The 110,674-nt window shown below is 37.7% G+C and overlaps 7 protein-coding genes across 9 annotated transcripts; 4 read left to right on the forward strand and 3 right to left on the reverse strand.

The window, feature by feature from the left end:
- The first annotated feature begins 6,237 nt into the window (after positions 1 to 6,237).
- LOC146145486 (homeobox protein Hox-C6a-like) lies at positions 6,238 to 16,265 on the forward strand. The gene is made up of 3 exons (XM_083390587.1): positions 6,238 to 6,432; positions 7,408 to 7,630; positions 16,006 to 16,265. Exons 1-3 carry the CDS (start codon positions 6,238 to 6,240, stop codon positions 16,263 to 16,265), a joined length of 678 nt encoding a protein of 225 aa, XP_083246713.1.
- Positions 16,266 to 29,735: 13,470 nt separating this feature from the next.
- LOC146145487 (uncharacterized) lies at positions 29,736 to 36,270 on the forward strand. Its single transcript, XM_083390588.1, has 4 exons — positions 29,736 to 30,396; positions 31,074 to 31,337; positions 34,820 to 34,953; positions 35,782 to 36,270. The coding sequence occupies exons 1-4, from the start codon at positions 29,736 to 29,738 to the stop codon at positions 36,268 to 36,270; spliced, it is 1,548 nt and encodes a 515-aa protein (XP_083246714.1).
- A 4,038-nt stretch (positions 36,271 to 40,308) lies between these two features.
- LOC146145488 (uncharacterized) lies at positions 40,309 to 43,649 on the forward strand. The gene is made up of 2 exons (XM_083389926.1): positions 40,309 to 40,411; positions 42,354 to 43,649. The coding sequence occupies exons 1-2, from the start codon at positions 40,350 to 40,352 to the stop codon at positions 43,183 to 43,185; spliced, it is 894 nt and encodes a 297-aa protein (XP_083246052.1). The 5' UTR covers positions 40,309 to 40,349; the 3' UTR covers positions 43,186 to 43,649.
- Positions 43,650 to 54,552: 10,903 nt separating this feature from the next.
- On the forward strand, positions 54,553 to 73,377 carry LOC146145489 (sodium/potassium/calcium exchanger 2-like). The gene is made up of 18 exons (XM_083390589.1): positions 54,553 to 55,088; positions 55,982 to 56,136; positions 57,128 to 57,311; positions 58,043 to 58,100; positions 60,760 to 60,959; positions 61,323 to 61,431; positions 63,425 to 63,492; positions 64,322 to 64,593; positions 65,488 to 65,653; positions 66,549 to 66,681; positions 67,811 to 67,903; positions 68,369 to 68,396; positions 69,459 to 69,567; positions 70,604 to 70,729; positions 71,097 to 71,250; positions 72,152 to 72,319; positions 72,668 to 72,783; positions 73,278 to 73,377. The coding sequence occupies exons 1-18, from the start codon at positions 54,553 to 54,555 to the stop codon at positions 73,375 to 73,377; spliced, it is 2,775 nt and encodes a 924-aa protein (XP_083246715.1).
- A 634-nt stretch (positions 73,378 to 74,011) lies between these two features.
- LOC146145490 (autophagy-related protein 16-like) lies at positions 74,012 to 88,451 on the reverse strand. 2 transcript variants are annotated; one of them, XM_083389621.1, is made up of 17 exons: positions 88,317 to 88,451; positions 87,072 to 87,186; positions 86,456 to 86,519; positions 86,026 to 86,135; positions 85,577 to 85,658; positions 85,084 to 85,253; positions 84,690 to 84,764; positions 84,554 to 84,622; positions 84,412 to 84,429; positions 83,532 to 83,640; positions 82,836 to 82,941; positions 80,746 to 80,888; positions 79,210 to 79,305; positions 78,192 to 78,328; positions 76,781 to 76,933; positions 75,743 to 75,889; positions 74,012 to 75,322 (listed from the first exon to the last, which is right to left on the reverse strand). In XM_083389621.1, exons 1-17 carry the CDS (start codon positions 88,408 to 88,410, stop codon positions 75,235 to 75,237), a joined length of 1,776 nt encoding a protein of 591 aa, XP_083245747.1. In that variant the 5' UTR covers positions 88,411 to 88,451; the 3' UTR covers positions 74,012 to 75,234. The 2 variants fall into 2 exon arrangements, with proteins under 2 accessions (XP_083245747.1, XP_083245746.1); XM_083389620.1 differs by having other exon boundaries at positions 83,532 to 83,643.
- Positions 88,452 to 89,206: 755 nt separating this feature from the next.
- LOC146145491 (exocyst complex component 8-like) lies at positions 89,207 to 102,890 on the reverse strand. Of its 2 annotated transcripts, XM_083389653.1 has the most exons (18): positions 102,751 to 102,890; positions 101,856 to 102,011; positions 101,111 to 101,206; positions 100,395 to 100,501; positions 100,215 to 100,327; positions 99,663 to 99,781; positions 99,152 to 99,172; positions 98,047 to 98,120; positions 97,663 to 97,786; positions 97,099 to 97,290; positions 96,443 to 96,542; positions 95,813 to 95,909; positions 95,132 to 95,312; positions 94,181 to 94,311; positions 93,086 to 93,244; positions 91,796 to 91,942; positions 90,367 to 90,552; positions 89,207 to 89,487 (listed from the first exon to the last, which is right to left on the reverse strand). In XM_083389653.1, the coding sequence occupies exons 1-18, from the start codon at positions 102,833 to 102,835 to the stop codon at positions 89,416 to 89,418; spliced, it is 2,160 nt and encodes a 719-aa protein (XP_083245779.1). In that variant the 5' UTR covers positions 102,836 to 102,890; the 3' UTR covers positions 89,207 to 89,415. The 2 variants fall into 2 exon arrangements, with proteins under 2 accessions (XP_083245779.1, XP_083245780.1); XM_083389654.1 differs by lacking the exon at positions 99,152 to 99,172.
- Positions 102,891 to 104,734: 1,844 nt separating this feature from the next.
- Positions 104,735 to 109,771, reverse strand: LOC146145492 (heat shock cognate 71 kDa protein). Its single transcript, XM_083390437.1, has 12 exons — positions 109,614 to 109,771; positions 109,400 to 109,529; positions 109,056 to 109,174; positions 108,015 to 108,254; positions 107,774 to 107,903; positions 107,416 to 107,569; positions 107,050 to 107,197; positions 106,591 to 106,923; positions 106,207 to 106,405; positions 105,745 to 105,977; positions 105,529 to 105,628; positions 104,735 to 105,182 (listed from the first exon to the last, which is right to left on the reverse strand). Exons 1-12 carry the CDS (start codon positions 109,686 to 109,688, stop codon positions 105,058 to 105,060), a joined length of 1,986 nt encoding a protein of 661 aa, XP_083246563.1. The 5' UTR covers positions 109,689 to 109,771; the 3' UTR covers positions 104,735 to 105,057.
- Between the last annotated feature and the right edge of the window lie 903 nt (positions 109,772 to 110,674).

Genomic DNA, 110,674 nt, shown 5'->3' on the forward strand with positions numbered 1-110,674 from the left:
GGATGAACTACATTTGCGGGCGGATCCGGCCATAGGTTTGCCCCTTATTATCGCCGATTGGGCCTGGAGCATTTAGGCCGTCACACGAGTTAATAAATGAACTGTTATTCAGGAAACTTACTTTTCCAAAGCAAGCTGATCAGTTGTTCATTCACGTTATTGTAAACTTTGAGTTGAATTGTCCATTGTGACGTCATAGTATTGCATTGTGCCAATGAGAGTTACGTTTTTTACATCTTGCTGCGCTGCCACTTTGAGCTGTACTGTCACGGTTTTAAAACTGTTCGTGATGGCTTCACACAAAAAAAGTGATTCGTTAGAGGTTAACATAGCCGAGCTGATAGCAAAGAACCAATTGCACCCAACCCATTGATACCATGAAAAACAAATGTTATTTTGTGTATATTCTTAAGGGACCGTGAGCAATTTAAAAAGTTGCTGAGGGACCGTTGCGCAATTTGTCTAAAAAAGTTTGAGAACCACTGCTCTAACACAATGCATAATCACTAATAAGTGTAAGCGTGCCAGCACGACCCAGGCAAATAGCCACTTCCTTATTCTTTTTAGGAAATATGTCCTTAAATATAGGTAGAAATAATATTTGTAATTTTAACCTGCTAATGAATTAAAATTCCCAAGATATGGAACGAATATCCCCAGATCTCAAGGTCTAGGCTGAAATCCCAAGATCTTGGGATAAATCCCAAGGAGTGGCTTGAGGCATGCCTCAAATCCTAGCTAAATCGTTTATCATGTTTTCCGAGAGAATTGGGAAAGAAAAAAGCACGCATAATGCAGTACATAAAACTTTTGAGATTAGAAGAGAGGCACAGCTTGGCACTGCCTCTCTTCGCGTATTTCAACGATTTTGAACGCTTGATATGAATAGCGCAACAGAAATTGGAAATAATAACGCTTTAGGTATAGAAGTGTAAAATTTGCGGGAGAAGGAGTATGGACTACAGGAATCCATTCAAATTAAAGCACCCAAAATCATGCAATGTGTACTGTACTTTAGCTGTGATAAACATCTCTTTAATATACGCTTTGCTCTGCCTCACCTGCCTCCCCTGACCGCACGTCCCTGGTCTTAATTAAAAGTTCGAACATGGGATACTTCGTAAAATGCAAGTGATGATGTAATGATGGAGTGAACCGTTTTTTTAGAATATTCGGGTCAGTTCCGGTTCAGTTTCTTGAAATCTTACGAAAAACGGTTCGGGTTCGGTTACAGTTTGGGAAAAATTGGACCAAAACCAGCTTATAAAGTTCGGGTTCGGGTTATGTTAGTGTCCCTGTATTAGCAATTTAAACGGACTGAAAAAATAAGAATCTCGCAGCATTTAAAGTGAAATGGGCCAGTATTTAAACGTATATCTGTAGCCTAATATTATAGGTGATCTCATATCTTTTATCTCTCGTGCGTCTGTTTTTTCCAACGTGCAATTCATTATGGCGCAATATTCGGTTTCTTGATTTTAAATCACTGCGGATTGGCGTGTACATTGCGCGATCACGCATAGTTGCAGTAATATAGTTGGCGAAAACAACAAACTGCAGTATCTAGTCTTTCGTTAAATTATTAGTTTATAAGCTTATAACACATTGAGAGATATACCAAAACAGGTGTAAATGCGAGCTATATCTCTTTTATGTTCCTGAATCGTCACGTTGGCTATGGACTCCAGCCATAAGACCAAGATAAGAACAACACCAACGTCAGAATAAAACACAATTCGGAATAAGACCAAAATAGGACTAATACCTATGGTATTAGTACCGTCTAAATCGTAATAAGTCCTAAATCCGTCGGAATAAGACCTAAAAGGTCAAAATCAGGCCTAAACAACACTTTAACTAACCCCAAACCCCACCCCTAAGTACACCACTAACTTCCCTAAAAGTTTCAACACTAACCCATTTTCTAACCCCACCCATTACCCACCAATAACCCCAAACAGGACAAAAAATCCGGTGTCGAAACAGCGGCGTCCTGACGGCGCCGGTCAGACTAGGGCGTCCAAACGTAGTCACCAAAACGGCCGATGCCAGACCGATGGCCCCCGATCGTCCCATACCCTCTACTTACAGGTTAGGGCGTTATTCTGGCCATTTAGGCCTTCTTTCGATGAATTTAGGCCTTATTCCGATGAACTTAGGTCTTATTCCGATGAAATTAGAACTTATTCCGATAAATTTAGGCCTTATTCCGTTGAATTTAGGCCTTATTCCGATGAATTTAAAACTTATTCCAAATAATTTAGGCCTTATTCCATTGAATTTAGGCCTTATTCCGTTGAATTTAGGCCTTATTCCGATGAATTTAGAACTAATTCTGATGAATTTAGGCCTTATTCCGACAGATTTAGGTCTTAGTCAGACGATTTTGATCGTATGCTGTACTGGATATTTCTGCGTATTTGGCTTTATTATGTCGTTTGTCTTAATACTATGGTTTTATAGTTTTTTGGGCTTTATGTATTGTTGCTTTTTAGGTCTTATTGTGTGTTCCCGTTGGCTATCCCTTTCAGGTGAAAGTTTCCCAATTTCAACCAAGTAAAAACAATCGTGCAATTAAACTTTTGTTAGCTGCATATTTCTCCACGAGTTCAATCGATAATTATCAACACAGCAAGGGTGGCAAAGATTTTTTCGATTTTTTTTTAATTTTTTAAATTGGACAAAAGGCATTTTTGCAGATTACATAAACTGAATTTTTACACTAATGATGACATGCGCTGTGGCCGAAACAGAAAAAAAAGTGTCGTTTTTTTTATTTTCATTAAAAACTAAATGTAAAAAACCTTTTCAAACTTAAATGTGCTAATTAATGCTCTAATCGAAAATCCAAACAATTATAAATTTAGAATGATATGAATTGGGTTCCTCCTGTTATAAGTGAGGTTTAGATACATTTTAGTCTAATTTACTGATGATGATACAAGTACGTACGTCTCATCAAGATAATGTCGTTTTACTCGACGTTTTTGGCTTTTAGATTTTATATTTTATCAAGCTATACGCAAATGTTTGTAGTTTTCAACACCGCTTAAACGCAACATGCGGTTCTACTGCGTGGAACCATACGCGTTGAACGTCAACAGCGGTTCGAAATTTTCCTAGAAACACGAGCGTGCCAAAACGTCGCTTGGGCGCGCGGACGAGAGGAAATGAACTATACCCGGGTTTAAGCTCGCTTCGACGAGCTGAGCAAAAAGGGGGCTGAGTTGAGAAGTGCGCGGGGGCAGGCGGCCGCGAAAAGATCTCTCATCCCCGGCCCGCAGAGAAAACAAACGCGGAACAAGCAGGCGGTCATGTAGTGTGATGAATCGGCTTGTCATCCGCCCGGGCAAACTTGAACGCGGCCGCCCATTCACTACGAGAAGCGCCAAACCGGCACGTAAGGCTGGGACGAAGTTGGACTGAATTAACTCTGGACGCCGCCGCCGTCGTCGCAACATGATCGGGCTGGAGGCAACAATTGACGCAGAGCAACCATAGGCTAAGGCGTGGAGACTGTAATGGTAGTACACACATTAGTTGGAACGCATAATGCTGTCTACATTTTTGATAACAGTTGTGGAATTCTTATACTGGGGCTTGGCTAATTTAAGCTTTATCGAAAACATCTTTATTATTTTGAAACTAATTTGGTTTAATGGCACTTTCCATTATGATAATAAGCCGCTGTGAATACAAACAACAAAGTAATTCTTGCGACTTTTAATGATAAACAAGTTTCAGATATCGATATAGCAGCTATTATTACTGGCTGTAGTACAATTGCTGATTGGATTTTGTTTTTACCTGAATTTTGTGTTATCTATAAGCTTTAATCACATACTATTTTCGTTCAACGTACCAAAACTTTTAAATAAGTTTATTAGGAACAGAAAAAAACTTTAAAAATATAAACAATAAAGGTATTGATAAGATACTTTACGACAAGCACGGTCAAGAAAGAAAAAAAAATTGAGTCGTTCAGCTTTCAACTTTAGGGACGAAAGGATATATTTGTTTTAACCTTTCATTTTGATCCAATGTCATCTTAAACTCATATTTATATTTATGAACAGTAACTAATAACTAATCGACATTAATGTATAGCATGAAGTCATGATTAAAACGTTTTCCTTGTTGTTTGGCATTTATAAGTTTCTTGTACATTTAAGCGATTAGAATGAAACCATTTATATTAGTTTTTTAAAAATTATTTTGTAAGCACAAGTCTCGCCATTTTATAGTTTTTCTAAAAAAAATGCGTCCAAAACCTTCAAATTTTTGCGAAACTTTTACCTGGTTTGTCCCTACGTTGATACCCTTATGTTCCTAAACAATTAGTAAACACTTTATAAACATGCAGTTCTTGAAATGGCAAAGGTTGACTTTTAACCCCTTATAACGCTATGGTGTATAACCCCGGCAGTTTCACATGGGCGTCTCATAAGCCTTCCGTTTCAGTTTTTGCCGGATTCAAAACGGTCACGGTCGCCGTCTTGCTGTAGGTCGGTGGCGCGTTTCGTTTCAGATTACTCGCCTGATGTATTGGACAGCCTGGATCGGCCGAAAAGCATTCATCAAAACTCGGCCTTTCTCAAGTTTAAGTTTTGCGTCGGCCAGACAGCCGGGCGCTAAGCGTAATCGCCAAACGTCAAACGCTCCTGTTTTCCGCAGAATTCGACTACTGTATTGCTGTTTGTGCTGCCTGTAGACCTACTGTTTACTGCTTATGCCTGTTCGAGCTTGGGCTGAGTCGGAAATGAGCTACATGGGTGGTTCGAGAATCTTAAGGAGGTTCTTGGCCGTTTAAAAGATCACGACGAGAGGTGGAACCACCGCGCTCAAATTAGAACCTGACGAGTCTAACTGGACATTACAGTAATTCAAAAAAATTCGTTGTGCAAACTGAACCTAAACGTGTCAAATTGCTAGGGTACAAATTAAAGCTGTTTAAATATTTGTGTTGGTGACCAAAATACTAACAGCAAGAGATAAGTATTGCATAACCTATTGTATAAATGTATTTGCAGATTATCAGAATAGTATAACACGGGCATTTACAGAAACTCTTCCTTTCCCTACAAAAGGTTAAAGTTTGTGCTTTGAATAGGAAAATTGCCACCGTTTCGCCATTTTTATTTTTTCCGCAAGGTTGTGGGATGTTTGTTTTGAAAAGCGCAGCAGCACAGCGAAAGCTTAACGATTTTGTTTCAGTTTGGAATAATATACAAAGTCGCTTCAATTTTCCGCGCCAGTCCACTAATTGGCGAATTCGATTGGCGAATAAATTGCGATTGGGGGTTGATGGGCAATAAAGAGCAACTAAGCAAAAATAACGAGCAGACTGGCGAACTTTTCACCTTTATTGTGATTACACAAACGACTTAGTCGTGCCTGATGAAATCACTTTAAAGTTGTAGGCCTGGGCATCGGCTGCTATTGCAAAAAATTAAGGAGCAATATGTTAGAATTGTACAGACAGTGCAGTTTAAAAAATATGTTGATCATAAAATATAACCGGAATGAGAGTATTTCAATTATACTTAGCGGTTTGCCATATGATAGCATATTTTATATTCATCCTAGGAAAACTGAAAATTTAGCATTAAGCTGTTTGCTATCTATGTCATATCAGCCATGCTTAAATAACAAAGTTTGATTTAGGATTTAGAAAAAAAGTATTAAATCTGATCGTATCTAGCGAAATCCAAATTAAGCCCATCATAAATTAAAAAAATGGGAATATCCTTATAGATATGCAATACCGTTCATTAGCTATTATGGAGAGCTGACTTCTTAAATAGCAAGTTTTTGTTATTTTGCCAATCGTCACTTTTCGAACTAAAGCTATAACCTTGAAATATTCACATCCTAACTAATTTTACTCTAAAGCCGCGACTGTAAAAGCGCCGATATATAGAAATGTTCAAGAAGAGATTGGGTGATAAACTATACGGCAGGCGCGTCGCCATTTTGTTTGCACAATCAATCAGAAATATAGCTACTATATTGAAACAACATACTGTAGAATTCATACTAACTAATTAATTACACTTTTTTATGGAATTTGCAGCAGTACGTACACTTTTAATATCGGCCTATCTCTTGCACGTAAGATACATGATTATGAGCAGTACACTGGTGACTGTTTGTTGAAGAAGACGAAATAATTCAATTTGACCAGTTTTCGCAAAAATGGAAATTGAAAACTTGTTCAAACAAAGCCATTCCAATACAATGGATGCACCAAACATGACTGACGACCTGCTGAAATCCAGGTACCCCAACCCAATTGCGTCTGATCCTCTTTTCCGCCAGGCAATGGCCCTGAGCCTGCAACAAACTAGAGCTGAAGGTTTTGCTACATCGCCGGAAGACAAATTGTACAAGACTGCGTTTGCTCACAACCACCAGTACTACAATCAAAATCAGGTAGGCTTTCGGGTGGCAATTATCTTGATAAGACGTTTCAATACGCAATTGAATCATCATCAGTTAATGTCATTAGTCGTTTTGTTAGGCCCTGTCACGGTTATTGAAATTACCAGATTGCGCTTTTGCTTAATAGCCTAAGCCCTTAATACACGCGAATATTCACAAATTTATTCAAAGTAAATTTTTTATTAGTATATACTTGTTAAAAAATACTACTGGATTTGTTCGAAAATGTTCTTGAACACCAGTTGTTTATTTAGCGGTAAAAGCGAAGGGCATGTACATTATTTGTTACGTTGCCTTATTTATAGAAAAACTATAATGATACCCATGAACACACTTAATTTGAGTGGAGCATTAAAAATAAAATCCTACGAAACAAAATAAATAATTTTATTATCATTTTGTGTCAATGTAAAATATATTTCAATATGCTGAAGGCCTACATTGAGCATTGGATTTTGTTTTTAAGAACAGGTCAACTAAGTGACCAAAATGTATTTTTGCTTTCCCTTCGCTATAGCGTATAATATGTTTCTATTTTCCTACTAATTTTTACGATACGGAGTAACAATGGATCTAAATTGGATACCAAGTTCTAATTATGCAACGAAAGATACCCACACATATGTGTTCAACAACTGTGATCTAACCCTTCACAGTTATTAAACACATACGTGTAGATATATTTCATTGAATGATGATATGGTAACTGTAGATCTCCTTGAATATGAAGTTGCTTGTACAAATAGAATGTGGCAAGCATTGTCGTATAGTTATTTCTCGACTCGCTTAACTCTGGGCCTGTGTAGATCAGGTGGAGTGACGGTACCGTTGTGGCCGGAGATCGTGAGTTCGAACCTCACTGCAGGCTAGATATTTTGTAGCTTGCATATTGATCGACAGATTCGGTTATTCTGCGATGGCTTTCGGTGTACAAGTTGTAATTAAGTGATTTTATTCACATTTAAGATTCAGAGCAACGGATTCGACCCGTGGTCGCATGTTTCCAACCTACTCCACTCTTCGCCTCCGCGTCAGCCCGACTGTTCCTTTCACGCTCCGTCCTCTCATCAGACTCTTCTGGGCGCCTCTTCCCGCCTCCACAAGGAGGCGCTGTCGGACGGGAAGAGCAAGAAGGGCGCGGAGGAAAACGAGGACGCAAAGATCTACGCCTGGATGCTCCCGAAAAACGGTGTGTAAATATTTTCCGTCGTTGCATTTTAGCTCGATAGACACGGTACAGTTTATAACAGGGGTGCCCAAATCCGGCCCGCCGGGTCAATTAATACGCCCACTTCCTTAATGAAGATAAAATAGTTACACTGTCGAAGGCAGTTCAAAACTACAATTTGATAAAATCCCTAAATTTTGTTGAAATTGTTCTGTCTACGACAATTTATTAAGACCCACCACAGTTGTTATTTATATTTACATATTTAACAAAGTTCGACAATTTTTTTTATATGACCCGCGATCTTAAATCCTAAAGTTATCTGTCCACTTATGAGTAAAGTTTGGTGACCCCTGGTTTATAACAACAAAAGTCAGTTATCCAACTATAGTTTACCCTATATTTTACCATCTACTTATAAAAACTATTGTACTGTTATTATTAGGGCCCTTCGTACATCTGGGCAGGACCGTTAGATTTAAGTTAAATTTTAGTTTGAGGAAATAGATACTTGTTCAAAGAAATATTTTTTTTACACTCTACGTTAATCTATTTTTGCACTATAGTTTACATGATTGTGGCATGCTTGATGACTTATGCCTATAGATAGTGGACCAGAAAAGAAACACTTGGCTAGAAATAGTACCTATTCAATTTATTCACAAATCGATTTTGAGGCAGAACATCTATATAAATTAGGATAACATTTTAGGTCGAAAATGGATTATATTGGCAATTAAACCCTTTTATATTCATTTAATAAATTTATTTTGCACAAATTTCGCTAAACGAGGAGAAAATAATAAACAAATGAACAATGATGATAATGGTTAGTTAAGCAGAGCTGCGATTATCATTTTTTTTCAAAAGATGTTTGTATAATTTTTGTTTAAAGGAAAATGTTTCGAATAGATTGTTAGATATTGTTAAAAACTATTTTCAAAACTTTGAGAAGTTGTTATCAAATTTAGAAGGAAGCAGTATATATTACTGTGTTTATTTGTGTCGGAACTACCGTAAGCACAGTTCATATTGAGGTATAGTTTGCCTGTTTACATTAAACAGATTCTATTATTTATTTTAGTATATTTTTGGTAGCAAATGCGGTGACGCTTTACACAAATGACTAAATTCATACGGTAGCCGCAATTAAATGATTGCTTATTTGACTTAATGTTATGTATATGTACAAAATAAATCAAGATGGAAACAAAGAAATTTGGGATAATAAATCAAGAATTTGGTATATAGGTAACGCGAGGGCATTTTGTTACGAGTTTATGCCATTTTTAAAAACACATTAGTGCCATCATGACATTATTTATGGTTGGAAATCATGTGATAATATATAAATGTTTTACTAAACAAACCTGAAAATGTGTATTTTATTTGAAGTCACAATTTAAACAAATAATAAATTATGTATTTGTGTGCACGCAAAATTGGAACAAAATGGAGTAGAAAGCAATAAAGGCTTCGTCTTTTTTGGGAGGGATTTTTTCAAACTCTGTCAAAAACTTTTATTTGAAACTTAGTTGTCGTCTATATTATGCTTAAATTAAAACATATTGTCTATTACTTCAGTAATACATATAAACTATAGACATCATAAAAGCCATATGTAAATTTTAGTTGCACACAAAACAATAGGCTGCTGTTGTAAATGGTGCCTCACTCGGGGTTATCAAATTGTATGTGGCCATAATAAGAAAAAAAAATGAATTTTTTTAACCAAATCGCTCAATTCTAATACGTTTATCGATACACTTTGTCACAGGGATATATCTCTTTTCAAATTACACCCTTTAATATATAGATTTGGTAATTAAGTCTTATTTTATTTGACAAAACCTTTGGTCTAGCTATATAGAGGTTAAATCAATTTTAGTATCTGGCATTTTAACTTAATGTTTAAAGCTAATGCTCACAATACTGTAAACAAAACTGCTGTTCGTATTTTGACATAATAAAGAGTAAAGTTAGCCTAATTAATTAGCGTGTAGTGAAGTTACGACGGGTTTCCGGCGTACTTCATTGCAAAGCACTAACGAAACTCGATATTTAGCCAAAACACGACAATGTCTGGCAATTTAGTGCCAGTTTCTCGAAAACTTTTGCAATCTGAAGCCCTAATCGACTTAAGTTTAGGAAATTATGCTTTTTATATTATCAGCGGTAATGTTGGGATTAATTGTTTTTCTATTGCTTAACTGGCAATTTTTGTTGGTACAACATTTTACTTATTTGTTATTTCCTAAGTTTTAAGTAAACTTCTTAATATTTTAATAAATAAAATTCTATCATTTTCACTTTTTAAACGCAACACCAATGGGTTGAATATTTTTCTGCCACCTTATCTTTAGGTTAATTCGGAAATAAATTCGGTTCAATAAACCACTGTCACCCCGATAAAACGTGTAAGGATTCGCATGACGCTAAGGTTAGGACCGCTCATTTTAGGTTTTTTAGCTGGTGTTGTGTACACAAATTACAAGGCGCTGGTTCAGAACTAAATGCATATAAGACTACAAACATGACGTCTTTCTCTTTGCTGTTACATATTTTATAGCGTTACTAAATGAATTAGGCCATTGGTTCTTTTTTTAGTAAAAATGTACTATGCCGTTGCCACAAAAAATCAAATTGATGACGGCTTTATTTGGTAAATACACAGAGCAAATATACTCCCAACAGGTAAATAGAAAAAAAAACGATTGTATTACGTAATTTTTATAAAGTGACGCCTGGATTTTTTACGTAAGATAAAAGGTTCCAAACCAAATACCAAGGTTATATAATGTTCTTGTAATTTTATTATGAAGTTGACGCAATGAACTAACCAGTCTCCAACCGGTAGCGCAAAGTTGACTTACGTATGGCGTAACTCAAAGCGGACATTGAGAGATAACAACGCACATAGCTCGGCTACGAGGTCACCTTGGGTGAGTTCCGTTGTTGGGGTTAGGTCAACACGATATGACCAAGGTTAAGGCGTGTTATGGCAATGAGCGATAACTAGGGCTGTGCGCGGCTCTATGTCTGCAAGCGTTAGTCTTGTGGAAATTAGTCAAGATTATCAGGCTTATTGCATTTATTGTTGTGATGCATTTCCCCCGGAGTGGCTGACTTTGAATAGAGATTGAACGGAACGCTGACAGCAAATAACATCCATGAGTTGGTCATAATCCTAGCAGAGACAAGGTTTCACGGGAAAGGTGTTTTACAAATACCAACGGCCGCCATTTTTTTATGTTGTTTAAAACAAAAAATTTTAATTCGTAAATTGGTATCTACCAAAGTTTGCCTTATGCAATATTCACTTTGCAGGTAAATGCATAAAATATTGCATTTAAATCACTTTTCAATAAACTATCAAGGTAAAACAAAATTGATTAATACTTAGCGCGAACCCTTGAAATGGAAACCAAAGAATTTGTTTAATATAAAGTGGATAAAAACTTTGTTACTACGATACAATATGAAACACAGTAAGGGGAAGTAGGAACACTAACACAGACACTATTTATCTTAGTCTGTTTACTTTCGTATGACAAAACTGTTAAGTTAGTAATTATGTAAGATACTATACATAACCTTTTGGGTGTCAACGCGAAAACTATACAAGAAAAGAAAGAATGAACAAAAAAATAAGGACAAATAAAATAAAGTAGTGACAAAACGGAAAAGGTATCAGGTTTATCCCTTAACGTTTAGGGGCAAAGAAGCAGAGCTTTCCGCCGACGACGCAGATTAAATCAACTGATCAAGGTCGGCTAGAGGTCAGGGCGCCGAGACGCTTAGAACAACATCGCGCCCCATTTGACTGATCGCCGACCGGGCGGCCGTGTCCCAAGCCTGACTTGCAATCAATATAAGCAATTAGGCCGAAACTCGCCAATGCCGCTGTACAGTACAACTGGCGATTCTTTTATGATGACGGATCCGTTTTTTTGCCGCCGCGCGCGTGCAATCCAAGCAAAGCAATGTCTTAATTAATTCAGTGCGAAAACCAACGGTCAGCTTGGAAAAACTCCAATGTAGCAATTTTCACGCGTGTCCGGATTGCACTTATGCCCTCTGTGAATATTTCCTGGTCATCTTAAAATATTTAAACCTCTAGTTTTGTCGCCACTCGTTTAGTCACGAGGCCACCCTTGTTCTAATAATAGAAAACGGAGACTGGAAGAATCAAATCATTGGGATTGGTTACATTTGGAGTGCTGTAAATTGACCTTGGAGTGATGTAAACTTTAAACTGCCCTGAGAAAACCACGTAACGTTTTTTGTAAATAAACGAAATGTTTGTCAACAAACCGGACTTGGTAGTCTGTTGCCATGTGAGTCTGTATTTTGATCACTGCGTGGTTAAATTACGAGAACAATAAATGTCACCTGTTGTCATACGAGTTAAACACGAATTTGTCTTGTGACATTTTAGACTGAGCGCCTATATTTAAAAAAATGATAGCTACTTCTGTATTGTCTTTGATATTCTTACTAGAGCTTCAGCTACCAAATAACTTTTGCAGCGTCGTTGGTAGAGATGCCCTGTACAACACAATTTGCACAACTGTTGCTTACAATTTAAGACTTGTTATTAAAACTTGACTTGACGTTGTAATTTACTTCTACTTGGATTTTGTTTTTATTCGTTTATAACCTAAATTGTTGTGCGATATATTGTTCAATTTTTAAACTTACTATTTTCATAATAGTTTAAATTTAATTTTAAATTATTTTTTTGGCATTGGACGTGATTTTCTGTGTTGATGTCTTGGACCGGAATTAACTTTCCATTTGGTAAAATATGCTTTAATTAAATTAGCTATCTTCTGCAAATAACTTGACTTTGACTTTAGAAATAAATCGTAAAGCAAACATTAATCGTAAAAAAAAAAATAAAGTAAAAGACAGAAATCACTTCATAAAACAAACATATATATATGATATCAGAGAATAAAGATTCATATAGCCTAATTTGAAGCAAGAATCTTGCTTTAATTTTTTTAGTAAAAATAAGACCAGCGCGCCGTTCCATCCCTAATTTGCACATTATTTAAATAATAATTCGTGTTACAGCAACGAGAATTGTTCTCCTTGTCACTGTCTAAAGTACAGAATCTCCCACAGACAGTCGAATACCGTTTGACAATGCCAAAGAGAACACTTCTCGTTGTTTGCTTCAGTATTCGTATTGGTTGAAATAATCTGCAACTCAGGGTTAGCGGCGTTTGGTTTATTTTTACTCATTGCATATCGAGATTTATAAAGTAGAAGCAATTAGCACTTATAACATTTGTGCTGGGCTACCCGGGACCCCCAGTTGGCGTGGTATAGAAATAATGATAATTAACTATAAACATCGCAACCCGTGTTCAACCTTCGCCCATAACATGTGTACTTGTGTAGCGAGAATCGGTATTTCTATTTATGATTATAAGGTGTTTGTTTCGCATGTTTAGGAGAAACCCACCTTCTGGCATATTGTGCGAACACCACCGGTGCTCAGTCGTGTAAATTTATTACCGACCCACGTTTAACCGTTAAAGTGTCAAAAAAAACAAAAAAAACCCTACTTTTCACAAAACCATATTTTTCCAACTTTATCTGATTGTGAATATGCTTATTTTTTTTTCTAGATGCTGATTTGAGCGCCGTGAAAAGCACGACTTTTCCGAAATAAAACTTGGCGTTGTTAAAAACATTAATGATTGGGGCAAAATAAACATTAAAATGTTGAATTAGTATAACTAAAAACGAGTCAATTACTCCGCCTATCTATACAATCCACCCCTGTCTCAAATAACTTTTAAACTGGTATATGTATTTTTTTTCCAGAGTATTATTTCTCCATTTAACGAATCGAATGAAGTCAAAATAAAAACTGGAAAATTTATTTTCCCAAATGATTGACAGAAACTATTAAATCACTGGCTTTAACTAGGTTTGAGTTTAGGCTGTATATCATCAACTTCATTAATTTGGAAGCCATTGTCGTCATTTATTTGGAAAGGGTGAGGTGATATCTTTAGACAAACTTCCAGTTTTGGCTACACATTCATTATGCTTTTCAAATAGAGTTCGATAGACGTTTGTCAAGGACTTTTATTGCTTTTGGGAAATTTTTTTTTTTTTTTTTATCGTGGTTAACGGACAATGTTAAAAATAACTGGGCCCTAAAGAAGAAGAGAAACTTATACCACTATTCAGTCATAAATATTGTGCCCACTTAGTACTACCCAAAGTTAGTACTACCCCAAAGGATTTGAATTAAATTTAGAACATTTATTCAACGACCAAGTCAAACAAATGAATATCGTTTTTCATGGAGTACAATTTTTAAGTTTTCCGCCATTTTGTGTCTGTTATTATGAATTCCAACTTTTGGTCGCTGTTTTTTACGTCCTATAATATGAAGAAAATATATATTTTTTTAAAGTTTTACCAAGTTGTTTAGACTTTTTATAGGTTACGATCCTATTGTTATTAAATATATAAGATAACGATTTGTTTTTTCGACAGGAAACTCTTTAAACATACGATGATTGTATTACAAAACGTTTATTATAATTTCATTCATTTTTTTCACTGAAAAACAACAAATTTTAAAAGCGAATTCTTACATAAAAGGTAATGTGTGCAACTCAATTGGCCTTGTGTCACTACACATTTTCGGATTAATGCAATTTCGCAAATTTTAAGTTTACCTATAGATTCACACCTTTTTTCTTGTTTTAGTTCAACCTTTATACGCACGTCTAAAGCAATTAAAAACACTTTTCTGTTTAACGAAGCGTTTTTTCATGATTTATCCGAACGCTTAGGTTTCTATTCAAACCCTTTATAGTCATTCATCGCTTACAAAACGCAAAACCCTTGGCAGCGTACGCGACCTCCAGATTGAAGTAGTATCGTTTGCGCGTCATCAAGTACTAAAGTACTACGCAAATACGTCGTCCTTGCGCATCGTACGCGACATTTCGAAGACGTGCGTGACAAAACAGACAGACGTGCGGGCAAATGGCCATCATTTCGGGAGCATTTGTCATTCTAAGTTCCATTTCTCTTTTCCATTGCAAATCAGCCCGAACAAAATGCGGTCAACCAACGTCAAAATACACGGACGAAGAAAAAATGGTGATCGTGTTCCGACTGAACGTTGGGCGGTCCCGTTGTGCTTTTAGGTATTGTTTTGGGTATTCGGTCGACGTTGCGGGGTAACTCAAGGAGTACGCCATCAATCATCATAGCGCTATCCAACACAGACACACGTATTAAACGGACATGGCTGTCTACAGAACTCGCTGCAGAAGTGCATTTATTAATGGTTGAATTCGTTTTTTTTTTAAATGTAAACTGGCAAAGTTTTGACGCCAATCATATGAAAATCAAAGATTAAATTCCACGAACATAGGCAAATACCGCACCTTATGCATAGATCTGTGTACATTTTGACAAGGGTAGAGGACAAACGACTGGTTTGGCATTTGCAGTATTGCAACTAATTGAATTTATTATTTTCTTTATGTGGTCAAAGCAGTCCAGCTTCCATTTTACTCAGCAAACAAGATATAGTATAAATGGTCAAATAAAGAGTACCGATATCGTCTCCGACCCGATGCTAGCATACATTCCTACGTTCGATTATACATTTTTATACATTTCCTACGTTCGTTCGCATATTTTTTAGAAATTCACCACTCTATGTACAGCGTTTTTATATTCATATACCATAACAAAGCGCTACCTTCGAGTATCTCCAAATTAGCACTCCAGAGAAGCGGTTCCAATTTTTGTTGACGGTACCGTGAACTTATTAGACAACAATTTGTAAATTTTAAGTTGTATTAAAAATATCATATTTGTTCAAACCACAAAATACTTAAATAATTTAATGCAATAAGTTCAAAAAAGTTGAAAATCCTTGCAATCGACTGAATCAAAAAACACGACAGAAGAAAACTAGAAGTTTGGGAACCGAGAATGCTTTGCAGTGTTTTTTTAGGATATACCGGTATTTCTCTTGAATTGCTTGCCTGTTTTATAGGCTTTATAGTTGCATATCATAAAAGTACTATCGGGTCAATAAGCTACGCCGAATAAGAAATAAAACAATATGTTGCAGTACACATTATAGTTCGAAGAATTTTTCATATGCGTGATTCTAAGAGAATAATGAGATCTGGCTAATTTCATCAGTCTAATCATTTTTAAAGTATGGTTAACTCCTTGGAAATCCAGAGGACCGCGAACCCTGATTGAAAAGTGTAACTGAAATAGACCGTTATGTAACTAAACTAAGGAGATTATTTTGAAGCGATTAAAATGGCGAAAGAATAACTCGGCCGCTTCATTACAGTGTTTGTTATCTAATCGTACCGTTGTTTTCTCCTCAGCGAACGACGACGACCCTTCGAAGAGAACGCGCACCGCCTACACGAGATTCCAGACCCTGGAGCTGGAAAAGGAGTTTCACTACAACCGCTACCTGACGCGCAGGAGAAGGATAGAGATCGCACACGCGCTCCAGCTCACAGAGAGGCAGATCAAGATCTGGTTCCAGAACAGGAGGATGAAGTGGAAAAAGGAGAACAAGGGGAGGACACTGGTGTGCTCGTCGGAGGATGTTGGTGGAGTTGGAGAAAAGGAGGAGTGACTGGTGCTCGCTTTTCTTAGAACGCGTTGCTCTAGGTTGGGGGTCACAATTTTGTTTATTCATAAAGCGCCGGACAACTCAAAGCAAGGCTATAGTCAAACTTTTTGGGAACAGTACACACTTTTCCACCTACTAAGAAACTTGTACACCCCAGTCCACGCAATGCTCTGAAGAGTTATTAACCGTTATGAGAAATTATAGTACCTCACAATAACGTTTATCAAATGAAATATTTGGTCATGATGTTACAAATAGAATATAGCATCTTACAAGCTACGTGCGCTTTAAATTTCTGCAAGACCATTTTTTTCGTTGTTTTCAAATGCGCAGGGCGTTGCTCTAGGTCAGGGGGTCACAACGTTTTTTTTTTCATCAATAAATAGATAGATATGATTTTATTAGGAACCTAGAAAAAACGAAAATCGACGAAATCAATTTTTTTACAATATTAGACGATTCCAGGAGACAGCGATAGACCATACATTTTATCGAGTCGCATAAAGCGCATAATAACTTAACGATCGCGGACCGGATAACTGTAAAGGTTAAAGATGCGGGACTGATATGAAATGTTGCTTTGGCCTATTTGACATAATTATTATTTTAAAACAAAGGAAACACCAACAAATATTTTTTTCTACATTATTGTGAGAATTCATCAAAATTTGGCTTACTTTTGCATCCGACAAAATATTTGTTAACAAATCATTAATAAACGTATTTTGGGTATACTTAAAAAAAATACCGCTTTCACTTCTGTAAAATGGCACGGGCCGCAAAAGTTTAAACCACCGGATTTGGTTCTAGTTTGGCGACCCCTTCTCTAGGGAAGCGGTGCGACTGTACTTTCTGAAATACTTTGTGTTAAGACGACATTCGTTCATTTCGCGTCAACGCCACTTTCAAGTGTGTAGGCTGTGAAGAGGTGACATATTTTTATCGTGAAGATGTTTCCAGGGCGTATAAATTATGCTCTGTAAGCGATTTATACGCAACTACCCATTTTCATAATATCTCATCCTGCAATTATTGTTCAAGCTTTTTTGGCGCTGGAAGTTACAGCGGTTTCCACCGAGCAGTCGGATTGATTGAGTAGTGCAGTTATGCTCAACCTTTAATGCCTTATACGGCACCTTCTAGAAATAATAAATACATTGCGGTATCCTTTCTAAGATTTCGCTGCATGGGTTATTTTACTGTAATATGACCATAAACAGAATTGGAACAGCACAAATCAACTCTGCGCAATGCAGGAAAATACAATCTGATTTAGTGTACTCTAATCGTACACAGAGAGTTTAACAAATAAAGAAATATCAGATTAAAAAAAATCAAATTCATAAACTTCCAAAAAATACAATTTCAAAATAATTATTAGAATTGGCACCCCAGGGTGCCTAGGTACAACGTTTGCTAGCCGCAGGAGTAGAGTATGAGGTTTTGCTCCCCCCAATAATTTTTATTAGGACGACATTCTTTCAATCCAATCATGTGCGTTTTTCGAGTTTAAGCCCGTCAATTAAAGTCTTCGACCCTCCATCCGTACTGCTTTTGGTGGGCAACATACTGTTACTAATTATAGGTTTGTGTTTATACAATCATGTGGTAACAACATCTTAGAGAGGAAGGATCGGACTTTTTCCCGCTAATTCCTTGTTAAGTTTAACTTGTTTTGCAGTTAAAAAAATTAGCCGACCCCTGCAGTAAGGCAATTAGACAAATAAGGTTAATGTATCACAGCAGGCATTCCATGCGCAAATTTATTTTGAAATATTTTACCTTGTACAAGTTTCTTATAGATTTTATTTAGACAAGACTGAACAAAGCGCAGTTTCTAATTTATTTAAACGGGTATTGGTTTAGTTATTTCCTTAAAGTGGTGCGAAATTTTTATTATAATATTATTTTTAACATGAGCTGTTTAATTGGAATGTTTTTATTTCATGTTTACAAAACATATTATTGCCAAGTGGAATACGTTCAACTTCACAGTCGATCTTAACTACCACAATTTAGGCTTTAAGTTGTTTGTTATATACTATACTTGCCAAATGTGAGACTTTATTGTTTAGTTTTGTTGTGTTTAAATATCCAAAGCAAGTCTTCGATTATCTTTTAAAAACCTTAACGCTAAATGGGGGTAGGGAGTTGTTTAAAACAACAACAAAATCCGCGTACTTCGCTAACATAACGGATAACCGTGCTACTTTATCACACTTGTTTATGGATACGATGTTATTCAGTATTATCAGCTTCGTTATAAATCATTGTATATTTATTGATATTGCAGAACAATTATATAAAACGCTATTTGTGGACAAAACCAGTATTACATGCCGTGTCACTTTTTTGTTTGTCGTTTATTGTTTATTGTCCACCTTTTATTCTTTCAAACTCAACAGTCATCAGGCTATACGCTTTGAACTTATAGACCTGTGATTTATTTTTATCTAGCGGGCCCTTTTTGATTCTTTACAAAATGGCAGAATCCGGCTTAATTACACGAAGGTATTGCTTCACAATACCCTTGCATTGATTACTCTATGATAGTGTGCTTACTGCTTAGTGAGCCTGAAAATGTTTAGGATATAACGAAGCGAACGTGAAATTTTAAATATACCAATATTTCTTTTCAATTGATTGCGCTTTTTATTGCATAGGCTTCATAGTTATATCTTGAAAGTACTGTGGGGTCAATGAGCTAAGCCGAATAAGAAAGAAAAACGATATGTATCCACTTTAGAATATTTTATCCTGTTTCTCGATGCGGCAACCTTCCATGGCGCACCGGTTAAAAAACCTTGCTATATTTTCTAACATTCAAACCAGAACTTAAAAACTGCTCGCTGCATAGTTCTAAATTGCTTTATTATCATTACAATTCCAAGAGAATGATGAGATCTTGCTAATATAATTTGTCGGTAAAATCATTTAAAAAAATATAAACCATTTTTACCCCCAGAGTTCCGCAAACCGCAGTTGAAAAATTGAACTAATACAAAGTATTATGTAAAGCAATTGTTTCAAAGCGTATAAAATATCTAAAGAAAAGTCTGTCGCTACTTTTATAAGATTGAAATCACAAGAATCCGTATTAAAAAATATTTCTGCAAACAATCCCTTTCTAAATGCCATAAATGCTCTTTAAAAAAATAATAAATGTACTTTCATCGAAAGCCATAAGATGTGCTTTGCACAGAAATGTACATCTTTAGACATGTGGAGAAGTGTTAGTTTTTTGGGCTATATGTCAGTAAAGTTATAGGTTGGTAAAGTATAAACAATTTATTACCGGAATAAGGACAGATATTTTTTATTACTGCATGGATATGTTTTAAAAGAGGTCGGTTGGCTTACAATCTTTATTTAAATCAGACTAGAGCAATGTCAGCACTTATTGTTTCAGTAATAATAAAGGCAATTGGTATTTGCAGGATTGCAGCTATACCTTTAGCAGACAAGACAAGAAATGTTTCCTAAAGAAGCATATGCTTTGTTAGTTTTGTGAATTTTCCAACAAATATCCAGTCATCAGCATCAAAAGCGCAAAGAAAAAGAAACGATCAAGGGTGTATTACAGATCGATGACTTCGCCATGAATCAGCAATTTGCAAGGCAAATTTGAACAGGCAACAATTCGCGCGGTTGCAACTTTACTTAATGCTCCCATAGCAGAGGTTGTTAAACTGGGATCCATGAACCCTTTGGGAGTACATTTAGGTGGTCTAGAAAGCCTAATTGAAATCTTAGTGTTTTATTCAAGAAGTAATCAATTTAAAGAGTTAAATTAAAAATAAAACGTTTTAGCACTGAATGTATTCAGACTACATTTCACTTTTACATTTTTGGACCAAAATCAGCACATTTCTAAAATATATTTGTATTGTGACGTCAAATTTAAAAAGCTCTAGCCGACCGTGGTCCACACGAAGCAAAACTAAGTTTTAGTGGTCCGAGGTAAAAAAGTTTAAGAATCCCCGTCCGAGAGCTACGGCTGTGAAGCGATTGCGCGTGACCAATGGCAAACAATGGACCCTCTGTGGTTCGTCATTAATATTTATCTCTGATTCATAAAAACGCGCGCGTGGCCCGGGCGAAGAAAAAATAGCCACCAAAGAAAAGTCATTAATCGTAATGCTAGTCGAAATTTAAATAGTAAAATAGCTTTATACGATCTGCTAGATTTCGTTTATTGTTTTCAGTAAAAACAAAAAAAAGAGAGCTGCTGTTACATTAATCGGAATAACTTCTATCTACGTATATTAGATTGTTTTCAGTGTGGGCCTACGAAGAATATTTTTGTTGTTTATAAGACAACGTGATAAATTTCCGATTTTTTTATGTAATGCAGTTTTCAAATAGTGCTAACACTTGCTTAATTCTATAAAAATAAGATTATAAACTTTTACAGCTAAAACGACCCCATTTGGCACAAAATCGATACAACGACTTTAACCATTCAAAATTGCTACACATATTCAACGTCATTCGTACATGATTAAACACTTTAGTGTTTGCTGAATTTCGTCTGCGAAGCTTGCTTGCATTTTTTTTCGAAGCTTGCTAGCATTTGCTTGTTGCTGTCACCTAGCGGCAGTATTTCCATGGTGGTTATTTTGCCAGATAAAGTTCAAAATAAGATACCCTGGAATGGCCACTGCATGACAGTCTGCGATGTTTAAGGAGAAAAAAGAAATTAAAGATAATCCTAGGTTTAAAAAGAAAGAAATTAAAGGTAATCCCAGCACTGTTTATCTAGGCGGTAATTAAAAAGGACGCACAATTATAATAATGCATTTTAATAGAATGCATTACATTTTAATAGAATGCATTACATTTTATAGACTATTATAGGTAAGTAGCTTGGAGATACCCGAAGGAATCCAGGTTTTAGCAGTAGCCTGCGGTCATACCGTTTACATCTATTCCGATATATCAGACACATTTAAACATGGGAACTTTTCTGCAAACTTGAAAAATCCGTTTTCTTGCGATGAACACTTAGTCTCGTAAATGTCCCTCTTGATACGAGGTTAATATTTTAACTACAACAGAAGTTGATTAAGTTGCCACATTTCGTTATACCGAAAACCGATAGGACGACGATAAAAGCGAGGTCACTTTTATTAAATAACACTGCCCGGTGAAATTCCAATTATGCCATTACTAAACTATGCGTCGTGTTCCGAATTATAAATTAAAATTATTTCAATTTCGGCGGGCTTTTCTCCACACTTACAGTAAGCGTGCTGAAAAGACAAACAATCCAATTTCAGAGCACGTTTGAACCATAAACAGGTAATCGGGAAACAATTTTTATTGCCCGTTTCAAACGCACACCTACAAGACACGGCGTCTCTGCCCTATTTGCACTTCGCTATTTAGCCGGTCGTGTTTGTTACAGGCTCCAGTGTACGGCAAACCGCAAATATTGCGGGTTGAATGACCGCCATAAAACCTGACGCAATCCAATTGTTTTAAACCAGCCAGTAGGTTTTTTGTCTGTTTGGTAATTTTCGGTAAACACAACTGATTGTTTTTCTTCTAAGTCGCGTTCGTTTGTCATAGCAGTTAGTAATTTGAAATAAGGAGTTGCATTTTTTTAATTAGTAGAAGCCGAAAGAGATTAGTGTATTCAAATTTCTTTTTTGTTGCTGCGACCCCCTTTTTAGTTTCCTGAAACCTACACGTCCCCAATAACAATAAACCAGATTCCAATTAAATGAAATTTAGCAAATGCATGCACGAGTGAGATTTTTTAACTCTAAATCAAAAGTGATCTTTATAGATTAAGACATATTTAATAGCAATATTTTTTTACGATGATTTTATATTACCTCATTTTTCTTTTCTACTGGGAAAAAAATTTACTTACAGAATTCTATTGTGTATAAGTGCTGTCACATAGAGTTTCATGGATTGTCGCAAAACGAGCCTTCTGTGGTCAAATGGTTTGTATCAGACACGACGGTCATTCATTAAAAAATGAGTAATGGTGTCGTTATAAATACGGCTGGTTTACTGAAAGCAAATGTCACTAACACAAGTGTTGGACTGTCTGTTTCACTTCTACTGCTAAATTTTGAGTTCTATTGTAGCTCTATTTTGTCTGGTCCATATTTAGTTTTACGAATACTAAACGGCAACATCTTGCGTCCCCCAGGTTGTGAACCACTGCTATAGATGTTAGAAATGTGTTTTATCGATTAAACTGCTATAAAAGCTTTACATATTGATGCACGATTTTTATTTAAATGCAGCGAATATTACAATATTTTAAAAAGTGCAAAAAGAAGGCATATCGAGGGAGTCTTCATGGAAAACTTTTCACTACAGATGCCAAGATTTCATCGCTATAAAATTATCAATCGTACACGAGTTTACAGGTTTAAGGAGTCACGAATTGGGCTGATATTACAGTGTCTGCATCGAGACTCCATCAGCATAGATAGGTCTGCGGTAAACTGGTCATTAAATCGAAATTGCTTTTCGCTCGTAAACATTAAAACATTCAGCACTACGACGAGTGACAACCGCTTACCATATTGTTTTTGAGTTTTTTGTCTTATGATGTCGAACTGATAAACATGTATGGAGTCCGAATACCACATCACTGGAAAATGCGGTTTCACGATTTTAGAGCGACATAATGTGGAAACTGGGGAAATGTGAAACAGTTCTTTTATTGCTTCGATGTTCGAAACACAAAAACGATAACACTTCAGGATTTGAGCAGCATATATCGCAGTACATAAGCTCAACTACCAGAAGAAGCTAAGTTATTCTTAGCAAACGAATCGGTGAGATTTGAAACTAAAATTTTTACATCGGTTGTAGTATTTAGGTGGACTTTTTTTGCCTTTGTTATACTTTACCGAGCGCAATTAGTAAATATCGACAAAAATCATTTGTGAACTAAAGTCTATACAAAGTGTAACGTTTAGACGCGCCCCGCAACTGTATAGCGCCAGACCAATAATATAACGACTAAGGTGCTTAAACGGGTTTTAATTTAAAACAATAATGGAAAAAACGTTGATTAGAGTTTAACGCTATTTGCGAGGGTTTCGATTTTGCTATTTGGCTTTATTATTATACAGCCAGCCTATATAGCTTACAGTGCATCAAGGTTCATAAGTTTATAAAACCAAGCCTACGCGGCTAAACTCAAACGTAAGGTTGCAGGCAGAAATATTAATATAATTCAACATGGATTTGCGGCACCATACAGGAATTAGTTCTACTCGTATTTTTGCTGAGTGGTTAACTGTAACGTTACAATAAACGAGATCGAAATAGCACATAAACTGTGCAACAAGGTTGAAAAAACATTTCTAATTTTTGGCACTTTTATCGTACAAAAACAGTGTATCAAGAAGCTTACCAATAGAACAAAAGTTGGAATCCTAAAGTCTTTAAAATATCTCTCGGCACCCTTGAGCGTTAAAATTGGCACCTCAGAGTGCCGCAGCACCCCGGTTGAGAACCAATGGCTTATTGGGTAAAACAAAATGGCGCCCGATCTGGCAGGCGCGTCGTGTCGCGTGCGTGAGACTGATGCGCCGTTGACGAGCGTTAAAACAAAGACCTGAGCCCGCGATACACGCACGGCATTATGAACAATGCGCCAAACAACTCGTAAATTTGCGGCGGCCAGCTATCCTTTGGGGAGGGAAAGCGAAAAAGTGAACGGAGCGCCTTGTCCGGGCGACTTTTATTAACCGTGATTTACTGATAAGTGTACAAATGCGCAGGGGCCCGGCTCCCTGGGCTATTTGCCGACCTGTCGGCCGAGATATATCGTTGGGGCTCGGGCGGCCGGGTAGCGTGTTGATTCCCCGGCAGCAATGATCGCTTTATTGCGCCGTAAAAACGCGCGAAAGCCGCTTTACGGCGGCAAAGTCCAGGCCTTGTTTTTCCCCGTTCACCTTTCGCTATATACAATAACGAGGCAAGGGACACGGACCGCAACAGAGTTTCCCCACGCAACGCTATTTTCGGTTTGTTGCTATCGACGAAAAAGGGCAACAACCCGGGATAACGTTTAAGGCCAGTTTGCGAATCCGGGTTCCAAGCGGTTTTTCTCATAAAGGCTAAATAGGTTGATTTTTATGATCGAGGACTTTTTGCCTGTTGCAACAAGTTGGTTTTGGTTTGGTACGGTTAGCGAACCGTTGTGGTTTTTGGTGCGTAATCGAGTTGACTAAATTTCGAATATAATTATTATTTGTTTAGCAGAGATCATTTTTATTCCAAAACATCAGTCACTCACGCATTGCAAAACCCATAAAAGGCCGCGATTAACCGTGGTGCACAAGTAGTTTTTACTAGGATTTACAAAACTATCCGAGTTCTGAAAATAAAATTTACCGTCTGCGTAACGGCAAGATTAAGAGGCGCTAACCAAGCGGTATGTGTGTGGAACAGAGCCAGGTATGGCATCAGCGGGCCATGCGCTCTTATTATGTACTTTTTTTTTTATCTTACTGTGTTGATAAAGTTGGAAGAAAAAGCCTCATCCATGTTCCTCAATCTTGTTCCCATCTAAGTTTTAGGTAGCATTTTTAAATATAGAATCTCCGCCAAAATCTAAGCCAAACTAAATGCACGTTAATTTAGAAATTTTTATTCACGTACTGCTTTAAACTGTTTCGTGTGATTGCATAGTTTAGATTTAGCGGGCCACAGTCACATAACTATACCAAAATCGCAGCTAGCTGAAAATGAAAGACGCAAACGAAGAGGTATTCGCGAGGAACGGAACAGAAAGGCAAAGACGCGGCATGAGCGACTCTCAAATGTTAAATTACGAGCACTGAGAATGGCGAGCGCGGCAGCAGCGACTGGCCGACGGCAGATAAATCATGATGTCGTAGTTGACGGGCCTTAAGAAGCCCCTGACGGTGACCTGCCTGTGGGTATTGCTCAAACCCGGTTAAGATATCCTTCGAGTCATTTTCTAGAATACTAAATTTGAATAGTTTGTAAAATTGGATGAAATTTTAGTACAGCTCACTCCATATTTTATTAATTTGTTAAAATTATTTATTCAAGTCAATAAAGTTTGATACAAAATTGTACAACTGGCCCTCGCGGTCGTCAATCCTTATCCAGCACGATATGAAAAAATGCTATCCAGCACGGTATGAAAAAAGTTTGCCCCTGGTTTGGAAGAACCCTTTAATTTCTAAAACCTCCGTTACTTGGCAATAGCCCATTGATTGGATTAAGTCTACTGCATGTTCCGTTGCTTTAAATTTAAGGCGAAAAAAAAGTGATCGCTTGCCCTAAACACAACTATCTTGTTCTGCGTGCCGCAAAAGGAGTTCCGAAAAAGGCTTTAAAAGGAAAGAGAGTTCCAAAAAGGATTCAAAAGGCAAAAATACTTGTGGCAAATGCTGTATATTTTTGTGGAACTCTATTTCTTTTGATTCGCAAACCAACATTCCGCCATTCACAAAACGGGCGCGCGTTTTTGTACATTCTTCAAGCCTGAACTTTAACTTTGTGGTTAAAGGATTTTAATACTAAAAACGCGATTGGCGCTCCAAAACCTAACCATTTCAGTTGTATGTGAGTCCAAGTGTATTTTAACCCCCGGAGGAGCGTTTGCAAGGGACAGAACAGCGCGGCTTGTCGGCCGAAACGAGAGAGCGCAAATGTCAGCCAAATTGCGAGCCCATGAGAACCTATAGAGCGCTGCATTACCGACCGTCGGATAAATCACGCTGCCGCGGCTGCCCGGCTTTTTACGAGCGAGCATAAACAAGGCCGCATATAGCGTCCGGGCAAACAGGCTTCGAACGGAACGTTCATACAGACGGGTTACATGCCCATGCGACAACGACACGGAAATGAGAGCGTTGACTTTGTTTAGAGGGCGTTCGCGCCTGATGCTTTAGGTCATGCCCTTGCACCCCGACCCCTACCCTGGCTCCCCATAACATCATATTATACCCCCGACTTTGCGGTAAAAGTTATTGCCACTAAGGCTAACGCGGAAAGTGAGGTATATGTTTCTCCTCCACTGGCATTGTTTACTTTCTTAAATTTGCCTGAGCAGTGTCGAATTCTGTTCTTGCAAGTTACACCAAATTTTAGGTTTGTTTGTTTAATATTTTGTTCATAAATACATTGTATCATGTTTGTAAATGGTTAAAATTAAAATGTCATAAAAAGTATTTTTTTTAAATGACTTTATGTTCCAGTCAAGGCATTCGCAAAAAATAACAAGGCAAGTCTCAGTGCAAGTTATTGTCCTAACAAGGCAAGTCATTTGCTTTCAATTAGAATGTAAAGCTACCTAAAATGGTATCTTGATCGATCCTAAGCAATATTTCGATCAACAAACAACAAACACGCGACATTTCGCGAGCAAACTGTTTTTCAAGCGGAAGGTTTGTGAAGAACTTTCCGATTTATCCAAAAAATATTTCAATACACTCAAGTCTAATCCAAGTCGTTTGTCTGAAAAAGTCAAGTCAAGTCAAGTCAAGTAATTTAAAATCAGTGACTTAAGTGCATTTAAGTCAAGCTGTTGACTTGGGACTTTGGTCATAATAACACAGAAAACAATTTTTCTAGAGTTATTCATCTAAAACAAATTTCACATTTTGTATTTAGGAAGGTTTCCAATGATTCTATAAGTTGCAAAAGTAAGAAATTCAAGTTTAAAAGTAGTGAAATTTCAGCAAATGAGAATAAGGTTTTGAGTAGTTTTGCATTGGCACGAATATATGTGATTTTTATTTTTTATTTGTGTACGATTAAAGCTTTATTTAAACTTAAAACTAAAAATTAAAAGGGTTGTGCGGTTTGCGTTGAAAGTGTAAATGTTTTGGGATTTAATATTAGCTTATAGCTAGCATGCTTTTTTACAATTTAATGATCGATAAGTAATGTTATCGATACAAGACGTATTTAATCGCTTTAAGAATCGTCAACAGAACCAACGAAAGTGGCCGTAAAGCATGCAGCGCCTTCCCCAATTTACAGCAACCGGTGTAAACAAGACAGTATAGGCAGGTGATTTTATATGGGTTATAAAATTGTTAACTGGCGCATTCCAACTGAAACCACTGCTGTTTGAGCTAGGCAAGGCTGCTTGTGCTGGGCAATGTGATTTGCTGTTGCTGTGCCAGCGAGTTAAAATTTACGGTAGGTTTAACCGTTTGGCCGCAAAACTTTATCGGGCCACAGTAAAATCTTACGAGTTTTTCACGCGGCGCGCTTAGCCCTTATAGTATGTCCTTATACGTATTCGTGGCTGTCGTTTATACGGATTTTTTACGCTTTTGGGTATAAACGGGTCGTTAAGTCGTTGAGTTTACGTGGTTACTATTAAGAGCGCTATGATATCAGCATTATTGAGTGCTTCCCTTATTGTACCTTAAGCGTGCCTTGCTAACGCCTGATTTAATGAACATGTAGTGTGATTTCAAATGCATGACAACTTAACACAATACAGTTTATAACCGATTTAAAAAAATACAGATTCATCCTGGGAAATTTAATAACGACTAAAAATAAAACTACATAACGAAGTATTAAATATTTGCAAAAATGTAACTACCAATTTAAAAGCTTGTTAGATGCGCCAGAAATCAAACAAAGGTGTGAATGGTAACCTTATGAGGTTTATAGAAATTTCTTACAGCTGAAACTTTTCTGTATGAAATCGCGCTACATTCGAAAGCATTTGAGATACAAAATATTGTTTTGAAAGGCGTAAAAATTCGGTACAAATCATGGAGCACTTAGCGAGATGCTCGTGCTGCGCGAATTCGCGTCACGAGCCCTTAATTATGACGCAATGCGCGTTCAAGGCCGGGCGTGAAATTTGGTCGCGTGCCAATGAGATACAAAAACTTCAATCTTCGCTATAAATTCTCGAAGAATCAGAAGCGATGCATTTGTTTCAAACAGCGAAACGAATGACGTAAATGGAGATGTAAAATTGCAGTCGCGTGCCGTACATGATTGCCAGATACGATGTTTTAAAGGCAAATATGAAAATTTGGGCTTTTTGTTCAACTTTTTGAATTTTATTAAAAAAAAACACTTTTAAATTTGGTGAAGGGGGCATTTTATTTAAAAAAAATATATATATTTTTTGCTCAAAAAAAAAATCCAAACGAATTTGTCAAAAATTTCATGAGTGTTATGTTAAGAAGAGATCGAACTAACACAAAAAGAGAAAAATTGGCCCAAAAAATTAACAAAAAGAGAAAAATTTACAACAAAAAGAGAAGTTTAATGTTCCAACATGACGATTTATTGCATTTTATTATTTATTTTCCGGAAATACAGGGCCATCTGGCAACCCTGGTGCCCCATAGCACCCTCGCAGCAAATTGTGTGCAAAGTTTTACAAAAACGCGACAAAAAATGCATCGGCGGCGTGAAATTGTCAGGCTCGCGCCGCCCAACGTTCAATCCCCGGCGAACTTCTTCTTTCTCGGGCGGTATAAAAAGCGCCCGGGCGAACGGGCCGTGTTAAATGGCTGACGGTTTAACGGCGGGTCAGTATTGCCGCTGTTTGCCGATTGGCCCTAAAGCGACGCGCAGGTAGAAGCAGGTGAACGAGACGAAGCACCCATAGAGCTCAGTTGTGCGTTTAGGACCTGCGCCGCTCGGCCGCGGACGCTTTAATAGCGTAGCCGTTATTTTTCAGTGCAGCCTTTTTAGGTGCTTTAATGCGACGTCGTACTGCTTCTTACGGCGCGAATTACGGGCTAATATATCGTCGGCATTAAACGCCTAACGAGATTCGCTTGGATGTTACGGCGTAATGTGCACGCAAATAATGTTCCGATAAAGCTTATATGGGAGCAACGTTGTTTAGTGTAAACGATTTGCACAGTTTAGAAAATTGCCAAAAAATAGAGAATATTCCTAAAGAGCCAGCTAATCACGGATTTGGCAAGAAAAACGACAGAAAAAAATTAAAAAAATTACTTGAGTCTTAATGGATTTTAAAACAAACTGAAATTGTTTTGTTGTTAAAAAAGTATGTAATATATATTAGAAACAAATCCTAAAAGGTTTCCACTGCCTCGTTTTTATTTATTTATTTTTAAAGACGATTGATTTACACGGTGTGAAATAAGAAGAATAAATTTAAAGAAAACTCTAATTTAATAAAATTGTATCACCCTTTACCAACCTCTGGGTACTTTTTAACATTAAAAAAACATTTCCTTGGAATTGATAAATTTTATAAAATAAAAAAAAATTATATAGGCTATTGCTCTCAGTGTTCTAGGTTCTATGTCAAAGGTACCTTTACCTTTTCCTAAACAATATTACGTATGTTTGTAAATGGCCGTATAAAATACTACGTATGTCATCCCAATGAAATGTCCATCTAGATCGCCAACAGTCGTTTTTTTACAATACTTTCTTTTTTACAAGAATAATTCGCCGTCGCAGATCACGTCGATGTCCTAGCGTTAGTTTTACAATAACAGCATGGCCGCTCCAACGATCGACTCGAAGGGCATTCAACAGTCGCAACACCCGCACCAACAACAGCAGGTCAAAGGGGCTGTTCCTCAAACTCACAGCAGCTACTACGTGTACGACGCTCGCATGTACGCGCCGCCTTCGGTGCCCCAGCCCCTGGACAAGCCGACAGAAGAAAACGACAACGATAAACGTCACTTTTCCGAGCTGAAACGCGGCGCATCGGTCGCGCCGCCGGACTATGACGCCGCGGAAGCGGCGAGGTTCGATCCGCGGACCGACGGAACCGCGTACCCGGCGAAAAAGCACGAACTGCTGGAAGCTGAGGCGCCAAAGGATAACCCTTTCCTTATAAATACGCTCTACGAAGGCGCGAGTGAGGAGTTCCGGCTGCAGCAGTACAGGAGCCAAGTGACCACGGACGCCTACCTGCCTCCCATCCATGCAGTCCACTCCAAGTACGCCCCTGCTGGCCACGTGGTGGCGCACGCGCACGCCGAACCCAAGTACTTCTCGCACATGGGGCTTTCCCACGAGAACAAGAGCAAGGAAGTCAATGTATCTTCCTTGGACTCGTCGGAGCACCACGAGCGACAGGAAGAAGCTGGAGCGGTCGTTTCGGCCGGAGGTCTTCCGCACGCATCCGCGATTAAAGCTCACTACCCAGGTAAGGTGTTTTAAAAAAAAAACATCAAATGGCCCCAACAGAAAAGAATATGTAAAGCAAAAAGGCGGCGTTTTAAAAACTGATCTTTAAAATTCCAGCTTGGGCTTTCCAGTGTCGATGCTTCTTTTCTCACCCATGGTTTATAATTTTTATTTTAAAGCAAGACATCAACTGTCAAGTTACTTATATCTATAAGATTGCAGCATCCTTGCACTAAAGCGATTCTCTTGCAAATTTAAAGTGATTTTGGTAATAACCATCTGGGTTAGCTCTAAGTTCCCATAAAACCACCAATTAGCAAGATGTCAACTGTCAAGTTACTTATATCTTGCCTTAAAGCGATTCTCTTGCAATTCGAGGTATATTTGTTTTTGTTAATTCACCATCTGTGTTAGCTATACAGTTAAGATCCTATATACCAATTAGCACGATATCAATTGTCAAGTTACTTATATCTTTAAGGTTGCAGTAACCTTAAAACGATTATCTTGCAATTCAAAGTGTTTCTATAAAATCACAATCTGTGTTAAGTTTACTTAAGATCCCATATACCAATTAGCAAGTTGTCAACTGATTTATAAGATTGCAGTATCCTTGCCTTAAAGCGATTCTCTTGAAATTCGAAGTATATGTGTTTTTGTTAAATCCCATATACCATTTCTCTTCTCAATTAACAGTCTCAACAATACTCTCGGATCTAAAGAGCGACGGCGCGCCGGTTCGTCACGACCCCTGGGTAATTCCCCAAAGCGTCGGAGAGCAGGCCCAGCATCAGCAGCAGGCTCCGAGTCCGGACTTCGAGAGGAAGAGCGTCGGTTATCCGGTGGAGGAACTAATGAAGACAGAGAAGCAGGACTCGCCCTTCTCCAGCGCCGAGACTGGCTCACAACAGTCTCCCTTCGAGAGCACGAATAAGATGGAACACAGCGCTTCGAACGACGGTGAGATTTAAATTTATTTTTGCGAGATTGAATGGCAATGTTAAAATTAAAGAAACTCCTTGAAACTATCCGTTCAACTTCTGCTTAGTGTGTTGTTCAAGCCGAATTCAGCGAAACTAGATTTCCGGTGTTTCGCACCAACTTAACAAAGATGAATAAAGCTAAAAACTCCTTGGAGTTATCCATTCAACTTTTTGTTATATGTTTTTCTTTTTTTGTTTGACCTAGAATTTGGATATAATTTTTGCCGCAAAATTCCATAAAATTCACTAATTTCAAGAAAACGCTTTAAACGTTAAAAAAATTACCCGGTGGTTGTAAAATGGGTGATACAATCTCAAAATGTTTATAAAAACAAAACATAAAACGGGTGATACAAGACACAAAATGAACAATTTATTTTATTAAGTTGGAGTTTTCTTTCAATTTTCTTTCAAATTCTTTTCAATTTTCTTTTCAATATTCTTTTCATTTCACAACGTGCAAATCAGTCGCCTTTAAAAAATTAGTGTGTTGTACAAGACAAATTTAGAAAACTATATAGAAACTATTAAGAGCGTTTCCGCAACCAATTAATAACGACGGTTAGAGACCAGAATCAAGCTGCTATACTATAAGCAAACACAATTACAAACGGGTATAAATACGCAAAATTAGAAAAAAAGTTATGCCTTTCCCTTCTCGAATTGGGTATAGCACGGGCCGCAGATTGTGTAATATCTGTGGAACTAGGCATTGTAACCAAAAAGTTGTTAAAATGCAAAAATCGGTTGACAAAGGAAGCGTAACCCATGTAACTCATAATTTAGGCGCGTATAGGTCATGATTGCTTCAAACGGTTTTTTGTGGTAAAATGATTTCTTTATGTTAGATGTTTTGAAGCGTTTGTAGCTGAATTTCCATATCAGCCTGGGCGGCGGATGAATTGTAATAACCTTTCTGAACGATTTTATAAAATACCATAAAAATAAATTTGAAGTTTATTTTTCTATGATCCACATGTAACCTTGCTTTACATACGTACATAACAGACTAGTAAAATGTTCGAAAACCAGTTTCACTTTATATCAGTGAAAGGCAAAAAACGAAACAAATAAAATCAGTGGTCAATTGTTTAGGTCACATAACATGATTTAAACTTGATACATTAATATTTGCTGCGAACATTCGTAGAACGATAAAAAATGTGTGGCAACCAAAATAACCAAATACATCCCTGCTTATATTTAATTGTGCAATGTGTTTTCGTGGGCGATCAACATCTTTGCACGAAGAAAAGAAAAACAGCTTGCGATAAAACTCACAAGACGCGTCGGGGCAAAAAATCGAGTTTTCATTTTTCAAGGCGTCCTGTTAATTGCGAAGTCGCCGTTTTGCGCTTCCAAGTCGTACACACCGGTCGAGCTTTCAGACATCGTAAAACGTTTTACGACGCTCGGCCTTGTTAACGCTAATTCGCGGGCAATAAAAGACCGGGGCGAACTGGGGCTCCCAAACCCGGCCGACTTGCTCCAGGTGCAGAATCCAGGTTGAATCAACTCCAATGAAAGAAACGGCACCGGTCTATTTGAATTGTTCCCGGTAGCGTAATAATAATTGGAGAAAAGCGCAACGCTTGTGAATAACATGCTTGCCGTCGTTTTATTTTTTTCATGTTAAAAGTAGTAAAATTCGCTTTTGTATGATGCGCTAATTTGATTTTAACTGAAAGCGTCGCTTGAATTAAAATTACCAAATGCGACCGGTTTTTAGGAACTATAATCACCCATATTAAACAACGATATTGATTCTTTTTATCTTTCACCATAACTTATATGATTTAGTTTTAGGGTTTTCTTTTAACCGAAGCCAAAGAGTCATTAAATGGTTAAATAACTTAAATAACACAGTAGTGGCCTAAGGATGAAATGCCATATTGGGTATAGCATCCAAGTCTAAGTAAACGGGAAAATCATAAACCAATATATCCAACACTTGAGATTTAAATATTCTGCTATGTATGAAATTAACAAACTGTTTCAGTTTTTTAATCGACAATACAATTCCAATAGCCTCTGAAAATTACATTAGTAAATCTGATTGAGATTAGACAACTCTTACGAGCATACTTAACCCATCTAACTTATTCAGGGTGCTTGTGTTACATTCAAAATGGCGACGAGTCTGCTCTGTAAGCTGGAATCGCGGCGCAAATAATTACTTTCCTATAAAACTCATATACGATACACCGCTTGAGTTATTGCTTAAGGCCGCTTGATATTTAGAGAGTACGTCGTTTTGCTGCAATAAAGCTTAAGTAAATTGTGGCGAATTTCATAAAGTCCGCCATAAAAAGTTATTTGTAATACACACCTGCACGTCGCGTTGTTGTTTAGCAACGACTTGCAGCAAATGTATTACAAATAAAGGTGTTTATTACAAAAATTCATCCACATTGAAGATAACTTTACAATATTCTGATTGCGGCCAGTCTGGTACTGTGTGACAGAAAACTATGTTTTTTTACTTCGTTGGAAAGAACTTCGTGAAATATACTAACATCAACACAGAAATTGTGGAAAACGATGTTGTCGATTATAAATTATTGAATAGTAGTGAACACCTTAAAACCCCTCTTATTCCATGTGAAACAAGTCATTTTCCCGGCTTTGTGACGCATAAAACTTGCAAAAACGAAACTTGTCGTATTTGAGCGGCCGTGTTTGATTGGCCGAACCGAACCGTTCTTCGCCCTAAGCGAGGGGTTATTAAAGTTCACTTTACGGCAGCGCGACCCGCAGTAAATTCGGACCGGGCTGACACCGCCAGGTCAAGTGCCTTGGGTATACCGCGAAAGCGATTTACGGTGGATGTTATATGAGCAATCGAATGCATTCTAACAAGGCACAGGCCGTAAATGTCGAACTTGACCGCTGCTCAACGAATGCCAACCACGCAAATCGCCATCTATAAGAGCGTTAACGGCCGACACGTGCGTCCGTCGACATGACAATAATATTTAAAAGGTTAGGTCAGTGATTGAAATCTGGTATTTTAACAGCAACTGAAACAATTTTGCGTCTGCTGCAATGTTTGCTTGCAATTCTAAATTGTTTAATCCTTTACGTTATTCAAAGATGCACAAAAACAAACCCATTGGATCATAATCAATTTGTACAATGTGACTTGAGCATTTAAATAGCAAAACTTAGAAGGGCCAAATTGATATTAGGGGTTTAATGAATTACTCACAGGAAGGAAAGGTATATACTGTTGCTTGTTTGCTATAGAAGTTAACACGGGCAGCATTTTTAGGTAAACATATATTTATAGCAATTTTATTTTGAGCAAACCAGCGGACAAAATGAAATCATTTAAATCCATAGTACTAAAATTCTGTTAAAAGGTTTCTAAATAATATGATAACGCAGTACTGAAAATTGATTTGTAAGTAACCTAAAACTGTTTAACTACAACCAAATATTTTGGTTACCTTTTTCCAGAGAGCGACCCTACCAAGAACTGGTTGACCGCTAGTGGGCGCAAGAAGCGCGTTCCCTACACCAAGTTTCAGCTGCTCGAATTGGAAAAGGAATTCCACTACAACCAGTATTTGTCGAGAGAACGAAGGCTCGAGGTACGTGCGAATCTAAGTGCTGTCTTCTTTAGGTTAATTATTTTCAAGAGTTTCGCTCGTTGTTTGTCCACACGACGACCTGAGAGCATTGCAAATATGCGTGGTGGCGAATATGACCACCGTGTATACGTTTTTACATGGGTAATTAACACTTGGGGTTGATAAAATATAAGAGACATCGTGTTCACTGTCGGCATAGCATTTTTTTCCTTGTTTATTATAAAAAAAACTTATATTTATTGGTAAAACTTTTTTTGTCCAAAATATTTATAGAATCGTTATTTGTTTCCTGCTAAATGAGTTATGCTTCGTACGCATTTTTAAATGGCTTTTATGAAAGTATTGGTTATTTTCTGTCTTTGATTAACTTACCTTTATAACATAGAGATATTTAATATGAAAGCTATATAAAAGACTGAAAAAATTCAAATTACCCAAATAAAATAGTCAAAACAGCCTCTCGGGGATAAATATTACCCATAGGTTGAGAACCGCCGTCCTCTTAATGAAGGGACGGGCAACCTGCGGCCCGCGGGCCAATTCCTGCCCTTTAATGAATATCGTTCGGCCCGCCACCTCATTTTTTTTGGCCATTTTAACTAGGTTAGTGCGAAAATATTTCAACCTAAAGGTGTAATGTCTACTAAAAGGTGTAAAAGGTGTAATGTCTACCTAAAGGTGTAATGTCTTGAAATCGCATTACGGCCCGAAGAGACCTTTCTGAGGTTGGTTTTGGGCAGCGACTAGAAAAAGGTTGCCCATCCTTGAATGTATCTGAAAATATTTTACTTACAAAATAAAAATACAACGATCCACTGCCATTTGCAGGTGGCCAAGGCTGTAAAGCTGTCCGACCGCCAGGTGAAGATCTGGTTCCAGAACCGTCGCATGAAATGGAAGAAGGAACGGCGCGAGGAGCGTCTCAGAGATGCCGTTCCGCATGACCAGTTCGCAAGTCACATGACCGCCGCCGCTGCGGTATCGCATCCGGGGATGTACCACCACCATCACGCGCACTACAGCAACACGGCAGCAGCGTTCGCGGCGGCGGCCGGATTCGGCCCGCTCAACCCTCACCACCATCATAACCCCTTCAACTCTCCGCCGGCCATGCTGCCTGACACTATGACGTCACACTACGGCTACCCGGCACCGCCCGCCCTGCCTTCCGCCGCCGCCGCCGCGCGTCATCACCCGCCTGTCAATCAAATGGCGGCTGTGGCGGCCGCCGACTTTTTTAACACACTACACCACAATCCCTACTCCGGCACGGCAAGGGACGCGGCCGCTTTGCCGCTGGGTTGTATGTACAGCTAGGTGTGCGCTTCTATAGGCTTTGAGCGAACGGTCCTGCCTCCAGCTGTCTCTGTTGCAATAACGTTGTGAGCCACTTGTTTTCCCCTTTTTTGACTGTTGTGAGCACATTAACAACTTTTAGTCAGTTTCCGCTGCCTTTGTGGCGTGTTCGACGCCTTTAAGCGCCTTGGTGCATCTGGAATTGGCTTAAATCTTGCGCTCTCTTTGTTAATTTTTCTTTTTAGGATATTTTGCGCTCTCCGAATTTCCGAAACACTAAACATCATTTCGGTAGCATATGTGAAGAGGTCAAAAATGGAATCGACAGCTTTTTAATTGTTTTTACAAACCGGCCTGATATGTTGGTTTTCAACAGCAATTTTATTTCCTATAATGCACTTTTCGGTTTCTATAGTTGGTTTTCCATTTTCATCTCCGTTCAGGGTATATTTCATTTTAGTTTTGGGTCTGTTAGAAATGGAATTATATGTTTTAAAATTGCCAGAGGCTACCGAATCCATGTGTTGTTAGCGAGGCATGGTTGCAATTAAATGTTTCTTTCTTTTCAGGAGAATTTTCGATATTTGTGTTTCGCAGATTTTGAAACTCAGTAGTCAAACGCCACCAGTGTGGATGTTTAAGCAAATATAATTCAACAAGGGTGGCAATTAATGACAAAAGAACAGCCCTCCGTTCAGCAATTAACCTTCGCATTCATAACAAGTACACTACCTTAACAGGTGAACTTCACCGAATTGTAAATCCCACTTGTGTTATCGTTTCAAAGAAAGCAAAGCCTGGCAGGATCCTTTGCCATGTTCAAAATTATTATCTAAAGAAACATATTTGTCCCCTAATATGTACCGTCGTGAATGGAAATTATTTAATAGTTAGTGTTTTGCTATAGAGCTTCCATTGTCATTCGTACTACCTTGGCACTATTTTACTTTATTAACGCGCCATTCCTCATCTGCTCTTTGTCACCACCTAACGACGACCGATCCGATGCAAGTCGGCGAAACCGTAATTCACTTTTGTTGTTTGTTTGTATGTTTGTTTCACCTTCGCCTTTCCCTTTTCTACTTACGGTGTAATTTATGTTGCGTTTTGCTTTTTGTTCTAACGTTATTTTAGTCTGCATGGAACCGACTGTATATCCTTCTTCGCGTCTAAATGCAATAGACCAGTGTTAGAAATCGGCCGTGTACAAATTCTATATTACAGAGAAAAGGCGAGGGTACCGCGTAGAAGGCAAGGGTACTGCGTAACAACAACTGTGTTAAACAACATTAACCCTTGACATAAGTATGTTCTAATGCAACGATCCCAACTGTTTTACTCCGTGGCCCCCTTTGACAATTTTGAGAAATCAATGGGAGATCAAGAAGTAGCTTATTGCTGTACTAGTATTTTTATTACGTTTTATGCATTTCTTTTGTTATAGTGGAGTAGACTTAGAGATGATAAATTAAAAAAAATATATTATAACTTTTTTTTCACGGCCCCCTTGAAAATGGTTCATGGCCCCCAGTTTGGGAACCTCTGTTCTAATAAATGGAGTTTTAATATCGTTTGGAAAAGTTTTTATTATGGAAACAGTTTTTGTTTTACGATGTTTACCTATTATAGCTTGAGTGATGCAATATATTAAAGCGTAGGGCATAACTGAACTGTAATAACTGACACGTGGAGCTTTATACTAATTAACAAAGAACGTCTTAACTCGCAGCGGCGCGCCTCATCAGACGCAGGCAACACACTTTAATTTAGCATATGCTTCCTGCCTTATCTTTCTCAGCCGAGCCGTTCGCCAGCAAACGACTTCCCCAATCAAAACAAAATCACGAGACCCGCGATTCTTTTGGTTAAAATTAGCAAGCCACGTCATTTGCTTCAACGTGGACTTTGTTGTTTATATGGCCGATGAAAAAACATATGTCAAAATAGATTATTGTGGTCCAAAAAAAAGCTATTGGGTTTAGGAATGTGTGTTTGATGTATGAAAGTAAAAAAAATAGTTTAAAGTTTGTTTAAAGTGAATTATAAGATATCGTAAAAACATGTGCCCCACATTTTTTTATTTTACTGAATAGTCAGATATATATGAGGTATTGAGAAAATCAGGACAAACCACATCGTATGTCATATTGTTCCTGATAGATGATGGTCGTAGAAAAAATAAAATTTTAAGGTCATTGCTTGAATTTGTGTTGTTTATTGAAATATCTAATAAAGCTGCATTTTAATTAGTAAATTTGGTATTTCTATACGTTTCGGGCAGCTGCATTTTATTAAAATTAAACTGTGTGAGTGTAAGCGGATATCACGTTCTGATATAACTGGCACCGACCGAAAAATCAAAACAATTTATTCTTCGCGGAGGAAAAAGCACAAAGAACGGCAAAAGCGTGAACTGACCACAAATGAAATTTCACGTCTCCTTTAAATATTTTAGAAGCGGCGAGTGAGAATGAGAATTCTCACGACATTATACGAATATAGAGGGTGGCAAGTAATTTTCGATGGTCGTATATGGATGGCTGAGCTGACTTACAGTTATATCATGAATTGCTTTAAAATTAAAAATCAGACATTAGTTGAGTGCGTGAGCGCTGTGTAACATTTTACGTATGTAAATCTTTCAACTGGAAAGTACATTTTATTATCAATTCGCAGGGAAAAGAAACGCGTCACGTACAATAGTTTTACTTTATAGTTGGCCAATTTGTCCTGTATTTTTAACTTCTTTAAAACACACAGGCAGATTTACCAAACATTATTTGATAGCCTTCAGTTAAGACGGATTATCACCAATTGTACTATATGTGAAAGGCAACTTTTAAAAAATATTTCCAGAAGCAACCAAAGGTATCGCACCATATTCGTATATTATCGGTAATGACTTTTAAGTGTTTTTAACTTTTACAAACTTGTTTTTGTTGTTTGAACAATTCGGTTTTGAAATGCTCTAATGAAGTACCCTTTATTTTAAACTAAGATAATAATAAAAAAATCATTAAGTTTAAAAAAAAGTTACTAGTTAATTTAGCTCAACAAAAAAGAGAAAGATTATAGGCCAGACATCGTTAGTTATAAGTTTCAATAAGGGCAGACTAAATTTTTACACAATTCGTTATTTATTGGGGTGTACAACAAAAAAGGCCTAAAATTCCTGCTAATAGATTCATTGCTAGAAAATATGTCTAAAGCAGCAAGAGCCCAAGAATCCCTTAAAAACGTTGACTGTTTGCCCAGCAACCATTGTCTGAATGCAAAGCAGGACTTTGTCACGAAATGCTCCGAAGAGGACGGAGCGACGGAGCGACACCGACTATCCATTCTTCTATCTTACCTCTCCATCCCGAAACTTTGTCACCATACAATTGAGTTGCTGCTGCTGCTGCTTTAGAATGTTGCTTCCTGTCACGCTAGGCGGGCGCCCATAGTAGCACAATTACCATATGGACTTTTCGAACGGCGGACCGCTCCGCGCGTTGTCAGTATTTGCGAGGAAGTTTAGTGTTGGTTTTATTGTGAGCTGTGTGTTGTGAATTCAGCCCACGTCTTCACATAAAAAGGCGGAGGCGAGCGTTTAGGACAAGGAAGTGTCCTCTTCGTTGTGATGGGGCGGTTTAAATAGTTGGTGATTTTCATCACGGAAGACTGACTTTTAAGCATAACGTTTATCAATAACGTCGCGAAATATATAAGTTAATCAAGCAACAATTGCTGCTTTGAATTGGATTTTCTAAATGAATATGTAGTTTATGATAACTGTATAACTATAACAAGAAGGGCTATGTTAAAAATTGCATCTGTATATGAGGTTAAAGTCTGTTCAAACCGTATTTTCGGGTTGTATATTAACATTTAAATTCAATTTAGGGTATTTGAGTTTGCAAACTGGGGCTGGGTCAGAACAGAAAAGCCCCGTAGGATTTTTGGCAAATTTTACAGCAAAGGTGTATACGTCACCGTTGAAAACCGGTGATTTTAAATATTCGGTAAGAATTAGGTTTGTGAAAATGTACTGAGATAACCATTTTTTTAATACTTTCCAGAAATTGTTTGTGCATACAGTTGCATACTAAAAAAACAAAATGATGAAGTTGACTTTGTGCCTGTTGGTGGTTATGATTGCCATCACGTTAAGTGAAGCAAGGTGAGTTACCGATATGAAATGTTTTTGGCTGGATTGGCTTGCTTAGGACTTTGTGCGCCTACCTAAAACTTAATTGAAATTAGTAAAGGCTCTTGCATACCGGGCGCTGTTTAAAATTTCTCACCATGGTTTACTGTTCTTCTGAAACAGCAATTGCAACAAAAAATGTAATTATCCGTAGGTAATTCTGACTAATATACATAGTGGCGGGTTGGCCCAATTAAAAGAACTTGAACAAATGTCGACTTCGGTGCAATATGCGGTGATGACCTATATATTGAAATCAGGACCTTAACAGTACAACCTATGGAAGCTAAATTGCAAACTTTACCATTACTTGTAATATTACATCTAACTAAATCGTAAATTTAATATTTTGGGGGTTTCATTTCTACTTTAAAAATAAAAAAGTGTAAATGCTAGCAGCGAAGCTTACTATAAATCAGTAGTCTGACAACGACTCTATTGCCCTAGCAAGTATTTGAAATGTCAAACAATCGTTCATATTTACCTCTGGGTCGACTATTATGTAGGAATGACAAAAAAGTGAAAATTAAAGCAATACATTTTACCGCAAAAAAGCCGAATTCAAGCAAACGAGAGGATACTTTTAAAAGATGTATTAAACGCTTTAAAGGTCTATATAAAAGTAAAATTTATTTTTGGTTATAAGCTGCATTTTTACATTTAAACTATAAAAAAATATAGTAACGAGAATATGGACATTGCTTTCTTGAGTTTTAGGTAAGTGACACACCCAATGGGCTTTGCAACAAAGGCAATGTCGTCGCCTCTAACGATATTCATTTTATTTTTATGAATCTATTTTGCGCATCAAATTCGCTGTATAACTTTCGACAAATTATCACTATATAGCTTAACAACTTCAAGGCTGGATCAAAATTAAAAAGGGATCTATGAACGCACATAAAACACGCTATTGGGTAAATACTGTAATCGCGTTATCACTGCTAAATTCAAGGGGGTGCCCTTCAAGAATACAGCTGCTATGATACCCCTTTCGGTGTTGGGATGACTTTACGAAGGGTGGGGCCACGAACAGGCCGTCACGGGACTGTTTAGGTCCCTCGTCACGTGATAAACACGCAAATACTGCCACGCTGTCAGCGGGCGCCTGGGAGGTAATGATATGACGGGTCCAATATGTAGTGGGTCTTTTCAGCGCTTAACATCCGCCCGCAGGAAGTTAACTTTAAGCGAATAATGGCAACAACAGACCGACCGCCCTTTGAGTGTCCGACCGCCGTTCAACGGTTAAAAGCCATCTAAGCTCAAACACTGCCCATACGACCTTTGGTTTGTTTAAGCCATTTTTTTTACCTGGATGGTATTGTTTTATTTTTTGTTCCCGCGACACAATTATATTTGCTGTAAAGAAAATGGTGGCGTACAACACTTCAAGACCAGCAGATCTAACACATTTGTGTAGGACTGTTATGGTACACTACACTTGGGTCTCTATTATAGCCTGAATATGAATGCGAAATCCAAATAGATCAGGTAAATCGATATCATCTAACATACAATATTTTCTGTTCGCGTTTTTGGTAAATCCAATGCAAAGTAGTGCCGCACAGGTACTTGATATATCCCAGACTCAAGGGTCATCAAACTACGTAATTTCGTGCGCTTGTTAGTTCTATTAGTTATACTTGTTGATTAGTTATATTTAACATAACAAGAAAAGGCTAGTACCTTGAACAAAGCAAAATAAACAAGCAAAGGCTAGTAACTTAGGATTATTACCTTTGGGACATAAATAATAAAAAAACAAGAATTCGCTATTTGTGGCGTGCTTGTTTTCCGCAATGGATAACGAGTAGGGCCGATAAAACAACAAGATATGTCAAAAACAACAAGATATGTCCCGAAAATAAATTTTAGGCCCATGTAATAAACAACGCCTGCATGTGCCCTTCAGGAGCACTCACGACCCGAGAATGGACGAGCGGATGTCTTCGGACAAGCAGATGAGGAGCCACCAGCGAGAGGACTTCGACGAAGACGACGACGACATGGAGGACCTTTCGCGCGAGGACATCCTGGACATGATCCGATCCCGGCTACACCAGATGCACGAGGAAAAAGAAGAAAAAGAAGCGAAGCAGGCCGCCGACGTCGCCAAGCCCAAAGCTGACGTCACCAAGCCCAAAGCTGACGTCAGCAAGCCAAAAGCTGACGTTGCTAAGCCCAAGGCCGACGAGAAGGAGGAATCCAGAAAGGACGCCTTGGCGAGGATCCTTAAAGAGATGCGTGAAGAGGAAGACAGCCAGGATGAAGACGACGAAGAAGATGAAGACGAGGAAGCTCCGAGCCGCGAGGAGATTATGGAGCGCGTTCACGCAATCCGCGACATGATCGCCATGAGGAAGAAGATGAAGGAGGATCAAGCGGAGAAGAAGGACGCCGCTAAGAAGCCAGTTTCCGACTCCAAGGTCGCCAAGAAGCCGGCGCAAGACGAGAAGTCCAGCGAGTCCATGAAGAGGGACATGTTGCTGAAGATGCTCCGCAACATGGAGGAGGAAGATCAAGACGAAGACGAAGACGAGGATGAGATGGAAGATGTTGCGGCTGAGAAGACAGAAATGAAGAAGGATCAAGTTCTCGAACCAAGTAAGAAGGCTGATGCTCCCAAGCCGGATGTTGCTGAGAAAAAGAAGCCGGCAGCAGACCACGAGAAGAAGGAAGAAGATACCGACATGCTGGTGAAGAATCTTCACGATCTTCTCATGAAGATGGAAGCGAAGGAATAGGTGTGCTCCTTCTTCAGCAAAAAAAATAAGGCCACTGCTCTCTGTAATCTTTAAAGCATAGCTTTTCCTTTACTCGGAATTCAATTTCGCCTTTGCAATGCTCGTTTTTATTGTAAGTTTTACTTTTTTTGTTAGGGATCCGTTTGCTAAAAAGATACACTGTATGTTCCGATCTTGTTAACACGTATAACCTTTTTCTACTACTTATACCTTAAGCATGTGGCGAAACGTAACAAAGCCGCTGTCTGACGTTTCTTGACAAGTTAACAAATGTTGCAAAGCGGATTATTCAAAATATTTCCAATGACTACACTCTGTCTAGTATGTGGCGTGCATAAATTTGACAAATTTTAAAAGTTAAATGAACTATTTTTTTTCTTGGTGTGTGAGTATTGTGCCTTTTAAATTATAACTTCGATTGAATGCAGGAAGATTGCGTGGCCAATAAAAGAGCAAAAACGTCAAAAAAAGCAGTGGACTCAAAATTTATCAAAAGTGTTGCAGTTTTCTAGAAATCCAGATATAAAGCACCAATAAGAGTTTGTTAAAAAATTATTTTTGCTGAATTTACGACATTAGAGGCAATAGAAAAGTGTAGATTTATACAAAAACAGCTACTGTTTGGTACAAATTCAATAACAGCCGCACTTGTGGGTGGGGGAGGGCAATTTTTACTTACCGTAGAATTCCCAATGCTTAACGGAAACATGTGTAACAAACAAGCAGCTTGATAAATGAACGACTTAACACTAATCCGCAAATCGCCGCGCAAAACGAATCGATGGCAAAACTACTCGGCACGTAACTTATTAGTAACTATAGGCGCGAATCGATCAAGCCGCATCGATTGTATAACAACAATTGCAATCTTTCGACTTGCGCCGGGCGCGAAAGGTTAAGCAGGCGAAAGTGAATGTTGGAAGCAGATTGGCGCTCGACGCGCGGCTAAAACAATTAACGGCCGCCCCCTTCCCTCACCGCCCCCCAGTAGCCTGTGTGCAATCGATTCGGCCAGCAGCGCCTTCTGCTTGGTTGAAGCATAGCAAGTCAGGCGTGTGGAAATCGAAATTAAAAGTGCGGCGCCGAAAGCGACACCGCATCGGGCCAACTTCTGGCGCAGATGTGGCCCCTGCGGTGATTGGGCCGCTAATCCAGGCGGCCGGCCGTTTAGCCAATCAATAGCGCACCGCGCGCGTCAACTAATCGCGAAACAACAGGAGCCGGGAAAACTAGAAAAAATCCGGTTCGGTTGCCGGTGAGCGGGGCAATACAGTTAGTTAAGCTCACGCTGGGTGAACGTTCATTGCGTCTACTAGATTTGGTAGCAGAATAGTTCGGCTCTGGCAGGTTCGCAGAGGCTAGCGTTTGTTGCTGGTTTTGTGCATATAGAGTTGCAGCGTAAATAGGGCTGCGTTTGAGAACTTACGGGAAGCGTTATTTTGTTTATGTTGGGCACTAGCGTCAGAGGAAAGATATAGTAGGAAGCGCTAGCTGCCCGCAATTCAGAAAGAAACGATATATATATAAGTATATAGAAATAATGTGTCAATATATATATTGTCTATGTCAAGTTTAATACTAAAAAGAAGTTCGCCTGGTACTTATTTGTTTTCTCCGACGTTTCGGCTACCTATCCAAGATGCCTTTATCAGGGAATAGATCGCTAAAATCGAATAAAATAAAGTACCGGAAGAACTTCTTTTTAGTATATGCTATGCCTGGTAGCAACAGCTATATTATTTGTTATTATTGGACTGGGTGCCAATGGCAATAAGTTATATAGCAGGGTTGTTGCAAATTCCTCTTTTCAACTTTTGATAGACGTTTGCATTCACAAAGTTTGCTGAATTGAGCGCTTTTTTCTGAGCTGCGTGGTCGAAACATTTTGTGACAAATAGTTCACGTGGAAGGGATTGAGAAAATGTGGTCTGTAAAAACCGAAATACTCCTCATCTTAATGCAGCATTCTCCAGCTGTGTGCAACAGTACACCAATGTGCCTCGAGAGATTCTCAAGGGTGGCGTGGAATAAACCATTTATATTACTCGAATCAATTAGAAAGCTAAAATTAAATTGTTATGCTATGAACCTACAGCCCTGTCGGGTAGTTAAGATAATTTTAGTGCAATGCAACGTACATTTAAAAAAAATTAGGACTGAATCTTTCCAGGGCGTTTATAGCCTAGTTTCGTAATGGTTAATCTGGCACTGCTTATTGGGCAAAACTACAGTGATACAGACCAGAAAACGTAATAGTCGCCGAACACTAAAAGTGTGTCATTAAATTGTTGAATTTACAGTGAACAGGGTCCCAACGGAAGTGCAGGACAGAATTACATGTCCCTTTTATTCCTCTAAAACAGTTTTCCGCACAGTGGTCGCAAATTTCGGGAGCCAAAAAAGGCGACAATTAAGGGCTGCCGGCCCGAGCGTTGAAAGGTTAGGCTAAAGATAGAGGCCCGCGACGGCGCTATCAGACCCCGTACCTAATGGCGTCCATCGTAGCGGTGCCGGCTGTGGCCTCGACGCCGTTTTGCCGCACTTGTCGGGGTGTCTTATCGCGGCTTATCGCCCGGGCGCGCGCGCTACTTCTCTATGACATCACAAACGGGCGATTTGCAGGCGTCGATGTCACTTGCCCCTTTGAGGCGCGCAGTCGCGAACGCCTCGGTAATGCAGTCTATCGCGGCCCAAGGTTATAGATTCTGCGTCGCGTTCGCGTTCACACCGTCGAGAGGTTCTCCGTTATGTTGGCTGAGATGGATAGAGCGGGCTGAGGCAGCGTGGGCTACCTACTTGAGCTTGACGAACTATTAGCTGACAAAAAAAGTAGTTTAGCTTGTCAGCATTGTACTTGTCGAATTAAACTGTGACCGAAAATGCGCGGCAATTTAAGAGTAAGACCGCAGTGATCTCAAACGTAAGTTAATAAGAGTGTGTGCATGCTTTAGTTTTATTTTTTTTATGGAACTGTCCACCTTATAACCAGACTTACTATATGTTCTAGTTTTCTATTTCAATCAATAAGAGCAAAATGTCTGCTTGTATGCTGTAATTCTAAGTGTAATGTAATTTGGATTTGATCAAAAATGGTACTTTGTACAACAGCAATTTTAGTGTCTCAGTTGAAACACATAATTTAAATGTGTGCCGTTCTGTCGAAACGACTTGAAGGTGAATTTTATAGTATGAAAACCACGACTTTAATATAGGCTATGCTAAAACGTACTGGTCCAGGAATATCTGTCACCCACATTCTTATGGTAAAAAGTTCTATATGCATTGTGAATGACTAAATGTAATTGGATTTCAAGTTCTCAGTTATATTGTGCTTTTCCAGAAATCAGCTATTCTTACACTAATGTAATTTGAAAAACTGAAATTATATAATTCTAATCTGATTGGGAAAAACTGAAATTCTCTAATTTTAATTCTTGTCTAATTTTGAAAAGCTAAAACAAATCTAGATGTTACTGCTTTTAACATAAAACATAATCGTTCTTATCGTTGTTTTAAGTCAAGGGACCCCGTTTCAAACTTTAGATACAATTGTATACGGACCTCCTAAAGAACTGTTGCCTTACACTACCAAAAGTATATTGGTTTCAGTGCATTGCGAGCCATTGGAGGTCGTAATCGTTACTAACACGCGATTTCACTGAAACAAACTTTACGAACCTTTAGTAATACGAGCAAAATTTTTTTATTTCCAAAAATGTCACCTGTCTAATGTTGAACAAACATGCTTTTTCACTTTGGAGAACCTGCGATAGCATAAAAAGTAGTGTGTTTTTCATTTCGCGCAACTGTCAGCAGTCTACTGCAAGACGCGTCCGCCGTTTTATGACGGAAAGAGCAAAAACAAAACTCGCGTACTCCCGTTAGGTTTGTGGCCAAAAAAACGTCGAGAGCCAGGCTTTCGTCGAGAGAATTTTTTTCCAGCGATCCAGGCAAAAATAGAGCTCGGCCCATGCATTATTAACCGCTGCTGTGATGATGTGCATACGAGAAACATGCTTGATCCGAGCGGGCGGCTAAATTGTTTTGAGCCAAGAAACGTCAAAGTCGTGTTTATTTAATGGAAGTGGATATTCAACCGGATCGCTCTTTTACGGCTGCACCAATACGTGATTTTTTATTGATTTGGGTTAGGGTTGGGGTTAGCGTTTGGGTTTGGATGGTGGTAGTGTTAGATTTAAGTTTCCGAGTTTTGCATAATTTACATGATGTTTTTTCAGAAATCGATTTAATAACTAATAACTTTGCTAGCCGGGTAAATGGACCCAGAAGTTGCCTATAGACTATTTGACCGGATCGCTCTTTTACGCTTGCACCCGTTAGTGATTGTATGTCGATTTGAACTACTTTGATGTCGGGTTAAATAGCCTTTTCCACTGTTGAGTAGCGAAGTTTTAACAAAATCGGTTGGCAGGTGCTTAGGTAAAAATAAGGAATAGAAACAGAAAAGCTGTGTGACGCTAGATAATGTTTTTAAAGAAACAACTTTTTGCATTTGTCCTCGTTTTTACTACAGTGGAATTGACCAACGTGAAGTGGTATAACTACATAAGGTTAGATATTAAATACTATTGCTAACCATAGGTAGCAAATCTGCGTAAGTGCAAAGAACTATTTTCAACTTCATGCTGGTTTACTGGAAAACTCAATTATTCGACCTTTAAACCAATTTTTGTTTTTGTCAGTATATATTCCGTATAATAATGCTTACATCAAATGCAGTTCATTTCTACCTTAATTTTATGACATTGTTAAACCGTAGTTCGTTATGAAGAAAAGCACATTAGGTTTGGCGAGGTTAACTTAACTTAAAACAAATTGGTGAAAATAAGGTAAAAAACAAAAACATTCGGTCGCGTGTGCTTTGCGATTTTCAAGTTCATCTAAATTGTTCTGCTATCGACGAATCACCCATGCTAAAATATTCCGCCTTCGCCAGCACTTGCAGCCGCCGTGTGCCCTTCAAAGACACATCAAAGCCGCAAAAGCTAATAAATACCCGGCTGCATTACGACAGGCGTAAGATAGAAATCTAGAATACACTCGTCAAAGGCTCTCTGCGGCCCGATCCTCGCCAGCCCTTGAAATGAAGCTTATAGCGAAGTTATTCGACTTCATGTCTATGTAGCGACGAATGTGCGGTTTTAATCAAAAACCTGTACAAGGTGTATCGTGCTGTTTCGACTAGAAATGCTTGAGTTCCAAAATTAGTCAAACGATAACTTTGGAGTTATTTTTCTTGGTTTGTTTCGTTTGTAAAATATATAAAATTTCATAAACACAGACCCTCTCCCATTTTTTCTAATATATACTTACCGCGTATCAATGTTAATAATTTATATTTGTTTTACTTAAAATTCTGTATCATGCGTTTAACGCCATATGCAGGACGCACGTTGCAAGTATTTGAAGCCGCGTCCGCAACGGTAAACTACTATTTATTTATGACTTCTTTGAGTGTCTTTAAAGTAGTGTAACGTATGAAATTAAGGTCAGTTTTAAAAAGTAAAGTTTCCAATGGTTTGAAAGACTCTGTCTAGTTAAGGTTGACGTATAGATCTAACCAGTATAATATTGTCGGATTTCAGTACTGTTTAACCGACTGTCGAAATTGTGCTATCGTTTTGTTGTTTTAAATACCGTGTGACGCAATGAATCGCAAACCGTTTTGGCTTGCGACACACTAACAAAAAATTGAAAAATATTCGCGACACCCTTCCAACAAAATAGAAATACCACAACTTATTGATCGCCCCAAAAATCAAAATGTCAAGAGTCAGAGAGTTTCCTAACGGGGATGGTGCATTATGCTTGTATCTATCCGTAGCACAACAAGCTATTTTCTAAAATAAAAAAAAGTTTCGCGGAACACTTAAGAATCTTTCGAGGCATGTGTAACAGAGTTCGATAATAATCAATGGTGTAAAGCGAAACTGCGAAGTCAGACGCGGGACGCTGGACTCGACGTAGTCGGTTAAGCTTCCTGGAGTCGTACTCGGACAATCGAATTCGAGTCACAGTAAGACGTAAGACTACCCGAGTATTGAGTCCGACGTGAGCATGCGCAGCACCAAATTTCGAAACTGATCGCAAACAATAAATCGTAAAGGTAGAATATCACATGGTTGAATATTTTCCTAAGATGCATTGTGAGTTAAGGAATCATTTGACATCACTTTAAATGGACTGCTGAATATGCACCTTATTTAAGCTACATAAATACTTTGCTTACATGAAATAAAATACGGGCTCTAGAGTCTAAGCCGGACTCAGGACTTGACGAAATCGCACGTTTTGGCCAATGCCGGTTGTTTTTAATCGACACCTGTGGTGTAAAGTAAAGATAAGTTTTGTTGTGGAGAAAATCGCTGTTGCGTATAATGATTGATTTTCAACTCTGCGCCCCACAGGGCATAAACGATCAACTGTGCCGAATAGATCCACCTGGTACTTTTATGATGCAAGAAAAATTAACTTTTCTGTTTCGCGTTTCCCCCATTAGGAGGGAAGCTTCGAGTATCTTATTACCGAACACGACATATCATCAGTGCACTCTCGATTATCCTCGCGAATACAGCAAATCGATTCCTGTCAACGCTCAGAGTTATATTTTCGGATTTTAATGCTCGAAAACTCTGGCTACGCGCTCGAAAACTCTGGCTTTGCCCTTAACTACTTCCGACAGTTCTTCGTCGATATTTTTTTTACGAAAACACTAATTCCATCCAACCGTAAAACTTAAATTAGTAATACAAAAAGACTCGGTGCCACAAAATTTATGCTCTTTTTTCAGTTCATTTTTTTTATTCTAATTAACACGTTGATAACTAAATAACAAAAATATAGTTGTAGTCCGACTTGTTTTTAGGAATAACTTTGGCAATAAACATACAAATTGCGTGGAAATTAAGAAAATCGACGTCACAGTTGCTGAAAACCTACGTATGTGACCCTAATTGTTTCCATATGATCGAAATTGCATTTCGCATGCCGTTCGTGCCTCCACATGTCAACTTGAAGCACCTTCTGAGCGATGGCGACTTAGCCGGGGTCACACTAATCCTGGCCCGAATTCTTTTTCTTCGCGTTCAGTCGATTACAAGATTGTGGCCTTGACTCTCAGACGCCGGTTACCTAATTTCGATCGATTTCCCACCCCCTAATCCTTTCGCCCTCCCTCCCCGGCTAATACTGTCGTTACTTGTTTTCGCACAAAGTGACGCCGCAGTAACACGCATCGCCTGCATGGGCCCGATGAAAATGCCCCAATTTTAATAAAAGTTATTTCATTAGGCGTTCGATAAATGCCAAGGTTTAGGTAGGGTGTCACATGGGTATGTTTATAAGGCAGCATTGTGGTAATGACTTAAGTGCACTTAAGAGTAACTGTTTTCAAATGACTTGACTTAAGTCATTTTAGAAAACTTGATTTTGGCATTCGTGCAAATGACTCGGGTTAAAATAAGTGTTTTTATTAAGCTTGTTTTATAAAATTTAGTTAAATAATCTTCTGGCTATATGTTGCGTCTTTGTTATTTTTTACTTGAGGTATTCCTCGTAATCGAGTAAGTTTACCGATTTCAGTAGTTTAACGCATAATTTTTATAACAAGGTCTTGACTTGAAATAGGCTTGCTATAATTATGACTTGACTTGGACTAGACTTGTGATTTGTTGAGAAATGACTGAAGTCATTTCAAAATGACTAGTTTACAACACTGTAAAGCAGACCTTTTAAAACCGTATGAGTGGACTTGGATGAGTGGACTGGCTTAGTGAGTTTATTAAATATGCCGCAAGAGTTATCGCGAAAATGTAATATAGTTAACACGCCTTACCCGTGATATTTCAGTCGTGTTTTTACTTGGAAAATTATACCCGTTCGTTTTATATGTTAGCCGTAGAGTGTTGCTTTAATTTCCTGCTTTGTGCTACGAACTTGCAAAACAAAACCGGACAAAAATAACGGACAAAACTGGGGATAAAAAGTGACGCAACTCCCGTTTTTGAATTGAGAGAAAAAATACCGGGTTTGAGTTAGATGAGAAACGGATATTGCAATATCATAGGTTTTGTTTTCCATTAAATTACTAGTCTATAGATAGATACGCAAGGAAGGAACTTAAAATGCGCAACAAGCCTATCACGTTTTCCTCCCACAGTTCTATATATAGCTCTCAATTTGCAGGGAAGAAAAGAAAACAGAAAACTGTGCTGCTAAAATGAAAACTAAACAATGGGATGACAAACGGTCCCAATAAAAGTAATATCACAATGCCGAATATAAAGCCAATGCAAATTCGAGTAATTTGTCAAACAACTTTAGCCCTAAATCACATGTCAATCTTTAAAATAGGCTGAGTCAGGCGCAGTCAGTTGACATGGTCTTTAGAAATTTTTCAGTGTTCAGTGAACGCTATTACGCGACTTGTTCAGATAGGTGTTGTTCATTAAATATTTAACCAGATTTTAGGCATTTCGTCTCCGTTTTGTCACTTGGCAATTGACTTGGACCAAACAAGGTGGAATTAACTCCCAGTACCAGTGAAGGATTTTATGCGTAGGCCCACTATATTGGATTTTACAGCCACTATACGCACGGCATGTTGCGATGTATTTTGAAACAACTACACTTTAGCTGTAGTGTCGATTAAAAGTACCCGACCAGTTATAGTGATTGCAAATAAACAATTGTAACGGCCCATTTGACTACATTTTATTCAAATTAAACTTTTCTCAATTTTATCCGTAATCAATTGTTTTTAGGCGATTCTGAAGTCGTTATTAGATTGTTTTTCAATTTTACCGCGCCGAAATACATTTTTAAAAACTTTTAATTTTGCAATCATTAAGTCTTAAACAGCATGCAAAACACCAAACGCACAAGGTAAGGTAACAGTTGAATTTAGTCGCGAAATTAAGGATATATATATTGTAGGAATAGGGGAAGAAAATATAGCCTTGCAATTATGTCCAGTAGGATTTCACTTTTAATATATTGGAACACGATGGCTTAAAGTAGTCATCAATGTAAAGTATATTGTGGTTACGCTTAGAATTAAAACAAATTCCTTTCTACAATAAAGCGACATAGGTTGTCCGTTATTGCCAAGCCGGACTTGGACAACTAGTTTTAATTTAGCTTTTTAAAATTAGATGAGAATTAGAATTAAAGGAATTTTTTTTATTAGATTTGAAATATAATTACCGAATCATTAAAAAACAAAATTTACACTAGAATTTGAACTACAATTACATTTAATATTCACAATTAATTGAATTTAAATCGCAAATTAAAACACTAGAATTAGCTAGTTGTCCAAGTTTGCCAAGCAGTGGTTTGTCAAGTAGGGCTCGAGCAGATCGCGAATCAAAATCCGAGCAGCACCATGTTATTGTTTTATCGTAAGGAAGTCGTAAATTCGAAGGCAGCCTTTTAGCAGTCAAGATGGAAGTACAAACCGGTAAACTCTACTCTACTGGCAAATAAGCTTTTAACGCTGTTCATAGTTTTGCGTCCATCAAATATATTATCCGTACAATTTAATAATGTCTGCATTTAAATTGTGGAGGTTTTGATAGTTGTGCGTCCATCGAATATATATCTGTGCAATTTAATATTGTCTGCATTTAAATAGGCGAGGGCTGGCCGACTACAATTAGCGCGCGATAATGCCCCCGGTTTAATCTTTAGCCATGCGACCGCCTTGGATTTATTTTTGGATAATGAAAGTTTCCGACGGTCGATTGCCGAATGACCGGCTTCGTCTCCTGGGATTTTCGGGATGCTCATCAGCTAATCGTGGCGCTGATTAAACTTGCGTAACACTGTTCACTGTGCCGGTCAAGAATCCTACCACATTTTCTTCAGGAGGTTTAAATTGCTAACATTATTTGAGTTAGTGTGCGAGTTAACGTTTGGGTTTAGGTGGGTCAAGTATGAGGTGTGTCAAGTACCTTCCTTGCAATTTTAATATTGACAACTCGTTTAGTTACTGTAAAAAAAGTGATAGGAGTTTAGATCAGCGCCCTGTTTTCAAATACGGACTGCCTTTTGACACAATAAAAGTTCCGGCTATGTGCGGATAACGTTTCCGCCTTAGCTATACTGTTAGAGTAAACGTGATATGTCTTTAAGGTTGTCACCTCAGCTACGCAACCCGTGGTTTTACGCACGTATTTCTATAATCACAATTATTCTCACCGGATTTGGTGCTAAAGGCACATTTTCTATGTTCCCGTCGTTATATGGGTAGACTGCATATAGGCAAAATTCGTTCTTGTATATGTGGGTAGTGATGGCTCATCACTCATAAGAGTTTTTACGGGTAAACTTTTCAAAACATGGCCTTACCACTCAGTATAGCGTCAGAGTGTTTTACGCGTGAACTTTTTAAAACATGGTCTCATCATTCAGCTATAGTGTCAGAGTGTTTTTATGGGTAAATGTTTAAAAGCATGGTTGACTAATGTGCTTGTACTCCTGACACCTTACCCATAGCGTTCAGGATGTTATGTGTCTACTGATTCGGGCATTTCGTTATATGTATATCAGCCTTTACTTTATAAATGAAAGAAACGTAATCAACGCTCTGATAGCTTTCTTTGGCCTGCATTTCCCGAACGGATTTCTAGTTGGCTTTGTCGTAATGCGCGAGGTTGACCGGTTAATCTGGGGGCTTTGGGATTGACGTCTGTTGAATTCTGTGCAAATTCCCCCCGCGCCAGTTTGATGCTATTCTGCGCTCTGTTTAGTGCATCATTTCCACCGGCCCCAAGGAATACAGTGTATATAGCGAGTTCGAAACGGGGCATGCATTATTAAAATAATTGTCGTCGTTTTATATTAGATTAAAATAAAGAGTGCAGCAGGAACGGTATTCGGCTACTAAATATATCTGGGTATATCATGTGGTAGATTAGCGCTCAACTTTTGTTACCTACAAGAAAACCAACAAGGTTTAAAATGTTGGGCGCAACCCCTAAACATGGATTAATATCTACGCCAGACGGCAAACTAATAGATTGTTTATTCAAATATGAGCCGAAGTCGCAAAAGTTGACGTATTATATTGCGTTATGTTCTAGTGTTAGGCTTTTAGTAAAACCAGCTGCTTACATACAATCAAAAGTCTGCTTAAGGGTACGTTTTTGTTATTGTTAGTACTGTATTTTAGACAGTGCCTTCGTATAAAATGCGCTAGTAAAATGTATGCTTAAACCGCGGCACACCTGCCCTGGTAAAAATTCTCTATTTTCTGTAGCTATAAAAAAAACTGTTTTCAACGGTATAAAACGACTTCTGTTATAAGACATATACGCCACCAATCTGCAATAACCACACAATGCAATGAAAGGGGCACTGGCTCATACCCAGCTTACCTGCAACGGCGTGACACGTCAATCCGATGACAGAAGATTCCGCAAGAGACAACACCGCAAACGTTTCGTCGCCATGGTGACCAAGGTGGCGTGCGCAGTGGCGCTACTGCTCATCATGTACTTGTTGCTAAGCAGCGGCTTCAGGTTTATCCGACAGCAACTGTCGGCGTCGAAAGTGGGCGATTCCAGCAAAAGAAAGGAATTCAACGGACAAGTGGTCGTCGTTCACAACACTGAGGAGCACACGGCAAAATTTGCACACCGCTTCAAACGCTCTGCGCCGCGCGAAACCACGTACATTACACCGGGCGGTGTGACCGTAAACGAACTGCTCCCGGCCGACACCTGGAAAGAACTGGAGATGGCCGGGGTAATCCCCTTGGATGAAAACCTAAACCCTGCCACCGAAGCGAGGGAAACGATTCCGACTGTGACGACTCACAAAAACTACTCAAACGAGTACGAGCGAGTAGCCGCCTTCTGCCAAGCCACAATAGCAAACAAGTAGGAAAATTATTTTACTTGTGTATTTTTCTAAAACCTATTAAGTAAGACGTCGTAAAAATATTGAAGTCCATAGAGAAGTATATCATTTTGACCCCATACAGAAGTGTATCATCTGATGTTGAAAATGTATGGGCTTTGATATTCTTACTACTTCATACTACAACCTCCAACCATAATATTTAAAGAGCGTTTCCTAATCTTTCCTACATACGTCAGGGCGCACCTGTGTATCTCTAAAAGCTTGGTTGCGCACCTGTCGAGTAAGGCAAACACGAAATGTTTTGGGTATAGCGGTATTTGTCTTTAATTGCTTGTAATATTTGATAACATAGGCCTAATGGTTTCATTATCTTTAAGGTACTATGGACTCTAATGAGCAAATCCAAAAAACAAAGCAGAAAAATGATAAAAACACATGTGTCGAATATTTTATTCGTTGGTCTCTGGGAATCTGGTAACCTTCCATTGCCCACCAGTACGCCGCGGTGTACACTTATTAGAAAACGTTATATAAAATTGAATAACATGAAAATACCCCAGTTTCTCTATACGATTGCTGAATTATGTTTACTTTTGTAAAATTTTTATTGTTGTAGCCTAAAAACGTAACGGGAACTCGTTTTATGATGACAAAACGAAATATTTTCAATCTCAGAACTGTCGTCTGTTTGTCTTTAAATCTTAAAAAGAATTAAAAATCGGAAATTCTTCTAGGTTGACCACACAAAAGTTTCTCACACTGTTCTTCAAAGGGAAACAAAATCGATTGTATTATATCGTACATACATTTAATGCGCGACTGCCCTTTTATATTCGAATAGAACAAAAGCTTTTAACCCTTTGTGATATTCTCCGTTAATATTTGAATGTAAACACGTACGCAATCCCAGGACAAAATCGACCAATGGGAGCGAAGCTGCCACTGAAGGCCACGGGGAAGCTGGAGAGTCATCTGAGCATGACGTGTGTGCAACGCAGCGGAACAGTGGACTGCCGGCGCTTTGGGCTATTCTGTACATTCTGATCGTGTTGTTTCTATTTATTGGTAAGTGATAGACTTGACGAAAAACGATAAGATTTTCTAGTTGGAAATGTGGTGGCTTTTTACTGGAGTAACATGAAGAAGTATAATAAAGCCTAACATGGTGTGAGCGGTTCGCATAAAAAAAGCTGTATTCAATGTTATCTACTTCTATAAGAAACAGATTTCGTACGGTTTTGACTGTTAGGTTGAAAGCAAAGTAACTTGGCCGGTTTTATTTAAAATTAAACCATTATAGGTTTACAGGATATACTAAGCAGTTTCAAAACAACACGTCGGCTTAACCATCATTAGTTATGTTTAAGGAGCGTACTATCTGCTTGCAAGTTATACCGCTGAAAACAATTCATCATATTTAACGAGAAGTTAGACCTGACGCTAAACATACAAGATCCAGGGCTCCGGACTCAGGACTCGAGTAAGACCACATAAACTACCAGAGTATCGAGTCCGACGTGCGCATGCGCAGTACAAAATTTTGAAACTGAAAGTGCCGCAATATGTAAGTTGTAAATGTGAAATAGAATATCTGGCGAATAATTTACAACCATGTATTGTGGGTGGATGAAGTATATGACACCCCTATAAGTGGATTGCTTTATATTCACCTTAACTTATAGTTACGTAAATGGTAAAATACAGATCGTAGAGTCGGAGAAAATTGCACTTTTGACCGGAGTCGGGTTGACGTTTTTGGCTAGAGTCCGACTCGGGTTATTTTAAACCGACTCCGCAGCCCTGAAACGATCACAAGTGTTCGCCTGAATTTGTTTTCAAAAAATGTCAACTCCAGGCCTAAAACTGTTTTACAGTCATTTTAATATGAGAAAAATGAGAACAGTCTTTTTTAATTAAGTAACAATTATTAACCCTAGTGAGGTCAGCTGGTATCTGCTACCGAAACGTTGGTTTATACTTCGTTTACACCAGAAGAGCGATTTCTATCTATAGTCATTTTTAATCCCTAATTTTTCGCTTGTGTGTTTTGCTCCAGCGTTGGCCATCATCTGCGACGACTTCTTCGTCCCGTCACTGGAGGTCATCTCGGAGCGCCTGAACCTGAGCGAGGACGTGGCCGGAGCCACCTTTATGGCGGCCGGATCCTCGGCGCCCGAGCTCTTCACTTCCGTGGCCGGCGTGGGAACCGGAAGCGACGTGGGCGTGGGAACTATCGTCGGGTGAGCGGCAGGATTTTTTCGTGTTCTACTAAGAATATTTGACAAACGCAAGTAAGATAGCATCGGGCTTTTGTCGTAATGGATATAAATTCGACTAGATTTGTCTGGACAGACACGAGCTATTATAATAATAACGAATAAGGTGGACAGATACAAGCTATATTACAAAACACTGCCCCTTTTTATAATACCTTTGTCTGTCCACCTTATAATTAAAATTGAATTTCAGCAAAGAGTTTATTTTTTTTCGTATTTTTTAGATTACCCCCTTTATATTAAATACTGTGTGGCGCGCAAAGAGTTACTCATCAGCCCATACTTAACTTTACGATAAAGCTTACGAATTTTTAGACACAGACACGATTGAGTAGTTTTAAAGTATCTAAAGACAAATTGTATCAAAATATTGACAAGCTTTCGCCCAACCGTGAGTTCATCAAGGTATTTTTCTACTTTGACCTGATGAAGCACGGTTGTGCGAAAGCTTGTCAAGATTTCAATACAATCCGTCTTCAAATAGTGCCACCTGATTACCAAATTTAGTTTATTAACAACATGTTGGCAGTGTTAGTTTCACAGTTCATTGGCGGATTTTTATACCATACAACTAAAAAAACACGTTCAGTAGTTGGAAATAGATTATTAAATGTGAAAACGTTTGTTCTAATCGGAAAAGTTTTCAACTTCAGTTAACATCGTATATATACTTCACGATAAATCCTATTTTTTAGGTCGGCAGTATTCAATCTACTTGTGATCATTGCACTGACTTCGGCCTTAGCGGGAAGGGTAAGTCGACGTGAATCGATTTCTGAGCTGTGCGGTTTATCACGGCTTTAAGGTTACAAGCTGTCGGCCAACTTCTGAGCTGACACGCCATATACACGTTCTCTAGCGATCGCAAAATCGTTATGGCGTCTTCAGGTCAATGGCTTTGCAAAAATATACAGGAGAAAGTTTATTTACTGTATTACTGTCAGTAATGCAGAGGCCTTCTATAAACGCTGTTTTTGCATTGTGCTGGTGTCATTTAAGACTCTATTGGTAAAATCAAAGGGTGTGCGAGTTTCACGAAACTGTTCTGAAAATTTATTCAACTAAAATTCATTATATCTATACAATTAGGGAACGTATTGAGCAATTCCTTTATTACGTTATCATGTTTGGCTAATTAGAAACAAAGCTGGGTGTGTTTCGCGAAACCGTTTTTAAGATCATTTACCTTAAAACTGTAACTTGTTAGGAAAAATAAACAGTAATTTTCTATTGGATGTAAAAAAACGTCGCAAAATGTACTTAAAACAAATTTAACTTCTTTCAAATCGATAAAAGTAACTCCAAAATCATATTAAAAAGACTTGAGCATACCTAAGTTAACAAAACACATTTAAAAAAGAACTGATTTAACCCCATACGCCGAAAAGGCAATTAACGCCACCGTGATGATGTTTAATACTAATCAGGACTATACTACTGAGAGGGAGTGCTCCATTTCCGTTTCGCTCTAATTCTCTTGAAATCGCGCGCCGAAGCCAGTCACTCATTCGATTAACTAATTGATTAATTATATCGAGCCTGAAGGCGGCCGCGGAGAAAAAGAATTGCGCTCGATATTTGCAATTCAATTTCGGCTTGCCTTAGCCTTTCAAAGCTCGAATGGTTTAAAGCTCCTTCGCCGTGAGTTGACGTTATTTTTCCGGCCGATCGGGTAGGCGCATCAATAATTTAGAGCATCAAGTAGACGCGGGCGAGTTTTTTGTTTTTGCAAATGATTGTCATCTAATTAACACGCGCCGCCGAGCGCTGACAGACGTCATTATTTGCGTCTCGCCGCTCCCTTTTTTACTTTCATCTTATTCTCTCTCCTCCTTGCTTTTTTCTCTTTACTGTCGCTTTTGTCTCCTCTCGCTTTTTTGCTCTTCTCGTCTCGCGTAAACTGTTGACAAGAGGCGCAAATCGAACCATAATGCAATAGGTATAGCAAAATATACCAAATGAGTTGAGCTGATGTATACCAACTTGAACACAAGAAAACAATCTTTTAGGAAAAGAAACGGTTTCCGGTTCTTATTGTAGAAGGTTTAATGTAGAACCAAACCAAGAATTTTTGTAACAATTACACACCAGGGTCGGATCCAGAGGAAAGGGGGCACGTGACAAGCCCCCTCAAAAAACTGTATTTTTGCTTTCTTTTGCTACGTAACAGCAACAAGAAATTATGGTTTTAGTATGACTTGCCAATTTTGAAAAAAAAATCGTTCAAGCCAGAACGAAAAAAAAAAGTTTTGGGAATTTAATCGGAATATTTCGCTTTGCGTGAACCGATATCACCTTTGTAACCTTGTATTGAAAAATCCCTTCAATCTTAACTAAAAGAACGAACTGTGTGGTGTTTTTAAGGTTATTACTTATTTCTTCATGAAGTCACGTTACGTCGTTACGTCTTCTCTAAAAGGAAAGTTCATGCCCCAATAAAAAAATCCTAAATCTTGTTACGCCAACAAAAAGAAACAAAGCGAGTGAAAAGTTTCAACAAACCCTTGAATAACCCTGTTAAAGTTAACACTATCGCGTTTATCAAGCTTGGTAACGATGTAAGGGTCGTTTTCGAAGGTCTATACCGATGTAGTTCAGTTTGGGGGCGCGAATTCATTTAGATGTTGTGGACAGACAGCAAAGCCGCCTGATTATTATCTCTTTTTGGATATTTAATAAACTTGTATATAGAGCCATGCCTCACTTTCAAGTTCTTCACAATCTTTTTAGCAGGGGTGGGCAAACTGCGGCTCTCCGGCATGTTTTTTGTGGCTCTTCTAGTCGAATCGTAAAATTTCAAAAAAAATGTCAAGCCTACAAGAGTACCGTTAATCAACGTTTCTCTCCTTTCATTTCTTTATTTAGGCAAGCATTTCGTTTATGACGTAACACTAGACATGTCATCCTACTAAGAGTTAGCTAATAGCAAGTCAACGCAATTTCATTGCTCAGACAGTAAGCTTTAGCTCAGTTTAGTCTGCTTGAGTACACTGCAAAACGAAAACGATGAAATCTAAATCCAACAAAAAACGAAAATGTAAAGATGAAAACTTGGTATATTACCATTCTGTTATGATTGCTGAACTTGCGATATTCACGGTTTTTGTATTAAAATAATTGTAAGGCTCTCTAGTACTTGAATTTTCTGCAAATGGCTCTTCCATTGAATACATTTGCCCACCCCTGCTTTATAGCAATGCCTTTTTTTTAATTTAATACTAAAATTGCATCTTTGGGATTTGTTCTAATTATACGATAAAGCTTTCAAGCTTCTTTGAACTATGTATATTTACTTTAAAAAAAAAATTAAATGAACTGCAGAAACATTTGTAAAACACAAAAGATTCCACAATATTTCGGGATCCATGATTAAAATATTGTCCGTATTTTTATCGACTATTTGATTCTCAAGGTGCTGCAAATCGACTGGAGGCCTTTGGCGCGAGATTCAATATTCTATGGTGGTTCGGTTCTTGTTTTTATCCTCTTCTCCTGGGACGGGATCTTCATGTGGTGGGAGTCTTTCTTCCTGCTTCTTCTCTATGTCCTCTACATCGTTACCATGAAGTTCAATCAGAAGCTCATGGCCTTTCTCGGCAGTCTCACGTGCTGGTAAATCACGACTGTAGAGAAATTTCGATACTACTGTCCGTTTTACTTCGATATCAATACCCGAAGTTTTCGACAAAAAGTAGCGATTCGAACAAGTACCAAGTTACGTTATTACTCTGGTGAAATATGCAAAATAGATCAAATAGAATTCAAAGGCATGCTTTGTTCAATGTATAGGCTAAACGCTTAAGCGTCAAAGATGTCTATATTTACCTAGTTGTTAATTAATATAAAAAAAATCGTTTCAAGGTATATATCGCTGTGTTAAATCATAAATCTTGACTTAAATTAGTTTGGCATCGGATAGACGGCGATACCACCTAAGAATATCAGTTGAAACATGGTATATTACTTTATTTGCAGCGGTTGTTCCCCCCAGGTGGACGGAAGAGTGTCCCCCACCTTGGAAGGAGGGGAGGATCAAGGTGACGTCACTCCTGCCGAACCGTCTTTTTCCGGGACAAACGGAATAGTAAGTTATTTTTAGTGAGCGTGACTGATATCTAGGTGAAATGATTTATCCAAATATTAAGATTGTTTGTCAGTGTGCAGAAAATTTCACTGTAAAATTAATTTTACTCAACTAAAGGCCGTCAAACATTTGGCCTACCAGAGTTAAAACATACTAGCGTCCAGGGACTTTTAATCTTCCGACTTTTTTAAGGCTGAGTACTTTTAAGCCGACTCGACTTGCGCGAAAATCCTAGATTTGGGTCGACTACATTAGGAAGCAATTCTAAATGCAAGAGTGTTTTTTCTAAAAGTTGCGGTTTTATCGTTGGTAACTTTACACATAGCTGTAAAATAGTATTAGGTGGGACATTCTTTAAATAACTGTTCATTCTGTATGGTTACATGTGGTAGACATATAAGTCGCTAAATGAAACAATTTAAGCATTGACGTTCAAAAACTTTGCCATGGGTCGTCAACATCAAAATACAATTGCGGGTGTGATCTTTGCAGCGCATAGAAAAACCAAATGAAATCGATTTGTTCAACGTCGTTTTATTTCGGCTTAATTTCGAAATGCCATTTAATCCACTCGGTGAAAATTGATTACCATCGGTGATATTTATTCGGCGGGGCGTTAAAAACGCTAATAATATCCGAGGGTATTCTCGGAATGCCCGTCGCACCTCTCAGGCAATTTACGCCAAAATCTCCAATCGATATTTATGAAGCCCCGTATTTAGCCTAATGGAGTCAGCTAATTGATCATATCGGCAAGAAAACAAGTAGCACTGTGTATTTTACTGCTTTTGCATAACCGGGCTTCATCAGGTGAAAGTCAGAAGGAATGCATGTGCTTTTAAAGATTTGACTTTTTAAATGGCCGTATGTGTCTAATTCTAAATAGGATAATCAGGTGGCACTATATTTACTCTTAAGACAATTTGTATTGTGTTCTTCGCAAAACCGTGCTTCCGAATCATCAGGTCAAAGTGTTTTTTCCTACTATGGCCTGTGAAAGCTTGTCTTTTTTTTCTAGGCAAAAAACTTAAAATATTTGGTTAGAAAAGAAAAATTTAAAAAACAATACTCATATTTATTTAATTTTTCTGATTCACGGACAACCGGTGTCCACTAGGGAACAGATGCCATGAAAGTAGGGGAGGTTCTGCGGTATTGGGTATAAGTGTGCGAAAGCTTGTCGAGAATACAAAACAATTTGTTGTCATCTAGTGCCACCTGATTACAAGATTTAACTTGAAGGCGTTGCGTGACTTAAGGCAGATATCCGGTGTGCGTCGGCCGCCATACTCAGGCGACGTTTAATATTGCATAACGAGCAAAGTCGTTCCGTAGCATCGACCGTGCTTTCGAGTCGTCGATGTGTGTTGAGCAAGCAAACTCGATAAGGGCATGAATAATGGATGCGAAATTAAAGCGTCGACTAATTTTGCAAGGCCTTCCTTATCTCTACACGGATCACCGAGTGAATTGGGGGGGTTTCCGGTGGGTCCAATCGCGATTCACTAGCACTAGCAGGCCAAAGTTGCCTATATAGTCTGTATATTCGAGGCTGCTCAGTTTGATACGCCAGAGTTAACAACTGATAAAGCAAAAACAAAACACGGAGAAACAAAGGAAGTCGAATGGAATTGGGGTTTATTAGTCACCTTTCAAGTTTTGAATATGTTTACCTATATACCCATCTATAAATGCCAGGAAATAGATAAATGGGCACTTATTCAAAAAAGTGCGTTTATTTGCCATTCGTTTATTATACATTTATTAAGCGTTTTTTCGCTGCAAATTAGCAAAAAAAAATTCAAGAGGATATTATATTAAGGTTAGATATGTACGGAAAATCCTTTACTGTATCAACGCAATAGAATCGAGTTTTAAAAATTTCCCCAAGAGTCCAGATTCTGTCGTTGTATTGTGTCAATTGTGGTGATTTTGAGCATTACGTTATCGTGGTAAATTTGGTAAAACTAACGGTAATATTATATTCTTGTAGGCGGCCAACACCACACGGATTAAAGAAACGGTAGCCAAACAAAAAGTTGCAGATGCTACTATTTCAAGGTAGATAAAGTAAAATGTTTTGTAGTAAAAAACACGCATGTTTGACGCTCATGATGATGCCTGCCGTTGTCAAAAGAAAGTTTGACAAAACAACTAGCTCTAGCCAACACAAAAAAACATTACATTGAGTCATTTCGCCACACAAAATACAAGTTTAATCATGGACTTATGTCATAACGCTGATTCCACAACACAATTTTACCCCTTTAAACAAAAACTAACGATGTCGCATTGCGTAACTGATAAATCCTACGAGAAATTTCTTGCCACTGGTATAGAAGGTATAAATCCTAAGAAGAAATATTAGTGAAAATAACGAGTATATTGGTTCCCAATCACCCGACTTTACCAGCGAACGTTCACGAACTTCTATACTCATCTCGTTCCAACTTTCCGTCCTTTTATTGCAACATGATTTCAAGTCATTGCCCTAAAAACTGCAGTCCAAATTGTTGACTCAAGTCATAACCCTCGTCAACTACAAATATTGCCATGTTTACCGGAACCAAACATGCCGCCTTGGTAGAACTGCATTTTTCTTAGTTTATTTACGTTGTTTTTTAGTCGCAGGTCTAAACATACAAAAATAACATAGCAAGAATATCAAAGCCCATACAGAAGTAGGTATCATTTTGAACTCTTTGAATAACTCTTATGTTGACTATGATGAAAATGAAAGAAGAGTTTAAAATGATACGCACATCTTGATGGGCTTATTCTTACTACGTCTTAACACTACTTCAACCATTATGCTCCATAAAGTAACCTTATTTACCATTCCACTACCAATTACCAGTTTATTCGACCAGGAGTGATTTATGCATTCCAGTCCAACGAACAGCGGTTGCCAGTGCTGCTGTTGCTGCTGCTGTCGGCGCGCGTGTGGCTGTCGATTCACGGCTACTGACGTCACCACGGGGCCGCCGTCGTCGAGGGGTGACGTCATGGCCGGCAACGGTAAGCTGACCATGACGTCATCGTCGCCGGAGCAGTACGACGTGGCTGCTTCGTCGGCTGTGGCGGATGAGAAGGACTCGATTCTCTGTCAGGATTGCAAGGAAGCCGAGTACTTACAGGGGGAACTCGCTGAAATCGGTGAAGGTATAGACCTAACCTTCGCTTATATATCGTGTTTTGTTTTTAACAAATTTAACTGAAACGTTCATATTTGCAACGTGTATATTTATATTCTGTGATTAAGCAGCATTTCCGAAGGCATCCGATGTAGATAAAACTAACGTGAAAATGTTGGCTGAATTTTCGGAAAACAAATTATGCCAAAGCTTGGCCTATACTCGCCACGCTAAACTCTGCACATGCAATATGTCGGAATGCGTTTTCCTATTTACCTTATGTTCATTTTAAACTGATCAAATGTAATGCATCTCGTTAAAATGATCAAATGTAATGCATCTTGCACATTTCTTTCCACAAATAATAGTGTTGAACAAAACCAGCAAAAAAGTACATTAATCTTCCCAAAAATAAGGGTGTATCTTTATGGAATGCGAAACTATGGCAACAGGTTTATGATTATCGATTGCTGCTCCTCTGACGCATATAGAAACAAATATTAAACTGCTGTATAAAAAAATTCAAAATACCTTACTGAAAAACTTTTAACCTCTTTCATTTGCGAAACTGAAAAACCCAACGTATATGATCGTATATAGCAGGGGTGGAATATTTTTTCCTTGTCGCTCGTCAAAACCAACTCAAGAAAGATCGTCATAAATTTTAACTGACAATTATTTATGCATTCAGATACAATGAGTTGGCGAAACTTTGATTGTTAATAGTTCCAATCTAAGGTAGACATTACGACTTTAGGTTGAAAACTTTTCGCATTTACCTATAGCTAAAATAGCCAAAAAATATGAGAAATGACCTCTTAACCCATTTGGTAAAGAAGGTGGCGAGCTGGGTAATATTCATTGGCGCCCCGTGGTATAAAGCCTGCAAACTTACCTTGTTTATCACTTTGCTAAACTTTAGGCGGAACCAAAGTGAAGGACTCGCTGGAGAAGCCGGATCACTCAGACAGCGGCTTCTCGTCGGTGAGTCGCATCGATTCGAAGGAAGGTCCTCCTCCGTACGAGTGCGTACGCTTCTCGACGGACGATGACGGAAAGGAGAACAGATGTGCGCGATCCGACGGAAGGTGAGAACTCTTGTGCAATAAAAGAGACGATCTCGTTTTTGAGTAAAATAAATGACTTGATTTAAGTCCCTGTTTTCAAATGACTGGACTTGATTCACTCTTTTCAAATGACTTGACTTTAGTTACTGTTTTCAAATGACTTGATTCCCTGTATTCAAATGACTTCAGTTGAGTCACTTTTTAAATGACTTGACTTTGGTCCCTGTATTCAAATGACTTTGAACCGTAGTTATGTCTAAAACGCAATTGTGAGCCACCACGACATGCGTAATACAGTGAGTTGTTTAATGCAACATGTCGACGTCCTTTCTAGGGGCTTGTAAATTTTTTTTGTAGTCCGTATTTTTAAATGGTCTTTCAGTGACAGGTTTAGCCGGAACATATTTACAACTAAAAAAGTTGAAAGGACGAAAAGGACGTCGACATATGCATTAAACAACTCACTGCATTACGCTTTTTTTACCTTTATATCTATGGGCGGAAAAACACGAATTTATATTCTCCTGGTCGTACGGTAAGTACACCCGAAACCAAATAATGAATGGAAGAGGCACACACATTTATGTGTGACCTAGCCCACCTGAAGCTGCTTTTTGACCAACGATTACGTTTGATTAGCACACCGAACGCCATTGCAGACTAGCCGAATCTTTTGATGAGTAATGCATGCAGGGCAAGCTAATGAAACAAAAAACACACAAAAAAAACTAGCCCTGCAGTGAAGTTCGAACTCACGACCTCCGGTCATACCGGGACCTTTGGTAGAGCGACGGCCCGGTATGACCGCAGGCTAGTTGTTTTTCTAGCCTGCATCATTGATCGCAGAATTGGTTAAGTCTGCGATGGCTTTGGTTGTACTAATGAATCGAAGTTACCCTATTTTCTTGTCTTCAAGGCGACTGACGATCGCATCGCAAAGACCAAGCGAGATCCACATTTTTCGGAGGTCGTCTCGGAAGAGCTGGTCATCTACGCGGAAGTCTTCCTCCTCCATCAGCATCGCAGCAGGGGAAAACGGACTTTTACGCGTGAGAACTTGCTTCGATTGTGGAACTAAAATGAGTTACATTTCGGGATAGGCACATAATTCTTTTATTTATAGTGGGTCTGTTTATTGTTCAATGTTATATGTATTGCACACATATTCCCATAGAAGAAAATACGGAAGTTTACAGACATGGACAGGGTTATTTTTCGATAAATTTCCAAGCCATTTGTGATCCGAATATGTTGTTTACTAACATTGTATGTAGATGGCTCCCCCGATGACAGTAGATTATTTGACAACAGCTCAATCTGTTATCAATTAAAACATAATAGCTTCGCTTGTGAAAAAGAATTAGTTACCCGAAAATGACCTGTTTTGAGCAATTGAGGTGCTAATGAAGAGACTGGTCATTTTCGTGTAAAATTATGGTGACCTTTGACGTCAAAAGTCTTTTCGCTAGAATGAGTTATATATCGGGACGAGCACATATAATTATATTTACAGTGTGTCTGTTTAATGTCTTCAATTTAACTGCAAGTGAGCCAGTTTTTCATCTGTAAAAACAAGACAAAGGCCCTAAAGGACAATATTGTGATAAAAAATGCCAATAATGCGACTTCAGTGCACTTAACTTAAATCACTGTTTTAAATGACTTGACTCGACTTAAGCTGTTTGGGAAAATTGACTTGAAGAATGAAAATCTCGCTCAGGATTCAAAAGGTTTAGCAATATAATTTAACATTTTATTTTGATGCAAATGACTGACTTGGTTTTGACTGGACTTGCTTTATAATTATAATGACTTGACAAAACATGATATTTTTCGTAAAAAAATTTGCAATCTACTTGACCGGGTCTTAAGTCCTTTCAAATTGACAATGCTAAATGAGTTTTGCTACTCTAGCTTTTTTATCGTGAAGGGAAATGTTGGGCTCAGCGGCCTTTAACTTAATGTGGTAAAACGTAAGCATTAAAAAAAGACTGCTATTTTTTAAATCTGCATGGGGATAAATTTCTATCAAAAATGTGCTAAATTTTTTGGATTCATTCAAACATAATTTAAAACAATACCGTAAAAAGTTTCAGCCCAAAAGCGTATTGTTGAGATAAACGGGCGTGCGGAAATCTCTTTATTTAAGAAATGTATTTTTCGTCGTTTGCTTTGCAGCGAAGTGAGTCGACGAAAGTGGACGAGTACGTTTTTACCGAGCCCGAGTCTCCTCCGCACAACCTGGCGCCACCCGGAACGTCTGGAGCCAACGTAAGTTATTATTCCAAATCAAGGCTCCTTAAACTAGGGTCCATGGACCCCTTGGGGATACAATAGCTAGTTTAAGGGAGTTTATGAGGGCCAAATTGAAATTGATGTAAGAAAAATGTTTAAAAAGTAATCAATTTTCACAGAAAGAGTTTAATTGAAAAAAAACCTTTTTGCATTGAATGTATTTCGACTCCATTTTACTTTCACATTTTTTGGACCGAAAACAGCATACTCATTAAGTCTTTTATGTATCGTGACGTCATCCGTGACGTCAATTTATGACGTCACCTCTAAAAATTTCTTGCCTTTCCTGGTCCACGCGAAGAAAAAAAATTATGGGTCTGTGGTAAAAAGACTGTTCTAAATAATAAATACGTATTTTACAATCAAATTTAAATACTGTAGTTTACAGCAAACCACATTTCAATTTGATGTAAACCTAAAACTTTGTTCTTGTTTTTTCAGGGCAGTCGCGAAGATCCAGAAGCAGCAGGTACGACTGAAAATATAGACATGGATTACACTCTGTGTCTAAATAAATCTCAAAACTGTTTATAAAACAGTTTAGACATAAAATCATTTCTTAAAATTTTGCATAAATTTTTACAACTTTGTACAGAAACTGACAATGCCTTATAGGCGATATATATATGTCTGTGAAAAATGATTTTATGTTTTATCTGTTTTTATAAACAGTTTTAAGATCAACTCTAATACGAAAACAAGAATCTTTCTTTTGCATTTTTTTTGTCTGCGGGAGATTCTTACTTCCTAAAGTGTTTCAGCTGTGTCTTCATAAATATATTTGGTTGGTTCGCAATATTAATGAATACATTTTTTTCTATTGCTACCAGCGTTTTGTGTCGCAGTGGCCAAGAATAGTACTACACAAGCATAAATCAAAAATTGTTCACAATGTTGGCAAACGTTTTCTTAGGTACCGTTTTAATAAAACAATCCTCTAATCTTTATTGATTTTGTTAGGTATTTATGTCCAACCGACATTTGCAAATCACCATTAAGTGAATCACGGCTAATTTTTTAGCTTTTTAACAGAGAATGTTATATACAATTATGATCAGTGAAGTCAATGATTTTACTTAAGTGTCATTTGGTAAAATGACTTGACTTGGACCAAAGTCATTTAGTCAAATAATTTGGGTTGAAATTAAGGGTTTTTTTCTTTGGCCATATTATTATAAAAACTGAGATATTTATGGCAAGTTTTGCACATAAAACGATTGAATTGCTGCATGTGTTTTTTTGTTATTTTTCAGTTGAATTATTTATTATAATCGGACGAGTTTACCTATTTTAATGGTTTATCGTTTTATTATTATATTAGTGGTTTGACTTGGAGTTGAATTGCTGTAATAATGACTTGACTTGGGCATCTGATGACTTGGACTGGGACTTGACTTGCAATTTTTTAAAAGACCTGACTTTGACCTAAGTTATTTCACAAATGACTTGAGATTATTTTCAAAATGACTTGTTTAAAACACTGGTTATGATTTAGGTAAATGCCACATGTTTCACATGTTTTTTATTTTAGCTGCCGCAATGTCGGGAGAGGGCAACTCAAATGAGGAAGAAGAGGAAGCGGAACAAACTCTCATGGTATTCCCTTGTCTTCCTCCCATCAAACACGCTCCTCCAGTTAAGTAAGTAAATCAAAGTAACGAACGCTGTACCGTTGCACTTCAAAACCTCAAGCTGTACTGGCGAATTGTCTATTTTGTGGAATCGTTCAAATCGTTTAAAACCTTTTACATATAGGATTTTGGGAACTTTTTTTATGACTGGTGTACGCATCATGTTGAAAGTTATGCTTAGACAGACAATGTTGTTGGTAAAACAGCCTTAGCCTATGTATTATCTCATCGAAAGCAAGTAGTTAAATTGCCAAAATTGGCAATTCGATCTGTTTGCCTTCAAATTATTTGTCAGAAATTTCAGGGGGTTAAACTCAAGCAGCCCATAAGTATAGTCATACCAAGTCAAGCCACCAGCATCAAAAAACGATTTGAATGTTTAACTTTTTTAACTTATTGTGTTATAAACGTTTATTCGCATTTAAACCAATAAAAATAAAGCAAATACAGCGCAAAAAAATATCCCGATTAACAAAAGTGTATTTATTGAAGACATTTAATTTAAACCAGGGGTCTCCAGCATGAGGCACGCGTGCCAAATGTGACACGCGACCCATTAAAAAATGGCACGCAAGCCCCCAAAAAATACAGCCAATTGTCAAAAACGCTAAATTTGTTATACTGCCAATTGTCATTGTTTATTCACAATACAAAACAACCCAAGCAATTACGACAACAAACAATTACTTCTGATATTATAACACTATACTGTTTTTATTTTTTGTATTAAAGCGCTTTTAATATTAGAAAAAAAAATAGTTGCTAAACTTTGGTACGGGAAGAAGTTATGAGATAAAAATTGGCACGTCGACATGTTTGAGTTGGACACCACTGATTTAAACCAAAGTTAATTCATAAGTTTAACTCAGTACATATCAAGTCATTTGTCTGAAGCAGTTAAGCCAAGGTAAGAAAATAAACTGTGACTTGCGTTCATTTTAGGTCAAAGTGATTTAAAACAACATAAGACTAATCAACCAGGTAATGTCTTGAACTCAACCAGGTAATGTCTTGCTTTGAGCTTTTGTGTATACACTTGTTGCAGACCAGACTCGAGTCACTGTATACCGAGTGCGAAGTACTTGTGGGCCTGGTTCGTCTACTTGCTCTCATTTCCTTGGCTGTGCGCTTACACGTGGACCATTCCGGACTGCTCCAAGGAAGAGAACAAGTATGAAAAGTTTTATGAAAAAAAATTCACCTAAAAGTTTAAACATTAGCATTGTCTTGAAAATAACTTGAAATCAGCGACGTACATAAGTTTTATAAAGCCCGGGTCAGCAGTAGATACCACCGTTTCTACTTTTGTTTTATATATTAAATTAGGAAAACTAAATGAGCTTTTGATTTTAAAAAGATCTGATAAACTTATTTTCCTTATACTATTGTTTTATTCGGGCAAGTTAATTTAAATTTCTGGAGGGATGCTGGCTACATTTTACACGCCCTGATCCAAGCTTTTTTAAACAATTCGCGTAAATCCATTCTGTTTATCCATTTTAACACTTGTCTAACCGTTACTGTTCCTCTACTTGCAGAAAGTACTACGTGATGTCATTCCTGATCAGCATAATGTGGATCGCGCTGATCAGCTACGTCATGGTGGAAGTGGTCGACGTAATCGGGTGTCTGATGGGTATCGACTCGTACACGATGGGCCTGGTAGTGATTGCGGTCGGGACGAGCGTGCCAGTAAGCTGATTACTGGAGTTTAAGTGTAACCTGCCTTTTAAGGCAGCCATGACTTTGCGTTAAACATTCATTTCGAGCATACTGTTGAACTTGGGTTTACTATGCACGGATCTAGATCGACATCATTTTGAATAAGGTAATGTGCACATTAACTGAAGTTGATACAAGCTCGTATCGAAGGGTCGATCTTGATCAAGATGGTGGCGATTTACTCCTTTTTGGCTTTGCAATTCATTAATTATATCAAACTATTGAACTTACAAATACGTTTTGGAAAAGCAAAATCATCTGTGCCAATAACTTTAATTCTGTATTTAAGGCTGGGTTCTATTGGCTTAACGTTTTTGTTCGCTTGTGCCCGCTTAAAGAGGAGATACCAACTTTATGTTTTTTAGACGATGTTTAAAGTTTTCCACTAACGATTAATTTTTTTCCACTGAAGCGTGTGATCTCACTTCAAAATGAAAATTGGATAAATTTAACATACTGCCCAAAATTGAAGTTTACTAAATCGCTCTTTATTGACCTGTTTTTACGATCCCTGTCAATTTTACGCCTCTATTTAATATTGTTTAGTATGCGCTTATAAAACTAGTGTTGCAAAATGGCGCCTGCTGGGAGACCAAGATCGTAAACCACCCGAAAAACAGGTCTACGAAAGTTAAATAATACTGTTGCCTTTTTAATATTTCATTATTAACAACAGCAGAGTTACCGTTAGATTATACCCAGTTCACTTCTTGGTAATATTTTTTTGGGGGGAAACATCGAGGCCCTTAAAAATGTATTATGCTACAAAACGACTTATTCGGAAAATAATTTTTTTCTACCCTTTGCGAACGATTGACCTAGAAATACCGCAACCCATACAGCACCTAATTTGCCTTTTTATATTTATCAGGATGCATTAAGTTCAGTGCTTGTGGCCCGAGAAGGTTTCGGCGACATGGCCGTCTCGAACGCTATCGGTTCGAACGTATTTGACATCAACCTTGGTCTGGGATTACCCTTTCTAATCCGAAGCATGATAACAGCGGAGCCGGTTTATTTGCTGTCACCTCTGCAAGGCGTAAGTAAGCTTAGAAGATAAGAAGACAATCTATGCATTGACAACGTCTATAAAAAGACCACAGAAAATTTCTCTGATCGGTTATAACTTTTTATGAATGTGGAGATATACGTTTCTCAACACACTTTAGAAAAATACGTGTGACGTAGTTTGTTGTTACCAGTCGCGGATTCAGTAGTTTGTAGAACTACATTGGTCCTGCTTACAACAACCAACCTTATAGTTTTGTCATAATTTATGACATGTCGGATTTATTTTGGAACACTCAACACGGATCTGTTCATAATCTTCTTTTACTTTTTTTCTACTGACGATTTATTTCATTTTTAAATTTTCTCTTTATTTCAGTGTTTGATGGAAAACCTTACGCTGGCGGTCCGGATTGTTCCCCATGTCAAGTTCGGGATTATCTTGCTTCTAATCCTGTTTGTTTGCCTGGTACTTTTTGTGCTGGTCCGTTTCAGGTAAACGTTGTCTATCTTTCAGTTATTAAATGTAAGTCACTGGCAGCGCTGCAATGACTTGAAGTCGTGTCGTTGAACTTCATTCGCTGTTTTGAGACGAGTGGAATTATTTGAAGCAGCCTATCTCTGCCTAAATTGCCTGAACGGGCCTTAATAAGTTTAACAAACGAATTGACTCTCATTTCAGTTCTATAGTTTAAAATATCCATTTCAGCACAAATGGATTGGATTAAATGTAAAACTGTTACTTTGCTGCTTCTTTCAATTTTGGATGTTTACTGTGCGAAATATTGTTCGTAAATAATGCGACCAATTTGTTTGTTTTTTATGACAATTACATTGCATGGTTATGAGTTGGCGAAGTATAAAGGCTGAAAGAAGGACGTTTACAGAATACTTGATTGAACATCTAGTTTTCTATATATTTAAACTGTAAAGCCCAATTGTGTCCTATTGAACTCTCATGACTTGACGTTTTCGTAAACTGTTTGCAGACTGAACAAAACCATCGGCATCATCTTTGTGACCATTTACGTCGCGTTCATGATCTACGCGTTCGTACAAGAGAAATCGTGTTACGCCTTCTACTGCTGACAGCGGCCCCCGAAGCTACTCATCACGGGACCTATAGCCGTACTTCCGGTTCGGTGGGTAATGGTCTTCGCCAGAAGAGAGACGAACAAGTGCCATCGTAATATTGGGAGCCCAAGAACTTGCTACAACCGATAATGAAGCAACAGCCGATAATGTAACTTCCTTCGTTTAAATTAATCCTGGGTCAGATATATCGGGCCACAATATCTGTATAATTTTATCTGGCCGTGTCCTGTACAGTGGGCATTTTTTCCTGGCAAACCAGAGATGTTAACACACCGATTCCTCATTCTGCGTAGCCCATCATCATTGACACAAATTAATATATTTGAACTATCACAGTCTCGTTAAGCTAAGCAAAGGTGACATTGGAGCAACTGTTCAAGGTTAAGTCAGCATGATGTATTAATTCGAAAAGATAAAGTAACAAATACTTCGGACAGATCCAGTGGAGGCCTTATTATGGCATGCGTGGTCCAGGTCCATATATGGTGCTTATTATTTTCTATTTTTTTGTTATCATCTTACACAATTTTTCTCGGAAAGGTTAAATTTACCTTTTGCTTCATCGAATTGTTGGTTCCACACACATACACGCACACTGTTTGTCGTACTATCACGTTTGTTATTCGTATTTTGTTCGAATCAACCAATTAAAAGCACACGCCGCTCGTATAGAAATGTTTTTAACCCAGGCTAAACGCCGTGTTACCACTGGGTAACATGCAATCCGCCAGTGTTGAAATGACTTCAGTCAAGTGCTGTCATATTCAGAGCAGCAAGTCATGTCCTTATCGTAAAATAGAAGTAGGCCTACTTGTCCGATTATGAGCAAGAACTCCAGTAAAAAATAACATAACATATAACAAGCAAATTGTTTTAAAAATTGCCACATGAACTTAGTTTCCACTCGTCCGATTATGAGCAAGAACTCCAGTAAAAAATAACATAACATATAACAAGCAAATTGTTTTAAAAATTGCCACATGAACTTAGTTTGAATTCGCAGAAGAGATCCTAAAAGGCTTTTGTACCTAGATGTTTTTGGTCAAAAATTAAAAATAAAACTTCTTGCATTTTCGCAACAACGAAGGAACACTTTTTGAATGCGGTTTATTCGGAATTACGAGTAAGATTTTATAATGAAAGCCTGCTTTTTCAAACGTATTTCCAAGTTTACCCTTTATATAACAATACCTAATCAAGTAATCATGGTGTAATTTATAAAAAGAAGAGGTAAACGACCGAACTTGTATTGGTCTGATTCCGACCACTATATGCAGCGTAGTCCAACTTTTTAAAAGTCTTGAGCAAACGGTGACACGATACACGGTATGAATGATTGAAACAGTTTAGATGGGAGAACAAAAATAGGCATTTTATTCGTGTTTTGCTGATAAGATATGTATATTTTTAGAAAAATGACAGTAGCAGTTGACGACTTTTGGCAAATTATTTTTCAACTCTCGAAGGATTTATAGAAAAACCAGTAGTTTATAAACGAAAACAATAGTTTGGGTAACCCTTTCCAATGGCCAGATTATTCGGTGAAAACCCAAAATGCAATAAAAATGGTTTTCGCAGCCAAGCTGCCGTTCATTGCTGAATATGTAAAGCAGGCGCAAAAAGAGAAGAAAAAACGGCGCACAATTTGCGCGTGAAACCTGCCGACAAACTGCACAGTGCACAAGGGAAGAGGCATAGGGAAATACACTGACAGGTGAACACTGCCGCTTTCCCAAGTAATTCTAGAACTGAGCGATTCGTAAGTGCAATACAACCCGGTCGGGACTTCAACCTTTTCTTGGTAACTGGGTCCGCGCTGTTATGACGTAACGATGACGTAAGGCGGTGACATCACGAGCCGGTCCACACAATGCACGTCTTGTTTTTGTCGCCAGTGGCCAAGCGGCCGCCAGACCAATTGCACGAAATTACGGGGTCACTGTGAAAAATAAACGAACATAAGTTGGTTAGCATTGAGGATACGACCGAAAAGTATGTCGCAGGGTTAGGATTTTGTACTCTCCCGCTCGCCAATGCGAGTGCAGCACGCTCCGGGCAAGAGCTTTGAGCAAAAACCAGTTGTTGTTATCAGAAGTTTCATGTCACAATGACAAAGACTGAAGATCAAAACATTTAAATCTCTCTACTGGAGTAAACAAAGTGGTTCCGGCTTTTAGAGTAATCAGTTAAACTACAAGCTAACCAGTTTGTAGCGTATTAAAAACAATGAATAAAAAAGATTATACAGGTTAACCAAGTAGCTAGACGAGGAGTTTTATCTGTCGAAGCACACACTCGCATAACATTAAAAAAGATAAAAAATAAATTAAAGATTAAAAAAAAGAAGTGCAGCGCCCACTTGTGATGTTTGACGGATGACTCGAGTTTGCCGGTTTTCACGTTCCAGGCGAGCACAGTCCCGTCACTTGAACCAACAGCCACGTACTTGCCGTCGACGCTGAACGAGCAGCGAGTCTGATCGGTGGCCACCTTGAACTGGTCGTGGCTGTCGAGTAAAAGGCCGAGTCAATTTCGATGTTCAAACTCCCAACCCTGTACTGTTCGATCTTATCTACTCATTTCTTTTTTTTTACTCGGTCGATCCTAGTAACGATGCAGCTTACGCCAGAGTGACAAACGTATAAAGTAGGCAAGCGCGTTTTTTGAATTTTTTTTTCCTGGTTTCGAGTCGAGTAATGGTGCAGTTTACACACGAGTGACAAACGTAAAAAAGGCAAGGAAGTCATTTTCCTTAGGTGCACACTGCACGGATCTGTAACGTAGCTTGATAATGAATCTCAAAGCAAAAAAGTCCTATTCAGTGATAATTGATACAAGTACGTATCGAAACGCTTTAAAATAGATTTACTGGACTTTTTTGGCTTTGAGATTCACTTATTATGGAGTCTTTGTGCTTTCACGTTTTGCATTTCTAGTTTTACTTGTTCGGGTCGGGTCAGTGTGTAGCATATGGCCGAATAAGAAATGCAAAGAGTAGACCAATCGTGTCTTTTTCAATTTTCGTACTAACAAGCTTACTCGGATTTTTATTTTTACTCGTTCTAGTCGATTATCTGTGCAACTTACGCACCATTTACAAATGCGTTTACTTAGGGTAAGGAACAAGATTGACTTGTCGAAAATTTGAACAATATTACGTTCGAACATTAAAAGAAAAAAAATAATCAAAAATGTCAAAAACGGGCGAAGTAGATTTTATAGCGTCAATACATAAAGAACGCTTACGCAATACTAGATTAAAAAGTTGGAGATAGCTTGAAGTATAATCCGTTCGAAGCTAAAATATGTTCGTAAACATAATTAATTTTTTTTAAAAAAGGATTACAAATTTAAAAAAATTCCAGCGGGTAGTAAGAACACCGTAAAGCAAGCTTACCTGAAGACCTTAAGCACGGCCGACTTCCTAATGTCGACCACCTCCAAGGTGTGGTCCTTGGTGCAGCAAACCAGTGACGTCTTGTCGGCCGGCATGTCCAGTGACGTCACACGACCCCCCACCGCGATCTCGTTTTGGGCGTGGCCCGCCACCCTGAAAACAACGAGGTGTCACTTGTAAACTATTCTAGTACAGGGGTGGCCACATACGGCCCGCGGGCCGGACCCGGCTACGCTTACTTTATCAATTAATAGCGATAGTTAGTTATTTCTTTAGTTCTTGTTTTTTGTATGTTTTTAGATTCTTTATTTTGGGTTCAAATTCGATTTAGAATTAGTGATTTCCCATGGATTTTGCTAAGAAACGTAAAGTTGACAAGGAGTGTCGCGAATTTAACAAGATTGGATACCCAAAAGGAATTTTTCACTGAAGTCGACAAGAAAACAGTATATCTGCTTTGCGATGAAAGTTTTGCCGTGTTAAAATAGTACAGCATTAGTCACCATTATGTATAGGTGGATAAATACACAATTAAAGTATCGATTCAGGAATACAGCCAGCCAAGTATCCGGCCCGACGACTGGAGAAGTTTCCCGCCCCTGTTCTAGTAGAAGATTTTATTTGAATAAGAGACTGATGATGCCTTTATGGCGAAATATCTTGTTAGGGCGAGGAGATCTTCCTATTTTACACATTCACTTTGTCATTATTCTAGTAGATTAATAATGGTTGGCTTTTATTTTATTTGTGCATGACAAGCCCTTGTAAATTAAGTAGTTTACGGACCCATATAGTTTAATAAAAAAATACCTATAAAGCGAAATTTAAGAAGGTCCGTGCACTTGGCTTTGCTTCGCTCATTTATACATTAATTTTGGATTTAAAATATTTTTCTTTCGCGGGGTCCACTTTGGTAGCTACCGATAGCTTTATTGAAAGCATAACCGCTTTTTAATCACACTATTACACAGATAAATTACTCAAACAGTGGGTTGAAACGATTACCGGTTGCTCTGCCGATTTCTTATAGCCGATTAGTTGGCTTGCATTTCAACGGAATACAGAGAACACTACTAACTACTTAATTTACAAGAAACTATTCTAGTGTTGAACGGATTAAACAAACGTCTAATTTTACCGGGGTTTTCAGATTTAAGATTTTCTAGTTAGTTTAGTCCAAATAAGTACAACCATGTTTTGCGTAGGTTATAGCTAAAGTTTACTTGTTAATTAAAGAGTTCTCGATGGCCAGAAAGCCCGAATCCCCGGGGGCTGTAATACCTTAGCTATAAGTTCTACATTGATCAAAAAATAAAGCCCCAAAATAAACAAACGTCGGCTGTTTAACCTAGTTTTAGGCTGTACAAACTCGAAACGCCCGACTAGTCGAAATAAAAGCCCCAGTACAGACCTGGCGTCCCAGACGCGCACTTTTCGGTCGAAGTGTCCGCTGGCCAGACAGTCGTTCGAGTCGGCCGCCACAATATCGTTGCACGACGATCCGGCCATGAAGGTTCGCGTACAGGCGCCGGAGCGAACGTCCCACACCTTAAAATTTTAACGATGCAGCGTTCGTTAGGAGCATAATGGTTGGAGGTTGTAGTAAGACGTAATAACACTAACAAAGCCCATACAGAAGAAGGTTTCATTTTAAACGTTCCAAATGATATACCTACTCCTGTTAGTCTGTATGGGCTTTGATAGTCTTATTACGATACAGCGTTAGTTACTTTCATGCCTAGGTCCAAGTTAAAGGCCTAAATACCTTTTAAAACACTGCGGTGCCGAATAGTTGGAAGGTCTCACCAGTGTTGTAATGACTTAAGTCAATGACTTGACTTGACTTTTAATATAGTTTAACGTTTTATTTTTTATGACAAGGGCGTGACTTAAAAGTGACAGGCTATAATTATAACTTGACTTGCGCAACTAATGATTTGGACTGGGACTTTTTGAAAAACTTAGACACAGCCAAAGTTAAAAGCGTTCAGCATAAGGAAGTAGCTTATCGTGGCGTTATGGTAAGCTAATATTGGGGAAAGCAACTCGATCAGCAAGAGGCCTCGAACTTAAGAAGCACCGGGCACAAGGAAATAACACATTGCACGCGAAATCGGTTTTACGCTGATTCGGGTATCTCTGAATTAAAAAACTCTGAATTAAAACTTAAGAAATGAGAATTTTTTATTTTTCAAATGAAGATTTTTAGGTATATTTTTATTAAAACCGATATTTCATCTAAATGAAAAAAAAAGGATTTTAGCTGCGATCTATTTAAAGACAATCACTTCGGGCCGAAATGTCTCACGTTAAATTTTACGATTACGAGGAGACCAACCTATAGAGAATGGCGCATGTTTTACAGGCTGGCTGGGATTAAACTTGTCAAGATCAGCGAGTCGTTTGACTTTTAAATAAAAACAACCTACCTTTACGGTTCTGTCGTTGCTGCCGGACGCTAGTCGATTGTGCGAACCCAGGAATCTTGAGGCGAGAACTTTGCCGCCGTGGCCGGTGAGGGTTAGCTGGAACAAAACAACAACAAATATACGTGAATTTTTTATTGTTAAAGGCTATTGTTTTATTAGCTGAAAACCTTTGGTAATTGTTTAATTTGTTGTATGCTGAAATCTAAATACACGCGCGATTTTTAACGTTATTTAATCTATACATCGGAAATTTTCGACAGAATAACAGAATCGGTAGAGAAGCAGGCTAGAAAAACAACTAGCCTGTGGTGAGGTTCGAACTCATAACCTCCGGACACATCGGGACCTTCGCTCTACCAACTAAGCTACACTGGCTCAGAGGGAAGCGTGTCAAAAAACAACCATACACACACCAATGTTTGCTACATTCTGTTGGTACAAGCAACTTCACATTTAAGGGGATCTATCTACGCTATACAACAGGGTGGTCAAAGGTTGACAGCATCGCGGGCCACAATATTTCTTTGATATACTTGGCGGGCCACATAAAGTAGGCTATATATGCGACATGCGTGCTAGGAGCGATCAACGATTTTCGTAAGGTCGGGGCATGAAATGTTTAAAGATGACGACAAAAAGCATCGTCAAAAAGTAAGGTGATAATGAGACTGCTGGCAAAATGGTGCGCGCGAAGCGCGAAAAAATTGCGTATTTCACAAAACAGAATACTGCATTTATAAGCGTAATTTGTTTTTAATTAGATATATTTGGCTAGAATTGCACGATGGAAAGGGGCGATTATTCCAGGGCGTTAACCTTTAGTCACAGTGAAATCCTGTAAAACAGTAACTTATATAGGGTTGTACTTTTTATGTTATGTTTACTGGTCCATTAAAAAGACCTACAAGTTCGCAAAAACAGCCATTTTGGAAAGTTCCATATAGGACGTACTGCGACTTTCAAACCGGTCTAACACATACCAAAATTAAGCGTTCTTGCCACCCCTGGATTAAAACTTGATGGGCGATAGTAAACCGGTTAACTTATTTAATTATATTTAATGTAACTAGGCCTATAATCAAACAATTGCAATATGCTTGCCGATGATCGTTGGTCAGTTATATTTCTTTGATTAAACCCTCAACTTTACGTATTACAACAATTCAACAGTGCTTCGCGGGCCACAAAAATTGATGTCTTCGCGGGCCACAAAAATTAATGGGTCTGGGTTCGGACCACCCTGCTATACAATATCATTGAATGAAAGATATACACACATGTGTGTTAAGCAACGGTTATCTAACCTTTCTGAAGCTGCTTTTTGACCAACGATTACAGCTTACGTATCATACTACACCGGATGCCATCGCAGACTAACCAAATCTGTCGATCAATGATGCAAGTAAGGCAGTAAAAGACTTTTCAATACACAAATGAATCCCAAGATTCAAAGACTTGTGGCAACGCTATATCGGTTCCGGACCCATATTGTCGGACACACTTAGTTTAAACCATCCAGAGCAACTAGTAACCGACCCTTAAACGCTGGCTGTCCACGGTCCAAATGCGTGTTGCGTAGTCGTTTGAACTGGCGGCGATAGTCTCTTCCATAGGGTCGAAGTCGATGTTGGTGATGCCGCCGTTACTTCCGCGGAGAGTGTGCTGTAGGCGCGTCTTGTCTGGGCAAAGAAAATGGGGAATTTTAATCGATTCCCCCTCTTTTATACATCGTAGGAATATCGGTCACGTATAGAAGTAGGTAAAATTTACGTTTCAAATAACTCTCCATTCATTTTTAACGAGTTGTTTTCGAATTTTCCGTATTATCTTGATAGCAGAGGCTCTTTATTTTTTCACCTGACGGGCCTATTTTGCTTTCTTAAAATATTGGAAGCTCGCGTAAATTTTTTAAACAAGAAAAATTTACACCACGGCAGTGTTGTAAGGCTTTAGTAAATCACTTGACTCAATACACTGTTTTCAAATGACTTGACTTAAGTCTTTTGGACAAATGACTTTGGTTTAAAGTCTCATTAGCATTTTTTATTGTAAAATTGGGTTAGTTATTTTAGGTTTTATACATAAAACAAGTTTCTTGCTATATGTTGCGTTTTGTGGTAATTTTTAGTGGAGTTATTGCTCGTAACCTAATTTACCAATTTTAATAGTTTAGCGTTAAAGTGTTATGGCAAGGACTTGAAAATTGACTTGCTATAATTAGGGATAGACCGATACATCGGTTTACCGATAATATCGGCCGATATTTGGCTTCTACCGATATATCGGTATCGATAAATGTAGGCCGATACTTTTGCCGATATTTTAGTACAAAAATATGATATAATTTTTCCTGTACAACAAACAACTTGCCAATTTTTTTATGAAAAATATTTTGGTTTTAGCATCACGCCAAGTTAATATACAAAATAATAGTTTAATAATTAATAAAGGTGTATAAACTAAAAAATTATTAGGATTTCATTTTCAATTTATTCAAGTTTTGAACATTTCCCAGGTATATAAAAAATGGGTATCGGTATCGGATATCGGTTGAAAAATTGTAAAAAATCGTGTATCAGTATCGGTCCAAAAAATGGGTATCGGTCGATCTCTAGCTATAATTATGACTTGACTGAGACTTGACTAGGTATTTATCAAAATAACTTGAGCTGAAGTTCTTTCAAAAATGATTTGACTGGGACCTGACTCATTTCAAAATGACTTGTTTACAATCTTGCATCATGGTACAACAATTACTCGTCACACTCAAATTAGAACGTATGCAAAGTACTTATTGCACAATTGCTGTTAGATAGAAAAGCGAAAGAGTCCTCCTGGTAACAAAGTGTTGACCACAGCTCTAAATAGGCCGATGTAGGGAAGCATCGACAGACAAAAATTGACATTTGCTTACATCTATAACAGGCCTAAGAAATAGGCTTTAAAACGTTCTCGCAGAACGCGCTAAAGTTTCTTGGTATTGGTAAATCTGCGCGTATTTGGGCCGCGTGTGTTAAACGATTCGGACCGCTTTGCCCGATGTATACAGCAGGTATTTTTTTCTTATGTACTAGGCTCGAAACATCAACATTTATAGTTTCTGTTGTTATGGCCGTGGTAATGGCACTATTCCGTGCCCAAAAGCAATACCCGCATTCACGAACTAAAGATCAATGAGATAATACAGCGCAGTAATAACCACGACAGAATAAGATCTAAAATTGTCTGAATACGATCCGAACATGCCGGAATAAGTCATAAATTTGTCGGAATAAGACCTAAATAGACATAATAACGCCTAAAACTGTAGGGAGGATGTATGGGGCGTTTGGGGACACCTTTTTGGCATCGGCCGTTCCGGTGTCAAGCCCTAGTATGAACGGTGCCGTTAGGGCTGGCCACTAAGATCTTATTCCGACAGGTTTAGGTGTTAATTCGATTTAGCTGATATTACGACTATTAGGTATTAGTCCTATTTTAATCTTATTCAGAATTGTGTTTTATTCCGACGTTGGTGTTGTTATAATTTTGGCAGTATGGCTGAAGTCCGTTAATAACACCATGTGATGCAACTTGAGCCATATACACACAACCAATTAATATGACCATTTTAAAGTCAAACTTACCTCCAAAGAAGTTCCAAATGTGTATGAGCCGATCTGCGCCGCCTGTTGCCAAAATACCGCCGGAGAGTGAAAACTTCACAGCTGTTACTTCATTTTCGTGTGCTCTCTGTTAAAACAAAACATCCAAACAAATCATATTGCGGTTGAAATCAAGAGAAGCAATTAGACAATTAAAAGGGTTCTTAATCTAAGCCATATAGAGCCCTTTGGGGTACGTGGATTAGTTTTGGGGGGTCCGTGAAGGCCTTATTGAAATATTAGTGTTTAATTCAAGTAGACAAATAATTTTTCCAAAGAAAATATATTAATGAAAAACGCTTTGTCGTCTTCTCCACGAACACATCTTAAATTCCATATTACAATTTTACGTCTTTGGGACCGAAAACAGCAAGTTTTTAGGTTTAAAAAAATTATGAAATCCGGAAATAGATCATAAAATTCAATTTCGGTCTTACAACAGAAAATTTCTTAATCAACTTTTAAGTGTTAACACCTCTTATATTAGGTATTGCTTGAAAACCGTATTTTAAACACCTGGATACCATTATGTACTAAAATATACATGGCAGAAAAAACACAACACAAGGAATGTATGCGATTAAAGTCGAAGGTTTCGAAGTTTGTCAAACCTATTTTTAAACATCGTTTAATATAGAAGAGAAATTTGCGGAGCAAATTTAACTTTTTAGCACTAACCCATTTGCAGACCGTTTCCTGCGGCAGTCGAACCACAGCAGCCGCAAAGCCGTAGTTCATCGAATGAGAACAATCTTTCTCTTCATCCGAAGCAGTACGCGACCTTCCACTGCTAATAACGTTAAACAAACTTAAACTTGGGCGTTTTTTTTTTAATTTTCGGCCTTTTTACGCTGTGGTGAATTATCGAAATCAGTCGCTCTTTTAAGCAGTTATATGAAAGTATAACCTGCAGTGGTATTTCAAACAACGACCTCGGCGTTCAGTTTTTATTATCCATGCGTTGTTTACATGGAAACCCTTACTAGGTCGGCCGATTTCGATGAAACTTTTCAGATGTACGGCCGATAAGTCGACTGCTATGTATGGCCAACACCAATACTAAATTGCCAGATCTCAGATATTTATATATGGGTCATATGGTTCAGGGAATTTTATGTTGCCTAGGGTCATTTCGGTTTTTATAAATTCATTAATTTTTTTCACAATACGAAAAACTGATTAAACCGCCATACAAATATGACGATCTTATTATGGATTAAACATTAGCATCAATATTTCTTGTTTCTACTATAGCCAACAGTTATAAATGTAAACAATATATGTTAAGGTGCTTTTAAACAGAAACAGTTCAGCTTTAAAAAATAACACGATCGCACATTAAAAGAACTAAGGTTCACACCTGATGATTTTCTGCTAATATAGATTTATGCAACATGGACTGTATCGTAACACCCTGTGAAACAAGATTAAGGCAAATGTATAGTTTGTTCGCAAATAACAACTGGTATAGGGTAAAATAAAACAAACTATTTTTTATAAAAAGGTTTTGAAATATGTTTTTTTTTTTAATAAAAAGTTACAAAATAATAAAGCTCACCTGAAGATATCAGAGAACCTAAAAACAAAAAAAATAATTTAATACTTAGAAAAGCTATATTTGGAGATAAAGAATATCTAAACTAAGAGTTTAAACAATAATCTACAAACCAAATTACAAAATCTGTAAAACTAGAACTTACTTTCTTTTAATGGTTTCACCCAAAGTAGATTCCCCCATTGCAGGATGTATCTGGGATTGTTGTGTAGGACTAAAGGCAATTGTATTTTAATTGGACAGCGAAATAAAACTCAACAAGTGCATAAATATGTTATTACCTCAATGGCTTCTCTTCGATTGTGGCAAGGCTTGAATTTGAGTTTGACGCACTGATTTGCCTTGGATCAACAGTTCTGTAAAACACACAGTATTTATTTATTTTATTAATTATTTATCAGTCGCCATGTCGAAGTGTACATCATTTAGGGATGCGAAACCAGGTAGTTTTGCATTATCACTGCAACTGCATATTCTGTAAATGGCATAAATGGCAAAATACCTAATTAAGACAAAAAGTATCTATAAAATTATAAATTTTTACATATACAGCATCAAATAAATAGTAGCTGAAAGTCACACCACCTGCTAAAAACATACAGTATTATTCAAACATGCTATCTCTATAACATCAGTCTTTTTGAGAGGCACCATGCACATTCTCGAAACTCTTACTTCTTAAAGGTTTCGTTTTCTGTGTTCATCAATTTAACTTGTGTCTCCTTTAATTTCATATAACGCTCAATGAGCTCATTGTAATCATTGAGACTCTTTCTTAATTTGCTTTCGTTGGAGTCGTTCAACATTTGCAACGCCTGATAATTGTCCTTCAAATTCTGAATGGCCTGCAAAGCATAAAATAAATAAATAGATGAGGAACCACATGCAAAACTTAAATTGAAATAAGCTTTAAAATTTTATCAAACCAAAGAAAGTCATGCAAATGATCACCCAACAGTTTGATATATTTAAACAACTAAACAAATCCACGGTGGAAATAAACTTTACATAAATTCAAATGAGTTCAGATATATGTCAGAATTTGTTAAAAATAACAACATGATAGTAATTTCTGCCTGGCATTTGGCTTAATCAAAAAGGATAACATTCAAATATTGATTTCATTTAAACAAGAAGGCAATTGATTTGAAAAATCTGATTTTATTACCTTATCAAGGTCTTCATTTCTTTGTTGAAGTTCATCGCATCTTTTCTTTAATTCATTCCGTTCTTGATCCCTTAATTCCATTCTGAAATTAGGTTTAAACAGAAGTCATCTGGTTTGTCATGGCCAATGAGAAAATATAATTAGTTAAACCCCGTATTGAGTAACCATCTTAACCAGCCAGCTTTAACACAACAATTTTTTACATTGCAGTCATATAAATCATGGCTGCAGAGTCAAAGGTGTATTGTTTTCGACATCTGTATTTTGGGTTGGTGATAAGTGTGTGTTTGTACAGCTATCTTAGTTACATAGGTTGAAAACAAGGCTGTGGAGCTCCATATGGTTAATTTTTTTTAAGGTATACTAAGGACTTTTTCTGCAGCCCTGATTTAAATGTCCAAGTGATTGAATTGTATGGTATAAGAACAATGACAAAGCATTAATCATACTGTTGATTAAAAGAAGAAATTTCCTTCTCTTTTTCTTGTAGGGCAACATTGAGATCAAGAATTTGCTGTGCTCTTGCACCCTTTGTTCTGTGCACCTCTGTCAGCTCCTCCTGTGACATAACAAAACAAATTACATTGATGTAAAGTTGTTTCTAATCCCAATGCTGCAGACAGATATTTCCATTTTAACGGATTCTTATTTTTTTGCCTTATTGAAAAGCTTGTCAACTGATTTTTTTTAATAAATTGGAAAATGTTTTCGTACTTCATGCATAATTGGTGCCTGTTGTTTCACTTTTTAAGGACGCTACACTACTCAGTGAAAATGTCAGTGGTTGCTGCAATAAACAAATTATATTTAAAGTAAGTTGCCACATCCCTTACAGGTTGGGAACATATCTAGATATAAACAATAAAAAAAATAAAAAACCTGAACACGGAACAGTTTTTGCTCCAAAGCGGCATGCTGTTCTGACTTTTCAGCGCTCACAATACTGCAAAGCAAGTTTGGAATTGTAAAACTTGAATTAAAAGTGAATTGATGTATGCTGTGTTGTAAACAAGTCATTTTTAAATGACTTTAGTCCGTCCCAGTCAAGTCATTTGTAAAATAACTTAAGTCTCAGTTGAGTCATTACTATAGCAAGTCAATTCCAAGTTAAGTCTTTCTCATAAAATGTTAACTATTAAGATTCAGAAACTTTATGACCAATAACTCTACTAAAAAACAACAAAAACGCAACTTAAATTATATATTAAAATATTTTATGTTAAAAATTTGAAAAATTCCTAATAAAAACACTTAATTTCAACCCAAGTCATTTGTTTAAAAGATTTAAGACAATCAAAGTCATTCGTTGCAAAGACTTAAGTCAAGTCAGGTTATTTTACAAGACACTTGAGTCAAGTTACTTGAGAGCAGTGACTTTAGTCAAGTCATTGATCCGTTGACTTAAGTCATTACAACACTGATGTATGGTACCAATTAACAAAATTGTTACTAACAGAAAATAAGCTACCAAAATTTTTAAAGTTCAAGTACAAACCCAGCATGTGCCCTGCTAGAAAGGTCTTGGTTATCTTGTTTAAGTCTAGCTACATCTTGATGTAATTGATTGTTGTGGTCTTGTAGATCCTTGTTGCTTTGACACACAAGAGAGTCTATAATGTAAAGAGAAAGAGTTTGGTTAAACATGGAGGTATATTATCAAAAAACTATAGGGAGTACATTAAATATGTAAAACAAAAACAGTTTGGTTAAATAGATGTATATTATAAAATTATAGCGAGTACACTGCACAGATGAGTACCAGTAAATAGAACCACTATCAGCCATGTTTGTCTTTTTATTAATTCAGGAGTTATAAGCATAAACAAGTAAACTACATCTGAATAACTAATCTGTTATTTATATTAAAAAATGGTGCAAGTCAGACCATGCCACACCGTGAAACTTCAGTCCTGCATAGTTGTTGGCATTACTAAATGGAAAAACTTTGGGAGTACAATATATATATATATACATATATATATATATATATATGGAAAACATATTTTTCTTTGTCAGTACATTCTTGCAGTTACAAAAGCGTTTAATATGCAGACCACTGTGAAAAGTATGGCAGATTAAACTTATACTTTTTTGTATGATTAAACTCATTCAACAGGTCAAACCTACATCAAAAAAATGGAATATTCAACCTAATTTGCATTACACCCAGTATACATTATGTGGCAGGTGCACACCCAAGAGTTTTTAAAAGCAATTTATGTGCACACTTGAAATTTACTAACTGTCAAACTTAAATTTCAGAAAACAGGTAAGTTATGATACAATTCCTACAATGTGCATAAGTTTGGGTTGGATTCAAAACCACAGTTAAATATAATTGTACCTGCACACAATTAGGTTCTGCATAAACTCGGTGAAAAATGCTATCAAATACAGACTGGCGTTATTCTACCGGGTTTACATTTCATCTTTTGTGCACCCAGGCACCATTATAGGGGAGTATGTTGAGCTGGAAAAGTATGCCAGATCTTGAGGAAACAATTTTTGGGGACAATATTACAGTGGCCAACACATTTATTTTGAATTTAAGTGCTTACAATAAGCAATCTTGATACTAACTAACAGTCTCACTTGATTTTTATAAGTGGTCGGTCTTAAAACAGTTTAAGAAACTAAGTTGAAGACTAGAGTATATTAAAATGCACAAAAAACGAATTTTATCACAGTATGCTTTTTCAGAAAGCAAATTTCGGGAAAATGCGTTAAAAGGTTAACTTACATGACTTAATGAGGTCGGCAAACTTGGAATATGTTTTGTTTCTTGCGGTTAATTGGTGTAAAATTACTTTTTCAAAATCTACATGCTCTTCCATTGCAAAATTTTTTCCAACAACATTCCCTGGTCAGAATGCACTGAACCATTAAGCGCTCAGCATGAAACAACATTTTACTAATCAGTGGGGTGGAAAGGCTGGTTCATTTCAGAGGGAATTTTAGGCCTGAGGAAGAATTCGCGCTAAAAAGTATATATATGTGAGATGGAAACGTATTACATTTCTACACAAACTGTTGTGCTTGTTTTAAATACTAAAAAGACATGGGACGGCTGTAGAGGACATGATTAATTACCGACCAATGTGTTTACGGTTCAATTTACGTTGTATCGGCTTATGTGCGAGAATAATCGTCTATGTCTACTCGCACCGACTCTAAGCGTCAATCAGAAGCCCTTCTGGTGAATAAACGAATATAAGTTCAATAACCTAAACTCGTGCCCCACACGACAACCATTAATTTTGCATGACGCCATAATATATTTTTATTGCGAAGGGATTGTTTTGATCGCTTTGATCAGAGCAAAGAGTTTTTATACTTATTCAGAGCTGCAAGTGCTACGATACGAACTTCGTTTAGTACTACTTTTTTATTAGATAGAGAAAACTCAACCAGGACGGTTATTACAACCTTTCGTTTTATAGATCTATGGCGTTTGTTTTGATTTTTAACCTAACAGGTATAGAACAACTGATCCGTTTGGAGAAAAAATTACAACAGCTTTGTCGTAAAAACTTCAGGTTAGGTCCTAACCTAAAAGCCATAACCCGACATATCTTCTAAATAGGCCTTAGTTGGAAGTGACACAACTAACTTAACAACTTTATTCGTAGGGTTAATTTATTGCACGTAGTATAATAATCACACCGAAATATAAGACCGTAAACGATTGAAAAAGCAAAATACAGTTATGGTTATACGAAAATCACACTCGCATTACGAGTAATAAAAATATGCAGGAGTTATACGCAAAGGCGGGCAACGTCAAAATAGCAGAAAAAGAGCTGTTGGTGTGAAGTCCAACTTGTTGTGTTGAGGTGCTTCTACTGACCGATTTCTTTAACAAACTGAACCCTCAAATCAATGAGCTGCTTCGGCGACTGGCGAATCTTTTTCTGCAACGTCAAAACGTGATGAATAATTTACCATTGTTAAATCTTGACCACAAACGCGGCAATACGGGGCCGAAATTGCTTTGACAATCGGCATGTGTGGAAATTTTCACCCAAATCATGTGAAATGGTTTAAAGCCGAAAGATTGAATTCATAATTTCAAACCGGCCGGCCCTTTTTTTTTAAATACGGACGTAGAACACTATTTAGGCTCTTCGAAATAGTTTCAGAGCCTGCAAAACATTTTTTGTCTTAAAATATTAGAAAAAGTTTAACTGATTCAAGGGAATCAAGTGACAATTTTCTTGAGCTTTACTTTTTTAGTGCAATATGGTCCTCTGAATCACTAAAAATTACAGGGGACTGACCGTGCAAATTATTTTTGAAAATTTTAAAACCCTGGTTTAAAAAAAGTACCTGGCAACCGGAGTACCAACGACAACTCTGGTGACAATTCACATGTGTTTAAGCTTGAAATGGCACCAAAAAAATCGTTTTTCTACAATTGGTGGAAGGCTAACACATTGCTTTGATAGGGAAAAGAGCGCAAAATTAATCCAAATGGCGTTAAAAAAATCGGAATTTAATGAATATAAGTCAGGTCTTCGTAGTTCCTATTACTTCCAATTCTGAATATAAATCTAGCTCAGAACAGATCTCAATAAATCCAATTGTGAAGCATTGCAGTCGGCGATGGAACCAAAACAAACGGCCACCGAACCATTTGGTTGCTTTTGGTCGAGACCCATAGGTTTAAAACACTGATATAGGGTTCGCAAATGCGACCGATTAACACAATACCCTTTGAATTACAATTACCAGAGGAGCTGTTGTTTGAATGATACAATATCCTTGGGTTTAAATAAAGGCGTTGTGTTAACCTGTATCTTGTTCTCGACCAGGGGCAGCAGACAGTCGACCAGGAATCGTGCGTTCTCACGAATCAGGCTAGCCTTGTCCTTACGCTCAGTCTCGCAGCGCAGACAACCGGCAGTAAACTCGGTGTAGAGCGACACCACCTCGGCGATCTCGGCCAGTACCGAGCGCTGCAACTCCGGCAGAAGCATCTGGAAGGAACAAGGATAGTTTTTTGTCGACGGGCGAGGTAACTTTCCAGCGCTGCTACCAAGGCTATGGAGTCGGTTAAAAACAACCCGAGTCCAACTCCCAAATTCGACTCCGGCCAAATGTGCGATTTCGTTGAGCCTCGAGTCCGGGTGCGACCTTACAGCCTGTATTTCACCCATTTACGTAATTAAATGAGGGTTGATATTCAGCAATCCACTTATAGGGATGTCATATAATTCATCCATCCACAACACATGATTGTATTTTTTTTTACAATAGGCTATGTTGCCTTTACAATTTACAGTTTGCGTCAAGATCAGTTTTAAAACTTGGTACTGCGAATGCGCACATCGGACTCGGGAAGTTTTCCGTAGTCTTACTCAAGTCCCGAGTCCGACTCCAGCAAAACAAACCGAAGCCGTTGAGTCCCGAGTCCGACTCCGCAGCCCTGGCTGCTCACAGCAAAGCAAACACGAAAAAATGCCTAAAACTGGATCGGCGAAAAAAAAATTGCGTCGTTTTTTATAAAAAAAAGCGATGGGTAAATAGGAATTCTGTGAGATTTGTTTGCGGTATGAACATCCGGATCAAATGCGTCGTTTTTTATGTGCAAAGTTAACGTTGAAAGAGGAATGTACGAGGGGTCAACAGGCGACAAACGAAGTTATGTTACGAAAAAGTTCAGCAACCCGTGATACAATATATAGAATCCTTTTCGTTATAGAGCAGAGTTTTGTAGATACGTAGAATTTACTACTTTCCTAACAAAAAATCGAAAATTAGCATTGTTATGAAGTAGAAAATAGTTTAACTTTCTGCAATAAGCAGCACATGAAATGAGAAATATAACATTATCTAAAGTCAAATGAAAATTTTTAAAGTGTATGTCTTAGAAAAACAAAACAAGAAAGAAGTATGGATATTAAAACAAATGCAAGTTGCAATACTTTCCCCAATTTAATTCTGTTTTCTGAAAAATGTATAGCTCTGTCGACACCCTTTTCTATTATAAAGTAAAACGGGGCAAGAAACAAATAGCATGTAAACCGTCCTAATCGGCCTCTACATATTTTGTGTCACGTTTTACGGAAATAACTCAAAAAAGTCTACTTCGATCGTCCTATATTAGCATATCAAATCTAAGATAATTTTAAGTAGCAACCGACACATATATTTGATTGAAAAACATCAGCGGTTCGACAAATACATGATTGAAAAAAGGGAGTCTACCACGATACTTACTCTCATTGCACTACCAACGTAAGTAATGACCGCTCTGGTGAAAGCCAGCGTGGAAGCGGTCAGTCGAACGAAGCAGTTGTCGTAGCAGTAATCAATGAAGGACTTGATTCCTAACAGCGACATTTCTTCCACTATCTTTTCCGTGGCCTGAAAGCACAAAAATCACCATAAACACCCCGAGTCACAACTATGGGAATATAACCATATACGGCTCGGCGTAATCAGCAAGAAAATTCAACCTAGATACAATCATTCTGGTAAATAATAGAGAGAGAATTTGCCTATTAGTAACACATTTTTTCAGGTAAAGAAATGCCGCTATAGGCGAAATATATTTTCTTTTACCCAGCGATGTTACATAGTTGATCTTTAGAAACATTTTCATAAGTGGATTGTTAACAATACATAACACAATATTTTAGTTACATAAACGGGTAGAATACATGTTACAGAGTCGCAACGGAGTCGGCAAATTTGGCCCAAGTCGGAATTATCTTTAGTCGACTCCACAGCCCTGTTTATTTCGCATACTATACCATATTCCTTAAATTTTGCTCATTTGACTTCGGGACTCAACGGAAGTCGGATAATTTAGCTTCAATCCGACGTGCACATGAACAAGTTTGTAACCGAAAAAGTTAGCACACAGTAGTAAAGGTAGAATTGCGTAGGGTGGAGATTTTTTAACCCAAGTCAAGCGGGTGACCCCCCTATAAGTTATTTTGTTGCGAACTAATGAGATGTTTTTGTATTCTATCTAGTAATTCGTTAGCTTTGTTTTCAAATTTTCGTGTTATTCGCTCGAAATGCAGCTTGGCGAACAACAAATCACATTTTGCAAAAAAAAAACAATAAAAGTCTGTTTTTTCAAGATGTTCCTCGGAAGTTGCTCTATGACAAAAATGTTCAAGTATTGGTGCATGGTTGTTTCTCGACTCGCTCCTCTCTGAGCCTGCATAGCTCAGTTGGTAGAGCGACGGTCCCGGCTTGACCGGAGGTCGTGAGTTCGAACCTCACTGCAGGCCAGTTGTTTTTCTGGCTTGCTCTGCTTGCATCATAGATCGACAGATTCGGCGAGTCTGCGATGGCTTTTAGGTGTACTTTTTTCAAGATGAATATACTTTTTGCTATTGTAATACTTTCCTCAGTAGTTCACACCAGGTCTAATCAGGGTGGCAAATTCTTCTGGAATCGAGTCGAGAGTTAGACCCGAAATTATTTCTTAGGCCGAAAAGGACTGGGACTCGGTCTCGAATAGTCTTAAATCGACTCGGCAGACGTGCTACGAACCTGCGGTGTAGCCATGTTGGTGGGTCGCCACACCTCTTCGGAGTTACGCAGCTTCGTGGCGTCGATTATCTTCTGCTTGTGTCCGCTTAGCGAAGCCTGGATGCGGGGAAGGAGCAGGCTGTTCAGGAGGAAGTCAAGGTCGAGTCCAAGATCGTGAAGCTGGACGAGGAGGAAATTTATGGGTTTATTTTAATCGGAGGCCCATTTTGTAACACAAATAAGTATACAGGTGATTTTGATGAAATAGACATGCTTGCTTTGGTTTACTAAAAGGAAAAAGGTCTTCTGGTATTTATTTCTGTTATCCGACGTTTTGGCTCGTTATACAGAATGCCTTCATCAGGGAATGCAACACACCGTCGTCTCCCTTATCGCTTTTATTTTGTTCGTTGGTTATCGCATTTTTTTCTCCTTTTTTGTATGTTGTGTTTGTTTGCGCGGTGTTGATGAAGGCATTCGGTATAGGTGGTCCAAACGTCGAATAACATACATAAGATCAGGAAGAGCTTCGTTTTTTTAGTATACTATGTCTGGTAGCAACAGCATATTTATTGCTTTGGCTTAATTTATTACACAAAGTTAAAAAGGGAGAGAGGGGCATTACTGGTCTAATTTATAAAAAAAAAACGCGTTTTACAAGACATTGAACCTTATGAATAAAACATGTTTGACGTGTCGTTGTTTAAAGTATTTGCCCAAACGTTGTATGAAAATCCAACCAGCAAACAATCAATAAATACCAGTGTCGACATATTCAAGAAATTTACGCAACTGATTTTATTTTGAATACACATTTAGGAGCATAAATGTTGGAGGTTGAAGAAATACGTAATAAGAATACCAAAGTCCATACAGAAGTAGGAATTATTTTGAACGTTTCGAATAACTTTTTATTCATTTTCAGCATCATGTTTAAATGAATAAAGAGTTATTCGAAACATTCAAAATGATACTCCCTATACTTCTGTATGGGCTTTGATAGTTTTATTACGTAAAACAGATTCTATTGATCCATACACGGGCTTTTAAGTCCAGTGATACATTCAAAACAACACATAACAACAAAATGAAGCAAATTTTCAGGCATAAACTGACCTTTTCCGAGTGCGCCTGGGCGTTTTGCACGCACTCCGCCACCTCGTCGATATCCGCACTCCGACCAAAGACCTGCTGCGAGAAAGTCTCCACGAAAGAGGTGAGTTCGCTCTGAGCCCAAACCACAAACGCTGCAAGGAAACGAAAAAGAGGACACTTAGTTTGACCGGGTCTCCTAACGGAATCGGGCCGCAAAAATGTTTATAGCAGGCTAGAATGGTTTGAAGTATAAACAGAAAAGTAGTTACTGTGTTTATTTTGGAGCATAATGGCGACCTGGACCCCAGCTCAACTTGCATGGCTGTGCAATTATTCCAAATCTACAATATGCTGTTTTTGTCGCCGTGTTATTTGATGAATTCCGTACTAACGTGACCAGGTCGCATAGTACCCTTTCTCCATTCGTTTAATTCAAAATTTCGTTTTTCTGGATCAACGTTGCCTATTGGCTGATCCAAAGAGCATTAAGCAGTGTTGTTAAAACTTAAGTCCATGGCTTGGATTTAGTCCACTTGAATCACTGTTTTTAAATGACTTGATATGTTTTAAGTTGTTTCGTCAAATTGGCTTGACTTGGTGGAGTCTTTGAGTGAAATGACTTTGGTGGAAGTTTAGTGTTTAAATGCATTTGAAATTTTATTATAAAAATGAACTATTTACCTCAAATGATGGTTTTGTTATATTTAGCCAAATTATTGCTCATAAACGGACGAGTTTACCAATATTAAATATTTATCGTTAAATTTTAAAATCAGTGATTTGACTTGTTTTGCCCTGCTCTTAATCACCACTTGACTGGGCCAACTGATGACTTGGGACTGGGACTAGGACTGGACTTGTTTTTTATTCAAAAAGACTTGGCTTGGACCGAAGTTATTCTACATTTGACCTGACTGGGACAAAATCTGATTTAAAATGACTTATTTACAACACTGGCAAGATGTAACCTACACGAGAAGCATCCGGGCTGGTCCTGAAAGGAGAGCTGGAACTCTCGGGCCGTTTCCTCCAGATTGCTGAAGAAGACCTTACAGAGCTTGCCGATGTAGAGCGGCAGGGATCCTTCGGTTCGCAGCTGACGAACAGCGAACGCTACGGCGCTGCTGCGGTTGCTCAGGAAGAGGTGACAAGCCTGTGGACAGACATGGGTGACTAGATTTATTTTTAGCTTTTTCAAATTGGAATTCGAATCAGATCGTGTCATTTTTTTTTAAATTAGATCATTTTGGTTCTATTAAATTAGATTGAATGAGATCATTTAGTTCGAAATTAAAAATTAACTAGAATTATAATTACCTTAAAAAACGAATATCTTAAAAATTCTGTAAAAAAAAAACGATTTTCAACGACCATTTGAACTAGAATTACATTTAATTTTTCACAATCAATTTAATTTAAATCGCAAATTATAATAATTGCGTTTGTTGCTTTGATTGATTTTTTCATACTCTCAACCGCATATATTGAGAAGGTTTTTAACTTATCTCCATTGCTTTCTTATTACTTATACCTTGTTTCGTTAGACTGAGGGCCGCATACGTAATTTAATTGTAGGACGTCGTGAAGCGCTCATACACCTAATGGTCGTAAAGCAAGGACCCCAGCATTAAACGTACCACAGTTACAACTTACCTTGGAGCTTTCGCCCAGTTTGATGAGCAGAACAACAGGTCGTCGTATGACGCGAGGTCCGCCGCGCAAACTTCTATCTGGCGAAGCACGTAGTTCTCTACGCAAAGCAATGACGAGTGAAAAAACAAGAACCGCTATGGCAGTGCTTCGCGAAAGCATTTCTAATGTTACGAAGCATTTCTAAATGTTACAGTTTTCTACATTTTTACAACTAAGTAACAAATACAATTGGATGTGTTTTGTCGCATTAACTATTTCAGTACGTATATGCCAGTATTAAATATGCAGGTTTTATGCAACTGTTAACCTATGTATCTCCAATTAGTTGGATTTTAAACTATTGCTAAACAATTTGGTCAAATCTCATTGTGGGTCGCACAATAAAACTTGCATTAAAGGTGGGTCGCGACATGAAAAAGGGTTAGAAAGCACTGCATTAGGGGATACTATAATGATCGTTGTTGCATGAGCCGTTTGATTGATAGGCTTGTAATAAACAACGTCAAAATTACCTTTATCAGGGTCAAGTCATGTGTCCAAATGCCTTTCAATTGAACAACTAACTGTTGCCAAAAATTTACAATTTGAATTGCATGCGCAAAAAATTATATACAAATACTTGTTAAATACCTTGCCAAAACATCTACGAGTTGTTGCCTTTTATTTGCGAGCTTTTGTTCAAAGTCGGATCTCGCCGGACACTCGTTTACATTCTGGAGGTATTCTTTGGCTAAAAAAAATTATTATTATACGTGGTATTGCTGTGTTCTTCATGTTGTAAGTTAACAACGATAATAAGCCTTGGTTAAAGTTACGTAAAATATATTTGAAAACAAATAAAAAACAGACCAATCTCACGCATTGAAAATTTTTGTGTACTGGCGTCTGATATATATTATTTAACATAAATATAGCATTATTGGGATACTAAAACATAACTATATAAATCAAATTATAAATACCCGTTTTTGGTTTGATTGTACCCATGCGCAATTAAAGATTTAAGTTTTTCATAAAGAAATTGTACTTGCAAAGTTAAATATTTGGGAAAACTTTGGACTCAGGATGTTAACAAATCACGGTGCTTTTTGAAAAGAAATGGATACCCAATATGTATATAGAACAACAAATTATGTGAGCGACCCAAAGATACCACCTTAAACGATTATAAATACAGACACGACCAATAGGCATTAGATGGCTCCAATTGAATACAGACATCCCTACATTTAACAACAAGAGAAACATGGCGCTTCATTTTACCATGCAAATTTCGTGTTACTTACTGTTTAAAATTAAATCCACAGCCTGTTCAAAGTTTCTCTGTGCAATAAACACATCCAAATCCTCGGGCATCTCATGCAGCCAATCAGCGTTCAGCCTTTCGTCATGCGTCATGAAGTTCTTGTCCGGCGTTGCTTGTGCTTTTCCGTCGGAATTGATAGCCTCGGTAAGCGCGGTCTCAAACTCAGTGAAAGCTGGGTGGTGAAAAGAAATAACATTTGCCAGCCGACCGGCCAACTGGAATGAGTTTGCTTACTCTGCAACTTACACTTTTAACGGTAAAATGTGATGTAGCATTTCATGAAAAACCAAATTTCCTATTTTTTAACCCCCAAAAAAATTGTTTGGCATCATGCAAAGTTAATTTGCAAAATAAGAGTTAACGAATATGAGCAGATAGACTGTTATTCAGATTTTATTTTCTATTAGTTTAAATTAGTACATATCCTAGGGATAAACAATAAGTATTTTGGTTGGAAAAAATTCTGCACCAAGTGGACTTTTTGTGAAGGCACCTTCAGCTAGTACTAGTACACACCTATAAAGGGTAAAAAAAATTCACTCACGATTTAGGCTTTGTTTTGTTGGGGACTCCAGCAATGGGGAAGTGGCAGAGGCCAGGTCAGATTTTTTCTCCTTATCGCTTAAATGCTTTCTCTTAGTTGCATCAACAATATCCAGCCATTCTCTCTTTAGAAACATATGCCAGTTTTGAAGGATAAGTTGTCAATTTAGCATCGCTTTGCATGGCAAGGTGTAACAGTATTGGTCAAATACCTTCTTAGATAAGAAATTAGTAAAGAAACACAGGATTTAACAGTTGCTACATAATAAACGCACACTGTTAATTTCAGTTTGCCAACTTCACCAGTGGAGTAAATTTGAAGACCATGTTTTACAGAGGGTTGAATAGGTTATTGTAGTTAAACTCAACAAAACATTAACAATACCTTTTCCTTTGCACTTTCGCATTGAAACATTCTTGAATCAGGAAAAATCAAGACTTTAAAGGCATTCTTTACAGCTATAGAAGTACAAAGTTTCAAATGTTAAAGATGGTAGAGCATTAACAATATTACATTCATCTCAATAATAATCATTGTGGTATGTCCATATAGCAATATTAACAAAAAGAGTTATGTTGCAGCTATTTTTTAGGCTATGACAAGGCAATTTTGATAAAGAGATATTTCATAAAAAAAAATCAACAAAAAATTAGTACTTGATTTACAAACCTTGTTTGGGAGTAGGTTGTTAAAATTAGTTTGCAGTTATCTGCACAATGGTTAATTAGCATTTACATTCCATCACCAAATATAATACGAATTTTTACCTGATCTCACACTAGGAACACTAAACTTTATACTTTACTGAAAAAATGACTGGCAAAACTTGCACTGTAGTAACTGTAAACAGGTATACAGACTTGCTAGGTACCTGGAGTAGATGTAAAAAACGCAAAGCCTTCCCTGCCTGTAAATTAATAACATAAATAATACTTTAAAATTTGGTAATCTTTTTTTAAAACTACATAAAGAAGTTTACACATGTAAATCGATTTCATTAAATAACTAAGGCTTTCCTTTCTATAAAGGTTAAAAAAATTGTTTCATAATTCTCATATCTGATAATATTGACTGCACTAAACTCTTATTAAATACTTTTATGAACCTTTTTTAATTGTATAACTTCACAATCCTTCAGAATAACGCAAAACTGGAAATAATTATTATGCTACCCTTTTAAAATGAGAATCAAAATAAAACTAAGTTAAACAATTTCACTTGATAACTAAAAACAAAATATACTCTTTCTTATTTGAATTGCTGATTAGACAAATTTGCTAAATTTTTTAACACTTTCTTACATAAAGACAAAAAGCTAGTAAAATAACAGAACAAGGTTATTGAAACTTTCCTATTCAACCTTTCATCAATTTACTAATTTATTTCACCCATATCACCAAGCCATATCCCTAATTAACCAAAAAACACCAATGCATTTGAATTAATTACAACATGCATATTAGTTCCCTTAGCTTTGTTCACGACTTACTTTTTGCAGGAACCTTTTTACCTACGATTTTTATTATTAAAATAAATCAAAGTATTTAGAAGAAAAAACATACTTGGTGTTGCACAACTAACAAAAATTAAACTATAAGTTTAAACAATCTTTAAAAATAAAATAAATCATTTGGCTAACAGATGAAAGTTAACAGCAAAGCTAAAACAAAAAAAAAGTTGCATGCTAGGATTTAAAGTGTTTGGTTTCTTAAAATGGTTATTAATATTGGTAAAGTCTTTTTTTCTGAATAAGAGTAATAAATGACAATCAAATATTCTATTTGTTTTGTTTTTACAGTTATACTATTGTTTGTTTGGGATAACAGTAATATATATACATATGATAATTACTAAATCAAGCGATCCGTTTGCTTTCTTTTTAAAGTTAAACAATTGTTTGTTTAGGATTTTCTGTTTGCAGTTGAATAATATATAAGAACAGAAAGCATGTTGTAAAATAAAAGTTGTTAAAAAGAAAGTCACTGTGCAACAACACTCACGCCCTACATCCCTTGCGTTGACCATGGCCAGAGTGTCAATCTCCCAAAGAACCTGAAACTTGTATTTTCCAGCGACAGCATTTCCCCTTCTTGTGCTTACCCAGGTTGTAACGACCACACTGCGAGCAAAATCAACCTGTTTATTCGACTTTTAGTTACTAACTTGACCAGGTTAAACTAGCAGAAGACTACAAATTGACAAGAAAAAGTGACCAATAGATCATAGCACAGAATAAGCTATTTATTGAACTCTAGTAAATATTAACACTTATTATTTAAAATTAATGAGGTAAGCTCGTATCTGCTGCCGAAATGTTGATTTATACTTTGTTTACACCAAAAGAGAGATTTCAATTTATTGATATGTTACCGGGTGGAACTAACTCTATTTCTATTAAATATTGTTGTCAAATTATTGGAGCGTTTCGGTTTTACTAAACGCTGTGGTCTTTAATTTTGATTTCACAATTTGTTTAATTTTAAAATTATAAACTCAATTGACAAAAAACATGATATAATTTAAGAAAAAATAACAATTTTTTCTATATTTACCAATCGTTAAATAGATACATATGGATTTTTCCAACAGGATTAAAAGTGTCGGTGTTCAGTTCAGTTACATCGCCATCATGAACCAGGTACCTTCCAGGAGCTTCTAAAATGTTCTGCAAAAATTATTATTATTTTTTTATGTGTGAAAAGTGTCAAAACAAATTTCTGCTGGCCACTTACAGTGCAGCCTTCCACTTTCCCAACAAGCGCAGACATGACTTTTCTCTGTTCCAGTTCCTTGTCAGCTTGCTTTTTCTTGCTGTCGTCTACCCCTTGTGGGCTTTCACCTGAAAACAAAATTATGCACCATAAGAGTTAAATAAAAAACAGCAACTTATTATTAAAGTTTGAACTTTGCTGCTACAGAGAGAACAGTGTAATAGAAACCAGTGTATAATTATCACTTGTAAATATTTTGAGATAAAAATCAGACTAAGAAGTGAGATGTGCATGAGCTAAGAAACCACTGAAGATAATTTAGCATATTTTCTTTAAAATAATAATAATAAATGTCATCCCTTAATGGAAAAAGAACCAAGTAACTCTACATAGAAAAACATTTCCTTAACACTGAGCTCGCCATAACAACCTTGGCCACCTTTTAAGGCAATGCAGGGATTTTCATAAATATTTTTCTAGTTATTCAAAATCTAACCTAAGTGGTGCACCATACCTTAAAGGTTACATAAAAAGAGCCACACCAATTTTAAAAAATAAAACCAGATTTCTATAAAAAGGTACAGCAATTCAACTTAAGTTGTAATGTGTTTTATTGAGATAACATCTAATTTAATCCTAACAATAGTTGTTAGTGTGGCACATCTGATTAACAAAGTAAAAAAATTGATGAAGCCAACGGGTTAGCCAGCTTGCCTTAAATCTAGTCATTGGTATACCTTTTCCTTTGGTGGTATAAAGGGTTGTCATAACTTCCATCAGGTTTTTCTGCTCTGTCAAGATATGGTTGAGCTGAAACATTTCCCCTTCCAAGTCTACAAGAAAATTTAAAATGAATAAAAAACTGTTAATACTATGGGTGAGAACTGAGGTTTGTAATGTATATCAAAACCCAAAACAAACCAACTTTATTAGCATATGGCAAAATACAAACCAATTTACATATGAAATTTCCATAGGGTATAAAGCCCAAATAAAACTAATCCAACACTTTTTTATATCATGCTGTTTCTCTCAAAAAAATATCCAACCTTGATTATATAAACATGTCAAATATAAATAAAGCAGTCACTCTAGCCCTGTTTAAAGCTTTTAAACAGACAATAAAATACATAGGGACATCTTCTGGAAAAATCACATGATAATGTGCCCTCACAATTACACAATAACATCAAATTATTGCTACCATCTAAGGTGGCCAATCCCACATTTAGCCCGATTGTATTGCCTTCCTACCAACATATTAGGCATGAAATTCTTGCCCAAAACCAATGACGTCATTTGGTGGAAATATCACCTTGCTAAATAAAAGACGCATTTATGGCGCAGGATTTGGCATTGGATTTCAGCCAAAATCATTGTGTAAATTGTTGGTGGCCAAATTATGGATTGCAGTGGGGACAAATAAATAATAAAAGTATTTATACAGAAAAGTATGTATTTTGTCTCATTTCGAATTATTACATGATATTTCTTTTGCTGTGTCAATAAATAGCTGGTAGTTGTGATAAACTTGTTTCTTAAGTATTTGAGCAGTCTCTTCACCAAGTGCCTGGACTCTGTGACGATTTTCTTGTAAGTCTTTGTCTCCATCAGATTGGGCACTGATGCTTTTGGCAACTAAAAGAAAATAAATAAATTATGAAAATGTAGGTATACATCTGTCCCATTATTTAGATTTAGTTACAATGGTAAAAATGAAAAAAAAAGTGTTAGTTTTACAGTTTTACAATTGAGAATAGAAGGACTAAGTTTATTAGGCCTGTAATAGATTTGTTTATTGATGTTTTGGAATTGTTTAAAAGTAAGATTTTTTGTTCTTGATGAAAGGTTTCCTATATTTTCAGCCCTATATATTTAAGTTGTTCATGGCTTAAGTTAAAAAATTGTACCTGAAAATAGTAATAATTAGCACCGTGTTAGAGAGATGGTTGGATTTTTATTTTTTTGGAAATGAAACAACTAAAACTCAGTACGAAGTAACAAGCAAAAATTACAGTTGTTTGTTCCAGGTTGCAGTGAAAGACCGTAAGGTACATCGAGTCAACTGCACCCTAACATCGTTATGCTTATGCATTTCAGAATAAGATAGAAATGAGGCTAGAAATAAATTGTTTTTGCATAATAATAAATATCTTTAAAATGGCCAGATTTGTGATATCCTGCATTTGTAGTATTTGAATTTGTTTGAAGATAGCTTTTGTGTGAATACTAGGTTTGGAACATAAGGGGCCGTTTCTGCAACTGCGGCCATAGTTGCGCATTTCGCGTTAAAACAACATAAAATGCGGTCAAATATGGGAGAATAAATATAATAATAAAACTTGAACCACCCAAACCAAAAGGCAAATATACTTACATTTATCAGGATCAAAGTTTCTGCTACTCAGCGTTTTCGCGAGCGATGTAGAAACTTTAGGAATTCCCTTAATTGCATCTGCCATTCTGATATATTATTTGACGTTATCTAGTTTTGTTTTCGTTTATTTTTTGTTCAGAAACTATAAAAAAAATATTTTGGAAGAAACAAGGGAAATACCCAATTTAGATCGGATGAGCTAATATTTTTATTTTAATCTTAGGGATCCGAACTGTTTTTACAAAGGGCCGAATAACTGTAAGTGTAAGGCATGACAATTGCTCACCGGATATAAATCTTGTGTTTAACTTTCACTTCTGCAATGGAAATTTCTTTTTGGACTTCCATAGCATTTTGTCCGCGGCTTAATCACTTCCTGTTCACTTAAAAGTTTACATTTTCAGGGAGGTGAAGAACCAAAATCCTCTTTATATAGTTTAACGCGCCATACTTTGTTTAGCTGAACGTGCTAAAGGTTTACCATAAAGACTTTAAATTCTATGTTTTTACAGACCTCCTAAAAGTCTCAGAAATCTAATCGAAAGGCTGGGGAGTCCGACTGCAGGGGAGAAAGTAAAGGCCTAGAAATTAAACACAATCCAGAAAAATCTAACCGTTTTGGACTTACAGCCCTGTATGCCACTCGATACAGCAATCCACCTAAAGGGGTGTCATAAAACTCACCCACACATTACAAGCGGTTGGAAAACATTCAATCCTTTACTATTCTATTCTATCCTTAAGATTTACTGTGGGATGGCCAACCTACGGCCCGCGACCTATTTAATAGACTGTACACGAGGCTATTCCACATCTTTTTTGGGAAACACGCAATATGACCTGAAAATCAAAAATACCTAAAACAGAAAAATCTATAAAACCATAGTATTAAGACCATCGACATAATACAGCTAGATACCCAGTAATATCCCGTACCGCATAAGATCAAAATCGTCTGAATAAGACCTAAATCTGTCGGAATAAGGTCTAAATTCATCGGAATAAGGCCTAAATTCATCGGAATTAGTCCTAAATTCATCGGAATAAAGACTAAATTCATTGAAATAAGGCCTAAATTCATCGGAATAAGTCCTAAATTCATCGGAAGAAGACCTAAATGGCCATAATAACGCCAGACCCTGTGGGTAGAGGGTATGGGATTATCGGGGGCCATCGCTCTGGAATCGGCCATTTTGGTGCCAAGGTTTGGACACCATAGTCTGACCGGCGCCGCTGTTTTGGCAACGGATTTTCTGTCCTGTTTGGGGTTAGTGTTGAAATTATTAGGGGAGTTAGTGATCTACTTAGGGGTGGGGGTTGGGGTTAGTTAAAGTGTTTTTTAGGCCTTATTCCGACGGATTTATGACTTATTCCGATTAAGACGATAGAAATACCATTAGGTATTAGTCCTATTTTGGCCTTATTTACGAATTGTGTTGGTGTTGTTCTTATCTCGGTCTTACGGCTGGAGTTCATTTTTTGGTGATTTCGAATGCCTAAAAACATTTCTTTTTGCTCTTATGCACAAAAAGCAAAACATCCTAGATTTATCCATGATCAACGGTCGTCGCGGGTGTTATCGAATGCGTAAAGTTTACACAGTTAAAATTTAATGGCCACTGTGACTTTCCTGAGTTTTGTTTCGGCCCGCGACTAGAAAAATGTTGCCAACCCGTTATTTACAGGGTGCGGCCTATAGATTCAAGAGTCCTAAGTACGACAAGCGAAATAAACAAACTCCGTGAAGTTCCTAAACGTGGTACGGCAAGCCCACCGTGGCGAAACAGCGAACATCCGAGAAAAGCAAATTACAAAAAAAACACCGATTGTTGTCGGAAGTCATTCTAAAGTAAACACATCTCTTTGCCAAGACTAGAGAGTTCGGTTTAGTTCCGGGTCTGTCAAGAATTAATTTGAACTTATTTCCGCCCCGCAAATCATAGCCACTGTCCACCCAATTCTAAAAAAATCGGATTATTATATGCTGTATTTGGAATTTTATTGGCATTTACATTTTTTTCTTTTGTATCAAAACAAGATTTGCCAGGCATTGGCTTCCTGGATACACGTATTCCCTCGCGGAGGGAACAGGCCTTACTTGCTGCAAATAGACTTCAGATGTCGAAGTTTGGAATTGAACGGTTCGGTTATGAAGAAAAGAAATAAACAACATCGAAAATAATGATGTACAACAACGCAACGTTCGCACGAGCGAGAATTGCACCAACATGGTATCAAATCGAATAATGAAAGGAAAAGCGATAATTTAAAGAGAAATTCTGCCAGCAGCAAAGTTCCAATGTCGCTTTAGTCGACTTCTTCGATGGTGGGTCCACCGCTGCCTCCGCCACTTGGTGGGGCACCACCGGCACCGGGGAAACCTTCCGGCATTCCACCGGGCATGCCTCCTGGCATACCGCCCGGCATCCCACCTAAAATATAGAGCAAGGTTTTATTTAAGGTTTATCGTAATTCTAAGCGCCGGATTCTTGGGAGTAAATATATTATTAAATAGGGTTAAAACACGGAAGCGCAAAACTATAAAACTTGTTCACAAATAAAAATAGTCATTAGCTGATGGCTGTTGCTACCAGCCAAAGTAATATAAATAAAAAAACAGCTCGCTCGTCTTGTAATTGTAATTATTTACAAACGGTTCGGCAACCTATGTTGGATTTACACAGCTGATGACTTGTTGAGAAACCGAACTTAAACTGAATGACGCACTTTCTCAGGGGGAAGGCGAAGCCATTTTTTAGGAAAGTCTGGAATTATTACCTGGGGCGCCGCCAGCTCCTTGGTACAGTTTGGTGATGATTGGCATCGCGATCTTTTCCAATTCCTTCTGTTGATATTCGAATTCATCCTTTTCGGCAGACTGAAAAAAAAGTAGACATTTGTGAATTAATATACAAATATTAATAATATCATAACTGAGTGAAGTATTTTTAACACACTTATTATATAAAGTTGGCCACGAAAGACGATATTCACCTGGTTGCTTTCAAGCCAGTCCAACGTCTCCTTGACCTTGTTGAGGATTGCGGTTTTGTCCTCGTCCGAGATTTTGTCCTTGACCTTTTCGTCTTCGACAGTGGATTTGAGTTGGAAGGCGTACGATTCGAGGCCGTTCTTCGCCTGGATTCGGTCCTTTTGCTTCTGGTCCTCGTCCTTGTATTTCTCGGCATCGTTAACCATTCTCTCGATTTCCTCCTTAGAGAGACGACCTGAACAAAAAAACAGCCGTGTTATAACCTTTTAAAGAACTAATTGTTGGTAATGGACAAATATCATGCAAGATTGTAATTTTAAGTGTAGTGTAAGTGCAGTGGCATAATTTGTTAGTATGTACTACTAATAACGATTTAATTAAAGGTACAAATCGTTTTCAAAAATATATATATATACATACATATATTTAGGGAGTTTTCATATGAAGAGCGAAATTGGTTCTACCTTTGTCGTTTGTGATCGTAATCTTGTTTTCTTTGCCTGTGCTCTTGTCCATGGCGGTGACGTTAAGAATTCCGTTGGCGTCGATGTCGAAGGTGACATCAATCTGGGGAACGCCACGGGGTGCAGGGGGAATCCCGGAGAGTTCAAATTTACCCAGAATGTTGTTGTCTCTGGTCATGGTTCTCTCACCCTCGTAAACCTGGGTAGAAGAGAGGGTTGTTTTTAAGAGGTTTAAATGTAAGGGTGGAATTATGTTTGTGTTTTACAAGCATCTCAGCGACTCTAGCTGACTTCATGTTTTATCAGAAGTCTAACGTGAACAAATTTTAATCATTGATGGCTTGATGAGGTGTTTCTTAAGTTTTTTTTTATTCAAAATTTTACCTGAATCAAAACTCCAGGCTGGTTGTCGGAGTATGTTGTGAAAGTCTGGGATTGCTTGGTAGGCACCGTGGTGTTTCTCTTGATGAGGGAAGTCATCACACCTCCGGCAGTTTCAATACCAAGAGACAGAGGAGCAACATCCAACAAGAGAAGATCTTGGACCTCTTCAGACTTATCACCACTGAGGATGGCGGCCTGAACAGCAGCTCCGTAGGCAACGGCCTCATCAGGGTTGATGGACTTGTTCAGGTCCTTGCCGTTGAAGAAGTCTTTCAGGAGAGTCTGGATCTTTGGGATACGAGTGGAACCTCCGACCAAAACAATGTCATCAACCTGAATAAACACAAAATGACAATTGTAAAATACTGTTATTTTAAGGATAAAGTATCCAAATATTTAACTTTAAAACAATATCACCCGTCTGTAAATTTATGCAGAATTGTAAACACACATGCTTACCGTGTTTTTGTCCATTTTGGCATCACGGAGAGACTTCTCCACAGGCTCGAGCGTATCACGGAAAAGCTCAGCATTCAGTTCCTCGAATCTGGCTCTGGTAATTGATGTGTAAAAGTCGATTCCCTCGAACAAGGAATCAATCTCAATGCTAAAACAATAAAATGCAAAATAAACAAGCTGTACAATATGCACAACATAAAATACTTGCAAAAACAAATTTGTACTTGGGGTATGTGATTTTTAATGAATTGCAGTCACAATTTGCAAACCTAGGCCTAAACTACTAAAATTTATTAGGTAGTTGTAAGAAATCAAATGTTGCTTTACAACATTTACTGTTATTTGAATAAGCTGTGAACTGCGAACCTTGCTTGGGTCGAAGAAGAGAGAGTTCGCTTTGCCCTTTCGCAGGCAGTTCTTAAACGCCTGACAGCCCTCTTGTTGCCGCTGATGTCTTTCTTGTTCTTTCGTTTAAACTCTTGCATAAAATGGGTGACCATTCGGTTGTCGAAATCCTCGCCTGGATATTACAGAAAAAAGTTGGAAGTTTAATAAAAGCTTAGACAGATGACACAACAGGCTTTTTTATTGTAGTTGGTATCTCAGAGACTCTAGCTAACATCAATAGGTTTCAGAGGCCTAGACACAAAAGTTTTACATCACCGATACCACTTTTAGTTATTCAATTAGGGGTTTGTTTTCTCAATCAAAACAGGATGCCAACCTCCAAGATGAGTGTTTCCGGCCGTAGACTTGACTTCGAAAATTCCATCTTCGATTGTAAGGATGCTAACGTCGAAAGTGCCACCACCCAAATCAAAAATGAGGACATTTTTTTCTTTTCCAGCTGAGACCTGGAAGTAGAATTGGGATATTATTGAAAATTGAAGCCTCACTCATTTTTTTTAAATATAAAAGATTGTCATTAAATTATACTAAAAGTGACAAAATAAAAAGTTAACTACCTTTTTGTCTAAACCATAGGCAATGGCAGCTGCTGTGGGCTCGTTGATGATTCGAAGAACGTTCAAACCAGAAATTGTTCCAGCATCTTTGGTGGCCTGCCTCTGGGAATCGTTGAAGTAGGCTGGCACAGTGACAACGGCGTCGGTGATGGTCTTGCCGAGGTAACTCTCAGCAGTCTCCTTCATGCGGTGCAACACCATGGAGCTGATCTCCTCTGGGAAGAAGGATTTCTTTTCGCCCTGCAATGAAAAGGATAAGTGATTAAACTTCAAGCTTTTAAACACTAAAAAATGTTTGACAGGTTTCATTCTGTGGGACACCAATCTGAAGTGATATAACCCTGTTCTGCATTTCAGTCACAATATTTTTTATAATATGCTAAAAAACATTTGCGAGATAAAACAAACCTATCTTCACACTTTCTAATGTTTGCTGTTAACCCCATTCAAAATTCCGTCATAACAGAGTATTTCGTAAAAAAAATCGCTGTAAAATGAGCAATCAGCCACAAAAACACGCAACGGTTTGTAGTATAGCACCTAATTTTAGCAGGGAAAATATTAGAAATAAGGTTATTATAGCCGTGCAATTTTAAGCAGCAAAATTGTCTCCCCCAGCCAACATCCAAAGATTTTTGGTTTTGGAAAACCAAAACTTATGCCTAGAGAATTTCCAAAGAAAAATAGGCCTTTTAGCGAAACAAACAAAAAATTATTGGTGTCTATCTTCTGTAGCAACAAACTATTTTATGCAGTTCAGCAAATTTTTATTAAATCTAAGATGTGTTAAGAATTATTTTCTACCATTTCACACACATAAAACAAGCGAAAACATATTTTTGTATATTTTATACACTCATATATATATTTTAGGTAAATTTTACTAAAGACACAAACAGAAGTTAAACTTTTAACAAAATGTGCTGATCAGTCCAAATTAACATAGATGTCCTCATACAAATTCGGAAGACCATCGTGAGTTAAAATCATCATTTCAAGCACCAAGGTTCACAAAGTTTCAACAAGAACAAATAAATTTACCTTGTAGTCGACGCGGACCTTGGGCTTGCCACCATCAGAATAAACTTCAAACGGCCAGTGGGTTTTGTCGCTTTGGACAGTGGAGTCATCGTATTTGCGTCCGATCAGACGTTTAGCATCTTTTATAAAAAAAGATTTGATCATTGATAAGTCTTAACTGGAAAAAAACAGCACCTTTTTTACAGTTATGATCAAAATTGAAAACTGGGAAAATGAATGTAATAATACTTAACCCACCTTAACCCAACCCCCCAATATTTACGGTTGATTTAATAATTTTAAGCTCTTCAGGTAGAGTTCTAGACCAGCCCCCCAGAAAAAACTTTTCTGAGTTTTAAACTTACCGAAAACGGTGTTGGTTGGGTTCATGGCGACTTGATTTTTTGCGGCGTCGCCAATTAAACGTTCGGCGTCGGTAAACGCCACATAACTGGGCGTAGTTCGGTTTCCCTGGTCGTTGGCAATAATTTCGACCTGCAAATTAAAAAAAAATCAAGGTTAGATATAGATTACGTGAACCAGAACTAAATTATAAGATTATAGAAGCAATTTACTAACCTTTCCATGTTGAAAGACGCCAACACAGGAGTAAGTGGTTCCAAGATCAATTCCGACCGCTGGTCCCTTGGACATTTTGTAATTTATTGAATTTGGCCTATATCGTTATACTAAAACGAAATTTTGCTAATTGTAGCTGTGCAACAAACAAAACACTAAAGTTTAAAGACTTTCCTTGGTGAAAGACAACTATAACACTAATATTTTAAGATCGAAAGGACTGAGCGCTGAAGACTGCACGTTTCTGTTCTGCTTAAAAACTCTTGTGTCTTGCTGGCACCGCATGGCGATGCCTTTTTTCGCGCCATTCGAGAACATTCGCAAGTGACATCAGGCCCCTTTTTCTAGCACCACGCGCTCGGTCAATGAATAACGAACCACGTGATTGCGGGCTTTTCACGAGGCGTGCCCACTACTTGCTTTATTACGAAGCCAACCGCCGACATTTCGAGTTCGAGAACGTTCACCCGCGTGCCGCGATGACGTTTTACAAAGCTACGCTTCCTCTTTCAGCAGCTATCACGTGGTAACCTTTTTGCTGTGAGCCGTTTTACATACTAATTCGAATTGCCCTCCGTACGCCCGGTTATATAACTGCAAGCGTTTCCAGAACTATCCGCAAGTATGACGATCGTATTTTGTGTGTGCTGGAAACTTCTGCCTCATCATATGTGCTCTGGAATTTTCTAGCCACACATCTGTAATATGTTTGTCTGGGTTATGATGCATAACGGCAACAGATAAAAGCTGCCAAAAAATGTATCAATAACAGCTGCCTTACTTTTAGCCCATCTTGACCAGCAATTTGTCGCCCCAAATAGCTATTGATTAACTGAACAATGGCCATATGTCGTTAACATATGTGGGGACGGTAGCAAACGAGCCGATTACCGTTTCGTGACTTAGTACTTAGTGTTTAGGTATTATGTCCTGGTGTGATGCTTTTATATCAGCTGTTAAAATAGCATCGATAAATCCAAGGGAGGTTAGAGTTAAAGTTTATTTATGCCGGCGTATGTGGCAAAACCTCTGTGGAACGTCCAACCTTTACCGCTTGCCAG

This window comes from Ascidiella aspersa, chromosome 5, assembly GCF_963924565.1.
Source record: "Ascidiella aspersa chromosome 5, kaAscAspe10.2, whole genome shotgun sequence".
Taxonomy (NCBI): Eukaryota; Metazoa; Chordata; class Ascidiacea; order Phlebobranchia; family Ascidiidae; genus Ascidiella; species Ascidiella aspersa.

What these genes read in the sequence shown, in the direction of transcription:
- LOC146145488 (XM_083389926.1), top strand. Translation starts at nt 40,350, where the DNA reads ATGATGAAGTTGACTTTGTGCCTGTTGGTGGTTATGATTGCCATCACG. An exon ending in ATCACGTTAAGTGAAGCAAG is followed by an intron (nt 40,412 to 42,353) that starts GTGAGTTACCGA and finishes TGTGCCCTTCAG; the next exon opens with GAGCACTCACGACCCGAGAA.
- LOC146145487 (XM_083390588.1), top strand. Translation starts at nt 29,736, where the DNA reads ATGGCCGCTCCAACGATCGACTCGAAGGGCATTCAACAGTCGCAACAC. An exon ending in GATTAAAGCTCACTACCCAG is followed by an intron (nt 30,397 to 31,073) that starts GTAAGGTGTTTT and finishes CTCAATTAACAG; the next exon opens with TCTCAACAATACTCTCGGAT. An exon ending in CGAGAGAACGAAGGCTCGAG is followed by an intron (nt 34,954 to 35,781) that starts GTACGTGCGAAT and finishes TGCCATTTGCAG; the next exon opens with GTGGCCAAGGCTGTAAAGCT.
- LOC146145492 (XM_083390437.1), bottom strand. Translation starts at nt 109,688, where the DNA reads ATGTCCAAGGGACCAGCGGTCGGAATTGATCTTGGAACCACTTACTCC. An exon ending in GCGTCTTTCAACATGGAAAG is followed by an intron (nt 109,530 to 109,613) that starts GTTAGTAAATTG and finishes TTTAATTTGCAG; the next exon opens with GTCGAAATTATTGCCAACGA. An exon ending in CCCAACCAACACCGTTTTCG is followed by an intron (nt 109,175 to 109,399) that starts GTAAGTTTAAAA and finishes TTTTTATAAAAG; the next exon opens with ATGCTAAACGTCTGATCGGA.
- LOC146145490 (XM_083389620.1), bottom strand. Translation starts at nt 88,410, where the DNA reads ATGGAAGAGCATGTAGATTTTGAAAAAGTAATTTTACACCAATTAACC. An exon ending in ATTTCTTCTTTTAATCAACA is followed by an intron (nt 85,659 to 86,025) that starts GTATGATTAATG and finishes ACCTAATTTCAG; the next exon opens with AATGGAATTAAGGGATCAAG. An exon ending in TCATCCGTCAAACATCACAA is followed by an intron (nt 75,323 to 75,742) that starts GTGGGCGCTGCA and finishes TATTTTTCACAG; the next exon opens with TGACCCCGTAATTTCGTGCA.
- LOC146145486 (XM_083390587.1), top strand. Translation starts at nt 6,238, where the DNA reads ATGGATGCACCAAACATGACTGACGACCTGCTGAAATCCAGGTACCCC. An exon ending in AGTACTACAATCAAAATCAG is followed by an intron (nt 6,433 to 7,407) that starts GTAGGCTTTCGG and finishes TTCACATTTAAG; the next exon opens with ATTCAGAGCAACGGATTCGA. An exon ending in CTGGATGCTCCCGAAAAACG is followed by an intron (nt 7,631 to 16,005) that starts GTGTGTAAATAT and finishes TTTTCTCCTCAG; the next exon opens with CGAACGACGACGACCCTTCG.
- LOC146145491 (XM_083389653.1), bottom strand. Translation starts at nt 102,835, where the DNA reads ATGGCAGATGCAATTAAGGGAATTCCTAAAGTTTCTACATCGCTCGCG. An exon ending in GCGAAAGTGCAAAGGAAAAG is followed by an intron (nt 97,787 to 98,046) that starts GTATTGTTAATG and finishes ATGTTTCTAAAG; the next exon opens with AGAGAATGGCTGGATATTGT. An exon ending in AACTGGGCGAAAGCTCCAAG is followed by an intron (nt 95,313 to 95,812) that starts GTAAGTTGTAAC and finishes GTCTGTCCACAG; the next exon opens with GCTTGTCACCTCTTCCTGAG.
- LOC146145489 (XM_083390589.1), top strand. Translation starts at nt 54,553, where the DNA reads ATGAAAGGGGCACTGGCTCATACCCAGCTTACCTGCAACGGCGTGACA. An exon ending in TGTGCGCGATCCGACGGAAG is followed by an intron (nt 65,654 to 66,548) that starts GTGAGAACTCTT and finishes CTTGTCTTCAAG; the next exon opens with GCGACTGACGATCGCATCGC. An exon ending in CCGGAACGTCTGGAGCCAAC is followed by an intron (nt 67,904 to 68,368) that starts GTAAGTTATTAT and finishes TTGTTTTTTCAG; the next exon opens with GGCAGTCGCGAAGATCCAGA.